The sequence below is a fragment of the Rattus rattus genome, chromosome 2 (assembly GCF_011064425.1).
Source record: "Rattus rattus isolate New Zealand chromosome 2, Rrattus_CSIRO_v1, whole genome shotgun sequence".
NCBI lineage: Eukaryota > Metazoa > Chordata > Mammalia > Rodentia > Muridae > Rattus > Rattus rattus.
This window is the reverse complement of record NC_046155.1, coordinates 115,695,032-115,839,210: the sequence shown is the minus strand read 5'-3', so window position 1 is coordinate 115,839,210 and position 144,179 is coordinate 115,695,032. Positions and strand designations below refer to the sequence as shown.

At 41.6% G+C, this 144,179-nt stretch overlaps 3 protein-coding genes and 1 non-coding gene across 9 annotated transcripts in view; 1 reads left to right on the top strand and 3 right to left on the bottom strand.

Annotated features, from left to right (window-relative positions):
* The window catches only part of Ctxnd1 (cortexin domain containing 1), a 45,485-nt gene extending 1,707 nt beyond the window's left edge, over nucleotides 1-43,778 (top strand). The window contains exons 2-3 of one of the 2 annotated variants that reach the window (XM_032893282.1): nucleotides 41,097-41,233; nucleotides 42,236-43,778. In XM_032893282.1, coding sequence (XP_032749173.1) covers nucleotides 42,295-42,474 — 180 coding nt within the window. In that variant the 5' untranslated portion in view covers nucleotides 41,097-41,233; nucleotides 42,236-42,294 and the 3' untranslated portion in view covers nucleotides 42,475-43,778. Of the gene's footprint in view, nucleotides 1-40,861; nucleotides 41,234-42,235 lie in introns of those variants that run through there. The other variant, XM_032893281.1, reaches the window with a different exon arrangement.
* A 6,852-nt stretch (nucleotides 43,779-50,630) lies between these two features.
* Nucleotides 50,631-73,119, bottom strand: Fah (fumarylacetoacetate hydrolase). Its single transcript, XM_032893280.1, has 14 exons — nucleotides 72,895-73,119; nucleotides 69,481-69,591; nucleotides 68,445-68,566; nucleotides 68,191-68,240; nucleotides 66,475-66,565; nucleotides 64,436-64,533; nucleotides 64,294-64,346; nucleotides 62,720-62,819; nucleotides 62,014-62,144; nucleotides 60,364-60,439; nucleotides 58,512-58,558; nucleotides 55,756-55,857; nucleotides 55,005-55,122; nucleotides 50,631-50,814 (listed from the first exon to the last, which is right to left on the bottom strand). Exons 1-14 carry the CDS (start codon nucleotides 72,973-72,975, stop codon nucleotides 50,735-50,737), a joined length of 1,260 nt encoding a protein of 419 aa, XP_032749171.1. The 5' UTR covers nucleotides 72,976-73,119; the 3' UTR covers nucleotides 50,631-50,734.
* Nucleotides 73,120-82,538: 9,419 nt separating this feature from the next.
* On the bottom strand, nucleotides 82,539-139,252 carry Zfand6 (zinc finger AN1-type containing 6). 5 transcript variants are annotated; one of them, XM_032893278.1, is made up of 8 exons: nucleotides 139,161-139,233; nucleotides 116,396-116,556; nucleotides 95,578-95,748; nucleotides 95,238-95,343; nucleotides 94,036-94,136; nucleotides 88,425-88,469; nucleotides 85,349-85,462; nucleotides 82,539-83,460 (listed from the first exon to the last, which is right to left on the bottom strand). In XM_032893278.1, the coding sequence occupies exons 3-8, from the start codon at nucleotides 95,729-95,731 to the stop codon at nucleotides 83,312-83,314; spliced, it is 669 nt and encodes a 222-aa protein (XP_032749169.1). In that variant the 5' UTR covers nucleotides 95,732-95,748; nucleotides 116,396-116,556; nucleotides 139,161-139,233; the 3' UTR covers nucleotides 82,539-83,311. The 5 variants fall into 5 exon arrangements, with proteins under 5 accessions (XP_032749169.1, XP_032749166.1, XP_032749167.1 ...); XM_032893275.1 differs by having other exon boundaries at nucleotides 95,238-95,346; nucleotides 139,161-139,229; XM_032893276.1 differs by lacking the exon at nucleotides 116,396-116,556 and having other exon boundaries at nucleotides 95,238-95,346; nucleotides 139,161-139,252.
* LOC116894851 lies at nucleotides 102,992-103,095 on the bottom strand. The gene has a single exon (XR_004387066.1). It is a non-coding gene; the product is annotated as a U6 spliceosomal RNA (small nuclear RNA).
* Nucleotides 139,253-144,179: the final 4,927 nt, after the last annotated feature.

Genomic DNA, 144,179 nt, shown 5'->3' with positions numbered 1-144,179 from the left:
GAATGCATGAGCTATGTTTCTGAATTCACCTACATGTGGAAAATCATAGGAACTTTGAGGCTGTGAAAGGCAAAACGTAACTCTGAAATAAACAAGGGTAGAGTGGAAAAGGGATATGTATACATTGGTGAAAAGCACTCATGTATGTGCCTGAAAAAAAAATAACTAGAAATTCAATGGCTGCTTGCTGTGATTTTAACAAATTGTGTATCTTTCCAGCCTGTTTCCTTACCGGGTTAATGGAAGATGCAATCATTCTGAATATATTGCCTCACTAGTTAATCTTTCTTTGACAAATATTTACACTACAAGGGCTCGATATCACAGTGCAGCCTCAAAATCAGCATTGCTGTGGCGGTCCACATATAATATGGCTCAAATTCAACACTATTTCCAAGATTTAAATGGAAACTGAAATGACATCAAGGAAAATGTCCTTACATTATCCTGCCTGGCCACAGTAGAAGGAACACTGTTTATAAAACTGACAGAGTTCCAAGTCCCCGAGGTTAATGCTTTTAATAAGTTCAAATGTGAAAAAAAAAAGGCATGCTGTCTCTGAATTTGGACATTGAAGGTTCTGGAGTTACTCCCCATTTACGAGTGTTTTAAGTGATTGAAGTTTGTTCTTGGAAGTGACATGTTTTAGTATTTGCTCTGCAAAGAACTATTCCTAAAGTGCCATCCTTGTATCCCCCAATCAGATGTTGGCAAATGGGAATCTGTCTTTCCTGCTGATTCAGGATGGGTGCTGTGAAAACTGTTATCCTGGACTCCTTAGGGGAGGGCTCATAGGTATATGTATGAGGGAGTCTGGTCAGTTTAGTTCTGGCTCTATAACTAATCAGATGACATTAAGCAAGTGACCTTTCTGGTTCCCTTATTTATTAAGTCCCAGAATAATCAATACCAAGTCAGTTGCTCTTATTAAGTACCTGCCATACAGTAAGTATTATTTATGTGCATTCATGTAACTTTCAGTAACATTTTATGTATGTATATGAGTAGAGGAGTATATGTGTGTATATGTTCATGTGTGTACAAGTGTGCATATGTGTACAAGTGTGCATATGTGTAGTGGGGTGCATGTGGAGTTCAGAATCCTACATTAAGCATCTTCCTCAACCACTCTTTACCTCATTCATTAAAAAAGGATCTCTCACATGATACTTCTAGATCAGATGGTCAGTGGGACCCTGAGATACTCCTGTCCCTGCCTTACTTACTAGGATTACAGGCATGAGCCACTATGTGTAGCTTTTACATGGGTTTTTATGTTTTTAAGCAGACACTTGAACACTCAAGATATCTCCCCAGCCCTCAGAATCACATTTTTATCTTTATTTTCTCATGAGGAAACTGATAATTAAAGGAACTATCCCAATTAATCAAAGTTGATTATGGATGAGAGAACTTGGGTTCCAAAGTGGCATGTAGACATTTGAAGATGACTCCCTTCTTCCCCGAACTGTACTCATTGCCTGAAGTCACTTAAAGGATAGAAAGAAATCTCTGATAGTCAACACTTAAAAATTGTGGAGGTATGCTTTGTGGTGATAACCACTTCCATTTTCTGAAGACTCCATTGTATAAGGTCTTTTTTCATGTTTGGTACCTATGGATGGAACCTTTTGTTATTGGCCATGACTTACCTATTATTCCATGGAAGCTCCTCTCTTCCTCTAGGACTCAGTATCTAAATTTATAGACGAAGGAAATACTGCTTTCATTGCTGGGGCAATGTAGGAACTGGAACTGGAACTGGAATTGTTACTTTATGTGAATAAGCCCAGCACATAGCAGGTGTTTGACACAGGATGCTTAGAACTAATTCTTCCTGGCTGGTCCCTCCCACGCTCTGCTCCTGTGGTTTTACAATGGACAATAGTGATCAATAGATTTCCACGGCATGTCCTTGAACACAGACTTCTGTGGTAGACATTTCCTAAAGGACCCCTTGATGTGTTCCTTTGATTACATTTCTTTGGGCCATTCCAGGTAAAAGTGTCCTTGTGAAATTCATTTCTAAAGTAACATAGGGAGGTGGTGTCATGGACTGGAAGAATGGAGGTTGGGATGCCTACTTCTCAAATTCACCCTGGAGCCATGGACGTATAAGAGATTCCCACAGCCACGGACATTCTATACAGATGAGCATTCACCAGAGATCATGTAACCTTGGCTTGCATCCCCTTTCATGGTATCTTGCCTGGTGCCTTCCCAGGACTGCTTTTGAGCCTCACCCTAGGGTGGACAGCTGAAGAAGCCCTGAATCCCTGAGAATGTGTTATTGACACGGGCAGGGCATCAGACCCATAGAAAAATTTCAATGCTTCCCAGCCACCAGGGTGAGGCTCATAGGGAAGTGGCAAAGCCTTCCTTGGTCCCATGTGTGGATGCAGGTATTGAGTGCAGAAAATGTCCACGATAGCTTCTCCCTCTGCCCCACCCTGCCTGGATGCTTAGAGCCTGCAGAATGCTTTCCTACAGAGACTACTTCTACCAAGATTAGTTAAACAAGTTTCCTTGATCCAATTGTATACCACAAACCCTACCTCCATGTTAAACACTACATAGTAAGCATGCTGCACTTCGGCAGTGCTGGAGTTTCTCTAGCAGAAAGCTGAGACCACGTCCTGTGTGATCCCAGCTCTCTGTCTCTGTGTCTGCTTGTCTTTCTTTTCCTCATCCCCTTGCCAATCCAGTCACGTCCATCCCTGGAGCAATGCTAGACAAGGAACCCCAGGTCTAGATTAAGAGAAGGGCAAGAGCCTCCCTGGGCCACTTCTCAGGGCCTAGCCCCAACCTTGGCATTCAAGAGTTTTTAGAATTTTTAAAGGTCTTTGTTTTGCTTTTAATCGACTCATAATAGTTACACACATTTATAGAAAGACCGAAGTGACTCACTGGGCAAGGACAGGCCCAGGCAGAGGAATGAAGTAAAAAGGCACTTAGTCACTTAAACCTCTCTGATGTTTCTACTGAAGCCTACTAGTGACAGGAGATATGACCCTGGGTAGTCAGCAAATGACCCCAACAACATTTTGCTTTCATGTAGAGTTTTGTACTGACCTTTGAGGAGTTTCATATTCTGCTTCTAAAAGATCTGACTCCTAGTACTTGACCCCATTAGAATTCCAAGGACTTCTTCTTTGCCCTTGAGACAGAATGATGGGAAGGGACCCTGATGTGCCCCCAGAAGTTGGAACAGGTTGGAAAGGCAAGAATTGTGCTGCTGCTCCTGCAGTCTAGACTGGAAAAGATAAGGTGAGTGAAGTCCAATGTCCTTTCCTTGGACATGAATTTTCATGCTCTGTGGGCATGATGGCATGTGTTTGAGATGGACAACTGACAAGTGACCCAATACTGTATAGAATCATCATACCTCTTTCTTGTTGGTAATTCAGGTTCTCCTTAGCTCAATGGAACTTTTTATATTTCAGAAGACTGCAAATAAATGCTTCATGTTTGTCACACCTCCATATGTCTAGAGCTGGTATTACTAGTTGATCATGGTACTGAATGAGGCCTTGAAATCTGCTTCAAGAGTTGCCTAGGGTTGGTTTGAGAAATGATCTCTAGTGGGATACAATGATTGATGGGAAACGGAAGTTTTCAGCCAAGGGAACAGTATAAAGATGAAACTTCTGAAAGGGTTGGCCTACCCTGACATCCTTGCTTCTCCCAAGTCAAAAGGGTGTCTTATAAAATGTGCCCCTGTACAGTCCATCACGTTCCAAGTGTCCTCAGATACTCACTTTAGATTATTTGATGCTCTTCTACTGGGCTTGATAGGGGTGTGCCTGTGTCTACCCTGGACTGCCTATCTTAAATTATGTGTTACCTATACAGCTAAGACACTAGAGAGAATGAGACTTAAGCTTTGGAATATGTACACTCTGAGAAGGCGAAGGCACACTGGCATAGCAAGGAGGCTTTGTGCAAGAGAACAGGGACCTCTGGGCCTCTGAAGGGCTAGGTGGACCTGCCAGCTAGACCCTCATTAACAGCATGGCCTTCATCTTCCAAGCTGACCCCACGCCTGGAAAACAGTGCTGCCCTCTCTTATTAACTGAAGTCTCATAGGGGCCCTTGTCTTCACTGGGCCAATTGATTTGACAAATAGATATTCAGGGCCAAACTCCCAAGAAGGGAGTTCCATTCCACTGGCATCAACTCTGTAACAGAATTGTTCGGACGCCAGCAAAGTCTGTGTCCCCTTCCCTGTGTCCCAGTTACAATATTAACATATTCATTCTCAGCTCTGCGGAAGAATGGACGGAAGCTGCCACTTTCAGCAAGCAGAGCAGTGAAAGTCGTGCTCTCCCCGGCAGCCACATCTTCAAGTGAACAAGGACATCATTGTTAATCAATATACATGCCCACTGAAATCCAGCATTCTGAGACTTCATTTTCTTCTTCAGCGATTTCCCTGATAGCTGAGATTTTATCTCAGGAAGATACAGGATTTCTGACTATTGTTGAAGAGGAAGGATTTGAGTCCTGCTACACTGCCACTCTCCCCAGGTCCTTTTAATTCACAATTGGAAGTGGGTATTCCAACCTGTGGTGCCAAGGGGGGGATTTTCACCTCTGTTAGAAATTAGAAGCCAAAGCCTTACTCCAAACTTAACCCTTTGACTCAACAAGAGGCCTGCCTCTGAAAGGCCCTCAGAAGTTCCAACTGAGTAGGGACTCTAAGAGAGCTTCCTTACACGGACACTGTTCTAAGATGTTGTAAAGATGGTGAGAAGATCTAGTTGTCAAGACTCATTTGGCATATCGAGCCATTTCAGAACCACGTGAGTAATTATCCTGGAGACGCACAGGAGCCTCTGTTGTCAAACTCCCCTGACATGGCTTCAGATCCTAAACTCCATGTTTGGGTGAATGAGCACACATATCTCCCTGCTGCTCAGAGCTCCCTTTTCTCCAGGATGAAATGGAAGCAGGACTATGGTCTTCTAAACCTTAAGAGAATCTTATAGAGAAATATGTGTGACTAATCTAGCACCATGTTCACCACACAGTAGGCCCAGGGAAATGTGTTTGGCAAACAAGCCTAATTATGAGAGTGTACCTTATCATGCACAAGGTAGGAGAATGATACCCAAAGAATCATCTAGAAGGCTCTTTATAAACTACAGTCAGGAGCCCAATCCTCATCTCCCTAGACTGGAACTTCCTGGTATAGTAGCAACAATACACATTTTGAGCAAACTGGTAGAACTTTTAAGGCTCAAGTATGAGAGTCACTGACTGTGCTTGGGCACATGTATCAGTGTTTCACCCTTGCTTGACCTAAACTCCATATCATCCAATATCTACAGCTCAACATCTGACAGAAAAACAAATGCCCTCTTATCCCTTATAAATGCACACATGCACGTTAGCACCCACAGCAGACTTTGAAAGGGCATTTGCTAATTTTCTACTTTCCACAAAAGCCACGACACTCTCAGTTGTCAACTGTGCCCATATCCAGAGCTTCTCAGTCCAACTGATCCAGCCTCAATCTTCATTGCTCCTGCCTAGAAAAATTACAGGATGAAGATAAAACCTGGACCTGGAGAGAAACCACAGGGCTGCTAGCTTTGCTGACATTGTCTCTTAACTGTTGCTACTGTGCAGTAAAAGCCCAGGATTGCTCCAATTTCAGTGTACAAGTAAGGAGTCTATCTTCATATTAGGGCGTGTGTGTGTGTGTGTGTGTGTGTGTGTGTGTGTGTGTGTGTGTGTGTGTGTGTGTGTTTCCATCTTTATATAAAATGAATTTTGGAGTTATAGATAATGTGTTTCTTTAGGGGAACAAAAATTTGCCTAGCTTTATCCTGTGTATTCAAGCATTTACTAGTTATATTTTGTGGTTGTTGTGGTTTGTTTATGGTGCTGGGGATTGAGAACAGAGTCTTGTGAGGCTAAATGGATACTCTATCACTAAGTGTAAAATCAGATCCCCAATAGAATCTTTTTTGGAAACTATTATTTGATTATACTAGGTGTTCTATGTGAAGTTTTCAGAATAAAAGGAGGACATGACTATCTGTAGCCCCAGACCCATGACCATATCTTAGTATTTCCCCTGGTTTTTGCTACTATCTTTGTGATGGTTTTATATTTAGAAAAAAATAGGTTATATAAAAAGGAAGCAGAGTAAATTCTATGTAAGCACTGAGACCCATGTGTCCTGTAACACATCCTGGAGAGGTTCTGGAGGCTACTGGAGAATGTTCTATAGAGGGGGTGGGATATGGGCCACAGAATCAGGCATAGTGTTTTAGGTGGAGAGATCAAGGGTGGAAGGGACTAAGGTCAGTGTGGCTTTTTTTGCAGTCAGTTATCATGAGGTAGACAAGTCTATCCCCCTCCCACAGACACTGAGAGGGCCTTGGAGGATACCTCGGTGGGCCAAAGGAATCAAAAGTGATGCTATGTGACCTTCAGGGCTAAGGAAGCAAAGGCCATGCCACTTTTTTCTGGTCTATTTTGAGACAGTTGCTTTATGACATTTGATCTGCCATATTAACTTCTCTTAAGCCACCATGTGGGCTCACATAAAATTATACCTGAAGAACCCCAGATGTGAGCTTCCCAAGGCCAGGAACTGGGGCTGTGAGTAAAGGTCCTTCTCCAGGACACCAACCTCAACCACCATATGCCAAAACACACAGTACCACCACCAACAGAGTCCAGTCACCTCCTAAATTCAAGATCAATGTAATGATTCTCATTGTTATTTAAAAATAACCAGGGCGAATTCATTGGAAACTGTATTTATTTTAGATTTGAGGTAAACAGATTGTCAAGGGCAAGATGCTTGGTGAGGCTGTCTGGGGACAGAGTATAGAGGTCTTGGTGCTGTGGCATAGAGAAATGTCAGCTCCTGTGGAAGGAGTTTGATGACAGCTGGTAGGCATAGCCATCTCCAGAGGGTTCTTTCCACATCCCTGCACCTTCAGTCTGACTTTAGGAGGTGGCCATTCTGGTCATTAGATATAAGCATCCTAGAATCTGAGGTCAAACTGTAAAAGAGGTCATTTAAACACTGATGCTGATCCACGGTGGTGCCATTTCTTAAAACCCAAGGCTTGGTTCTGTCTCCACTGCCCACCCTGATATTTATTTCAAGTTAGGTGGAGGCTTCTGAGACACTGATGGAACACCACGTGAGAGTCTTGATAAAGTACGTGAAGTGGCTGGCTTGGGAGATGCTTCCTTCCGTTTGGAAAAGATCCAGCTGACAGGCTTTGGGACCCATGGCAACGGCATTGCCAGGAAACTTCTCAGAGAGCAATTTCTTTCTTTCTTTCTTTTTCTTTCTTTCTTTTTCTTTCTTTCTTTCTTTTTTTTTTTTTATTAACTTGAGTATTTCTTATTTACATTTCGAGTGTTATTCCCTTTCCCGGTTTCCGGGCAAACATGCCCCTAATCCCTCACCCTCACCTTCTTTATGGGTATTCCCCTCCCCATCCTCCCCCCCTTGCCGCCCCCCCCCCAACAATCTAGTTCACTGGGGGTTCAGTCTTTGCAGGACCAAGGGCTTCCCCTTCCACTGGTGCTCTTACTAGGCTATTCATTGCTACCTATGAAGTCAGAGTCCAGGGTCAGTCCATATAGTCTTTAGGTAGTGGCTTAGTCCCTGGAAGCTCTGGTTGCTTGGCATTGTTGTACATATGGGTCTCGAGCCCCTTCAAGCTCTTCCAGTTCTTTCAGAGAGCAATTTCTAATCATTTGTGCTTCCCTGCTTCCAACCTTGGAGAGTGTCGTCTGGGTTACTCTCATGCCTGCTGCCGGAACTATGGAAACCCTGGTCCCACACATTAGATTTGCTGTGAGCCCATCTTCACTAACAAGGAGGAAAAGCGACCATGAGAGTCAGTAGGGCAACTTTATCAATCCTGAGACTAAGACCTCTCCAACTTTTGTGCGCACAGGCAGTGTTCCAGCTTGTGTGAGCGGTGACTTACTTGAGAAGCAGGTGACTACTGACCCAGCAGCCTCTTTCCGCCAACCTGGGCTTGGTTGGTCAAGTAGGATACAAGAATCACTGTGGTTCCTGATTTTGACACATCCTGTTGCCGTACACCCCTTATCGCCTTCAGCTGGAATATTACCCACGTCCTCTGGCTTCGTCTCAGCCTTAGAAGCTTGCTTGCTGAACTGAGAAGGAAAAAGGTATTGGTAGAGGCTGAGCACAACTGCTTTATGCTCAGCCAAAACGAGGCAGACATTTTCAAGGACTCCTAGCAGGGGAGTGTAATGAATAGATACTGGATTGATTTTCCAATTCCCCACACCCTTGGTGACTAGGAGGTGGAGATAGAAATGAATGAGGAGCTAGGAGCTGGGTGCAGACATGGGAACTTCAGCAGAGCCATACTGCTTTACCCTTTGGACGGTTTTAATGTCAGGTTCCTCTAACAGCTACTACTCTGCCCCAAACACTGACAACCAACTCTTTCCACTTAGATAAAACACTCATCATGTTACCTACTCCAACCAGGCTGTCAATCCTAGAGATAGAGTGTCATGATATTTATAAGGAATGAGAGGATTCACCAACTAGCAGTGGGTGTGCACAATCCCAAGCCTCCAGTCCCCAACCCCCAGCCCTCAGCCCCCAGCCCAACTCAGGACAGTAACAACAGCACAACAGGAGGATCTGTAACTAAATTTCATAGACAAGCAGGTAAGAAAGATGAAAACAGCAAAGAGCCCTACTGGGCTATCCCCCAAAGGGTAACTCTGGCCAATTGTGTAAGTCATGTGTGCATCCTGAGTGTACCAACCTGTGAAGATTCTGCCAGTGCAGGACTCAACCTCACCCCTTGCCACTCACCTCAAGTGGTCACCTATATCCTCCTCTTATCTTACAGATTGTACTGAGGTAACAGTTGGCAAATGGAATCTCCAGATGTCCCAGTACACATTGAAATAGCTACCATGTGATGTGCACATTGAACCCAGGCTCAGGGGCCATAGCTTAAGTTTGTCAATCTTAAGTGGTTTGTTACGGCCCCCATTCTTTTTTTTTTTTTTTTTTAATTAACTTGAGTATTTCTTATTTACATTTCAAGTGTTATTCCCTTTCCCGGTTTCCGGGCAAACATCCCCCTAATCCCTCCTCCTCCCCTTCTTTATGGGTGCTCCCCTCCCCATCCTCCCCCCATTGCCGCCCTCCCCCCCAACAATCACATTCACTGGGGCTTCAGTCTTAGCAGGACCAAGGGCTTCCCCTTCCACTGGTGCTCTTACTAGGATATTCATTGCTACCTATGAGGTCAGAATCCAGGGTCAGTCCATGTATAGTCTTTAGGTAGTGGCTTAGTCCCTGGAAGCTCTGGTTGGTTGGCATTGCTGTTCATATGGGGTCTCGAGCCCCTTCAAGCTCGTCCAGTTCTCTCTCTGATTCCTTCAACGGGGTTCCTGTTCTCAGTTCAGTGGTTTGCTGCTGGCATACGCCTCTGTATTTGCTGTATTCTGGCTGTGTCTCTCAGGAGAGATCTACATCCGGCTCCTGTTGGCCTGCACTTCTTTGCTTCATCCATCTTGTCTAATTGGGTGGTTGTACATGTATGGGCCACATGTGGGGCAGGTATGAATGGGTGTTCCTTCTGTCTCTGTTTTAATCTTTACGGTCCCCATTCTGTACGCTATATACAAGCTCCTGGAGCCCCTTTCACCAGGCCATTACCAACTGGCATCTATCTGTTCTGAGTGTCAGGTTAGGGAAAACAGCAGGTTTACTTGGAGTCACCTTCCTGAGGGAAGAGGACTCTGATGGGTGGCAGGTAGAAGGTACACCTTATGTGGCTTTCCAACAAATCTCTTATGAATCAAAGGTTCCTGAACTCTCAGGAAAGTAAAGGTTTCATCCCAAGCTTGCTCCTTGAAATCCACATGCTCATGGGATAGCAAAATCAGACGTTTGTGGAAATCAGCCAAGTGTCATGATGACTGAAGCAGATGAGTCTGAGGGACAGAGAATGGGGGACAGACATACAGTCAGTCTGAAGGTTGCTGGTGACTCAGTTTCAACATTCTGTTACTGCTCCAAACTGCAGCCCCAGCATAGCCAGACTATTTTCCAAGAGTAAAACCGTCAAGTATCATGTGAAATCTTCCAATAGTCAGCACATTCAAATGAGAATATCATATAGCTTTGTTCAGATCAACATGAAGAGACATCACGTTATGACCTTTGGTTTAGATACTCCACAGAAATTGACTAGTGAACTGAAGTTTCTGCAGACTTTCAGACTTGGGGATACTCCAGTATGGAAAGATACAAACTCTCTGTTCTGGTGGATGAAGACTCAGATGGAGCTTTAGGCTTCTCAATCTTGCCTCACAGTGTCCAAATCTGGAAGTCTTTCTATTAACCCCTGCTCTCAGATGGATATGGAATACTTCAGAGATAAAGGCAGAAAAATAGATAAAGGCCAGGCTGGGTTACTTAGCAAGTTCAAAGCCAGTTTAAACTGTATGGCAAGACCCTGCCTGACTTCAAAAGCTAAGGCCTGGGGATAGCTCAGTGGTGGGATGATTGCATAGCATGCATAAAGCCGTGATTCAATCCTCAGTACCAGGATGGGGAAAAATAAAAGAAATAAAAATGTTCTTGCCCTGGTTCACTGGACCTGCTTCCCCACTGTGGAACAGGGGCTGCTGTGTACTTCAGAGATTCTAAGTTGCCACCACATCCCGAAAGCACTACGAAAGACAATCTCTCAGAGTTACTATCATGCAGGTACAGGTGCGACCGTGTCTCTTGAGATGCCCCAGGTCTTCGCAGCCTGCACAGCATGACACATGAATAGTGAGCAGCTGCTGTGAACCTCTGTTTCCTCACCTCATTCCTGTCCTACCTACCTCACCAGGGTAACACTGGGAGGCTGACAGAAGAAAGGACATACTATCATTCTGTACATCTGCCTTCCTTGATCATGGGAAGGGAAGACATTGACTTTGCCATTTCTGCTCCTCCTTTTCCAATCTGCTTTAGACAGACGTCCTGGAGAAGGCCTGGCCTTGTGGTTTTCAGAATGCACTGACCATCAGGACTCAGATTTGGCTAGCAGCATGTTACCATTGTGGTACTGTGGGTGGAAAGGGAAAGTCAACAACAGGCTCTTCTCCAGACAAGTACCCTCGGCATCAGCACCAATGAGCACATGTGACTCTACAGCCTGTTCAGCTCTGTCATATGGGGAAGAGTAGGGATCAGAATGGCTAGTCCTACATAGTTACTGAGATCCCACTTATACTCAAGTAGAGAGGAGGAAGTGCAGGGTTCCCTGCCCCCATGGCTGCTAAAGCCTTTACTTGTTCGGAAATCATAAGTAACCCAAAAGGGGAGTCTTCCATTTAGATTGGAAAGATTTCCTGCAGTCTTGAGACAGATGAGACTGTTGAGCAAGACCTAAAAGTGGGAAAACCCATATTGTGTTTAAGAATTTAGGGGGATTAGAAAAGTAACCCATGGGAAGGGTAAGAAAGGAGAGGGAGGGAGTATAGAATAAAGGCAGATCTTTGTGCCTCGAGGCTCACTGCTCTTAGGAAATTTGGATGTGGAAAATTGGGCTGTGTCTTCTGCTACCTCCTCCTGTCCAAACTGAACTCATTCTCAGAGAGCAGGATCACTCCTTAGTGGGAAGCCTACTCCAGAGACGCCCTTTTGGGGTTCCTCCTGCCCAGACTCAAGACCATCAGTTGACTCATAGGCATTTTCAGCTGTAGCCTCATGTCCTAGTCCTAGTCCTAACTGACACTGGTCTCCTTCTCTTTTTCATATGAAGGGTCACACAGCTCTCTTCTTAACTTCTCTCGAAAGGGCTGGAGAGGGCAGTGTGTGGGAGCTGAGGAGCAGAGCTCACAGGCAGGTTTGGTGGACAGGTGGCCATCTCGTCAGGGTCTTGGCATCCTTTGGAGTACTATGTATGTCTCTGTAGGATGAAAATCCCTAGTGCACTACTTCAGGGCCTGATAGAATGAGATGAGAAAACAAAGGAAGCCAAGCTGTCCTGGGGGGACATTGTAGGTCCCTAGAGACCCAAGAGCCTGGATGGAGAGTCATACTGCTGTCCTGTTATCTCCAAGTGACAGTAACTGCTGTATATGCCTTTATTCATTAGATTTATTTTCACTTTAAATGGTATTTGCTCCCAATTTTTATATCTTGAACAGAGTGTCTCCAATAAGCAGATGCGTCTTCAAGAGCTCTTATCAATGAATCAGTGAGACAAATTAGCTTCTAATATCCTGTTCCCCTTAACAGCATGTCTGGAAAGTTCTCAGGACTTCCAGATGGTAGAAACGCCACTTTATAGGATGAATTGAAACTGACTTAGCTGCTAAGAGCTAGGGTTTGGGGAGGGGGTAGTGCCACCAGCGGTAATGAGATGAGTGGGCAAGTAGTGCAAGCTTTCCTAGGAGTTTAATAGCAGACGTAAACCTCATCCCAAAAGGAGTTTAATAGCAGACATAAGCCTCATCCCAAAAGGGATTTTGATAAAGACACGCAAGCTAGAGAGTGAACGAGGGGGAAGTGGGGGAGGGAGGAAGGAAAGAAGGGAAGAAGGGAGAGAGAGGGAGGAAGGGAGGGAAAGGAGAGAGGGAAAGAGAAGAGAGGAGGGAGGGAAGGAGCGAAAGAGAAGGAGAGAGAGAGAGAGAGAGAGAGAGAGAGAGAGAGAGAGAGAGAGAGAAACCTGATCTCCTTTAGATACACAACATGGAAGCAGATGCAGGTTTATGGCTCCTGAAGGTTTTGAAGTTTGGAAGTTCTTTGTAATAATGAAACAAAAGTAAATACAAAACCAAATGTTTGGAAGGAGAAAAGTCACAGAAAATTACAAATAGTAAAGTGACTTGTTTTTATTTGTAAAAGGAAAAGAATATCAAAGACCTCACAAAAATCTATGAAAAATGAACATCTTTTTCACGGTTCATTGTTTATGTTGATGTGTCTGCATGCATGACCAATGGAAGCCAGAAGAGCGCTTTGGATATCCTGGATGTGGAGTTACAGATGGCTGGGAGCTGCCTAATGTGGGTTCTGGGAGCTGAACTTGGGGCCTCTATAAAAGCAGTATGTATCCTTAACCACTGAGCCTTCTTTCCAGCTCCTCAGAATCTTTTTTAAACAGGTAACTGTTGAAGCTAACCCTGGGATATTTTCAGAATCTCATGCTCTATCAACTGAGCTAGCTAAATGCTTCACTTCCATGACATTTTAAAACATTTTGGCAGATCTTTGATCAACTATTTATATCTTAATTACATTTGTATAGTCATTTCTACAGAAAATACAAATGTTGCCAGTCTTCTTACATAATTGATCAAATTTATTGACTAGGCTCACAAAAAAATTAAGTTCATGGCTCACATTGTCATGGGATGTCTGTGAAGAAATCCTGTCAATGCTCTCTCATGACCAGACTGGCAGCCTTCGAGGCATTTCCAATTTTCTCAGGCATGATGAATCTTAATGACTCTGAATTGATGACATTCATTTGCCGGTTGTCTGCAGTGTTCGTGCCACTGTGAGACTGGATGAACTGCCTCTTGTCTTCCTGGGAGTTAGTATTTCATGTTTAAATAGCACAAAGTTAATAAGAGTTTCACAGATGATTGGGCGACTTCAGCTCAAGGAAGAAGAACAGGAAGAGGCGAATAGTCCAAGTGGGGCATTCCAGCAAGCATGGGGGATGGATGGGAGAAGGAAATACATGGGAACGGGTGAAGGGCGGAAAACAACATTAGACATTGGCAGATCTCTAGGCACCAACTAGCCTGCATTTAATTAAGGAATTGGTCTGTCGATAAGTTTCTGAGCATACAACAGCAAAGAGAAAGTGTTCCTAAAATAGTTAACTAGCAGAAAATCCAGAGCTCAAATCCTCCTTGCCATTGAATACCTCTTGGAACCTTGTTACAAGTGAGCTCCTTATGAAAAAGCCATCTTGGACTAAATATATATATATTTAATTACATATATAAAATGACATATATATTTAATTATATATATAATGACATATATATAATTATATATATAAAATGACACATATATTTAATTATATATATAATGACACATATATATATACATATATATATATATATATGTGTGTGTGTGTGTGTCATTAAATTCCCATGAAGTGCATCCCCAGTTCAGCCACTCTATACCCCAATTCCCCAAATGCTATGGATTCTCAGGGATCTGTGGCTATGAGCCCAGAATCAGAGTGCTGCCCCATTGGCTGTGGTTCTCAAACTTCAGTCACAGTAACTTCTGGAAATCTTGCTAAAATAGGGGATCATGTAAACATAGTCTTTCAGTGTATGCCTTGCAAGAGTTTAGGAGAGGCTCATGCCAGTAGGGGTTTGGATCTTAAGCTCCACTACATTAGTATGTGTCTCTGTAGTGGAATCCATAAAGGAAGGCTTTTGGAGAAAATGGAAACGAACGAGGCCTGCAGACTCTGGCTGGCACTGAGGATAGATAGCCCAGGCATAAGACTGGGATGAAAAATCAGAATGCTGAGGAACAGTGGAGCAGGGCAGTCACCTGCAGTGCACTTCCCACAGAACAGGAGTCAGAAGGCTCAGCCAGAGAGCCCAGACTTGGCTCTGTGAAGCACTAAGCCAGAGAGCCTGGACTTGGCTCTGTGAAGCAAGGTGCTGGTTGAGATACTTTGTCTGGTAGTGGATGTAGGAGACAGAAGTGGGTTATAAAAGACTGGAGAAGAAAGCTAGGCTCAGGAGAAACCTAGAACATAAGAACTTAGTAGAGCAGAGCCAGAAAGGAGAGCACAGGGCTGGAGACAGCGATGTTGAGGATAAGTGAGAGAAAAAGGAGATCCCAGGCAACTTGTCTCTGTCTGCTCACAGTGCCTACTTATGACAAAAAAGATATGCTCACCCATTTAGGAAATGCTTATTGTAAAATGGCTAAATTGGATCTCTCAGAACCTCTAAGAGGAATGGCATAATGTTCTATAATGGGCCAGAATGGAAATACTTCAAAACTTGTCTCCCCATTGGTCTTTCACAGCTATTCATCAGTTGACAGAGCAACCACAGATGCTTGTAGGTCAAGATGTATGGCTAAGTCCAACTACCTATGAACATAGAGATGGAATTCTGTAAAACCCATACATTTCATGGTTTTTGTTTTTCACTGATTTCTTACCATTTTAAGGTGCAGAAGATAGTCCTACCTCCTGGACTGTAAACGAGATTTGACCATGGGTTGTCATCTGCTCCTTCTTATAGTACTATGCTGTGGGAATCTCTAGGGCAGAGGGCATGATCTCAATGCTCTACTCTGTGGGAATCAACACTCAGGGAGCTCTCCGTGCTATACCATTGAGCATACATGCTGTTATGGGACATGTTATGTAACAACCTAAACCTGTAGCCTTCTGGACAGCTCCCAGACAAAAGTGGGCTGCCGCCTAGTGCCTGAGTGTGCAGTGCTGTTTGCTCTGAGCCAGGGGCATAGCTACTGGCCTGACAGGCATCAGCTAAGCTTGGTCCTCACCACGCCTTGCAAACACATTATTTTGCATCCCATTTGTCATAAGAGCAAGCTGAGGTTCAAAGGGATATGCTCCAGACTGCCCAATTGGCAAGGAGCAGAGCCATACAGGAGCCAGTTGAGAAGAAGAAATAAGGCATTTATACCATGTTGAAGAGGCAGGAGAAAAGTTTCTTGCCTTGACCACACAGTGAGGACTTTGCAGGGTTACAGCAATATCCAGGAACACTCCAGTGTGGTTGAACCTCCTCAGGAGAGAAGGCAGACTGAAAATGGAAACTGGGACTTGATTTCCCCTGAAGCTTTCAGCAGTCTCGTTAGGCCATTCCCAGCATTCCTTCTGCCCCAGTCAGTCAAACCCACAAGTAGGCTATGGGTGAGTTTCTTGTGTGATTCTGAACTAAGCAGGCCAGTGTCCTGACAAGTGACTCCATCAAGACTCAGGTATATGATGGCTCTTGGTTCAGGGTATGTCTCTCCTATACCCTTCCCATAGTTTGACTGAGGTGGTACTTTGCATGGTGAGAGGAAGAAATTTGTTTCTGAGGCTTGTGGGTCTTGGAAACCTTCTGGGTCCTTGCTAGAACCTAATGGAGTAAGGAACAGAGGAGACCCACATACTGGCTCTCTATCTGCTTAGCTTAGGAGAGGCACTTTACACCTATCTGGCCCAGCCAATTCAAGAGTCCCCCACCCCCATCCCTTCCTCCAGTTGAAATCCAAGATCAGCTGAGAACAGAGGAAGAAGAACCCTAGCTGAATAGCACAGAGAAATCATAAAATCTATCTGAAGTCACACAGCCACCGAAGGGCAGAACTCAAACGCTGAGGACAGACCCCAGTGTAAGGCTCTCAGCATCTCACTGTTGCTCCCTCTTGGGCCATGGCTAAGAAATAAAGAAAGGACCTTAACAGAAGTGTGTTCAAAAAATGTCTAGAGCAAAAGTGTATTGTGGAGCACTGAGGAGCAGCCTTGACTGCATGCCATACAGTGACCTTTTGACATTAGTGATTTTCCAAAGCAACAGAGGATGGAATGGCGGTGTTTATTTTTCCATAATTTACATAAACCGTGGCTCTATCTCCCTCTGTCCCTGACTGTACTCCTGCCCTAATTCTCTGTTTAACACCCTTGACTCTAACTGTCCCGCTGACTTAGTACGTTTCTTAGATTAAGACAACACACAAGTAATGATTTGTTTTCAACATTTTATCTTAAATGCTCTCATCCCAGAGGAACAATCTACAAAATGTCAGTTTTTCGTAATCCATATATTTCCCCAAACCCTCCCCACGTGGGGTATGCAGTGCACTTTAATGAGGGGACTCTTTTCTTTGTTTCTTGGCTTCTGCCTTGAATACAAGAACCCTATTCCCTATCACAACACACCTGATCTGCCCACAGCTCAGGCTGACTCAGCTTGTCCCCAGCAAGACCACCCCTTCCTGAAAATACATTTTTCTCTGTTCATGTGGACAGAGGAGGCAGCAAGGATCTGTGAAGCCATGGACAAGCCCTGTGGGTTCTGGAGGACTACGGGTATCCAGTGCGGGGGTGGAATGTCTGTCCTCGCAAACATCTCCACAGATGCAATGAATTCTGCTTTATGGATGCACACAGCCTCTGTGGCGGCTGCCTTTAAGGGACCATTAATTTCAGGGAGATTAATCACTCCCAGAGACAGCCAAGCTGATGGCTTGCAGCTCCCTACAACAGTCTGTGTGAGTCACCGTACAGGATATGGATTTGAGAAGTTTTCCCTCGAATCTTCACCACCATCGTCTGACTTGGCACAATCTGGTCCTTACCAGTTCCAGGAAGCTCCGGCTCCCAGCTCACTTTGGGCAGGGTGAATGCATCTTAGAGGTCTTGGTTCTTATGGGGTGTTTGCTTGTCAGAGGCCATGCTGTGAGAAAGCCACGACTGACACGGAGGTTAATACATAGCTTGGAGGGTAGGGAAAATCTTGTATACCCAGAACCTGATTGGAGGACTAGGTATCTACAGAAGGAAACAGTAAACACAAAAACATGAGCTGTGGATATATATTGTTTTTTCCCTCAGAGACCCAGTGAGCCAATGGAATATTACTATGTCGTTGTAAATGTAGAGAAACTGCATGGCTGGCTGGTCTAAGGCCACATTGCTGGCAGTCAGGCAGCCATCTGGAGCTGAGACTTTGCAACCCAGGGAATATCTCCAAGGGTCTGGTTTCTAGCTTCCCTTACAGAGACCTTTGGGGTTCAAACTGTGGTGGTGAGATGACACTGCAAAGGCATAACTGCTAAGTATCTCTGCTTGTCTTTAGGAAGAGAGAAACTGCTGCTGGAGCATTGTTGGGGTAGGGGATGTTACGTGGGAGCTCTATACCTGGGGTGTTTTGAGAATTTGAAGGGTTTTATGAAAGGAAATCTTGGTCGAGAGCTAGAATGCCATGCTGCCAAGAGACTGTCACCACCCAGCCATGGCACCCAACTTAGTTTCTTGTTTGAAGAAGAATGCCGCTGCTTACCATTAAATAAAACAAACAAAACAAACAAACAAATAAACAAAAACCCTGTCATCCAAGCACTCAGCTGAGGCAGGAGAATTACACGTTTTCGTCTAGACTGGGCTGCAAAGTAAGACAGTCTCAAGATGAAGAAAAATCAATTGAGAGTTCTTTGCCAGGGTTGAGCAATGCAAATGGTAAGTAATCACATAAAGGGCAGCAGATTAAATGGCAATCAGATTAGAAATGAAAATCCAATTTCTTCAAGACGCTTTTGGCCACTGGTTTAACATATTTGGAGATTGCCAAGATTGTGAACAATCCCTCTGAGACTCAAAGGGAAGAAAGCCACAGTCGCCAGAGCTATGCCTGTGTTCTCAGCAGTTCCCATCTCTGCAATACCTTGCAGCTTTGTCTGGTCCTCAGCCCAGATTCTTTCCTGCCTGACTGCCTTCAGTTCTCTCCACAGCCATGGTTCACCCTATTCTGGCAGCCACGCTACCCCACACTCACCCATCTTTCTTTCCAGTCACAACTGGAGCTGTTACTGATTCCCATGGCTCTGGCCCATCCTGACATCAGAGCTCCATGCCACCCAGAGTACATTAGATTTTCAGTTTTTTGAAGTCTTGTGGCTGAATAATCACAAGATCCCACTGTTTGTTCATGCTTGAAAACACCACGAATGGAAATCTTCTTCTAAAATATAAATTATGGGCAAATACCAGTGGCTGCTGTTCTCGGTGTGCATAGACCTTTTCTGTGTTCTAAGAAAACATTAAACAAGTTAATGTGCTTTTTCCCATTTCATGATGTTGAGTGCAAGTCATGCACGGAGATGATGAGAATGTGACAGAAGGCCTGCAGGAAAAAAATTTAAAAAGCACAAGTGTAGTCAGAGACCAACAACCAAAGCACAGTGATGCAGCAGAAAAACAGTCAGGCTTTGTCCCCGAGAATCAATATTTCAAACTCCTTCATTTCCTTCCTTATTTAGCATGTCACAAAACAATGTATAGGGCCTGGCTCATAAGTCTTTCCCACGGTGCGTACGATCTTCATGTTTTTAATGAGTTGGCTTGCATTCAGGAAGGGGATGAGGACACTGGGAAAGTTAAATGTAACAGGGTGAGTCAAATTGGAAAAAGAAAGGGAAGAGAGAGGAAGTCAGAGGACTGCCACCAGATCTTTTTTATTAGTCAGATTTGAAGACAAGATGCAGGGGAGAAGTTGGGAGCAGTGAAGTCTTTGGCCTAGGATTTTGGGAATGTCACCTTGAGGACCTGCCACTTCCACCCCATGAATTAGGAGCAAGGTGGAGTACAGAAGGGTAAGAAGACAGCTAGAAAAGTTCTTTTTGGGAATAAAGCAACATCCTTAGCAACTCATCCATTGAAGTAGAAAAGAATGGAGAGTCTAAGACATTTGGAGCTTGCAGGTTATTGCTTAGAAGAATCTTTACAACTGCAAGTGTGAACTTTAGAACAAAAGGAAAGGTCAAAAATCAATAATGAAAGCTCCCAATTCAGCAAGGTAAAAAAAGAAAATAAATTAAACTCAAAGAAAATCAAAGGCAGGAGATTAAAATGATGACAAGAGCTAAAGAAACAGAAAGCAGAAAGTCAAGAACTACTGGGCTGGGGATTGGCAAAGGTATAAATTAATGAGAAAGAAAGAATGTGAACTCTGTATCTGGGAGGCTAGAGGAATCACTGCAGACTTGGCCAACATCTTAAAATAGCAAGAGGATTGTATGAATGACTCCATAGTACTAAGGTCAATGGTTTGGGAAAAATAGACATATTTCTTTAAAAATACAAGAAATTGTAAGCAATGGTTAGAATGACTGTAGCCCAAGTCTACCTTCTCTAGGGCTCTTTATAACTCTTAGATCAGCAGTGAGGAGAAAGCCCATTGTAGGGCCTGAGTCAGCCACTGAGTGTATAAGGAACAACTGTTCAGATTCGACAGCTGACAAGAGCTCCTGAGAATCCACTTCAGTCAACCAACCAGACAAAACAGCTTGAGTTGTTATAGCCAATGGCTTAAGCAATGGAGGCCTACAAAATTCAGACAGACCAGAACTAACCCACTGGTTAGAAGCACCCAAATGACACCTTCCCCATATGTCATGGGACACCGAACTCTCATACTTTCTTATCCTCACCACCAAGTAGGCAGAGCACCTGCAAGGCTTTAGATCTTTTAGGAGAGCAGGGAGGTTGCCTTCAGCTATCAAATATCATAAAATCACCTGCTAAGAAGAAAGTGAAATGGTTAGATCTTCCTTTACTTCCTTTACAGGCAATATAAAGTCATTATGTTGTCTCTGTAAACGATGGAATGAGTCTTGATTTTTGACACAGTTTTGTTTCCAAGGACACAATAGAAGTATCAAAGTCTAGTTTTTGGAAATGTTAAAATTACAACTCCTATACAAGTGTAGAATAAGCAAGTGACAGTGATTAATTTAGTTCATTAGCGAGAGAACTAGCAAGACTGTAAAGCTGGTGCTGTGGTTGGTCTGAAGGTGTCCTGTGAAACTTGGAGACTGACACTTAATCTCAAGTGCAGTAGTATTAAGAATAGGCAATGGGACTGAATAGATCATGAGGTAGAGCCAACAGAAACAGGATTAGTGCCCTTTTAAAAGACTACCAGTGTGACTATCATCACAGCTACTTGAGATGCTAAGACAGTTAGTTGGCTCACAAAGTAAAGGCCTGCCTGGGCTCAAGAGTAAGATCAAGGCCAGCCCAGGCTATTAAGCAAGAGTCTGTTCAAAAATTAGTAGTAGTAGGTAGTGGTGGTGGTGGCGGTGATGATGACGACGATGATGAAGATGCCTGAAGAGATAGCTCAGTGGTTGAGAGCTTTGCTGTTCTTCCAGAGGACCAGGGTTCAATCCTGTCTGCCACAAGAGACTCACAGCTGTCTCTGAATTCAGTCCCAGATGCCCGCTTCTGACTCCCACAGGCATTGAATGCATGTGGTAGATAAACATGCAGACAAAACACATATACACATAAATTAAATTTAAAAGCAATAAATAAGTAAATAATAAGGAAGAACTGGGAATATTGTCCAGCGGACTAGTCCATAGGTCCTAGGTTTATTACCCAAGAAAAAAGACAGATACACAGGTGGAAAGAAAGAGGGAGAATCAGAGTCTTATAAAGTTATGCTTCTCTTTCCTTTATACAAGGCCACATCAAAAACTGATGCCTATGACAACCAACCTACACATACATGGTCATTGTTTACACGTCACTCATGAGCAACCCAGACTGACCAAGATAGTTGTCAAAAAAAAAAAGCGCAGAAAGTGAGTCTATAAATACCAAAAGAAAGGCCAATCAGATGTGTAATTTATATTGAGACTGCATTACTGCCCCAAGGACCGCAATAACCAGACAAAAGTCTTTGTGTTGTATCAGACAATGATCATCTGACATCTATCAGCATTCTCCAAGTTGCCTCTTCCCCTCGGAGTTATGTAATATTCTAATCAATAATGAATAGTGAGTTAAATAAAGGACAGGGCAGAAAATCAAATGACTTCAAAGCCGTTAGTCAGAGCTGCACCTGGGTAGACACAGGAAGACCTGTGCACCTTTGGCTTCATTAAAATCTTGGACAGTTTTCTCAACAGAAGTATGTAAGCATGTGCTCATGTCTGTGACATTTAGGAGGTTATGAATATTTAAGAAATAGGAACTGAAAGTCCTTCTGCTTGCTAATGGAGGCGACACCCACATCACCAGAGGCTTTTAGAGACAATCATCGGGCCTGCCAGCCCAGCAGGATGCAATCTGCAATTACTTTGCTGCAGATTTGGAAACAGAATTGATTTTACCTTATGTAATCCTACTGACCCAAGAACTCTAGAAAGCCATTTTGGAGTGAGTCAACAGATTTGGGGTCTATAGAGGAAATAACTTTTAAGCCTAGAAGTTCAAGTCCTTAGAATCATTCTGAATACCGCTGTGTATTTCTGTTCTACTGTGCTTTGGCTAGACCAAGAAGGCTGGTCTCACAAAAATGCACAAGACATATGGCACAGAGTCTCCAAAGGATCCATTTGTACTTATGTCAAAGAAAAACATCTATATCTATGTAATCAGTATTTTCCTACTACATACAAGTTTGTAGTCAAGACAAAATACTGACTTTAAAATCCCAAATAAAGGGAACAATGGGTGTTTTTATGTGCATAAGTTGGCAGTAGAATATCTAGATCACAATTTCTTCATTCTGTGGGAGAGCGGATGTTACCATGGTGTCACCCATGATGGCATATCTCAAGCTTGCCAGTGAATGAATTCATACTCTTTTCTCTATTTTTTTTTTTACCAATTATGGATTTGTATATGGTTTAGTTGTGTGACCAGGACCTTACAAGCACTATGACCAACCCACCCAGTACTATGACATGTTCAGAGAGTGTTCCTGCCATATACTTAGATATCACTAAATAGGGGACTGCTTTAAAGGTTTCTAACACTTTCTGATTCTGTGTTTACCTCAATGTTAGCCTGTCACAACAGGTCAAGAAAAGTGTCAGTTGTTAGGCAGTAGATCTAGAAAGTCTGTAAACCTGTCCATTCCAGGAAGACTTAGAAATAGAAGGGGAACACAAAACAAGAAGATATGAAACAACACAATCTCTTTCCTTAGCTTCACTCTAGTCCACACTAGGGATTTCAAAATATCCAGGCTCATATGAAGAGTTCAAGGGCATAAGACCAGGGCCCACTAACTGAGTTTCACTCAGAGGAAGCTGCAGAACTGTGGACATGCTGAAACCATAGTTAGCATGTACAAGAAGAATGGAATGGAGGTAATGAGTTAAACACACCTGAGCTCATGTTCTTGGTTCCTTCTCTCTATGCATAGCCAATAAGGCAACCAGACTTGCTCATCCAGCCATCCTGGAATATGCTATGGGAGGCCAGAGAGGCTTCAATGTTAGGACAAAGGGATAGCCTTGGTGGGGACTTAGAAACAAGTATAAGTAGTGCACTTCTCCTGAAAGGTCAGATGAACCAGATACATCCAGCAGTCACCCTACCAGGGATCAGAAGGCAGCACAGATCCAGAACACTCTGTATGGATCTCAAAATGCTCATCACCACATCACAAGGACATAATGACCCTCCATACACCCACATCTGCTGGAAGGTAAGTAAGGAGGGGAGATGGGACCCAGAAAGCCTAAAGAATGGAGGACTGAACTCATCTATGGTAAAAATTAAAATAAGATGAAATAGTTTTAAAAGTCTGGTGATCGTTTAATCAGAAAAAAGATTTTTAATTGTACGAATATGTAGCATTGATAAGTTTCCCTCTACAACCCGGAAAGATGGGTCCCTGTAAACCTGGAAAGGATATTAAGTCTGCTGTAAGAAGTGCAGGTGCATTTTTCTAGTGCATTAAAGGAACATAGGCATACTCCTTGTACACCAGTTTTTTGTTTTTTGTTTTTTGTTTTTTGTTTTCTTTTTGTCATAGCACTAAGGAAGAAGCTAGAACTCAGGAATCAAGGGAACATGGAGGAATGATGGATTTCCCCAAACAGAGGTAAACATTTTAAAAGTGTCTGCTGTGTGCATGCAATAAAATTCAATAAGCCACCATCTCCATGAATAAGATATGAAGAACAAACTAGTTAATAGGCAGAGGAGTCAAAAGATGGGGCATCATGCTCATCTTTAAAGCATAATTGATTACTTGTTCCTCTCTCTTTACATTCTGGTGAAATTGGCAAATTAAGAAAATAATAGATACAAAATCTGAGCCATGCTAAGAAATGAGTTAGGATGCTGTTTGAGGAGCTGCAGAGTCAGGGGAGCAGACAGGGTTACAGTGGCCACCAGCAGGTGAACATCAGACAATGTCAAAGGAGACCCTTCAGGAGAAGAGCAGAGTGCTGTCCCCAGTAGAAGAGCCACAGACCCTTTGGTTCTGACCCTCCAGGGAAAGACGTTTCAGTAAAGAGGGCTTGGAGACCTCTGCGCTGGATACAGAAGAGACTGAGGCAGTCCAGCATTGGAATTGGTTCCTCTCACTCTCCCCCTGACAAAAGGTGTGTTGTCCACTGTAGGCTCATGTGTCATACTGCTTCCTGTCTGAACTAATTAGCATGGTCTGAGAGGCTCCTAACAGAGCCAGGATACTAGGAGAACCTGAAAGATACCACAGAAGAAAACATGGGAGATGGACCAATTTTTAGAAAAAAATTATTATTTTATTATTTATTATTAAATTTATGTATTTAATATCATTGTTTATATTTTAAATATAAATATGTATTTATATTATTAAAGTTACATTAAAAATATAAAATATTAAAAAGGACCTCAACATCTGGATGTGAAGTAAGACCAGGTATAGAAGTGATGAAGATCAGAGAGCAGCTAAGAGAATCTGTAAAGCTCTTCCCTAAGCCAAGCAGGCTGCTGACAGTTCAGATGCCACTTGCGTCTATGTTCAAAAGTAATTTTTATTGCACATGTGCACATGGGCCAAGAGCACACATATACCAAGCTGCATGTCTGGAGGTCAAAGGAAAGTTTGAGGGAACTGCCTTCTCCTTCTACCATGGGGATTCCAGGATTGAACTCGGGTTCTCAAGCTTGATAACAAGCATCTTTCCACACTGAGCCAACTTGCCAGCCTGTTGTTTACATATCTATAAATCTGTATTGTTGGTACACACCAAAAACAGCCTATAAAATGTAAAAATAAATAAGATATTACTGACTGCATCAATAATAAAAGCACAGAATATTTTATAATAAACAGGAAAATGTTTTCTTATGAATAAAATTATAAATCATAATTAATTGACAGGAGAGTCTAAATACCATCTCATGAATACAAAAGTTATATCATGTACATAATAATTCACTAAAAAATTGAATTATAATTTCAATGCAAATCTAGTTAACATCTCTATAGAGATCTTCATTGACTTACAAGATCTTCCTAGCTCCAGTGATGAGCTAGGAAATATTTGAATGAAAATTATAAGAGGGAGTAGGAGCAGAATACTACAAGATGCATGATGATGCCATTTTAATGCAACTCAAGACTGTGGAATTGGCTCAGATGTAGACAGTAAACAAATTCAAAGTGATAAAGCATCCAGAAATGGACGCCTGTGGAGATATGAGCTAGAACTGGCATTATAAATCATGAAGGAAAGGACAGAGTAGTCAATAAGTAGGAAGAGACAATTGTCGGTGTATAGGAAGACAGATAGCTAAAGTCTTACCTGAAAATCAATTTCAGATGCACTGTAAGCCTGAATGTGAAAGACCATGTTTTGAAATTCTAGAATATGCAAGTAGAACATACCTAAAATATTGGGGCAGGAAAGACGTAAAGAAGTCACAAAAGGCATAAACAATCAAGGAAAAGATCACTGAGGCTTGCGACATAACAGGCTGTGAGTAGAAACTGCCTTAACTTTACCAAAATCATTTACAGAAACAGACACACAGCACCGTGGTTAAAACAAGGATTCTCCCTGGATTTTCTCTGAACTTGATTCTTGGAAGACTTGTCTCAATTTTGTAGACTTTTCCTTTATTGTCAAAGTTTGATTTGTTGCTATGCTACCCACAGTGATAGAGAGGCCCAGCTTGTGGTTGTTGTACAAGCGGTGGGGGGTGGGGAGAGAGAAAGACAGAGGGGGGGGATGGAGGAAGCAAACTGGAGGAAGGAGGGAGAAGGAGGTAGGGAGGGTGGGAAGCAGGGGGAACAAGTTTTGTCTTGTGTCCTGGTGGTAGAAACTACCTTCTGTTCTTCTGGAACCAAGTCAAGGAAACCAAACCACTGAGTTGTCAATGTCTTGGAAAGTTGCTGCATCAGCAACCAGAGCCCCAGGGTTCTGGTACCCTGTGGGGACATATGGAGATACTTGATCAGATCTCTTGCTCTGCCTGAACCTGGTTCTCTTAAGCTCTAAAACAGCCTCATTGCATTGAATGATCTGATTGTTTCCACTTTTATATGAAAAGACAGATGATCCATACACAAGGTTTACACTACTTTTGCAATGACAGTGAAGGGTGCATCAGTGGGTTGGCCCTGCTCCTATTTAACAGTTGTAAAGTTTAAGGAGGGGGCTGAAGATCTCCATGCACGGAAACAAAGATGATCTTGAAGCAAGAAGTACCTCTTCCCTAACTTGCAAAACTTTAGCTTTTGTCCATGTACAGGAATGTAGGGAAAGAACTATTAAAAAACAGTGCTTCCTAAAGAAATGTTCAACATCCTTAGTCTAAGGGAAATGCAGATCAAAACAACCCTGAGATTCCACCTCACATCAGTCAGAATGGCTAAGATCAAAAACTCCGGCGACAGCAGATGCTGGCGAGGATGTGGAGAAAGAGGAACACTCCTCCATTGTTGGTGGGGTTGCAGACTGGTACAACCATTCTGGAAATCAGTCTGGAGGTTCCTCAGAAAATTGGACATTGCACTACTTGAGGACCCAGTTATACCTCTCTTGGGCATATACCCAAAAGATCCCCCAACATATAACAAAGACACATGCTCCACTATGGTCATAGCAGCCTTATTGATAATAGCCAGAAGCTGGCAAGAACCCAGATACCCTTCAACAGAGGAATGGATACAGAAAATGTGGTACATCTACACAATGAAACACTACTCAGCTATCAAAAGCAATGGCTATGAAATTCATAGGCAAATGGATGGAACTGGAAAATATCCTGAGTGAGATAACCCAATTACAGAAAAACACACATGGTATGCACTCATTGATAAGTGGAGATTAGCCCAAATGCTCAAATTACCCAAGATGCACAGAACACATGAAACTCAAGAAGGATGACCAAACTGCGGATGCTTCACTCTTTTTTTAAAGGGGGAACAAGAATACCCTTAGGAGCGGATAGGGAGGCAAAGTTTAGAACAGAGACTGAAGGAACACCCATTCAGAGCCTGTCCCACATGTGGCCCATGTATATACAGCCACCAAACTAGATAAGATGGATGAAGCAAAGAGGTTCAGACTGACAGGAACCAGATGTAGATTTCTCCTGAGAGAAACAGAAAGAATATGGCAAATACATAAGCGAATGCCAGCAACAAACCACTGAACTGAGAACGGGACCCCCGTTGAAGAATAAGAGAAAGGACTGGAAGAGCTTGAAGGGGCTCGAGACCCCATATGAACAACAATGCCAACTAACCAGAGCTTCCAGGGACTAAGCCACTACCCATGGACTGACCTTGAGCTCCAAATTCATAGGTAGCAATGAGTAGCCTAGTCGGGCACCAGCGGAAGGGGAGGCCCTTGGCCCTGCCAAGGCTGGACCCCCAGTGAATGGGATTGTTGGGGGGAGGGCAGTAATGGGGGAGGATGGGGAGGGGAACACCAACACAGAAGGGGAGGGATAGGGGTTAGGGGGATGTTGTCCTGGAAACTGGGAAAGGGAATAACATTTGAAATGTAAATAAGAAATACCCAATTAATAAAGATGGAGAAAAGAAAAAGATGTAAAAAAAAAAACTGTGCTTTTTCCCTGTGTCTAATATGAGCAAAGCCAGAAAATATATATTCTATGGAGAGTGGTAGAGCCTTGGAGAATGGAGACACTGTCTTTAAAGTTTTACAGAGAAAGTGGAGATAAACACAGACTTAAAAACATATCATCTTGGTTCTATGTGCATGAGCATTCAAAGAGATGGAATTTACCATTTCTTTCTAAGACATAAACTTTAATGACCATATTTTGGAAGATGCCAGAAAGATTCAGGAACATACACAAAAGGGTCCCTGGAAGTGAAGACTTAACTGATGGTCCTCTCCTTTTTCTGAAGACTGAGGATATAGAAAGGAGGAAAGAGCTATGAAAGCCCAGTAATGGAATCATCACAGGGAGAAGAGTCATCCATTTCCTTAGATAAAGAGAAGTTTCTCTTGGAGCAGGGCGGGGACTCTTCCCAACTCCATTGTCTGCCTGTGGATCCTGTCCCTCTAACTGGGATACCTTGTCTGGCCTCAGTGGGAGAGAATGTGCCTAGTCCTGCAGTGCCTTGATGTGTCAGGGTGGGTTGATGTCCAAGAGGATCTCTTTCTTCTCAGAGGAGAAGGGGAGGGAAGATGGGAGGAGAGGGTGGCTGCAATCAGGATGCAAAGTCAATAAATAAATTAATTAATGGAAAAATAAAAAAAAGATCAGTTCCTCTAAATTTATAATGCTGTGGGTTCTGGGGCAGGTCTGAATCCAGCCATCCTGAAAGCCAGCTACTGTTCCAACAATGTAGCCCAACTGGGTGAACAGATAGATGGTGCTATGGCACTAGGAGTATGGAAGAGGGCTAAAGAAGACTGGGATCCCCAATCATTCACTGAAGGACCATTGTGCAGGGCTATGGGGATGAGACTGGAGCCAGCTTCCTAGTTGTTTTGTGAGTTTTTCCAGGCCAGCCTTTGTCTTCAAGGGACACTCCACCTGGAAGTGACTAGCCCTTTGGTGGTAAATAAGTACCCTGTGGTGCTTTAGTCATAAGCCAAATATTCAAAATAGGTACCCTAGCAGAGCAGTTCAATAAAATACTAGCAGGAAATAGGTTGCTGTTGCTTTAGGACCCATGAGGAGAAACATGTCTAGTAGATGTACAACCCCAGATGTACAATTCCAGAAAAAGAACGAGTGACTCTGATCCAGAGTTATTCCAAGGGCAGCCCATGATCCTTGCAGGATAACAGTCAGCTTTATGGACTTGGCTTTGACCCACCTGCTGGGACTTGATCCAACTCATCGCCAGGAAACACTGAGGACAAATGTTTCATATGGGATTTGGGATTTTCACTTATTTGGGTTATTTTTTTCTGGAAAATCATCATTGTTAATGTTTTCCTGTGTCCTGGTGGAGTTTTACACAGAATGAGCTCATTAGGGTTTTTATCACCCCAGCATCTACGGGCGTGTATTTGGTTTTTCTCTTCTAGAGTAAACCTATCTCAAGTTTGTCTAGAGTCAAACTTTAACAAAGAACCTGCTGTAGGGCTTCTTTAAATTCGGCTGATTTGCTTTATCAATTATTAACTACCATTCTTCACTCCGCTAGCCTTATCTTCCAGATGCCCTTGGGGCTGTTCATACCCGTTCTTTGTTGAGTGTTTGGTTCACTGCATTTGTTTCCTCTCGTTCTCTGGTGGACATCACGGTTTTGTCTCTGAGTATTGTAATTAGCTGTCACTCATCTCGCCCCATAGGCTTTACAATATCCTAGTCTCAGAGTGATTTTCTAAATATTCTGTAATTACATCCTATCATTAACCCAATAATTATTTCAATGACATTTGAATGATAAAACTATCAGTGTGTCCATTTGCTTAATTCTCTGTGGTTAGAATGGCTGCCCATAAAATTTAAACTTTTTAGAACTGAGGTATACTTTTGTGAATATTCTTTGTAAATGTATATTAAATCATTGTTCTGAGGGCATCTGAACAGAATGAATAATCTCTACAGGCGACGAGAATGTCATTTTGTAGGGAGGCAAGATGATGTGGTAGACACCCAACATATTTCTCCATCTCTAAGGGATTAAAACAAAAGTGACAGATATGGGCAGAGGTGGATGGTATAGAAAGATACTAAAGAGCAACTGGCAGACAAAGACCAGGTAAAACCCAGAATGGACTTTCAATTTTTCTAAGGAACAATAAGCTGTAACATAGGCCATTTAGCAACACTACAGGGAAGAGACGAGATCCTCTCAGTAGAGCTTTAAGCAAAACAGCTCCAAAGGCGGACAGTCTAGCGCTCTGCAAAAATACAGTTTAATACAAGAGACCTGATATCTGTGCAGCAGTCAGATGAAAATAGGATAATTGGTATTATTTTCTGGTTTGTTCACTGGTGCTGGAGCAAAAAGCTATCCTAAGAGAGTCTTATCATCAAACCACAAATTTATATATTCAAGTCCGCTTAAATGAGAAATGACACATATAGTCTCAGATGTTGACATTCATGGTCCTGTGTAGTGTCACAGTTTAGGTAGGTTATGGGAATTTTAGTAGTGGAACCATGCTTGAGGAATAGGTCACTGAGAATAGGTTTTGGTTTGTATGTAGCCATGCTGACCTCCAGTTAGCTCTCCCTGCTTCATGTTTTCGTGTTTGTTGTTGATGTGCTCTCTCAGCTTCCTGCTCCAGCTGCCTGCCTCCATGCCCCTTCCACCTTGTGAACTCTCTCCCTGGAACCATAAGCCAAAACGAACTCTTCCTGCTTAAATTGTCTCGGCCATGGTATTTTACCACCACAACAAAGTGAAACTAATACAACATAATACAGATGATATATAAAGAAATGGGCTAGTATACTACTAAGTGGGGACAAAACTGAAAACACTCCTAAAATTGGGAATGATATAAGGATGGTCACTGTCACCACTCTTACTCAATCTTTCTTGAAACCTTGGCAGAGCAGTAGGGAAAGAGAAACAACAAAATGGAATACCATTAAGGGATGGTAAACCCACACATCCCTGCTTGCTCTTTCTGTGATTCTAGACCTTATAAGTTCCACCGGAAAACTCTAATATTTGAATAAAACTTTTCAGCCAAGTATCAGAGTAAAAATAAATATACTAGAAGCAGTAGTTTTTCAATACACTAGAAAGTGTCTTACTAACGAAGAAATGAGTAACACAATTATATTCACAACAACCACAACAAATCAAATTCCTAAGAAGTAATATAATCAATGAGGCCGATGACCCCAACCATAAAATTATTTTTGTTGCTACTTCAGAACTGTAATTTTGCTACTTCTATGAATCATAATGTAAATACTTATGGAGACAGATGTTTGTCAAGAGTGTTGTAATCCACAGGTGGAGAACCACTGCCCTAGAAAATCAAAATATTTCCTTTGCTGAAGAACTTTAATATCATTAAAAAAGCCACATCACTTAACAAGAGTCATGGTTTCATTACAACCCCTGAAAATCCAGATGACACGTAGGCTTGGAGAGATTGCTCAAAGGTTAAGATCATAAACTGCTCTTGGAAAGAACCTGAGTTAGGTTCCCAATACCCACTTTGGGTGACTTATCCCTACTTAGAACTCCAGTTTCAGGGGATCTGACACTGTTTCAGTCTCCGCAGGGACCTGAACATACATGTTGCCCATACAGTAATATGCAGGTACTCAAACATTAATAAAAATAAACAAATAAATTATTTTAAAGTCCCAATTAATTTTTTCAAGGAAATAGGGGGAAAGACTTAAAATTCATATACAAACACAAAATACCCAAAATATTTAAAAATTCCTCAGCAAAGAGCAATGCTGAAGGTATATATGCCTTTAACAATGCTACCAAGCCACAGTGGGTAAAGCAGTGTAGCAGGTGCATAGAGCAAGCATGACAATGGGAAACACAGATTGGAGGACCCAGAAGCAAGTCCACACAGCTATAATCACCTTGTCAAAGGTGCTGAAAACATACATTGGAAAAGAGATGGCCTCTTTTAACACACAGTGCTGGTAAAACTGGATATCTACATGTAAAAGGATAAAACTAGAGCCTCATCTCTTTCTCTGTACAAAAGCAACTCAAACTGACTTTAAAGGAACACGTGAAACTTTGCAACTACTAAAAAAAAATTTGCAAAGCAAATGTTTCAAGATTTAGGCATAGGCAAGGACTTTCTGAAAAGATCTCCAGGAGCCCAGGAAATCATTGCAACAGCTGGCAAATAGGGTTGTATCGATTTAAACAGCTTCTACCCAACAAAGGAAATAACAGGGTGAAAGACTGCTAACATAATGGAAGAAAGTCTTTACCAGCTATTCATCTGACAGGCAATTAATAACCATAATGTATAAAGAACTCAAAAAAGCTAAGCATCAAAAGAGCCAGTAATCATCAATAAAATAATTCGGGGGTGGGGCGTGGGCAAGTGAAATGATGAGAACTCTTCAGACGAAGGAGAAGGGATTGATCAATACATGAAGAAAACATCCATTATGTCAACCATCAGGGAAATGTGAAGCAAAGCTATATACACTAAAACCTGTGTGTGGTGGGGTACACTTGTAATCTCAGCATTTAGAAGCTGAAGCCGGGAGAACAGGACAAGTTTGAGGCCAACCTAGGCCAATTAGTGAGTTCCAGATTATTTTGGGCTACAGAGTAACATTCTGTTTCAAAAAGAAAAAAAAAAGCAAAGAAACAGAATAAATAAACAAACAAATAAATAAATCTTACATTGATATCCCGTCTCCTTCCAGTCAGAATGCCCGTCATTGAGAAAACAACCAATGTTTGCAATCATACGTGGAAAAAGAGAACCTTCATACACTATTTGAAAATAAGTTATCCAGTGGCCATCCAAATCAGTATAGGGCCTCCTCAAAATCAATTAAAACCTGAACTACCACACGAGCCACCTGTAATACTCCTGCTTATATACCTGAAAGGATCCAAGTCAGTAGATAACACTTGAAATCTAGACTTACTGCTGCACTATTAACAACGGACAAGACCTGGGTCACCCTGGGCACTCACATTTTCTCTTTTGTAGGGATAAAAGGATAAAGAAAATGTAGTGTTTTCAGATAACTAGAGTTTCCGTTAGCCATAAAGAGCGAAAGTACTTTATACTTTATGTGTAAGAAAATGGATGGAGACATGGAAATCATCATAGTAAATGCAATAAATCAAACTCCGAAAGATAAATATCAAAAGTTTTCTCTCATAGCTAAAACTTGAGGGCTGAAACATCATGAGAGTCAAAGGGGACCATTAGGGATCTGAAAGGGATGAAGGAGGTGAAGACAAGGAAGGCAGGAGAGAGTAGTGGAGGATGAACAAGATCAAAGTACATTGTATGTCTGTATAAAAATGTCTGTGAAATTCATTGCTTTATACAGCTAGTAGATACAAATAGATATGAGATACAAGTACAGCAATGTCCTTTAGTTTATTGATCATATTATTCAAATCACTGCTATCATTTTTACCACTGTTCTCATTACACGTCTAAACATCTTTTGTAATCTACACTTTCCTAATCATATTTTTAAATAATATTTATTGGCATTATCCAAACACTATTAAAACTATTCCTAATGTCCCGTCACCACTCCTCACAAATTTTTGTCATAATAATATGAAATTGAAGATGCAAATTATTATGAAGCATTCCAAAAATTATTTTTAGCACTTGTAGCTTCAACGTGTCATAACGGGCTGCATGGATCCTTGCCGTATTGGTTTTTCATTCTCTCCCGTCTTTACTGCTTTTGAACTCCTCACTTCTGTTTGTTCTTGGTGGCAGAAGTACCACATCATAGAATGTGTTGCTGTCGCTAGGAGGGTTGTGTCTGTCCAGCATGCATGAGTAGTTAAGACCCTTTACTGTCTGAAGAAATGAGTGTTGTTGCTCTCACTGGAGCACAGCCCCATTCAGTGAAGAATCCTAGTGTTCAGTGACCTGTGAATGCTCTCCTCAGATGTAAACTGTGGAAAGACTACATGACCCTAGGAATTAGATTTTCCCCTCTGTATAGATAACCCATTTTCTCCTTTCTCTTTCTATCTTTTTATATATGACAGAGTTATCTTTGGAAATTAGCTATCACCAAGAAGAGTGGAGTCTCTCTCCCTCTGAAGTGTCTTGAATTATCTTTCTAAAAGATGTAAGGCTTTCTTTCTTCAGCTCAGGGACCTGTTCATTAATTTTTAAAATATTCCTTCTAATTTTTTCTGTCCTCTTATAAGTATAATTGGATTCTTGGGGAGATGATGACCTTTGTTATCAGAAGATATATTTGCACCAGGTTTTTACAACTTCAGGGGCAGAAAAGCTCTCCTTGGTGTTGAAGGTTGAAGGAATAAGATATTAGAGCCAGTCATGAACAGAACTCAGCCTTCTCGTATGTCAGCATAGGCTAGGTGTGGGATGTGGCTTTGTGGGTGTCTGCTCCCTTTCAGTGGGAAACATTGGTAGGAGACACTATGAGCTTCCACTGAATGTACTAGAAGAATGTTCTTAGCAGGGAATACATAAACCAAGCTGGATCCTAGATTGAGGATTGAACAAGAGAAAAATGGCATAGGGCAGTGGTTCTCAACCTGTGGGCCATGAATCCTTTGGGGACCACAAATCAGATATTCTACTTATCAATATTTACAGTATTATTTGTAACAGTAGCAGCATTTCAGTTATGAAGTAGCAACAAATAATTTTCCTTTAGAGGGTCACCACAGCATGAAGAACTTGAGACAGCATTAGAAGCTTGAGAACCACTGGTGTGTGTGTGTGGCTAGAATCAACAAGAGAATCCAGATCCCTAGGTACATACCAGTTATGTGAGCTAAGTAGAACAGGGGACTTACAGCAAGGCATATCCAAGAAGCATAGACATAGACTTCTGTCAGCCCAGGTCGCAAAGCTCAACAAGAAAGCAGGCTCAGAGGAGATCAGCATGGGTGTCAAGCCCAAATTCATCAGAATTTTCTAATGGGCATTCTATGTCTAGGCTAGTGGGAGACTATGAAAAGGTGCAGGTTAAGGAAGAGTAGCTCTTACCTTTTGTAAACACCCCCTAAGATAGACCTGTCTTATTTTGCAGACAGGAAGATTTACCCTTTTTCAAAGTCCTTCACCAATTCACACAAGATTTGCACCCATGAACAGGTCCTCCATGTTGTGTATTTTTCTCACATGACACTGTGGCACAATTGTGTAGAATTCTTCATTATGTTTGTTTATGCCCTCCATAAACAGAGACAAGATAGTGTCCATCTGTAGGACTGTTCAGTGCTCCATCAACTAAAAGTGAGAAAGTTATGTGTGAGAGTAATTTTGTAAGGAATGAGAGTTCCCCAAGGCTGCTTGAAGGGGTGGGTCATTTAGTGCAAGGCCAAGCAAGATCATAGCCTGGTTCTTCTCTCACAGCCTTTCCTGGTATTCTTACTCTGACTTGCTGATGTTGCCATCAAAAGAGGTAGAGCTTCACAGCCTGATGGACCAGCACATCAAAAGGAGGGCCAGGTAATGCTGCACCAGGAAGGATCCATACCTTCACTTGAATGCTACAATCTTGGTGATACCTTGCTTAAGGCTTTCCTTAGCTTTGTGCAATTTCTTTCTCTCCCTTTCTCCAGCTATGTGATTGAAATTGTCTGTCATCACTCATGCCCAAAGCTGGTGCACAATTTCTTCCCTCGTTTTGGTCATTAGTTTTATTTTAAGGTGCAGTTTTTCTGACAATATGCGAGTGAGTCGATCTTCATCAGGAAGGCAAACACCATGCTCTCTCTCGTTTGCCTTTGGCTGATTTGTTCCCATTTCTCTAAGCTTAGGGGAATAGTGTAGGAAGAGTTTGTGACTTTTACAAACTAGACAAAAATGATCAAAAGGACTACCCAGACTTAGCTACATGGTGAAACCCTGTTCCAAACCAAAGTAGTGCCAAAGAAGAGAGTGACTGCTTGTAACTACACAGAAACAGTGACAAATGGGCGGAGCCTTCCCTAAAAACGACTCACGAATGACTGCCACTGTGATAGGGAAAGACATCTCAAAGACAAGTGAGCAAGGATTATGAATAAAAGTATGCTATTCTGAATCTTTTCAAGACTCTTTTCTTGGTTTCCCAGTGTCCATATGATAGTTACTATGAGTTAAAATAATACAAAAGTATGTATTTATGATTATGGGGATGTGGTATCCAAAATGCACCGTAAATGGACTAAAACCAAGGTATTAGATTACTTCTGGAAGTTCTAGGGAAAAATCCATTCCTTGTCTCTTCCACTTCTAGAAGCTGCCAGAATTTATTGGCTCCTGGCCACATCAGTCCTGGCTTGTGGTCACCTTGCCTTCTCCTCTTCTACTGTGGCCAAAACTCCCTCTGCCTCATATGTAGGATATTTGTGATTACTTCGAGCAACTCAGAATAATATATCCTTGACATAACCACATCTTCAAAGTCCCTTTATGATAAAATACCCACGACTTCCAAGGATTATATTGTGAACTTGTGGGAAGTAACGTTCAACCTACCAGAATCCACACTCTGGTCCCAAAGACTCATGCTATCCCTACATGTATCCATTTCATTCCAACATCCCCCAAACTTTCAGCTCACTGCAGCACAAACTGTGGTCCCAAATTATATCATCTCTGTAAGATGAGGGTGAGGCTTCAGTATGAGCCACCCCAGAGAAAATTTCTCTCTATCTATGGACCTGAAAAACAAATTATCTTCTCCAAAAATACAGTGGTGTGACTGTCGCAAAACAGCTGTTAAATGCTTTCTCATTTCAAAAGAGGAAAAACAAACGGAAGGAAAAAAGGAGTCATCAGTCCCAAGATATTTCAAAATCCAATTAGAAAACCTCCAGAGTCTCCAAACCCTGAGGTTCTGTTTTGTCTAGTTAGGATGCTCCCTTTACACACACACCCTCTGCTCTCTGTGCTAAGGCTGGCCTCCCAGACCCTTCCTCTTTGGATTGAGAGTAGCACGTCTTTCATCAGCATGCAAAATTTCATTTCATTCTGTCCATTGTAGTCTAAGCTGGCTGTAATTCTGTTGCTATGCTATCTCACAAACATCGTGACTCTCCAATGACTGTCCTGCAGATCACTCCATTAGACCAAAGGGTCCTCCAAGCCTTCTTTCTGGACACTCTCCTCTCTAACCCTGATTGATGCTGAGATGGCTGCAGGGACCCATGAGTGGTGCGTCTAATTTTTCATTATTATAAAAGTTGTCCGATCCCATCCTTGGTCTTTTCTAGAGAGCATGGCTCCCTGCTGTCAATGTCATAATTCTTTCACCTTTTGCCTCTCGATGTGGTAGACTGAAATGCTTGAGGGCAAGGATTAAGTCTAACTCATTTGAGCATCACAAACACATTTTGTTCCTACTCTAGCTGTCAGTGAGAGTTTGACATTTCAATATGAGACAAATACAAGAAGCCAATGTCTGTCTGTTTTGGGCAAGCTGACTACCAAAGCTGTCTCTGCGACAGTGACTGATGCATGGGGTTTAATCTTAGCATGCTCCATGAAAAACTGCCATGGAATTATGGGAAGTCCAGTAAACATGCGGCTTTGGGACAAACATTCTCACCTCCTGGTGCCAAGGTGCTCTGATGCTTAAATTATGTAACAAAGTTTGTTTTCACCCAAACCTAGAATCTACATTCTCCAAATTTACAGGATCTATCTTTAGCTATGGGCCACCCCAGGGTGACAACTCAGGAACTCTCAGTTCTATATGTGGAGTATATGATAGGAGTATAATCCTTAGATGCATAATAATAAGAGTCTAGGAAGTTGTGGTAGTGAGCTGTTAGGAGAGAACTGCTAAGGGCTCAAGGCTGTGTGTATGGAATGACAAGGTGACTCTTGGAAACCAATACTACAAGTGCCATGTTTCAGAGCCATACAACAAAACAGGTATGGTGGCTAAAAGTGTGGTACAATGACCACACATGCTTTTAGCAGAAATGTTCTTCTCTCCTACCTGAAACAGTGCTGTGACATACTGCATTCTTGCTTTGGAAGATTTTTAAAGACTAGAGGTGTTCAGATATTGGAAGTTAAATCCTAAGCACAGTACTGAATTCCACTAGCTCCTCCAGCCATGATGGCCACCATGGCTTCGATGATCAGTTACCGAGCCAAGCACTAGCAGAATCCTGACAGCTCAACTATGTGTTCTGATAGAAGAGTAAGACAGCAAAGTACACTCCCACCAGACACTGATTGGTTCCTTCTGACCTGAGTAAATGCCATCCACTTAAGCAGTTTGTCAGCTGGGGAGGTGATTCAGACAGGTCACCTTCTATAATGGTTCTGCTTCTATTTATAGATCAAGCTGATTAATGCTCATGGTCAGCCCTGATTCGGGTTGCCCTGCATGAATTCACAATGTCGCTGCAGCCTGCTGTTGATCCCTTTGGTGGCAAGTGGCAAGAACTTTCAATACCTTCATTTTCTGCCCATGGTGCCTGGAGGGAAGAGGCCAAACATGAGCTGTCATCTGGAGGCCAGAAGGAATGGCCCAACCCCGGTTTAAGGTGGCAGTGCCCTCCACCAACTCACTGCCCTGTACTGAACTCTAACTCCCAGGTCTGCATGCTCACAATGTTTTGAAGGTAGGGAATTTAGGAAGGAAGTAAGATTGAGACGGATGACAAGAGAGGATCAGAAGTAGTCAGATATACACATAGCTCATGAAGAAAAAGTTGCTAAAGAAGGAGCTACAGTGAGGAATCAGAGATAGCCAGGGTGGAGAGAGAGGAAAAGGAGAACCACTAAAACACACATGGGTTGCAAATGTCATAGTAACTAATGCCTTATATCCTAATTTTAAAAATAAAAAACTTATACAAAAAGATTACGTCACAATAGTGGGGTCTCAATCTAATGGCAATAGTGGCCTTATGTTAAAGTACATACACTAGCTGAGCATATTGTACATACATCAGCTGTGCATAGTGGTTTATGTCTGTAATCCAAGCACTCATAGGGTAGAGGCAGTAGGACAACCTGAGATACTAAGACCCTGCCCTGTGAAATCAAACAAGACCTATGTCTGGCTCATTGTGTCTCAATGGAGTAGATGATAGGTGGGGTGAGTTTTACTCACAATTCTTCCTGATACTAATATGTGCTGCCATGTCAAGCTAATTTAAATCAATTTTTAGTAATAATCCTTAATGGACTGTCTGGATTACGTCTGACTTTGCTTTGTGACTACTTGGCTCCAAGAGAAGGGCAGCAGTTAAAAAAGCAGCAGGCAAACACATCTGAAGACACCCTCAGATGTGGACCATTCACAGACCTGTACTCATGTTGACATAATTAGAGATGATATTCCAGAAATATATTCTAAAATTCTGATGATGTTTCAATGTATATACATAAGCAGATTACAGCCACCTGCATCTGAGAGGAGAGAGAGAGAGAGAGAGAGAGAGAGAGAGAGAGAGAGAGAGAGAGAGAGACAGAGAGAGACAGAGAGACAGAGAGAGACACAGAGAGAGAGACACACACAGAGACACATACAGAGAGAGAGAGAGAGAGAGAGAGAGAGAGAGAGAGAGAGAGAGAGAGAGACAGACACACAGAGAGAGAGAGAGAGAGAGAATTTAAGTGAGCAGGTATGGATGCACATGTGGACTCATGTACTCAGAGGCCAGAGGTGTCATTCCTCATTGCTCACAGCTTGTCTACCTTTTATTTCTTCTCTTGTCTTTCATTGTTCTAAACTCACCAAGCAGGTACTAGGCTGGCATGCCAACAAGCCTCACATCTGGCTCTTCCTAAAATGGCATTCTGGAGATCAAACTCAGGCCCTTCCTTGTGCCTCAGGTTGACTTTACTGACTGAGCCATCTCTAGCCCCCCATCAAGCAGACTTTGACTTTATAACTTTGTGCTGAGTTTGAATTCATACATGATTAAAAGCAAACAAATAAGTTCTCGCTTTGTGGATTATCAATTGTCATGACTGGCATGTTAGCTAGTTTTACCAATGCTGGTATGAGTCCAACTGAGGTTCCCCAAAGAAAAAGGCATAAAGTGAAGAGGATGGGCAGAGACCTCCCTGAGCATCTCTGACTTGGTCTGGTGTACATGCAAATTTGTACACAAGCCCTGTGTCTATGTACCTCTCAGTTTGTCATGACCTTATTTCTAAGTTTTTCTACAACTCTGACTGAGGCTTTTCTCCCAGATCCTGGGTGTGTATTCTTTGTTTGGCATCCTGATTTTCCATGGCATCTGGCAGGACTCTTTTCTGCTTGGTTCTTCTATACCCTAGCCATGATACTACAAGCTTTGACCAGTTGCAGGGTCAACCCAGAAACTATTCCCTGCCTAAATGTCACTTGTTCAACCTGTCCAGAGCCCCCAATATAAACTTTCTATCTGAAGCCAAAGTATGGAGGATAAACACTGGATTAGGCCAAATCAGTGCCAAAAAGGGACACAATTATGTTGGCGCTAACTGAGCGAGGGACTGTAAAGATACACAGCTCTGTCCCTGAGACACAACAGCTGAGTGTCATGTTGAGTTCCTTCCTGGATGTTATGCTCTCACGTTGACACAGAGCTAGCTGGAACTTGTGTCCTCCTAATAATTAAAATTAATGAGTAGTCCCCATCTGGAGGGTGGCACGAGGAAATCTCTTTGAGGCCACATTGTTGGCACTCGCCTCTGGGACAGGAGACACTAAACATATTCCCATGGGGTGAGCCTACAAGATTGAGGGCAATACAAGGCACGAGAGGGTTACAAAATGAGTCCACTGAGGTCTGACCTCTACACTGTACAGAGCTTCTAATGCTTACCTGAGGCCATTTGCCTAGAACTTCAGTCAGCTCTTGGAAAACTAGAGGACTGACCTATGCTCTGCAACCCAGGAGCAAAAAGTGGCCATGTGGAGACCACGCTGGCTGCAGAGCCTGAAACCTGGGGAGGGATAGTAGAATCCTAGGCTTGCCCCAAATGCCACTGCAGCATCGCTCAGAGATCCCACACAAGACTGGACTTTTCCACATCCCAGTCTTTTCATCTATAGTATTCTCAAGTGTTTATTCCCATTATTATAGTATTAATAAATATAGTATACATTTTCTGAAAAAAGAAACTATGAAGAGGTCCAGTGAGAGGGATCACATGGATCTAAAGAGGGACACTGGGAAGGGAAGAAAAGAGATCTTAAAGGAAGGCTGGGAAGGGGATGAAACAGAACATAATAGAATAAATGTCCTTCAAATCACAATAGGAGTGTTTCTGCAGGGATCAGTGAGGGCAGCAGAGGAGGAGGGAAAGACCAATGAAACAAAGTCTGTATGAAAATGCCACAATAAAACCCACTTCTTTGTATGCAGTTAAAAAAAAACTAATTTGGGAAAAAAGAAAAGAAAATTCAGCTTGAGCCAGAAAGTGTATGGAGGTGCTGAAAGGCACCCTTCCTTCCTGCCCAGCCATGGTCTCACTTGGAGTAGAAGTCTCCAGAAACAACCAGTCCTCTGTCCTTCTGTTCCAGCCTCCTACAGCTCTGCTCTCTGAGAAGTCATGCTGACTCATTGGCTCAAGCTGTGATGCTCAGCTGTCTGTCCATCTTGTCTCCTGGAACAGCTCAATCCAGGGTCTTCCTGAAGTGGTGATCACTCCAGCTGGCAGGTCAGTGGCCCAGGGATGGTTGAGGACAGAGGTCTATGGGGAAATGAGGATGTTTAGAGGTTGGGGTGTGGGGTGTTGGCTTGCATTTACCAGCTTCATAGCTGAGTGTCTATATTTACAAATGAGCGTGTGTAGAGCACTGGTCAGGCCTCTCATCCCCATGCTCTCTGCACTGCAACTGACCTTGCTAGGCGCTAAGCTAGTCCTTCTCACCTGCCCCCCCCCAGGCTTGTGTCAACCCACCCATTTGTTAACTAGCTGATCCCAGGGCCAGCGGTTATGCTTGATTTTTAAACACAGGATCAATTTTACTTAATGCACAGGTCCCTATAAAACAGGTATGGTCATCTGCACTCAGTAGGGAGAGCATTGGGCCTAAAAGTCTGTAAGGCATTCCCAGCTGCTTGAGTGATGCTGCGCAGATGAACTATCTGCAGCAGAAACCAGGCTGGGCTTTGCCTGGCTGCTCCAATTTGCCCCTTCTGTGCCTGCCATACCTGTCAAAGCAAACAGCCCCAGCACAAGCCCTGGGGAGTTCCTGGATGTGCTCCTCCTCCTTCCTACTGCTGTATAACAGCAGCTTCTTTTCTGCCTATTCCTCCTAGCTATTCAGCCCTCAGTTTCTTTAGAAATCGGGTTCTACTAAGTTCTTAAGAAATATTCACCCACTGTTTTTATAGTGTTTTCATCATGCCCTACCACTGCCTTTGCTGAGTGGAGTGTTGCCCCTCATGACAAAGGCTTTAGGAGTGGAGACAGCTACGGGCATTGGCCCCAAGCTGATCCCTCAGCCCACTCTACCTATGTCCCATTGAGAGTCACATCACCCTTCCAATACCACCTTGGGGTGCATCTTGCTAGAAATAAAGATTGCCTACATGGTGCAGGGTTGCAGCCATATAATTGTCCCTGATAGGGTGGTCTTAGTTGTATGTTCTTGCTGTTGGTGGGAGTTTACAGACAAGTGGCCCTGACTTCCTCCCTGACTAACTCTCTCTACAGGGGTAGAAAATGGTACCAGTCAGGTCAGAGCTCTGGGATCCCACAGTCACTGCTGCAGGATGGAGGAACCTACTCCCGAGCCTGTCTATGTGGATGTGGACAAGGGGCTGACCTTGGCTTGCTTCGTTTTCCTCTGCCTCTTCCTCGTAGTCATGATCATCCGCTGTGCCAAAGTCATCATGGACCCCTACAGTGCCATCCCCACGTCCACCTGGGAAGAGCAGCACCTGGATGACTGAGGCACAGGACAGGTCTCAGTATCCCCAACATGCCTTTGTACACTCTGGCCAACGTCCTGCGAGCACTTGGAGACTGGGAGTGGCTATGACCACCCAAAAATGGAGAAGGCCCACCTTTGCCTTACTGGCTCTCACATGACCACCAGAGGGGAATGCCAGCGTGCAGGAGCCAAGGCAGTCTGGAGGATCCTGGGGAGAGGAATGCTGAGCCATGACTCAGTCGAGTGGAGATGATGGTGGGACTCCACTGGGAGACAGCGGGGTGATAGTCCCCTGCCCAGGCTCCTGGGCACCTTTGAAAACTGAACGAAAACCAGACACTCTGGTCTACAAATAGTGATCAGGAGGAGACTGACCTTCAACTACACAGCATGGAGAGGTTGCTGAGAGCCCAGTACCCTCTACAGACTAACAGTGAGGGGCAGGAAGGATGAAGACTTAGGGGGCTTCTCCTCCAAATTCTCACAAGGCACACAGCTACTTTCAAACTTTTATTTTCAAAAGAAAAAAAAACTCCACAAAAACACAAACTAAGATACAGAAGGGATATATTTTTCCTGTTAAAAATGAGATGTGCATTTTAGACACTTGGGGAAAATATAAATAAATAGAAGGGAAGGGAGGCGAATAGCACTTAAAAATCCAACCTCCCAAAAGCCATCATTTTGATACATTTCTTCAAGTCTTTTTTACAGGATTTTTTTTAGTAATTCACACCATGTGCATGATGCTGCATTGATTTGTATGATAGCTTAAATATCTCCTGCCTCACAAGATACCATGGCTGTTTTTAGTGACTGAGAGTAAACTGGCTAGGCCATGGCTGAATATAGTCTTTTCTTTAATCTATCTAACTTTCTACAATGTACTCACGCAAATCACAGTAACCTTCAGAAGCTCTGCATCCCAGGAGCTCCAGGAAAGATCTGGGTTCTAGTCCTCCTTAGCTATTCAAAGGCTTAAAAGTCACCTCACCTCTTGGTGCCTCCATTTCCTCATTGTAAGATGGGAAGGAGAAGTGTCTGTCTATCAGTCTGTCTGTCTGTGAGACTAGGTTGTCTCTTCTGTTGTCTTCCCTTCATCGTCTTCTCTCACACACTGTCACCTGCATCTTTGACCTTGCTGCCAGGATTCTAGGTCAGAGCCCACAACCATCCCCACCCTACTCCAACTCCTGTTTCCTTATTATATGACCCCTAAATAAATTGGCACCTGTGAGCTTCAATTTTGTCATCTATAAAATGGGGGTGTAACATCTACCTCACAAGGTTGTCATGGAGATAAAATGGGAGAGCATGAGCAAACAGGGGTGTCCTTTCCTGAATCTCTCACCCTAGGAAGAGAACCCTCCCTGCCTAAGAGCCAGTGCTCCCAGCCAGTACCACATTCACAGTGGCCAGCAGAGCATTCACAGTGACCTACACCTGACACCAAGGCACACAGGGTGTAGACACCAAGGCCTATGGGATCATTGTCACTATTGTCATTTATTTTCACATATGTGAGGTGTACCTATTGTGTTCTTCTAGGGTAGGACCTGCTGCCCTATCAAAAGAGACCTGTGCTGTGGATCTTAGATCTCCTCCATCACCCACAGTCAAGCCATGCGTTCCCATGCATCTTAGGCTACCTGGGAAATGGGTTCCAAAGTATCCTCACACTACCTGACCTCTGAAAGTAGTGGAAACTCTATCAAGGTGGTTTCAGGGTATGTTGTGTGAATGTGTGTGTGTGTGTGTGTGTGTGTGTGTGTGTGTGTGTGTCTGTGTGTGTCTGTGTGTATGTCTCTGTCTCTCTCTCACAAACACACACACACACACACACACACACACACACACACACACACACACACACACACACACACACACACTGTCGGATGCACAAAAGAACAGATAGCATAGGCTCCAAACCTGGCACTGAGGCATCACTTCCAGGCCACCCTTCCTCAGATACCTACCTCAGAGATGGCATGCTCTTCTGTGGGAGCCTGTTTGGATGGGTTTACAAAGTCAATGGGAGGGGGGCACTGTTCCTAGCTGTTAATGACAGAACAGCAGGAAGAAGGAAAGATCTAAAGAGCTCTGAAGACTTCCTGTGGAGGCCTTTTGAAGCTCTCAGGAGGGAAAATTGGATGCCCCAGGCTGTGCTTCTCTGAGATCCTGCTGAAGGGCAAACCACACCTGCAGGAGCCCTCTTCCCCTCCCCAGACCTACAGAATCATACTGGGCATCTGGGGCCAGTTAGCTATGCTAGCCAAACCCCTGGATGGCAGTACATCCCTGTTTGAGAAACCCTCCCCAGGACCTCTGGTCTCAGACAATGTCCCACACCTACAGACTTTAATATTTTCTACCCAATCTCTTTGTGTTGGTTTCATGGCAAGGGGAAATAACATCTGAGAAAGGACAAAATTTCAAGCCGCTTCCCCCAGAGTCAAGCTTCTAACAAGGCAACAAAGCAGTGGTTTATATTTGTACCCACACCCTCCCTTCTCATTTGCATCCTCTTGCAAGCTATACTTGTCCATAAGTACTATTTTTTGTGTACCACAAGCACCTTTCCCCACATTGCTTCTTCTTGAATCTCTCTCTCTCTCTCTCTCTCTCTCTCTCTCTCACACACACACACACACACACACACACACACACACACACACACAGATAGAGAGAGAGAGGGGGGAGAGAGAGAGAGAGAGAGAGAGAGAGAGAGAGAGAGAGAGAGAGAGAGAGAACGAACAAGAGAGATTCACGTGTCCTGGTGTATTAGTGTGAGCATGCACTTGCCACAGTGCATGTTTGGAGGTCAGATGACAATCTTGAGTGTTGGTCCTCACCTTCCTTGTTGGAGACAGAGTCTCCTTTTTGTTGCTCACCACGTTACTTCCCAGGCTAGCTTGCCCACAAGCTCCCAGGAATTCTCCTCTCTCTGGCTGCCATCTCCCACAGGAGCACCAGAATCACAGAGGTGCCATTCTGCACCCACTCACTTTCACATAAGTTCTGGGAGTGAAAACTCAGGTCCTCACATTTGCACAGCAAGCAATTGCCTGCTGAAATGATGTCCCAGCCCCCTCCCAGCCCTTTATCATTTTTAAGGTTTGTGTTTTTTAAAAAGGATCCCCTCATACACATGCATGACACTGCAGACCACTATACCAAATACTTTTTACATGTTTTTATTTTCCTGTTATATATGTGCTGAGAAGAAATATATAGAAGTGGCTGTGCTGACCCTGGGCCTTGCTCAGGAGAAGAGAAAAGGCAGGTTTATAGCACATCCCTTCTCAGAGATACACAAGAAGGAAAGGGGGGGTCCCCACTTCTGTCACTTGATCATGTGGAGGTGCAAAAGTGGAAGAATCCCAAGTTTTTCTTCTCTCATGTTTTCCATTCTGAAGGATGGAGGACGTAGTCCTTTGCAACCAGAGCACCCTCACAAGTTTCTGCTAACTAAGAGAAAGCCTGTAGGTGTGAATAGAGAGAAAACACTGCAGCAACATATTAGTGCTAAAGGCTTGAAGATGGCAGAGAAGAAATGGAGAGATGCTGGAGAAAAGGATAGCTATAGAGTCAGCCAAAGGCAGGGAAGAAGGCAAACTCTGTGGCAAAGAGTAGGTGATAGTCTCCAGACAAAGGCATCTAGTGGCTGGGATCAAGCTGCTACCAATGATGCACTGTGTGGAAGCCCCTCCTTACTACCTCCAGCAAGGCGGCTGCACAGTCCATGGCTGTGTAATTGCAGCAGTGGGGCCATCTGCTTGATGGCCACAGAAAGGACCCAGTTGCCCCAGAGACAAATGGGTGATAAAAATATTCAGAAACAGGAAAGGCAACTCATAGACATCAGAGGAACGTATGGGTATGATCAGGGGCTGATTGACACAAGTGGTAGGACCCGGTTGCCCTAGTGTGGCCTATGGTGGCTATCACAACCATTTTATTTTTCCAATTTAATTTCCAAATATCCACGTGCTTTGTTTTGTTTTGGTGGAGTGATCTTGTTTCTGGGATATGGAACTCACAGCCCTGTACATATGAGACCAGCACTTGTCACTGATATTTGCCCCTAACCCCACATATCTTGCTGGAACGAAAACAAGCATCCCTCCAGCCAATAAAGTTTCCCAGGATCCCAGAGGTTTCCAAAGGTCCATCTTACTTTAAAGCACCAAATGGAAATAATTGCAAAGCCTAGTTTCTACAAAAGTGGGTTGCCTGTCCCGTGGCCTTGCTGTTGAGGACTGGTCCCACCATGCAGGATGGATATTATCCATAATAGTTCATAGCTGATGCCATGTAGGATGGATCTTATCCATAATAGTCTCTAGCTGATGGTCCTGGTTGCTAAGAAATGCCCACATTGAGTTCTCCACATCAGTTCAAGCACAGACACAGGTTGTCTCTGTCCAGAAGACAGACAACCTCGATCACACCCACTTTTGCTGGCCTGTGTTGATTCCATACATCCTTGACATCTACTAAGACCTTCCCTCCTTTTCCCTACAGAAGGCTGTCAGTACCTGGCAGTGGCTAGCAAAAGACAGAGGGCATGCTTGAAATATTAATAAAGAAAGTACGTTTACAGAGGTTGGGTGTTCAGGGAAACAGAATGGCAGATACCAAGGACAGTGAGACAGACTTCTCTAGGCCTGAAGGATAACAGATCCCAGCAGAGGTCGTTGCATGATGGAATCAGGCAAGAGGAGCTGTGCCACAGGTATTCTTGCCTATGGCTAGTCTGTAGCTCAGTGGTAGGGCACCTGCCTAAGATGCTTGAGATCCTGAGTTAAATCCCCAGAACCAGAAGAAAAGTCCTTGCACAATTTCAGAGCAGTAGGGAGTTGGAAAGACCCTTTGCCTCCTTTCTAGGTCTCCTACTGACCAAAAGTAATAGATACTAAATGGTGGGACTGCTGAGTAATAGGGTCTTTGTATGTCAGCACACTGGAGCAACTGAAAAATGAGCAGCACAGCCCACCCCAAGCGACACCCAGCAACCATCACAAACTCCCAGCATTCATCACAAACTCCCAGCAACTATCACGAACTCCCAGCATCCATCACAAACCTTGCTAGGTCAGGGAAGCAAACATGGATCCTAAGGAAACAGTTTCGTGGACACCATATTGCCCCAGATAATGTCAATGTTGTTCCATTCTGAGTAAGACCTGACACTAGAATGTAGCCAGTGTAAGGCAGAGAGGCTAGCACAGCTTTCTCTGTAGCAGTTGCAAGGCCTAGTGTGAATAGCAGTCTTGGTCTTTCCCCTCCTGCCCCACATTCCCTGAATAGTCTTCAGATATGGGGGTGTTTTACCTCATCCACAGAGGAGACAAGCTCCTGTCCTGTTTTTATTTATTGGGTTAACAATTGCCCAAAGAATTTAGGAAGAAACCTTGCAGATCTAGCTGAAGGCACTTTAGAACTCCCAGGAGACATAGGAGCTCATGGAACTGTAGTCCCAAGTCGAAGAGCATCAGTGTCTCTATAGAATTGAACCCTAGACTTCCAGAATGTACCAAGATGTACCAAGTGTCCCAGTGAACCCTTGGGCTCCAAAATGAGTCTCCTTTGTTCCTGTTAGGTAGCAGTCATTCCATAGCTCTTGAGGTATGAGAGAAATTGCCTGACAATGCAGCAATCTCCTCTTCTGCACACTGGTTCACCCAATAAGCCCCAAATATCATAAAGCCATCTTCCAATGTATCAGACTCCCACCACACTTGCTAGTGGAAGCATTCATCCTGCTTCCCAATCTAGAACATTTGTAACAATTATAACAATATAAGAGTTATAAGGGTGGGTCACTCTATTCAATGAGTCACACAGTATTGGCAGGAAAAACATGCTAACACAGCCATGGTAGAAACAACAGAGTTCCTCACAAACTTAAAACTAGACATGCCATATGCTCTCACATTAGGGGTATATCTAAAGGAAATAAAATTAGCATTTCAAAGACCTCCATTCCCATGTTGATCACAGCACCATACACACTAGCCAAAAGCTGGAATGCTTATAAATATTTATCAATGAATGAGCCAATGAAGAAAATGTGGTACCTAAGCACAGTGAGATCTGATTCATCTATAGAAAGAATAAAATCTTGTCATTGGGACATGGATGGAATTGAAGGTCATTTTGTGAAATGAGCCAAGCACAGAAAAACAAGTACCCGTGGTGTCACATACAGAATGTTAAAAAGGTTGCTTTCCCAGAAGCTGAGAGAAGAATGGTTAGCAGAGACTCTGGGGAAGCTGGGAGGAGGAAACCTGATCGCTGAGTCCCGTGTTACAGTTAAAGAAATAAGTTCTGTTTTGTTACTATGCTGCAGATTCAAAGGCACTAGGAAAAAGGATTCTGATTGCTTCTATCACAAAGAAGTAATGTTTGAGGTGATATACAGGGCCACCTGGAGCTGATTCTGAACAATATACACACTTAACAAAACATCATATGCTATAAATATGTACAATCCATGTATTGATTTTAAAAAATAAATGAAATAGAAAAGAGGTAGATACTGCTTTTTTTGTAGGTCGGTCACTGAAGCCAAGCCTTTCAAAGTCCATTCTACATTACAGTTGTGACAGCTGGTTCTGGGGGAGCAAGGCAGATAGAGTGTCCTCTGGGAAGGAGACTGTAGCTGCTGCATGCCCTACAAGTTGCTGGCCATCGAAGTGACTAGGGCACTATAACTCATAAAATCTATAGCCTCTGCTGCTGGTTGCATGCCAGAATTAGATATCAGGTCTGTATTGCTGAAAGTACCACTTGCTTTGACTACAGGACCTGAGACGGAGCCTGAGGATCTCTCTATGAGTAGGTTTTATACATACAGAAGATGCTATACAGACCTCAGAGGAAAAATTTTCACTGATAGTAGTCCTCCTTAGTTATTGACCTGGGACCATGCAACAATGTGTCTGTTAAGACGTGTCTTCTGGTATGGTACAATAGTGAACTGACTGTTGGAGAGACAGTCAACCATGCTCTGAACAGATTTAAGGGCTATGTATTAGAGGGAACTTACATTTGAAACTGTACACCAGGACGGATCTCTGCAGTTGGGGAAGTGACTACTATTGTTTATTAAGCAGAAATATGTGCCTGTCAAACCCTAAACATTTGTGCATATATTCTTAGATCACTGCAACTGTCAACTTCCATTGTGGAGGAACCTTCTTTTTCACAGTGAGCAGGGGTTAGTGTGGAGTCTCACAAACTGGTGACTGTTGCTGTGATATAGTGGCCCAATGGTTCTAGGATACAAATGGGAGAAAATAATCAGACATCCTCTCTAAGGCTTAAGGAACATTTCAGAAGAGGGAAGAGAGGGGCAGAGGAAGGGGTGGAGTGCTGTGTAGCTATTTCCTCCAAAAGAAGGCAGGAGTGAGGGTTAGGAGACTCAAGAAGCAAGCCAAACAAGAAACTTGGGAAAGTCATAAGACTCTAGAAAGTCGGGAAGCTACAGAGCTCATGGATGAATAATGAAGGGCATCAATTATTTGCATGCTTGGCATTCTCATTCTCTAGCCCAAGAGTCATGGATATCTAGTCTCCTGTGATCATCCAGAAATGGCCAGGGCTACAGTGTAGAGTGGGTGGGGACAGAAGACCTCAGCTAGGGCTGCTTCTGGACTCGATAGGTATGAAGGAGAGAGGCAAATATTAGGACCCTTGCCCATCCTACTCTTAGCTCAGGTGTGTACCTAGGACTTGGTTATGTGGTGACAGCAACAAAGAGAAATTTGCCAGATATCCTACACTACAGATTAGGATTTTGAAGTCTCTAGAATAGCCTGTCTGTCTGTCTGTCTGTCCATCCGTCCATCCATCTATCTATCTATCTATCTATCTATCTATCTATCTATCTATCTATCTATCTATCTATCTATCTTTGTGTGTTTATATCTGAGTGTCTTTCTCTTCATGCACATGCCCATGCACACACCCATGCACACACATACACAGACACACCACATTACACACACCCACAACACCCACACAGGTCATATCTCTTGGAGAGTGCTGACTACTTCAGGAGTCATTCTTTTCCCACATTCCAGGGCCTTCAGCCTCTCACCTGAAAAAAAAAGATGAACCATTGACTGGCTCCATAGAACAGAGACATGGGACAAAACCAAGAACAGAGAATTCTGTGGCACTTCCCTAATCAAAATAGCTTTATTCATCCCTGACTCATGCAGTTGTAGTATGATCCTCATAAGGCAAGGCTGTGTTCTGTGGATTCTGGAGCTTCAGGCTGGCGAGAGGGCAGGCAGCACTTTCCCAGCACATTGGCCAAAACCAACACGGTAGCCATCTCCCTGGCAGTGACCTGAAACACAGTAGGGATGGGATCAGTCACATTGCTGGAGGCTTCCTGGATACAGCCCCAGGTAGCTGCAGGACCAGATATCATGGGAGTCAGAGGTTGGGCAGGCATGTCAACATAACATACATATGTGAACCTCCCAGGAGGACATGAGCTGGAGCCCAGGCTCACCACACAGTTATGGATCCCCAGAAGTGCCACACACCACAGCCTTTCTGCGGGTTCTCAGCTCCGCATATGGGTCTAGATTCTAGGCCTATATCTATAAATGAGCCTATGGTCAAACTCCCTGAGTTTTAAAGCCTAGCTTCTCCACCCACTGGCTCTGTGACCCTGCTTCCCTTGAGGAAAGCTTCCCTGCTTCCCTTCTCAGATTCCTCATCTGTGACTAGATCCAATGTCAACTTCATTGCACAGGCTTGTGGCAAGGATGACGTGTGTACAAAATTCTGAGGACAGGACCTGGTCTATGTGAGGACCCTCTCAGTGTTACCTAGATGGTAGAGCAATATGTTTCATCAGAACTTAGTCCTCTCTGCAAAGAATGGCAATCTGTTTTCCGTGGTCGTAGGGGATTGGATTCAACTTTTGGATAACATTTAAAGTAAAGATCCTCAACTATGATGTCATCTATTCCATTCTTCTTCAACAGATGTGAGGCTAATGTGAGGAGAAGCCTGTCCCTGTTTTAACGGGAGGTCTATTTAGTGGGGGCATCAGGACTGGACAAGATATGAGGGACAGATGTATATTGGCAGAGCAGAATGGAAAGAAGGGTGCAGAGAGAAAGGGACACGTGAGCTGGGCTTTGATGAGTGAGAAGGAGTTCATCAAATAGGCATGGCATCATCGCTCAGTTCTGCTCTATAAGACTGTCATGAGGGTACCATGAGGAGACAGTTACAACGGGCTCCAAGAAGGCATCTTAAGGGTTGAATCGTAGTCTTGGTGAAAATGGACAGACAGAAGTTTTTGGTAGGGTAGCAACAGAATCAAGTTAATACAGGTTTTTAAAACTCCTTTGATGGAGTTGCTTATCTGGAGCCTGAGGCACATGGAGGCTAGAGGGTTGACTGGGGCATCATGAAGACAAAGGTAGCATTGCTTAGAAGCCAACCCGTGGCTTTGCCTTTCATGTTACTTATCACACACTCCCAATCTGGATTCAGGACCCCTCCCTGGAGCTGTGCCTCTTCCTCCTCAATATAAAAAAGAAGAAATGGAAAGGTATAAAATCCCAGCAGCCAGTAGTAGAAAAAAGGAGGCCAAGAAGCCCAGTGGTTCTCTGGAACAGAGGGGCAGCACATTTGTGTGGTGAAGAATAACAGACACTGAGGCAAATATGAAGAGAAGCCACTACCACATGACTGTGGGAAACAGGTTGGTGTCACAATGGCTCAGACAGTGGGCATAGAAGTGCTCAGGAACAGGTTCTTACAAGTTCAGGACAGAATGCCAAGGCTGGGGACTGATGTCTGCAGCCACTTGCTCAAACTGATAGTGTTTGATTTACCTTCTCCTATGCTGTCCCTTCACAGACAGGGGCCACAATTGGGCAAGAGACCAGGTTCAAATCCTGGGTCTGCTTGTACCTGTTGTACCTGCTTGTACCTTTTCTGTTGACACTGATTAAGAATGCAGTTTAGTTATGGTCTCTGTATATGAAGGGTGAGGACTGGGTACCCAGGAGAACTTTGTCCAGAGCATCACATGAACTACATGAGAAGCTACTATATATTCATCTATCAAGGACTGATATGGGAATTTGTCTCCCTGTTGAGAGGGCAGAAAGCAGGACAATGACAAGATAAAGACAAGTCAGAGGAAGCCTAGGAAAGAGTCAAAGACACCCGGAGCATGTCAAGCTGGAAGACAGTATACAGGCGCTGGTGGCAGTATACAGTCCCTCATGGCCAAGGGACGACAAACCAGGGCACATGTGAATTCTGCTTCCCACAACTACATTGCAAAGGACTCTCCATACCGCCTGTGGTACAACCATCAAGAAAATTGCCTGGACAGGACTGCATTGTTAGATGAAGCTTATTCAGGTCCTGTTGTACTGGCATTAAAGGGCCAATCCACCTCTCCCCACTTCATTTCAATATCAACACTTCAAAAAAAAAAGTGTTTTCACCCAATCCATAGGACCACAGCAAGAACCTGGGTTGGCTGACAGGCACTGAAGCAATACCAGACAAAACTGGCATGCAGCAGTTGGGATACATGCTTGACATACAGGGGGCTAGCCTTGGAGAGAGCAGCTTACAACAGAACTGTATCCTGCCTTTGCTATCTGTGTGATCTGCCATGATTCACCTCCCTTATTCTCTCCTAGCTCTTTTCTTTCTTTTTCTTTTCTTTTTTAACTTCGCAAAACTGGGGCAACGACACATTTCCTAAAGACTCGGGTGAGTAAAAAATGAAGTGGAAGTAGAAATAGCTCCAGCACAGCTAAGCTCTGCAGACATTTAATAAATGCAGCCAGCGTCTGGCATCTCCTGAATAGTTTGTGGATGGCTCACACACAATGTCCCTATACTTGCAATCATTTACGTGTGATTTATAATGCCTAAGGTAAAGGGGACTTTCTCTGGGGCCTCTGGAAGGAGTGCAGCCCTCTCTCCACCTGTATATCAGATTTCTGCTGTCCAGAACTGTAAGAGAAGACCATCAAGCTCATGAGCCCTTACCACAGGAGCTATTGGCTTGGTATGGGAGCTGAAAGGCATGCTGCTGACTAGAATGGCACTGAGAGAGCTGCTGGCAGAGGACAGAGGTGACTGCCTGTGTGGTCAAGAAGGCTGAACTAGGCTGTGCCATGCTGAGGCTAAGGGTGCACAGGCTCTAAGAAATGTAGTCCTATGACAGCAGAGGCTGAGTGGGCCACACAGCATAGCATGCCAAGTGAACAGATTGTATGAGGCAGCAAAGAAAGGTACCAGGAGAGGAAGAGGTAACACGAGAGGATCTAGGGCAGAATAGGAGTGTATGGAATGAGCCTAAGGACCCTGCGAGCAGGACTGATGGGTCTATTGCAGAGGCTTTGTGAGGGCTCCAGTTGTGCATCAGTGGGGTCTGTAACAGCACAGAGATAGTCATCAGACCCTAAGAGATGGGTCCAAGGTTCCAGTTCACAGGACAGACTATTGGTACTAGGATAGCATCAAGGAAGTGTGGGAGACCAGAAGATACACAAGAGGAAATGAGTGGGGGTAGACTGAAAGTAGAGTGGGTAGAAAGGTAGGAGATGGTTATAAGCTCCATAGAGGAATGCCCTCAGAGAACATCCCATCAATGAAAGGTCAAGATGCTGGGCTCTCTGGAAACAGCTGTGTAAAACAACAAGACCTGGGTATACACCATCACTAACTCAAGTATTTTAGCTGAAACATGTACTCAATGCTTTAGATGTGTTGAACAGAAAAGAATTGGGACTCTATAGATCAGTCGCCTAGAGGGAAATCAGACTTTCTTATTCATTGTCTGAAGTGTCAATCTCACTGTGTACCCTGTACAACAGTCCACAAATGAGGCAGGAAAGTGAGCCAGTGTCATCTCTGGAGTTCCTGGATGCCCTCCACGGGCAGGGTCCCAGTGCACATCGATCAAGGGCAAAGTTGTTGACCTAATCCTATAGATCTAGTACCAACTTGGCCTTATCAAGATGAGACCAATTGAGTCACAGAATGTTGAGTACCACAATGGGCACACTGTGGGTGAGTCTCTGGGAGGTCACTGGGATGTTTCTGACTCAAGAAGTGGTCTTCTGAGCAAGACAGTGCCTTCCTTGCTATTAATAAATGTGTGGAAGGCAGAGTGGCAACAAAAGATATGAGGTCCCCAACCTCCTGGAAAGGAGTTTCTGAGACCTTGACGCACTACCTCATGCCCTCCCCAACTCCAGTTCCAGGTCAGACCCTAGCCATTGTTTTGGACATAGTCCAGAAAGTCAGGACCCAACCACTACTGGGTAATTGCTTGCAGGTGGTGGTAAGGGATGCAAACCAGATTCTCAGTGTCCCCCTGTTCCCCTGTGTGGACACTAAAACATGAAGTTCCCAAGAACCCAGGCTCTAGGCCAGGGCATATCATGAAAACACAGAATTCAGGAAGGCCTATAAAGGCAAAGGAGACAGACTGTTCCATTGTCAGATGGATACGCTTGGCCTACAGGGTTAGATGGTTCACACCTGTTATGATGACTTCATCTCCGTCCAGAAGAAAGGTCCTGGTCTGCCCCTGCCCCACATCGATAGCCTTTGTTCCCTTCCAGGACAGTTCCAGCATGGAGCCAAAGCTTTCAGGGTCCTTTATAAGAAGAAAGGGGGAAAGAGGCATGTATTTATATCTTGGTGATATGTCAGCTTTAGTGTGGACGGTATAGTGAGAACCAGGGGCCCATAAAACCTTTGAGGCCACTTTGGATATATCCCGGTGACAGGCTGTGCCTTCATTCTTCCTGTAAGCCTGCTATCTATTCAGGGTCCTGTGCCTAGAGTGTACCAGAGGCTCACTCCAGTGTGCCCTCTTAATCCATACACTGCAGCTAACAACCCCAGACATTGTCATATCCCACATTCTACCATTGGCAAGAGACTATCACCCCCCACCCAGTCAACATGGCCAAGGACTCACAGTGAAGCTAACCTATCCACCACCACTACCCCTAACACCATGGTTTCCAAGGTTGTGCACCCCTCCCAGAGTCATGGTAGCTCAAGGACAGATGAGAAGGATGCAACTATGAAGTGTCCTCATCCTGGGGGTTGGGGACAGAGGATTAGATAGAGTGACTGCTGCTTTCTGGGGAGACAGAGTTAAGATCTGGTTCTCACACAGGTCTATCTTGGTCTGTATGTGGCAGGGAAGCACTCTACCCTCCAAATTGCTCAATTTGCCTATCTTTGGCTTGGTGACCCACATGGGTCCTTTGAGACTCACTGATCCACTGATGGTTCCAGAAGCCAAGAGGTCCCCAGGTCTCAGATTGCATCCATTAACAGAGTGGTGTGTCAGTTGCTGCAGAATGGTCCAGTACATGTGCTGAGGGCAGGAACACAGTAGGACATATGTGGGCATCCCACTTTCTGGGAAGGATTTAACCAGCTTCCTGCATGCCTTTCCTGCCCTCTGCATTCCACACATACTTGTAATTTATGCTTGCCTTGTTTTAATTGAGATTTTGCTTTCCTTTAGTCCCTCTAGATGACCTGCTGCCCACCTGCTGAGGTTGCAGCCCACCTTGTCCACCAGCCCTAATCTCATTCTCTCTCATCTCTCCAACAATCTTTTCCAAGATGCCTGAAATCTGGGCCTGGTCATCCATCAGGCCTATATGTTCATGGCCACCTCAATCCTGGGAGTTCTCAAAGGCATTCCTGGTGGCTTGTCTTTCCTGCAGTACCAAGGCCTGGCTGACCACCCTCCAGCCTAGGCGTTGGAGTTGACCCTAGTCCTAGAAGTTGAAATTATTTGAACAGAATGTCAGAGCCAGATGGCCTCAAGCATTCAGATGCCCAAGCCTCTAGATGACACGACTTCCTGGATCTCCCTTCTACAACCATGCAGGCAAGCAACTAGTCCTCAGAAGTGGGTTCTTCCCTTAGTTCCTCTTCAGTAAGAACTCCTTACTTCTTTTATCTAGAAGGAATGTTATGTAAAACAAATGCATCCATTCATAGAATTTTCAAGAGGTCTTCAGCTGCATTAGCCAATAGGAAAACAGAAGAGACGTCACAATGCCCCCAAATGGCAGAGTTGAAAAGGTACACACTATATGTTGTCTATACACGAAGCAGCAACATTTCTTAGATATCACTAGTGCGAGTGTCCACGTGCTGGCTAATCTCAACTTGATATACTCTATAACCACCTGAGGAAGAAGCCATTGTGAAGGACTATCCAGAGTCAGTTGGCCTGTGGACATGCCTGTGAGGGTTTCTCTTGAGAGGGTTAATGAAAGTGGAAGGACCAACCCTAAATTTGGAGGAAAGCATTTCATGGGCTGGGTCCTAGATAGAACGTAAGGTGAGAGGGATGGAGCATAAAAATTTTGTTCTGTTTCTTGACTGTGGCTGTGATGTGATCAGCTACTTTAAGCTGCTGCTGCTATGACTCAAACTCAAACTGTGATCTCAAATAAACCCTTAGGTTGCTTTTGCCATGGTATGTTACAGCAGCAACAGAAAAGTAACCAAAACAATCCACTTGGATAAACGTTTTGGAAAGTTATTCAAAACTATTCCTTTTGAATATTCAGTAGACTGAACTATACACTTTGCTTTGTCATGTGTATATTTGTCATTGTACGTGTGTACATGTGATCTCTGTCTGTCTATCTGTCTATCTCTCTCTCTCTCTCTCTCTCTCTCTCTCTCTCTCTCTCCCTGTGTGTGTGTGTGAATGTATGTGTTATGACATAGCAGTTCTATTCCCAGATATATACCTAACAGAAATGTGCACATATTACTCCAAGAGATGTGTACTACATTATTGACAGTAATTCAAAGATAGCCAAAATATGGAAGCAACCAAATGGCCATCACCCTTTGTGGAGCTGGCACAGTAGTATCTTGTATAGCAATGAGGCTATACAAGCTCTCACTGCAAACAATGTGGCTGAACCTCACAAATCCAGCATGCAACAATGAAGCCCAGCAGAATAGATACACACTATATCAATCCATATTAAACTAATAAACAGACAAAGTTACTGTATAGCAACAGAAACAAGGAGATGGGGCCTACACTGGGGAAATGAAGCATGGCTGAAATGAGGCAGCGACCTACTGAGGGCTGGGAATTCCCCTTTCCAACATGAGTCAGACTAGATGCATAGGTATACTTTCTTTGTGAAAACTCCTCAGTGTCTTCATGTACAATTTTTGGCATTTGCAAATCTGTACTGTATCTGTATATGTGCGTGCTGTTGTTTCAATAAAAAGCCTGCCTTTTGATGGCCTCACATTTAAGAATACATACTTCTCTAGCATAGAACCCAAGGTAGTTGGTCAACACCTGTGTCAGGTGTCTCACAACTCCCATAACACCAACAGCAGGAATCAGTCTTTTCTGGACTCCGTAGGTGTATACACATGCACACACAATGTAAAAAATAATAAATATTTCAAAAATGTTTGCTTAAAGAATAAGTGGGCTGCCATGTGAGTAAAGCTTGCTGCACAGGCACAAGGGCCCATGCTTTATTAAATCCTATGGCCCACCTAAATATCAGGGTGCATTGTGTGCCTGTAATGTCAGCACTAAGGAGGTGGAGGCAGGAGGACCCCCAGGACTTGCTTGATAGACACCCTAGCCAATCAGTGATCTCCAGATTGAGAGACCTTGTCCCCAAAATAAGGTGGAGGTTGGCTAAGGAAAACACCCCCTGTCAACTTCAGGGTCCCCCATGTGCACACAGACAGCACTTTCTTCAACCCAGACTATCAGGACATGGGATCCAGAGGCTTGGTCTTTATAGGATGGGAAATGCACCCAGAAAATTTTGGCCATCTCTGTGCAGCAGCTTCTATCTTGAGGGAACTCTGTGATGTCAAGCATCTCTAGAAAGGAAGAGGGTAGAGGAGACTACGGGCTTCCAGGCTGATGTGTCAGTCCCTCCCAAGTGGAAGAGAATATCCCCTGTTCCTGTCACATTCTTCCCGTCCACAAAGCAGTCTGATGGCCCCCAAACTCACCTTAAAGTTGGACCTGCAGATGGTAGCCGCCTGGCTCATTCCTTCTCCTGTCAGAAATTGAGAAGTAATACTTATGCAGATTTAGTCCTACTGACCAGGAGGAAAACTACTTCCTGCTCTCTGATATGATATCACGTTGTCGGTGGAACAGTAAGCTTTGGAGGATGTCAGAGCTGGGATATGACCACTGAAGCCATCTGGTCTAAGAAGGGCAAAGACGTGCACCCATGCTATCAACCTGAGCAAGCACCACTAGCTGACAGAAGCACGTGTGCTTCTGAATCTAGGCATAGCTTCAAAGCACTTTTTACAACAATTCTCCTGATATCCTGATATCCACTGAAGACAATACAGGCTGAAACCCACATGTGACCTTGATCAAGCACAGCATGCTACCCTTGGGATAGCTGGTCTACCTGCTACACTTCTGTAGTGATAGAGAGTGTAATAGTTCACCATTGATGCCAGCAGTCCTTTCTCCATGCAAGAGCTCAGCAAATGCTGCCATGTTCTGAAACAGTATGAACCACTAGAAAGTACTTGCAACCTCCAAACCCAGCTCTTCCCTTTGTGCTTGCGGTCCCTCTGTAACAGGAGGTGTGGTCAGCAATCCCAGGGGAGGTCAGAGTGCCCACATTGCTGATTTCCAACCCTGTTATTCTGCTGCCAGCGTGGAACCCCAGAACTGTCACTTCAGCACTGTACTGTGCCAGATGTGAAGTGTTTTCACTCCCATCCCATCCCATCCTCCCTAACAGTGCCCTTCACTGACATAGAGGGAAATGTTCAGAACAAAAGCAAGATGGGACAACACTTCAAGGATATGTCTGTGAGTGAAAGCACTAGTGTGGGATTTACAACCCTGCCACTTAGTTCCACCCTGGCCCTAGCTATCTCAGTGACTCTGGGTAATTCTTCCTCTCTGAGCCTTAGTTTCTTGACTGGACACCTGACAGGATGGAACAGGTACAGTGGCTCTGAGGTACTTCCTAGATGAAGCATCTTGCTACTCGATCCTTAAGAAACTGAGTCTCCTGCTACTCCCAGGAGTCAGGGACTGGCCATAAGGACACAGTGGTGCCTCTGTGTGAACACAGATAAAAGGAGAGAAACTGAGGGAATAAGGGGTTGGCTAGAGTTCAGCCTTGGGGAATTTAATATCTCTAAATGTGTCCCCCAGGCAAGTGGTCTTCCACCCTGAACATGAAGATGACACCTGCCCCTTCCTAGTTATAGGTTCTGTTCAGGACCCATTGCTGTAGTCCTCACTATCATCTATAAAACCAATGCTACAGTTCCCGTTTCACAGATGACAAACTAGGGCAAAAGGGGGACAAGAATAGAACTGAGACGAGACCTCCACCACAGCCTGCATAGTAGGCCCCTCACATCACAGCTTGGCCTATAGTGCTAGCCCCTCATACCACAGCTTAGTTGCAGACAGGCTCAGTGGAGGTAGGCTATCAACATGGCTGTCTTGGCTGCCCAGGATATAGTCACGACAGAGCCCTACTTCTCTCATTCTCATGAGCCAGTAAGATCAGGCTTTTAAACAGGGTTTTGATGAAATGTGCCACACATCAGGGTTGCAGTGACAAATGTGAACAGACAAGGTAGACGTTGGCTAAAAGGCTGCAGAGTGAAACGTGGGGTGGAGGACGAGGTCCTCCAGTGTAGGACAATGCACCTGAACTGGAGGATGGCTCTTACACTTCTTTCTTTACAAGAGCTCCATACAGCTGGAGCAGGTGCCTCTAGTTCCACCCGGCAAAGCTCAGGATCCTTTGGGACAACAGAGCCTTCCCATGCCTGCCTGCTGAGCCTAGGCAACACTACTCACCCCATAACATACCTTTCAAAGCAACGGACAGGTTGATATCAAATGTGTAGGGCTGGCTGTGGCAGAGATATGGCAGGGGCTTGGGGTCCTAAAAGGGAAGAGCACATCAAAGATGTGGCTATCAGGCGGACTGATTTCCCAGCAGCCTCTGCTCTCCAGTACAGAGTGTACCATATGGCAACAGTATTTCTTCTCCAGGGACCCAGTCCCAGCACACTGTCCTTGGTTGGACTGTAAGATTCAGGAGGTCACATGTGCCACATTTGAGAAAATAAGCTGCGGTGTGTGTGTGTGTGTGTGTGTGTGTGTGTGTGTGTGTGTGTGTGTGTGTGCAGAAGTAGGTTAGAGGTCACAGGAAGTAACAATGCTTCAGGAAGCTGGAGGAGGACAGACTTGGGAGGTGGACAATAGGAGATCAGAGATGGGCCATAGAACCTGTAAGGAAAAGGCTAGGACAATAGTGAGGGCAAGGTGGATGTCCTGGAAGGTGGAGTGACTGGCAGAAGTGAAGCTGGAAGCCATCTTTGGTGCTGGAACATGTGGGAAGGCAGTTGATGTTCAGGCAGTATGCTGCCTATCAGACAAACAGTATTGTCCCAAAATACAACACACAAATCATTTAGCAGGACCTAAGATCACTCTGGGTAGTCCGCCGAACAGCTGTGCGTTTTCACTGGTAACAATGTGACTGGCGATACTTGTAGTGAATACAGCTCCTTTCCCAGTGTATGAAGGGTTAAACTAGCAACTGCTTTGGCGGGTGGGGCTGCTGACTAGTTGGGAAAGGGTAAGAGTGGTTACAGCTGTATATAAACAGTACTTGGGGAGGACAGAGGCAGTCAGCATCCAGGCATCCCTGTGAAGATAGGCCTGGGGGAAGGACTGTGCAGGAGGATGCGGTCCACTAAAAGCAGGGGCCCAACAGGTCCTGGGTGTGCAGAAGATGAGAAGGAAAGCAGGGTGTGAGAGACAGAGGGGAGGGAGACCACCAGAGGGGAGAGGTGGGTGCTGTGGTGGGAACAGCTGGGGAAGATCCAAGGAGACAGAGTGAAAACCCTGCGGGGACTTTTACAAAGGACCAATTTGTAGGGGGAAAGTCCCAAGAGTGTTCAAGCATAAAATGACATGGATGAGTGGGGGAGAAAGTGCAGCAGAACACAGGGGCAGAACAGAACCCTCTGGAGGAGAGTTAGGCCCAGAGATACAGGAGGACCAGATAGGTCATTTGCCAGAGCCATATTTGAGAGAAGTTAGGACCTTCAAGGTATTGACTATAAGGGCAGGGTGACTGTAGTGAAGGCGTGGGATATTGTGCTGGGAACCAAGTTGGAGACACACACTTTCCTCCTTATATCCTCTATCCCAAAATGCAGTCTACAAATTAGACTCTAGAGGGAGCCATTGCATAAACCAAAATAGCGCAATGGGGCAGCTTTGGCGTTAGCGTTTTGTCAGGTAGTTTCCCTGAGCTCTGAAAACTACAAAATTATGTTTTTTTCTCTGTGAATTGTATTGGAGGAAGAAAACCCTCGGAGCCATGGCTGCCTGGATGGTGCACCAGGATCCTCCAAAGAACCACCATGTCTCAGTATCTGTTCAGAGGGCAACAGGAAAGGGCAGAAATAGGAACTTAGAGCAGGGCTTTCAGCAGAAAGTGCTTACCTGCTTCGGGTTTGGCACCACAAAGGGCATGAGGGCATCCATGGGCACCACCCATGGGGAGATGGTGGTTCCAAAACTTTTCCCCAGGAATGGCCCAAGGGGGACGTACTCCCATTGCTGGATGTCTCGAGCTATGGGAAGACAGTAAGCTTAGGACTCACAGGGGCTTAGAGTCACTCCAAGTTGCTTCTTGCCCTTGACCTACATGGACCTCTCTACAGGGCTCTGGCCAACCAGATCTCCCAGAGAACAAAAAGAAGGGTATTCAGTATGAAGGCAGAGGTCCTTGGAGGCACTGTGTTGGGGTACAATGAAGGACAATCCCTATAAAGGGCCTGAATGGGGGAAGGCCCTCTCCCAAGATTTCTGAACCCACTTCCTCTTACGCATGGTATCAGGGTGCAGAGCTGGGACTCAGATCCTGGGCTAAGTCTCAACTCAGTCGTTGGCTAAAATCCGCATATGCAGCCCTTCATCAGCTGGTGATGGTGCTGGCAACAGTGAGTGGAGTGTGAAGGGCTTGATAAAGGTTTGGGTTCTGTCAGCTCCATCCTACTCAGGGAAGCTCTGACTGGCCCACACCCACAGAGTCACAGGTCTGTAGGGTACCCACCCCTGCAGTACTTAGGCTTTCTATCCCATCCTCATGTCCTGTGTATGCCCCTCAGAACAGAACATCAGAGGAAGTTGGGCCACCAGACATTACCACTCCAGTCGTTCATGAGGACCATCCCGAAAATGTGCTCCTGGGCCTTGGAAATGGGGATTGGCTCTCCGAATCTGTTCCCAGGGCCTACAAAGAAAGCCTGCCATGGAGAAAGTTGGTTAGATTCTACACGACCTGTTGCTCTGGGTCACTGTGGCTTACAGAGCAAAGGGAAAATGTTTTCAAAGTTCAACCGGGGACTAAGGCTGCCTGAGGACCTGGCACTAATTCACTGGCTCTCTAAGATGGCACTGTACTCATGTATGCCCTTTCTCCCCGGCCCCATGACGGTTTCTTCCTGACTGTCAGGGCACCGCGGACCTTTCGGCTTCTTTCTCTGTCCCATACCCCATACCCTAATAACTGACAGCTTAGGACACTTGTGAAGAATGAAAGTATCAGGTGTGCTCATGCCAGGAGGATTGACAAGTTGACTTCACAGTCCCCAAAGGAATGGCACCTGTTCGATAGCCATGGACCAACAGAACATCCACCAACCATGTCTGGGGAAACTAAATGCGGGGGAGAGGGAGCTCCTGGAACAGCACAGAATCATTACATTCATGGAACTAGGGTCACAGTTTTGTTTGTCTTTGAGATAAGGTTTAAACAGTGCAACATCATCATCAAGAAAAGAGTCGAGGGCACTGAGGCATGGAGGACCCCACCTCTTTCAATTCAGGGGATCTCCACCTCATTTTTCATAACCACATGTGAGACTTCAGCACTCTCAAAATAAAGTGCTTAATTTAAATAAAGAGTGGAGCCTTGGTGTAAGTCTTTCTAAAGTGATACAGGCCTTGCCACCGGCAAGGTGGCAGGTCAGCAAGGTTGATATGTCCATTTATTTGACGCTTGTTGTTCAGGTGACATTGTATAAAATCACCATGAATATGACAGAACAAGGGAGCTGGCGCTGCCACAAGATATAACACGCTAGGTTTTCCTAGCCTCTGACTACAACACTAAAAATCACCAGGAAGCCATTTCACCTAACCATATTTTACCTCTTTTTATTAAAGATAGCATAGTGTTGGCTCATCAACACTGCATTCCACATCAATGGCTACAACTTAGGTATGAGTAAGACATTTCTAACACATGTCTTTGCAATGGGCATCTGCCCTCCGGCCATTAGGGGACCACAACTGACCTCCACTTGGGGGGCATTTTAAATACTAAAAGCAGCTCAAATCACATAGGAATGTGGAAAATAAGGAAAAAACAAACCAAAAAAATTAGCATGTTTTTATAGCGTGAGACCTGAAACAAGAAGACAGAGAGCCTGGTGTGACCTCAACTGGGGACAAGCGTGTGTATCAGGAGACTCAAATTTTCCACTTCTCTGCGTGGTGATGACTTGTGTTAATATTTGGGTTGCAAATAAGTTTTAGGGAGTGGGAGAATTCACAAACACAGAATCTGAAGAAAGAGCTTCATGCATTCAGTGGTCACATGGGGACACAGGGCTGCTATTTGTGGCCAGACAGGTGTGAACTGCTGCCCCAGAAGGACTGCCTTACTGCCACAGGCCTTTGTGGATCCCACTCAATAAAGCTCCACCCATAACTCACCATTTCCAACTCCATGTCTAAGCGTTTGCTGGCACCGTACACAGGAGGCTTTGCTGGAAAGAGGACAGATGAAAGTAACCATCAACACCAGGCTACAGAGCTCCTAGCAACAGAGCAGAGCTAGGCTACTGGAGTCACTTACAGTTATCAGGTCTCATCTGTCCCATGGGTCTTCGAATTGGGGTGCCAGACACCACAACAGAGGAAGCTCGGCCATGGTATCCCACAGGTAAGTGGAGCCTGATAAAGGAGGGTGGTGATAGGGTACCCAAATGGCTACGTGTAAATTAAATTTCAGAAAGAAACAGTCGACATACACTCATTATTCAAAAAATAAAACATGTCCCCAAGTGCCTAATGATAGAAGAATGGAGGAAACAAGTGTGGTATATCATATGGGGGGGTGAGGTGGGTGGCAGGAATGATTCAACTTTAAGAAGAAAAGAGGGCAGGCCATGCCTGCAATTTCAGTACTCAGAAGATAAGAGGCAGAAGGAGTACTACCAGCTTGAGGCCAGCCTCCTGTACATTGTATGTTCTAGGCTAGTCAGAGCTAGATATACAGCGAAGGAAGGAGGAGGAGGAGGAGGAGGAGGGGAGGGAAGAGGAAGAGGAGGAGGAGGAGGAGGAGGAGGAGGAGGAGGAGGAGGAGGAGGAGGAGGAGGAGGAGGAGGAGGAAGAGGAAGAGGAGGAAGAGGAGGAGGAGGAAGAGGAGGAAGAGGAGGAAGAGGAGGAAGAGGAGGAGGAGGAAGAGGAGGAAGAGGAAGAGGGGGAGGAGGAAGAGGGAGAAGAGGAAGAGGGGGAAGAGGAGGAGGAAGAGGAAAAGGAGGGGGAACTATAAATAACCTAGGTTTCTTTGATCACAGACAGAGAGCTCTTCTGCTCCCGTTGTGGACTCTGCCCATCTCCAATAAAAGGGAATAAATCATAAAGCTCAGAGCAAATAGCTATCCAACACTGGGGAAACTGTTAGAAGATACTTATAAAACAAGAATATGGAGAGGAAATAAAAGAGCTTTCCCCCCCAAATATCAGAACAAGTAAGATGGGGCTAGGATTGCTCTTAGATGAACACACAGAAGATAGCTGTGATAAATACCTATAGTTATTTGAATAAAGCAAAAAGGTTAGGCCTGCAGTGCAGTGAGTGGCAACCCCACAATAGGTCTGTCCACACCCCAAGCCCCGAGAAGATGCAGAAATAGTCTTTTTAGATGTAATTAATAGCCCAGGACCCATCTGAGCATCCCAATATACTAGAATGCCCTTGTACAAGGTAGAAGACATGAAGAAGAGGAGTCAACCGTGTGAAGACAGAAACAGATGGGAATGATACAGCCACAAACACTGTCCATCGCACCAGGAAAATGGACAATAGGGTCAGACTTGCCCGACACAGCAGGCTGGGCCAGTCTCCAGGCTCCTGCCTACGGTGGGTGGAAATGACAGACTGCTGCCCTGCACAGGTCCAGGCTGTGTTTATCCCCAGCCAAACAGAAATTGTTTGCATGACTTCGGGGTGGGGGAGGGTGGGGATGGGGTGGGGGATGATCCGGCAGACTGTCTAGCCCCAACAGAGCTGGCTTTCATCAGGATACTAGAACTACTCTAGTCAAATGCCAGTGATAAGAAAGTGAGGAGCAAGGATGAGTGAGGAAATAAATTGGTCCCTACCCTCATCTGAACCAAACTGAGGGGCCTCAGCCTTTGGCCTGCATTTATCAGAGTGGTCCACAGTGTTACCCCTCCCCCCACCATGCACAAGTATTTTATTACAGAGATAATACTTGAACTCTAAAAACTCTAAAATAGTAATTTAGACTTCTGATCTTTTTTTCTGAATGCTAGCGCAATAGTAACAGAACAGTAATAGGCAGCTTGCCAAGGAAAGGAGGTAGAGGACAAAGCGTCACAGGAAGTCAAATCTCCATGTCTGTTCTCCAGAGGAGAGCTGAAAGGACCTATCCACAGGCCAGTGATAGTCTGGGTAGCCCAGGACACCTAAAGTCATGCTGAGGGAACCGGAAGCTGGGCCTGTTCTTTCTGGAGGCTGTAACACCATCAGTTCTACGTTTTCCCCTAGGCTACTTTGACCAAAGAGGGTCTTTGCTGCTGGGAAAAACATATTGTAGAGAAGACAGCTGGCTTTGAGTTTATCCCAGCATCTGGTCTAGGACATACCAATTGGGCAACAGCGCATTCTCCTTGCCCCTGAACATAATGCCAACGTTAGTGGCATGCTGCAGAGAGGAGTAGAAGTCCGTGTAGTCTCCTGCAGAGGGAACACCCAAAACAGCCAGTCACCCAGATGAAGTCCAGGTCCAAAAGCAGGGCCTCAAACCATTCTTCAAGATTCAAGGACCCCTTAACACAGAAAAAGAAAGGAACTCCACACACTCTGAGTCAGACAGGGAAATTTAAATACAGAGTAGCTGCCATTATGCCCCTCCCAATTCATACCACATATCATAGACATCCAGAAAAATGGACAATACAGTCAGAATTACAGGACACAGCAGGCCAGGCTCTTGCTTAAGGTGGGTGGATATGACAGACTGTGGCCCTGAGCTGTGACCCTTACATGCACAACCCTTCCTACACCTTCGTTTAATATATTCCTGCCCCTTAGCCCCACTTCTCCTGTATCCCTGTTAGTTTAAATCCTGGCAAGTCTAAGGCCCCATTACTGAACCCTTCTTTGGGGTGGACCTCTAGTTCCATGTCTGGAGACTTTTGCTCAATGTCACCATTTCCGGCAGTCCTGGTTCAGCTCTCATGTCATGTGCCTGCCCCTTAGCACCTAGAATAAAGCATCTTGCCTTTGTATTTGAACTTGTCTATCAGTGTCTGTTGATTGTGATGAGCTGAACTTGGGGGTTCGTGGACAGCAGATATCCCCTCCCGTATGTGAGTTACTAAGTTCTACTAGAAAATCCATTTAGGCTAGTTTGCTTACTCATCTTCCTAAACCTTCTGCATCTACCCACAAAGCAAAGCTGAGTACCCCAACCCCAGCACCTGGACTAGAAGTGGAAGCAGCAGAATAAGGAGAGGAAACAGTGTCTGGGAGCCAGCTAAGCAAAAGGTAGAGAGTGTGAGATGTGCTTACTACTTCCCACCTTCGGTCCTGTGGACAGAGATAACAGTGAGACTATTTATCACAAGAGTAATCACATCCATAACAGTAAAAACAAGCGGCTACAGCATCAGTGACCTGGGAAGGATGAAGGATCCCCAGAAAGCAAACGGCTTGCCATAAAAAACACATAGCAGAGTCCTATAGAGAAGCAAGAGAGGAGCCCATCCTCAAGCCCAGCTTCCGCCTAGCTGTTGGCCACCAGCACCTCTGAAAGGTTTTGTTGAATGGGGAGACTTGTTCAAGAAACTCCATCTTCCCACAGCAAAGCTATACAGTTCTCAGACCACAGGTGCCCAGGCAAGAGCAGAGGCTTCCCCTCATTGCTGTCATACCGAGATGAAGCAGCCTATACCTGCTTCAGGCTATGAAGTATACTGACAGCAACTTGCTGAATCAGTCAAACCAAATGCCTGGTCAAATGTATACATGCTCCCTGCAGGGTCCTGTGGTTTTCCTCAAAACACCTCTCTCCTGACTGCTCAAAGTGCTTACCTCAAAATCTGGGAAGATGAAGCAAACTGCTATACAGGTATCCATGCAGGTAGTCAAAAACTTAGGCTGCTGCTCTGGGAGAGCAGGCTTGTGACAACTGAGCCAAGGCTCACTATTCCATGAGCTTGGTCACATGGGATCAGCTGGCAATCCTGGAGCTCTTGATCTGTTTTCTCTCCACCAAGATATGGGGTTCCAACACATCCGTCTAGCCATCTAGGCCCACTAAGCTACTCGGGTTGGCAAAGCAGGGAATCAGGACTCACCTATGGTAGCAGGAAGGTGCATCATGGCAGAAGCCTGGGAGGTGAATGCACTGAAACACAGAATCAGGAGCTTCATCCAGTTTTCCAGGCCCAGACACCTCCCACCAGCATGCAACCCAGCTGTGGGGATGGATGGAGTGGGCCTGACTGTACCAGGATAGATAGACAAGTAACCAAGCAGTCATGCAGAAGGGCACTGCCAACTACCCAGGCCTCATCTCCTCTGACATGGCACTCTTTCCATGTATTCTCACCGCTGCCGAAGCTCCTTGTCATCTCTGAGCCGGGCTTGGCTGGCAGACAGTAAGTTCTGTAAGGATGCTCTTGCCTCCTTCCATGCCGCTTGGCCGAGGCCCATAAAGCTATTGAGAGTTGTCTAAGACCAAAACAGGAATAGAAGAGGTTGTACCTGAGAAAACCCCTAGACCATCCCTCCTGTCAGCCTGACTTCTCTGCATCCATTCACAAGTTGGGACCTTTGTTTACATTTTGCCCTCTCTGCTTAGAGCAGGAGAAAGCTGTCACCTCCCTTGATGTCCCATCCACTTCTGGATTTGCATCTCGCAATCAATTATTATTATGCAGACAGCAACTCTTGAACTGTACAAGTCCCACTTATCTAGCAACAATGCCGGCTCTGTAGCAGAGGGTGGCCAGGAGGACTGGCAGAAAGGATTCGTGCAAAACTCCTGAGCAGAATAGGTACTTGGTAAATACCACAACTATCCCTGCCTGTGTTTTAGTGAAAAGCAGATCCTAAGAGCTGAGCTGTGACAAGGGAGGAAGGTTACATCCATCCCACACAGATGTGGTAGACAAGCTGGCTGCCCCCCAGGCACAACTGCACAACTTGATGACAGGGTAGCCATTCTACACAGACACACAAGCAAGGTTGGATGCCCCAGGACTGTACCCTTGAAGTACTGAGCAGTCATCATTCATGAACATAGAAGCCAGGATGAGTGTCTCAAGCTTTACCCTAAAATCTAGACTGCAAGGTTCAGGGCTCCTTTCCTCAAGGTTTTCCTGAGCCTCCAAAGACCAAAGCATGAACATCCTTGTATATAAAGGAACCAGGCTAACACAACTCATAGGCAACTTGGAGAGACCCACTGGACTCAGGAGTTCACATTCTATTGAGAAGCCACCCTAAGGTGTCGAGGCTACCTCGTGCCACCTGTGTGTCTCAGAACAGCTCCTCCTCATCTAGGAATAACTGGTGACTATGAAAGTGCTATGTCATTTGCAGTAGGTGGTGAGGCAGAGACAGTCCATGACACAATGTCCTACCTCATCGAAGACATGTTGATGTTTGGAGAGGACAGGTCCGGTAAAGAGGTGTTTAATGACACTCAGGTCCAAGATCTGGTCACCGATGGCCACACCAATTCGTGGCTTTGGCTAGGAGAAGAGTGACAGTCAGTTCTGACAGTCACAGCACAGTCACTTAGGGACTCATGGATTGCATTGAGACAGGATTCAGGACAAGAAAGAAAGCAGAGCCGTGATCTCTAGTTATGAGTTGCTCATCACCTTACCAAGAACCCGAACCTCTTTTCATGCTCGGCCCAGGGCTTTGCTCAGGGCCATTCTCTTATGAAGCAGAGCAGTGTGACACATGTAGTAACTTGGAGTATCAGCTCTGTGGTAGCTTAAATGTAGCAGAGCTCAGGCCGTGGGGAACTGCAGAAGGCACAGTGCTCAGACCAAATGAATGGATTTCTTTTATGCACTGTAAGAGCTCTGCATGGATTCAAGTGAACACAGAGGCCCAATATCTTGTCAAGGCTGGTCTCTGACCTCACAGCACTGAGCACATTGGAAGGTTTCACCTCCTGGAACTCTGTCCTAAGCTAGGCTTCCTTGGCACCTGAAGCAGAAGTTCTACCATATTCTAGGAGATTCAGGAGAGCTGAGATGTGGAATCCTTGGCTGTGTCTGTCTCCACTGCTTGCTCCTTTCAGTGGGCTAAGAGAAGTAGCTGCCTGGAAGTCCCCAGGGGTTAGGGGTAGACTACGGCCACATAACCCTTAGAAGCTTCCCTGGAGAACCTGTGTGTTTGTGTGTTCTCAGCTCTGTAATTCCCTGGGCCTCCATTCAGCCACAAAGACCAGCAAGCTGAATTTACTTAAGTGTGTGTGGGGGGTCCACTCAGGTGGTGTTCAGGAAAGACCCAGCGGCAATCATCCTATGCCTTGCTGAAGGCAAGGAGGAACCTCTCACTGAGTCATCTCTGTTACCTGATCACAGGCATTACCTGCCTAGTCATGTGTGAACAAGGCCTCCCAATTGTACAAAGTCATTTTAGTGCTTTATAAGTTGCCAAGGGAGGAGAGTTATCAGTAGCCTTACCCAGCTCTAATGCCTATGAATCCCAACAATCACTGGGATAGCAAGATCTCCACAATGCTGTAATAGTGGCATAATAGTGTACATTTTGAGGGTAACCGACAGCTGTAATTGGACTTAAGGCCTGCTCAAAAGGAGGGAATTCATGTCTAAAATCCTAGCCAGCTGCCCATTGTTGGAGAGAACACAGACCCAAGAGGAGAACCCACTACTGTCATTTTCCTAAACCAATAAAATATCTAAGTGTGTTCTAAATATGTATCCTTATACTGGCAGGTGAGTGTATCTCTCACTCATCAAAGAAACTTTTTTTTTTTTTCAGCAGATAGAAACCTGTGATCCTGTCAAAATGTAGAAAACAACTCATCATGGGGCACCCAGCCCTAAGACACATCTGTAATACTCCTAAGGCTCAGGAAAAATCACCCAAGAGGGAACAGAAAGAATGTAAGAGCTAGAGGCCTGGGACACCTGTTGATAGATCATTTTCGCTAGACATGACCAGGAAAATGTACCTAGAAACTCTCGACAGTATAGTTGCCTGAACAAGACGGGCACAATGACACCAGTTGACCTGCCACTGCTGATGGGAAATTCCACGTGGTCCCACCATTAGATGACGAACCACAGGAAGTCAATGGTTGTCTCCAGGGACAAACATCTGAATAGGCAGTCCAATCCCAAGTGGTCAGCCCTGGATACATGTACATATGAACAAAGCATTCAGTGGGTTATACATGCATATGAATATACATGTAACAGTAATGACTAAAGCAGAGATTGTGAATTTGGGAGAGGGAAGAGAGAAGTTGGAGAGATGAGAGGGAGCAACAGGAATGATATAGATACAGTGCTTGTGTATGAAATGCTCCAGAAATTTAAATTATTACTAATAAAAAAGAAGCTGGACATGGTGGCACATGCCTTTAATCCAAGCACTTAGGATACAGAGGCAGGCAATCTCTGAGTCCGGGGTAAACCTGGTCTACAGATTTAGTTCTCTGACAGCCAGGCCTACACAGGGAAACAACAACAAAAACCCCACAAACCCACCACCACCAACAACCCCCTTCCCCAACAAAAACAAGATGATGAAAATGCAGAGCATTGTGTCTACAAAGCCTCTAGTCACACATCAAAGAACAGTAACTCCAGATTCCCCTGGGAAAGCAACCCTCTTAACTACCCAGTCAAGTCCTCCCAATGTGCCTGCCTGCATAATGTCCCTGCCAAACCCACTGGTATTCTCAGAAAAGGATGAGAGTATGTCTCCTGAGGGCAAAGTATCAGAAGAGGCCAGAGGGAGTATTCTGCCTCCAGAAGGTGGTTGGCTGGCTCAGGTTAAGGCTCCACACACCTCATATGTGGAAAGGACAAGTTAACTTTGTGTGCTTGCAACATCTAGTCATGCCTGGTGGTTGTGAAACCACCAGTTGACTCTTCCGACCAAGGCATTCAGCACAGGCAGGATACAAAAGAACAACAGATGTGGAGAAAGGTATCAACTACCAGGAACCACTCCTTCCTTTCTTCCTTTTGCTGGTGCATGCTAGCCAAGCACTTTACCACCTGTCTACCTGTCTGTCCTGGCAAAGATATTCAGACTCCTGACTTCTTTTAGGTGCAAGAAGTTCCCACAGTTCTGTAGCTTACAAAGCTGAATCAACACTGTAAACAAACAAACAAAACCACCCAAAACAAACAAACTAACTAACCCGAAAAACCCAAGCAGAAAACACCACAGACATTTCAGAGGGATGTGCTTTTCCCACCCAAGGATCCGTTTTATGTATTTGCTAACAAGTCAGCTCCACTAAACCATTTTCAAAGATTTCTTTCAAGTCAGACTATGTGTACAAGTCAAAGTTCATTTCTCCTGCCCCATGAGACTTGCGATTAGTTCAGTGAATGCCTAGCAGCTCACTCTAGAGCAATAAGAATTTAGGCTAGAGGTAAAAGAAAACGGTGTCTTAGAACGCAGTTTCTAGGCCAGGAAGTGCTCAGAGGAGTTGCTCAAAATTATGGGAGTCAGCTGGCACTTTCGAGGTTACAGGATCAAGGGCTAAACTGTGAAGTGAACGACCACCCAGCGTAAGGAAATAGCCTGCGAAACTATGTGACCTCTTTTGGGACACAATCGCATAGGCCTGTTGCCCGTGCAGGAGTGATAGCTCCCATTTCTCTTTGCATCTGGTTCTTGCATAGCCCCACATATACCGAGAGTGAATTTCAGTATTGTGCACAACTATGGGTTCTGAGCGGCATTGGAGCCACAGGAGCCCTTCACCGAGACTGGGGGAGAAATCGACCAGAGCTTCCACCTCCCCACTCCCGAACCCAAATGTTGAAGCTCACGTTGCTCTGAGTGGAGAAAACGCCATAGGGCAGGTTTTGGATGGGAAAGTCGGAGTCCTCGGCCACCGGAATAAAGGACATGCTGACGAGCACTGGGCAGCAGAACTCACAACGGGTAGGGGTTGGCTAGCGGGATTATGCTTAGGGCAAAGATCAGCCTAGCCGAGAGCCTTTAGATTCAGGGACCGCCCCGAACCTTGGGACTGCCCTCCCCTCCATCCGCTCCTCCCCTGGCCATAACCTGGTACCACCAGGCACACACCCCTATCCCGCCCTCCCGGGACCGCCTCCCTACCCTAGGGATCCTTTTAACACCGGCCCCCGGACCGCCCCACACCCTTCCCTCCTCCCCTACCCTGGGCCTACCCTCCATACCACCCAGCACCCGCCCCAGGACCACCCCGTTCCCACGCCTCTCGATTGCCCCGCATCCTTCCTGGCCAGCTCCTGTCCCAGAACCACCCGGCACCCGCCCTGGGACCACCCGGTTTTCTTTTCCGGCGAAATCCACGAAGCCAAGACCACCGCTTCGGTTCGGATATACAAAACAATCTTCCTCATCAACCCTAGATGTGCGGAAGCCCTGGGATCGCCCCGCCCTCGCCCCGCCTCCGAAACGCCGTCTTGTCCACGCCTCGCCTTGATCCTCCCCCTTCCACCCTCCACCCTCCCATCTCCATCCCGGAACTGTCAGACCGTTCCGCCCCTATGTCTAAACCTCCCCCTTCCGGGTCTAGCACCTGGGCCCAGGTACTGGTCTCACCTAAAACGTCCAAGACCCAAAGCCCCGTCCCTGGAGGTGTTTTATTTCCATAATCTCTGAGGCCTCGCCCCTTTTCAAAGCTTCCCAGACAGACCCACTTCCAGTTTTCAATTTGGGATCCACCCAGTGACCCATTCATTTCTCTAGGTCGGCCTCCAGCTCCTCCGGTGTCATTGGATACTTCAGAAGTTTTGTTCCTAGCTCATCTGCCTGTGTAGCCTTGCTCAGGGCCCACAGAAATGCTTACCCCGAGCGCCTGTAAAGGCTGGGGTTTGAGCCAGCATCTAGAAAAGCATGCCACGACTGTGTTAAAGTCTTGGGGTTCTTCTGTCTCTGCCTTCTTCCATACAGTACTGGTGTGTGTGTGTGGGGGGTCGTCCACTTCACAGTAGATACAAGAATTCGATTTGTTAATGTTAGTTGATTTCCAAATGAAAGAGCGGGAGGAAAACACATAGACTCTGGGGCCAGAGATGTTAGAAGTATGGCTAATCACTGACTAGAAACTTGGGTGTCCACTATAGTTGAAGTTAGGTTTCAAGGAAGTACCTCTCAGACTGTGGCTGTGTTAGTGCAAATGCTTTAGAAACATAATCTGATAAAATAAAAAAAAGGGAGGGGGTTATTTGAATTCTTTTGTATTCGTGGAGACCTGCCTTATGGTCTAAACTGTGATCTATTTTAGAGAAAGCTCTGCTAAGAATTTGTATTTTCTGGCTGTTGGAGAGTGTAATGTTTAATATTGTCAATTTAACTATCAGATTTAGAATCACCATGGAAACACACCTCCGCATGTCTGTGCGTTTCCAAAAGGTTAAATGACTGTGCAGTGTCACCTCTTGGCTGGAGCTTTGAATAAAGGAAACATGAATCTGGACAGCAGTATTCATATTTTTCTGCTTCCGGATAATGGATGCAATGTGGCCTGCCTTCTCCTCCATCCTGTGCCATGCCTTCCTAGGTCCCTTCCCTAGTACGGTGGGCTGCATCTCCTCAAACCGTAAACTTAATCTTTCCACCCTCAAATACCTCTTGTCAAGTATTTGATTACAGCCATGAGAGTAGTAATTAATACAGATGGAATATTCTGTGGATGTGTTAGGTTGGTCTCATCTAAATTGAACTCTAAAGCTTCTTTATTTTTGGTCTGAATGACCTACCTATTGATGAGAGTGCCATATCAAAATCACCCAAATTATATCAGAATCTATGTTCTTTTTAAGTCATTGGTGTTTGTTTTACGAAACTTAAGAGCTCTATCCAAACTTTAGTGCATATGTTTATAATTGTTACTTCTTTAAAAGATTTATTTATTTATTATATATAAGTACATTGTAGCTGTCTTCAGACACACCAGAAGAGGGCATCAAATCTTATTACAGATGGTTGTGAGCCACCATGTGGTTGCTGGGACTTGAACTCAGTCAGGACGTCCAAAGAGCCATCTCTCCAGCCCGATTGTTACATTTTATATACTTTTTATTAATCTGTAGTTAAGTGAGTAATCTTTTTATTAATAAGTAGCATCTCAGTCTCTTCTAGTTTTGATTTGACATCTACTTTAGCAGTTATCAGAATAACAGTGTCCTATTCACTTCGTAAACTGAGTGGTACCACACAGGTTTGTTCTTGGAGACAAAAGACAGTTCGTTCTTGTTTTTCAGTCCAATCAACTAGTCTACCTCTTTGAACTGAGAATTGAAGATAATTTACTTTAGGTAATTACTAAAATCATTATTATTTACTATTTATTTTATTTATTTATTTATTTATTTATTTATTTATTTATTTATTTATTTATTTATTTATTTGTCAAGGTTCTCATTCTGGTGCTGAGGCTAGTAGTCTGGGCTAGTTTCAAAGTTGTGCCTACCTTTCAACCTTAACTTCTTGAGTAGTGGGACTGCGGGCATCATCACTCCTACCAATTCAGGCTATTATTGAGAGAGGCATACTAATTCCTATAAATGTTGTAGGTGGGATGTTCATTTCCCCCAGTTCAGACTAGGAGTTTTCTTACTTGCTGTATTGGACACAATGGACTGTTCCTTAGTTCTCCTTTGCCTACGTATTTCTCTCACGAAATTTACTTTTTACTGTTTGCTTGGCTAGTCTATGTTTCTTCACCTTCTGTGATTCTCCAAGTATACTCTGTAGTGCTGCTGGCTTAGTGGTCATGAATTGCTACTATTTGTCCTTGTTTGAAATGATGGTATTTTCCCATCAGTTTTAAAAAGCAGTTTTGACAGGTTGGCAGTTATTTCCCTGCTGGACTTAAAACCTATTATTCCATGCTTTCCTGACTTTCAGGATTTTTGTTGAGAGGGTCTGATGTTATTCTGGATACATTTGCTTCTGTGACTTGATACTGTTTTCTTATTTCTTTCCCGTTGTTTCTTTTGTACTTTTGTACAATGTATAATGGAGTTCTCTGGCCAACTGCCGGTTCTAAATGCCCCTTGCAGTTGTTTTTTTCTGTAGTATCATTTTTTTTCCTGTAATTACACACATCCTCTGTGTTTTCAGTTACTTCAGATCCTTCCAACCCATGGATTCCTAGATTTGGTCTCTTATTTACTCTTGTAAGTTGTGATATGCTTTTATTTTTTGTTTTAAAGCATGTCTTTAATCCCAGCACTTGGGAGTTTGAAACCAGCTTCTTTTATGTAGTGAGTTCCAGGTCAGTCATGGCTACATAGTAAGATCCTATTTCAAAACAAACAAAAACATTCTCAGTTCTCATGCTGAATTTCTCATCTGTTTTGCTTACATCTCTGTTGCTCTTTCCGGGACCTGAAAACATTTCCTTCCTTCATCTGGTTATCTGTATACTCCCTGAAGACATTAACCATTTTCACATGTAAAATTTTCAAACCTTCATTCAGAATTTTACCTATTCCTCCCCTCCCTCCATGTATATGTGTACGGCAGTGTCATGTAATCCTTGTTGGCTGGCCTTAAACTTACTATGTATCTGAGGACTATCTTGAATTCTTGCTCCTCCTAACTCCGCCTTCTGAGTTTTGAGATTGCAGGTGTATACCATCAAGTCTAGGAACGTGGCTGGGGATAGAAAGGGCAGGTGTTCTACCAACTGAACTATGTTGTCAGCCCATCAACTCAAAATTATCTTACAGTATTCTGGAAGTCTCATCTGTAAGTCTGCTTTGTTTTATGAAAGTTCAAGGTTTATGTGTCTACTTGCTGTTTGAATGCCTAGTCACTTCTCCCCTGCTGGTTGAGAAGGCCCTTCATCTCTTGAGATCAGTTTATTTTGTTACGCTGGCGTATTTATGAACCGTTCTATCGGAGATAGTCTTTCACCAGTGTCAGGTCTTCATTATAGAATCAGTGTGGTTAAATTTTGGAGTCTGTGTCAATTTTCACCTTGCAGTTTTAAAAAAAGTAATTCTGGACCTTTTAAATCATATTAAATCATTTAAATCAAACATAATTTGCTGGGATTCCTGGGACTGCACTGAATTTACCAGCCAGAACGGAGAAGAGACTAAGTCTGCATCAGTGAACATGGACCAGCTCTGTTCCATCTAGCTTTGATTTCTTGTCTTAGTTTTTCCTGACATCAATGTTATTTACTTTACTTAGACCTACAAACAAGTACCCTTTTTGAAGGTAAAGCAAACTTAATTCCTTACTCGAACTGTTCATGTTGGCATGAATACTGACGTGTTTATATACTTTAATCTTAACAGTTGCTTCTAGTTATCAGTTATGTTAATTCTGTTAGATTTTCTAGATAGCAAAATGCAAATGAATACAGGTTCTCTTCTTTCCCATTCTGATTGGCTTTTCTGAGTCTAATAAATGAGCAATATGAAATAGTATGGAAAGGGGAAGCATTTTTACCTCATTGTGCTTCAGGGATTAAGTATCCTTTTTTTTTTTTCTCATCACTTAATATATTAGGTAGGCTTGGGATATATTTTTCCTTTTCTTTTTAATCTATAAAGTTCCTTTATTTTTCTGTTTGTTTTTTTTTTTTTGACCATGAATGGTTGTTAGATTTTTCTATCTATATCGCCATGATGATGATTTTCTTAGGTTGATGTGCTATCGGATATACAACTAGTCCTGTAGACCAAGAATAAATCCCGCCAGATTATTGTATATAGTTCTTAAAATACATTTTTTTTTTCTGGTTAACGTTTTTGTTAAAGACTTTTGCACTGGCATTTATGAGAAGCACAACCTGTCTGATATCTCACAATGTATTTGATAGGATACATTTAGAAATCATTCTTTCAGGGCTGGAGAGATGTTTCAATGGCTAAGAACACTTGCAGCTCTTACACGGAACTTGAATTTGGTTCCCTGTAATTCCAGTTGCAGAGCACCCGATGCCCTCCCTTGACCTCTGTAGGTAGTAGGCTGGCATGAGGTGCTATGGTTTGTACATGGTGGGCCCAGGGAGTGGCAATATTAAGATGTGTGGCCCTTTTGGAGTAAGTTTAGCCTTGTTGAAGTAGGTGTGTCACTGTGGGTGTGGATTTTAAGATCCTCATCCTAGCTGCCTGGAAACCAGTATTCTGCTAGCAGCCTTCAGATGAAAATGCAGAACTCTCAGGTCAGTCTGTATCATGCCTGCCTGGACACTGTCAAGCTCCCATCTTGATTGAATCTCTGAACCTAAGCCAGCTCCAATTAAATAATTGTCCTTATAAAAGTTACCTTGCTCATGGTGTCTGTTCACAGCAGTAAAATCCAAGACAGGTACACATACATATGTGCACACAAAATAGCCATAGTTTTGAAATCTCAAAAAAAAAAAAAAAAAGCATAAAAGCAAGCATTCATTCTGCCATTACATTGTACAAGAGATTGCAAAAAACAAAACAAAACAAAACAAAACAAAACCAAAAACAAAAAAAACCCCCAAAAAACCAAAAACCAAAAAAACCCCTTAAGTTTAATTTCTGTTTTAAGTGTTCGGATTCACTAGCTTACTTAACAGGACTTTTCCTTTTCCTGGAAGGTAATTATACATTCTCTTTAATGTATAAACCCCAGTTCTACCTATGACCTTAAGAGCTTGTTCCTGTGGCTGGGTTTTCATCAACTTGACACAAATCAACATCATCTGGGGAGAGGGAACCTCAGTTGAGAAAATGTCTTCATCAGATAAGCCAGTAGGAAAGTGTATGTGACATTTTCTTAATTAATGGTGTAGGAGATCCCAGCCCCCATCACATTGTTGTCAGTGCCACCCTTGCGCAGGTGGTCTTGGGTAAAACCGAGCAATCCAGAGGGAACAAGGCAGCTCCTCCATTGTTTCTTCTTCAGTTCTGGACCTGACTGACTCCCTTCAGTCAGTGATGGATTATGATCTGGGACTTATAAGCCAAACCATCCCCTGCCCCAAGTTGCCTTTGGTCATGGTGTTCATCACAGTAGTAAACAAACCAGGATAGGAACTTTTAAGGAACTGGCCAGTTTGTGAGCATAGAACAACATATATACATATATATGTATATATGTATATATATGTATATGCATATATATATATATACACACTATTCTATATTATCTATCTACCTACCTACCTACCTACCTACCTACCTACCTACCTACCTACCTAAATCTTTCCATGTTCCTGGTATCTATACTGATGGCCCTTCTTCCCTCCTGATAGCAAGCACTGCCCCCTTTTAACATTACAGATTGTTAGTGATCATTGGAAGCTCTCAGGTTTTTAGTTGTAAAGGTCTTTCATTGATTATATTCTATTTATCTCATCTCCACATTCCTCATTCCACTTGATCTTAAAAAACATTTTTTAAAAGATTTATTTTGTATATATGGATGTGTACCTGGGAATTACAGAGACACTATGTGAGATTTGAGAATCGAACCTAGATCTTTAAAAGTAACAAATATTCTTAACTGCTGAGCCATCTCTCCATCTTTCTGAATAACCTTAATATCCACACATTAAAAGAGGAAAAGCATAAATCTAAGAAGCTAGTATAAAAAAGGATCAAGTACATCGATCCTTTCCTAAAAATCCAAAGAATATTCAGTTAAATTATCTAGAAATTCTATACAAGAATTCTAGCCATTATCAGATTTGTATAAATTATCTTTACAACAGGAAAATGGGGCTCTTGCATTGTATTCTTGGAGTAAAGGAAACATTCATGCAATACAAGTGAACAGCTCGAAAAATTAAGGGACACAGAAACTGCACATCAGCACAGGAAGAACTAGAAATAGCAGAAGTAATTTCTTTTACTATTTAGCACAGTGAAACTGGAGGACTAGAATTTTATCAAAAATAAAAGTAACGCGTAAGCTGATTCAGGATTTTTTCTTAAGCATCACCCAATTTCAAAATGAGGTCATCAAACAGCTTGATAATTAACATTTTCCTTTTTACTACTCATCTTCAGGTAAACAAAACAGGATTAATCATAATCTTTGGTTCATGATACTTTGCACTGGTTCAAAAGCCTGCTTTGGCTTATCAACAAAAAAAGACTAGCAGGTCTTGAACCTGCTAGCTCAAAAGCTGGGGCTGCCACCGCCACTCCCCAACCCCGCTGCCTCTCATCTAAGGACAGTGCTTCAGTGTCGCACTGGCACCCTTCTCTACAGATAAACTTTATTACTATTTGTAAGAAGTGCATTTTCATACCCTTCTCCCTGCACTGGGGCATGCCAGCTAAGTGTCCTCTACTGAGCTGCTCTCCAGCTCCTATTATGCACTCTGCACGGAACTCATTCTACCCACTACCTCTTCAGTGAGGACTCAGGTTTTTTCTAGAGTTTAAGTTTATCTTAACGCATATGTAAGCTTTTCTTGTGGATGTAGTGAAACTTCTAGAGTACAGGATGTATGAAAAGCACAACTTTAAAAGGTACCCCACAAACTGACCAAGAGTCAAACCACTGTTCACAAACAGCTGCCACTGCTTAGGCTTCAAACTTTTTGGGCAAGTGGTTGGGTATAAAGTTGTTATTCCCTTGTGGTCTTGATTTGCACTATATATAGATTCTTCCACTGTGTAACCTGCCTTCCCATGTTTTCTGCTGGTGAGTACCTCCAGGTCTGTTAGAAGGTCTTACTCTCTCGAGTTGTAAAATGTTGCTTTAGATTTAACATTTTCCCTAGTGTGAAAGCATTGCTTCCCTTTTTCTACAATAACCACTGTTCATCCAACTCTATTTGCCTCCTTCCCCTGAAGCAGCACACTAGCACACTGACACCGAAGCAGAGCTGCTCCTTTTCTAGAGATCTAGTGCATCTCATTGCAATCTCAAGGTAACTGGTGCAGATCAGACACTCTGTAGGAGGTTATCTTCCGGTGTTTCCGTTGACTGGTGTAAAACTGTGACAACTGGTATTATCTTGCTGCCTTTATTGTGTCTAGTGACCTCATTCTGGATTTATTAAGGTTTGCCATTTTTTAAAACAAATCATAAAATGTTCAGATACTGAGTGCTTCTTCTGGCTCATGGAGTTTTGCTCCAGTGGTTAGGATATAGAACAGCACCATTCTAAATATAAACAGGAAAATGGGGCAGCGTGTCTGTTCCTCACTATGAAATAGTCTCCACTTTCTGGGAGACTTTTCTTTTTTTGGAATGATAGAGCTTTTTACATAGTATCAGCTTAAAGGCATTCCTTCCTACAGTTTTGTTTCTTAACTATCCGTGTGTGTGTGTGTGTGTGTGTGTGTGTGTGTGTGTGTGTGTGTGTGTGTGTGTGTGCCTACCTTGAGTGTGGTAGAGGTCAGATGACAACTCTGGAGTTTGGTTCTGAAATCAGGCTCTTTTGGCAAGCACTCTCACACTTAGCTATATCACTGCCCCCCCCCTCCCCAGGACATAGGTCTGTAGAGTGCTGGCCTAGTGCACAGTCTGGACGACATCTCCAGCATTACACACATTTGCATAAATTAAGCACAGTGGCAGATATCCTCAGCTACAGATTAAACCCAAGGCTGGGATACAAGACTCCTCAACACCCTCTCCCCCTCTTTATGGTTTTTGATATAGAATTTCTCTGTGTAGCCCTGGTTATCCTGGAAGTCACTCTATAGATCAAGCTGGCCTTGAACTTAGAGAGATCTACCTGCCTCTGCCTCCCAAGTGGTGGGATTAAAGGCCTGGACCACTAACCAGATAATAAATCTCTTTCTAATCCTGTTATTTTACTAATTACGAATAAGATCTATTTTTATTTTCCTTTCAGGATAAAGTCTCAGTGTATATAGCTCTGGTCTGTAGCTTACTGTATATACAGGCCTGATTAGCCTTGGGCTTGCAGTGATCTGTCTGGTCAGTGCTGGAATTGCAGGCACATACCACCATGCCTGGATTATTCTATCTCAATCTACTGAGCCACACTGTGGTTAATCCTCATTTAAATTTATTCATGTGATCAGAATATATACTTTTAACACTAAATCATATTATATATATTATTAAAATTAAACATTTTTCCATCAAGAAATTTGTACTGTAAAGTACAACCATTGTTATTTTTAAGCAGGCTAACTTCTAAAAAGTTTGGAAGCCAGAGGACAAATAGGTCTTTGTAGGGTCTTTCTAGTACATAATTCTCCTACTGACACAATTTGAATGCCTCTAATCCTACAGAGTAAAGAAGCTCATTAGATTTTAATTTGGTGTAAAAGAGTGCAGGACAGTCAGATGAGGGTCAAAGTATATCACATCCAAGTTACTTGGCTTTGAAACTATTCTAATGTCTTTACTCACAGGAATATAATTTGTCATAACACATAAGTCATAACTAGAGGTGAGACAAGTAATAGTGGTGCTCTTACCATACTAGGAAAGCAAAGCCCTAAAAGATTTAACAAGACAAATAACTACCAGAAAGAAGAGGGAAAAGTAGCACTTTTTTTTTCTGGTTTTCCTTTTTATTTAATCAAAGACTGGTGAATAAACATAAATACCGCACAATGACCAGATCATTCTTCATACTGTGCACACACAGACCAATGAACAGTAATCGCAAAGAAACTTGCAGTCAGCAGTGAAATGCACTCAGCTTTTCTTTCCCTTGTTTAAAAAAAAAAGGAACCGAAAGCCACAAATTTAGAATCTCGTCAGCACATATTCTGCTGTGACAAATGATTCAGACATAAATAGTGGGTGTAAAGAAACTATATGCTAACATATGTATAACCTTTGTTAATGAAAAACCAAACAAACAGAAGCAGCCGTAATGATTAAGATACATTCAGTTACTGATAACTAGTTGTACCCAGAAGGGCCTTATCAAAAGGGAATCGTGCTGCAGAGAAAAGCTATATATACATACACAATGAGAAATAAACTGCAAGATCAACGCATGCATGTTTAATACTGGAAAAAAAATCACAGCCCTCCAGAATTTCTCCACATTTGTTATAAAAGCCCTCTGCACTCAACTAAAGTTAAAATGATCTTAAAAGTATAATACTTCTTTTCAGCCACAGAAACTGCAATGGAAATAAATGTTCAGAGTCATTTTCAAAACAAAAACAAAAATCTATTCTTCTGATGACATGCATGATTCAACGGTCTATGCAAGATACGGTGCTCTACATTCCCAAGGACTAGGAAAAAAAACCTCAAGTCAATGTTTAGTTTGCAGATAGTCAAAGGATTTTGTATTCCAGCAGGAGTTCAAATCTTCTGGATCTTTTCACCAACAACTACTGGATTTTCTTTTCTGATTTTCTCAGCAGCATCAGCTTTGTAATTGTAAGAGCAATTGTGAACATCTGAGTAACGGTGCACACCACAGTAAACATTTCCACACCGGCATTCAAACCCTGGAAATGGATGAATATGTGTACAGCACGGGTTAGACAGGAGCGTGAGATATTAAGTTCTTCCCACAGTTAATGCTAAGTAACCCTGTCTCTAAGTCTCTGAAGAATACTGTAAAGTTTCAAGAGCTTCATTCTCAACTCATTATCAGATAGCTTCCTGTCTTGCTCCCATCTACATATACTTATTTGTACGAGGGCAAGGCTGATTGTTTCTCCAAGCTGGTTTCTTCACTTGTGATATGCTCAGTTTCTTCCTAGGAAAAGGCTGCTAAACTGAAAATGGATCATTTTTTAAACTGAAAATACACAATGTAGAAACAAGCCTCCTGTCAGAACAACTGTAACATGAAATTGACAGCAGACCAGTGAGTCCAGAGACCTGCTGCTGAGTGACCGTTAATTTCCCCCTCTGCTAAGCTCTCAGGAGTTGTGAACAGTTCTGTCTGGGGAGATGAAGAAGACCCTTGAAGCAGATTTCTGTGGGTCAATATCCTCAGTATCAGAGACAATTCACTAAGCTTCTCTAAGTCTCACATATGCACTTTTTAAGGGGTCATGAATTACTCTAAGGACCAGGTGAGTGTCCAATATACAAAAACACCCAATAAAAGCTACTTAATTTTAGGGCTATGCCCTGTGAGATCAGAAATTCAGAGTGACAGTGATTGCTTTTATGTTAGTGTGCATTTGGGAAAACAGAGCTCAGGAATAATCAATATCTAATCAACAATTGACATTCACTGTCTTTACCACATTTTTAACTTTAAAAACATATTCTGAAACTTTATGTAATAGAAAATCGAAGCAATCAAAAGCTAAATTAGATGAAAACTAAGTCCTAAGCCTTGTGATCAGGAAGTCTGAAACGTCATGAAACTTTTAAATGATGTCTTTGATATTAAATATGTACATCTTAAATTAAATATATATTGAAGGAATGGGGAAGTTTAGGTTATCTTTGACATCATACTTTAATCTCCTCCCTCAATGCCAACTAATATTTCAGCAAGAAGTAGATCCTAAGGTATCATTTTTTTTTTCTTCTATTTTTGCGAAAGAGGAGGTCATGTAGCATATGTTGGCCTTGAACTCCTGATTCTGCCCCCAATTCTCAAGTGCTGGAATTATAAGCATATGCTACCATGAAGCATAATTTTCACTCAAAATCTTACTGTGCTCTGTTCATACACCTGATTTTTATACCTGTATTTGGTACTATGCCAAAATAAATAATAAAAAAATCAGCAAAACTATTTTTAGTTTCACCACTTTCCAGTGAATCCCAGAGAATCCCAGGCTTACGCTGGCCTCACCCATAGCGCTGATGTCAGAGTGGAGGCTGCACTCCCCTTGACAGGCCTCTACTTCCCTTTGTTTATATAAACTGACCACAGAACTCCGGTCCCTGAATGTCCAGGGCAGTCTGACTGAGTTTAACGGACATTCTTTGGATAGTTCCCCCTTAACAATTATGACAGCTGAGTTACCAATAATATATATACCAGTGGTGGCTTCTATACAGCACCAGGCTGCTTTGCTTTTACCTCCATGACTACGCGTGGTCTATGATTAGCACTACTTTATAGGAAACACCTCACAGTTCACCAAAGGCCCCCAAAATACCATCCCCTTGAAGGCAAGAGATGCACCTTTGCCCTTTTCCAGCATTCACAATAGCTTTACTTGTCAGATACTCTACAACCCAACTGAAGTAAATTTTTAAAAGCTTTAAAAAAAAAAAAAAAAAAAAAGCATACAATCCTAAAACTGACATGTACCTAATACCAATGCTCACAGAGGCAGCAGCAATCTTAACTGGTCAAAAACAGTGTGCATAAGTTATTCCAAAGCATGATCTTAACTTTAAATCATCCAAAGAGGCCCTTACCAGTAAGTCCCACTTTCTTCCTGCACATGAAACAGCGATTCTTTTTTTGTTTTGGTTTTTCAAGAGACTTGCTTTGCTCTTCAGATGGCTGCTGTGTCGTATCTGATACTGAAGCTGACAAAAACAGGAAGGTGGCAAATTTAGCTACTTAGTAAGATTTGGAGTTTGGGTGGTGGTTAACTCACATCCCATATTATCCTATGCATCTGTAATTTAAAGACTATCTGAGGAACTGATTTATAGGTAGAAAAGATACTCAATAATTTTCCACTATTTACAAAACATGGCCATCTGATCATTAAACGTTATGTGTACAAACAGGTAGAAGGTAATCTGTAATAGACAAATGGTGCTTCTAAAGACTCGCTTACAGATTTTCTTCTTTTGGTGGGAAGGGAGAGAGACAGTGAAAGACACTGCCTGACACCCAGGAACTCTGAGGGAATGTACAAGAAGAAAACAGCCATATGAAAACTTCTTAACACTGCTCACAGTCTTCTAAATAGACTTCTCAGAAAACAGGAATACTAATGTTCTTAGAATGTTTCACATTTTTACGTGAAGTCACTTAAGCCAAGTGTTGTGGCACATGCCTATAATTCAGTACTCAGAGGATTGCTGTTTGAGCCTTGTTTACAGGATAAGTAAAGTCCAGGCAAAGCAACAGAATGAAAATCTTTCTCAATACTATCCCTAGTCCCAAAAGCTTTTAAGATACTAGAAAAAAGAATCAGATACATGGAAACTTTAAAATGATGAAATTATGATGAAAACTTAAAAACAAAACATTTTCTGCCTAAAATCAAGAGCAGATGCACTGAGACTCAGGTTGAATGGTTGCTACTAAACCCTGTAAATGTGTCCTTTCCTGTTACTTGTCACTCTGGCCCTCCTAAGTGCCCCAGAGACAGAGTATATAACCTACTTGGAAACTGTAAAAGGCCTTCAAATGGTTTAAGTTCAACTCGCCCATTTTGTCATAACCAGGGCCTCTCCCAGGAGTCACTGCTCTTCCGACTATACCAGGAAGAGCAAAAGGCTTTCCCATTTCAGCTATGTGTGTTCTTCAATGTCAAGATCTAATACCCTTCCCTCATCAACACTCTCGGCAGCTTTCTACTCTATTACCCCTGCTATTGGCACCAACCCAACCCTCTCTCTCTATTTGTCTGCTGCAGTTCACACTCTGATGGCTCCCCACCATTCCCCATTTTAAGGTCCAAGGACTTTCACCATTCCTGTCACTCTCTCTGGACACATTACATCATTCCTTAAGCTGCCATATGCTTGAGCCATGGGAGGGCTGGAGTTCCTATGATACCTCTCTCTCACCTGTAAGATCTTGTGAGGTCCTTGTTGTGCATGATCTTTAGCTACTAACTCCATTTTGTCTTTCCTGTTTAAGCTGCTGTAACCCACAGTTTCAGAATAAGAAACCCTCTCCTGAGCTCCTGTGGTACTTTCTAACCTGGCGTAACTGGATTCTGTGAAGGCAGGAACCTGTCTCATCATTCTTGTTACCAGAGCCTACCCTGCTGCTACTGCCACTCAAGGAATAACTGTCGGTGGATCAGTATTAGATCACTTACCTACTACATCTATGGAGGACACTCCCACAGCCACAGTACAGCTCCTCTTAGAGAAGCTACTTATAGCAGATACTCAAATACAAGAGTGGATTATAACCTGCTTACGTTAACTCATCTAGTATTTAAAAATATGACACAAACAAATGCCATAAATTGTAAGTGAATGGATGGTAAGGAAGAATTTTGCATAAAAAGCCTCTACTAGACAAGTGAAAACAAGGCCAGAGAAATTTCTATTAATATACATCCTTATTTCTTACTTATGGATTTTGAGACAGGGTCTTATTCTGTGACCCAGGCAGGCCCCAAATTCACGGTAGTCTTTTTGATTCAACCAAGTGCTTGAATTACAGGTATGAGTTACAATATCTGGCTATACTGTGTTTTCAAACAAAATAGGTACACAAACTTTTTATTTTCTATAAACAAGTGCCCCTAGAATGTGAGCTTACTATGGACAAAGAGTGACTATCTTGTTTAAATCACTGTCTTTAGAAAATTATTAGGTAAAGCTTGACTCTGTAAACAAACTCAAAAATAATTATTTAAACTATATTCAGAAATAAGGCTGAATATTGTCTTTAAAACTTGTAAGCTACAATATCTAATCTGTTCTCTATAAAATGTGGTAGTCAAAAAATTAATTCTCAAATGTCAATAACAAGATGGCAGATTGTAAACAAAATTGGTTTAATTACTGAGACAAATATTAGGAAGTATCTGGAAATGAAGAAGAATAAAAAGTCATGTTCTCACTCTGAACACAAGTGGTGTCACACACGTCAACAGTAAATTTGTCCTTAGCCTGAATACCTAAGACCAATCACCAGGGCAGATGCAACTTTGAAGGTAAAGACTGGACAGCTGTGTGGAAATGCTCATAGCTAGAGCTCGCATTTAGACTGCTGAGTCCTGGATATAGCACCAAGAGACGATGGGAGGGAACATCTGCTCAAGCCCAACTCTTAGTACAACCTTAAACAAGCAACAGCTAAGTTTAAATAAATTCACAAGCCAGAAATCTGTGAAAGACAGATTCCAAGACATTACTGTTTCCTTGGGTTATAGTTAAGATATAAGACCAGAGAATGCCTTATCCAATTCTGTTTATATTAAAGAACTAGTCAATCATGAATAGAGAGCTATGTAGTAGGCAAAGAAGCCAAAGAACCATAGTCTTTCTGAGTTTAAAGCCAAAGTCAGGACAGTTTCTTTAGAATGAGATAGGTTTTCATATAGGAAAGTGAGAATTAAAATTATACCACCAACTGTTAGTAATTAAGAACACGTGACTGTCTAGTCACACCCACTGGCCATACAGGTCTGTGGAGGAGGCCAATGTAACAATGTAAAAGAGGAGAAATAAACTGTAGTATGCTTTCTAGCTGAATTGCTAACTGGAATCCTGCTAGACACAGTCTACTGGCCATTATTGTTAAGATACTTCAAAAAAGCACTAGACAGGTAAGAGTGGTTTTACTACCCACATGGAGGATCACATTCAAGAGGAACAAGGCCCTCTGCTCTGGGTCCTGTAAACAGAAAAAGAATAGAAATGTAATAGTAAGTACATAATACAATTTAAACCCTAATTCTCTTTGGGGTATATTCATAAACACAATGAAAAACTAAACTGAACTTAAAATGACATTGGTAGGTAACCGCAAACACTATCTTAGTATGTTTACTTTCTTTTGGTAGGATACAGTACCTCTATATAATAGGATATATTTTTCCTCAGACAATCTTGGCAGTTCTCAAGAATTAGACAAAGCTTTTTTGGCACTCAACATTTTCAGGACCCAAGCATGTAAGAGAACTCGACCATAGAATTCCAACCCAGTGAAGGGTCAGAAGAGTGTTTCTGAGGAGCTCAATCATTCGGTTTCCTTCTGCTGTGCATCTAGTGAAGACATAGAACAAATGCTCCCGAGGCATTCATTGCAGATAGTTACAACCAACTAATCTTAATTTTTTTAAATCTGGATCTCATTTTCCCAGATGTGGGTTTAAACTGAGTAAAATGTAAGCTCTTCCTAATTTAAAAATCCTATGTAAACTATGGAAAAAAGTTAACTTCCATGAGAAAAATCACATTAGTACTGAGACTAGCATTCAAGAGAAAAGCGTGCCTCGTCTATTATTTTCTAGGAATACCATTAATTCTAGGCCTGGCAAGACAGCTCAGTGGGGAAGGCACTTACTGGCACACCTGATGCCCTGAGTACAAAAGGAAAAAAGAAAAAAAAGCCACACAATGAAAGGACAGAACAACGCCAGCAAGCTCCTTACCAAACAAGGGTGTGCTTCATTCTCTTCAGAACTGTAAGTGAAGATGAATTCACCTGGCAATTATCCTTAACTCTTTGAGAAAGTCTAGTTGCTTTTCAAATCATCTACAGTATTCAGAATTCCCATAATGTGTAAGTGTCCTAGTTTGCACACAGCAAACAATGCTTGTTATTGCTACTGCCTGCAGCACTCTGCTGGGGCACGTGTTAATTCATTATGGGTTTGCTTTTGCAGTTCCCTGGTGACTACTGATGGAGAGAATCGGTTCATTTGCTGACAGTCACTTTGTACATCTTCTGTGGAAAAATATCTATTCAGACCCTTTGCTTATTTTTCTTTCCTTTAAAAACATCTTATTAATTCTTTGAGAATTTCCAAAGCTCTATTAAACATTTTTATTAGATTCATACATTTTTAAAGATTCATAGAATTTATGTGAGTGTTTTGCCTACACGTATTATGTGTACCACATGCATGTTTGTGCCTTTCCAGCTAGAACTGGAATTTTGGATGGTTGCCAAGCACCATGTGGCAACCCTTTTTTTCACTGGATTGTGTTATTCTGCTTTCTTTCATTCTTTCTTTCCTTATTTTTATAGCCACCACAGATTTAAACTAGGAGCCCATGCATGCTGCCCAAATGCTTTATCCCCCAGGATCCATCTTTATTAAATGGGTGATGTAAAACATTCTCTGTACTGCTTTTCCATTCTTTTCATGAAAACAAAGTCATCCATTTATCGTCTTTGGTTGCTATTGCTTTAGGTGTCTTATCTATGAAACTTCTAATCTAAGCTAAGGCCAAAAAATTTACACTTGCCTTAAGAGTTTTTACAGTTTCAGTTCTTATATTTATGTAGGTTTTGGATACGTTGTGGGTAAACTTTTACATTTCTTTATGAATTCATTCTTTAATCAGGCTTTCATTTTCTTACTGGATGACCTTAGACTTTAGTTTAATATAGACTGCCCTTAAGCTTTTGAGTGTATTTCTGGACTATCAATGCCATTCCACTGGTCTATTTGAGTCCCTTCACAATAGCACTTTACTCTAGATTACTGTATCTTTTAATAAAGCCTGAAGTTGGGAACTATTAAGTACTGTAACTTTTTCAAGACTGTCTTGGCCGTTTTCAACCATTCTTTAAAATCAGATGAAATCCCTGATTTCTATGCCATTTAAGCTTTCCTGAATAATAGTCCCAATTTAGCTAACAGTTCCCCCGCCTGCCATGACCTACTGATCTAACAACTCTCCCTAAGAATCCTGGTTCTCCCTGCCTTATTCTTTTTTTCTTTTTTCTTTTTTTTTTCGGAGCTGGGGACCGAACCCAGGGCCTTGCGCTTGCTAGCAAGCGCTCTACCACTGAGCTAAATCCCCAACCCCCCCTGCCTTATTCTTGACAGCCCAATCTTCCAAAAAGCGGATTTATTCTACACTGAAAAGGTCTACAGTCATCTTTTATCCTAAGTCTCCTTTAACTCCCAGATCAATTGGACAACAATACATAAAACAAGAATATCCTTTATTGGTTGTACAACAGTCAAATAATTTTAAATTTCCTGCTAGGTGGGCATGATTCAAAAATAGTGAAAATGCAGAGGTGAAAAATGTCAGGGAAGGATAAAGATATGAAGCCAGAAGCTCTACATCTCAACCCCATCTTCTTTTCAGCCTGCAACACCCAAGACCTGGGAGGGCTGTAAGGGTAACCAAAGTTCAGCTCTATCTTCAAGGAAGCCAATCCAGTTCAGCATTGTTGAATATACCAAAATGCATATATAGTTTGTCTTTAAGCTAGTTTTTGTAAACTGGAAATTCTAGATTTTTTTAAGAGCTTGAGAAACTGCTTGCTATCTTTTAAATTTTTTTTAAAAAGGATAATTAGATAACATACAGCAATAGGCTAAATTTTCATTTAAGCATGAGAATTAGAGCCAAGATGCCAAACGAAAGCATCACCACCTACCTGGAGGCATCATACCAGAATAGATATTACTAACAGATGAAATGCTATTCTGAAAGCCCCAGTGACTCTGGAATACACATGGATAACAGGCAGCTTGTCTAACCAGCTGACCCTACCTACTTGGGAAACAAAGAGGACTGGACATGCCAGTCAGATGCACACAGTGAATCCCAGCTCACAAGCATCTCACTGTCTTGTGGAGGGAACACGGTCACAGTTGGTGCCGGGGTTCCAGCTCCCTGGATCATGTGCCTGTGCTGCAGAGGCCTTTCTGTTTCTTTTCAGTCACTCAAAAGATGAAATGATAAAGCATCATTCTCTGCTTTGTTCAACAGGCAAATCATGTGTAGGGAAGCGCGTGTACTTTTAAGTATCTATATACAGAGGAGCATATTTACATTTGTATTGACAAAACAAAGAAAATATTTTAAATTTAAAAACAAGTTAAATGTTTTTAAGGAGGTTATTCAGGTGAGGATATAGCTGTATGAGAAGGGTTTGTTCTGTAAACACGAGGACCCGCCTCAGTCCCCCAGAACCTACACTTATGAAACAGCTGGGTCCACTGGCACATCCTTGTCCACTTGTCACTTTAGACAACTTGGTAAACTCTGGCTATGCGATAATGAGAACAGTGGATGGCATCTGAGGAAGACGCTCTCGTGCTCCAGCTTCCATGCCTACACTAACTCACACAGACATCAGAGGATGCTACTGAGAGCCTTCACAAGCTGAAAACTAAGTCTTTCTTAACCTGGGTGAAACTGAAACTTACATCTGATTTGTTGAAGATTCTGCTATGCTGAAGTTATGAATGCTGTCTTTAATGAACTTAAAAGTTAATACTTATCCAAATGTCATTCAAAGCATTCTTATAAAAAGAGTGTCTAACTTTGAAAAACATTCTGCGGTCTTTCTGACATAACGACTTTCCCGGTTAATGCACTCAGGGTGAGCTGGAGGAAACTTTGATGTTCTCCATATATCAGAATGGTGTAAAGTACCTACATTATTGCATTATTAACTCACCTACCTTTATCAACTATTCAACTCCCATTGCATCTTTAATCTTTGTTCATTTTGTTCATTTTGTTTTGTTTTTCTAAGACCAGGTCTCACTATGTCCTGGAACTTGCCATGCAGAACAGACTGGCCTAGAATTCACAGAAATCTGCCTGCCACTGCAGGGATCAAAGGCATGTGCCATCATACCCTTTAATTTTATGATTCTTTTCGCACAGCACAGTTCTGTTTAAGACACATATAACTCTCCTGAGTGAGTGGCAGCTTTGTTCTTTTTCTTCTCTGCTAACCTCCCTCTCAAAACTGTTTGCTCCTGGGATCTGTTTGGTTGTGTCTGTGGCCTGAGACTAATCAGGATCCAGAAGGCTCTTTTCTGTTCCTTCCCTTCCTGCTTTGCTTTCAAACTCTATTCTCACTTCAACAGCCTATACCAGACCATCTAAAATTCAGCAGCAATTTTCTTCACTTTCCTTTTACCTACCTACGCCTTCCAAATATTCTCTCCAATTTTACATTTACCATCTCTGCCTCACTCAAGGACATTTTTCTGTAATAGGCTACAGAGATGGCTGAGCGTTCAGAAGCACACACTGCTCCCACGTTCAATTCCTAGCACCCACAGTGAGCGGCTCACAACTGTATGCAACTTCAGCTCTGGGAGGACCAGATGCCTCTGGTACCTGTACTCACATGCTATGGTCATACACATAAAAATGCATATTTAGAAAACCCTTTTCTGTAACTAATACCTTTCTGTTAGCCTCTCCGTCAAAAGCAATAACATCACTGTCACTGTAATAAAGCTAAGCTTTGTTAGCACTGTTAGTCTTTTTAACTAGTGGATAACCTAACATTTCCCCTTTTCTGAATCTAACATAACCTACCATCCTTACTTTCCTTAAACTTTTCTATTTACAAAAATACTGTACACTAATTATACTTTATGAATTTATAGTAATATGTGAGTTATATCAAAATATTTATGTTGGTCACATAGTATATTCACTTCCTATTTCAAAATCTGCACAAATAGGAAAATATGGTCAAGGGCTGACTAGGCAAGAAATAAAGGATATCTATATTATTTAATATAAAATTCAATGACCAAGTTGAATATTTCAGATCATCTGTCAACAGAATGCCTTTAACATTCACGATGCAGAAGTCAAGGTATTGTCTTCTCAGACCCTGCCACGGTGTCGCACAGCTCTGAACTTATCTTTGCACAGTAAGCTCTCTTGGCTGACAGGATAATAAAGCCTAGCAGAGATCAGGAGCCTCGTAAATGCCTCCCCATTGCAAATGCCTTCAGATACATTTCTCAGAGTTCTTGGGTCACTTGAATCCATGAAACCAGGGTGAAAGCACGGGGTGTCACACTGTGAATGCAAGTAGCTGGATGTGACCACCGCACTGTAGTTCACATGGGGAGAGGAGTGCCTGGGACCAATAAGAAAAGCCTCTTGGATAATCAGTCAAAGCCAAAATCAGCAAGGTTCCTGCAAACCAGTAGTCCCAGTGCTTAGAAAGGAGAGTTTTGGTATTTAACTGTTTAACACAACAGAACATAATAATATAATACTTCTATTTGGTCACTTGAATTACATTTTTCAAGCATATTTGAACCTTTACTCTGATCTAATTATGTAAGTGGAAAATGAATCCCAACATTCTAGTCAATTAAGTATTTGAGAATATAAAATACACTTCTCATAATAAAACTGACAAAGCATATACGAAGTCCCCACATCTATGCTAGTACCTGGCCTACAGAACTCAAGTGTTAAACACACACATGCTATCATATGCAAACCTTGCAGGTCTTCTGTCTCGGATACTGCTTTGTCCACTGATGTACTGTCCACTTGGGAAGGTGCTACAGATTCTGATAAAAGTGACTGATTTGATACAGGGCTAGAAAAGCAAAAGATATATTTTAATATAAAGGTTTTTAAAATTAGTTTCCTAATTTTAAAGATAGGGGCAGTATTCTGTTGTCCAGGATGGTGTTAAACTCAAGCTCTTGCCTCCTTTACGTAAGTGCTACTGCACTTAATATTTCAGTCTGAATAGATCTTCTAAGTACCCGTACAAACTAGAAGGACACAGTTAAGTACCACTTCTTCTAGAACACAGACACACACGAAACCTAACATAATCATAGGGCTTGGTAACTACAGGCTAATTAGGGACAAAAGGTTATGTTCTGGAAACCAAAGCAATAGTGCATTGTTTTTGTTTTTTTTAATACATTCCAAATATCACATGAATGCTCTAAATGAAAACTAACGAGATGCAGCCTTGCTTTAGAAACATTAAAACAAAGTTGTAAATGAACACCTACAATGAATTTTTAAAAAGAAAGCACAGTGCAAAAACTTAATAGCCTACTTTATAACAGAAGAAGATGGAAATAAGTCTGTTCTTCCTTCTGTCCGTCCTTCCTTCCTTCCTTCCTTTCTTCCATGCCTAAGGGGAGCCTAAAACTGCATAGTTCAGCCTAGCCTTGAATCCCAATCTTCTTGCCTCTGTTTCTCAAGTCTGAGATTATACAGGCATGCACCATGACTTTCAGAACTTAAAACATGTATTTCTGCATGCATCTCTCTACCTCTAACTTTAGAGCTAAAAGCAAAAATATATTATAATAAAACAGAAAAATTAGTATTGCTTCATGATAAAAACAAAGAATCTGAGGCAATCCTCTTCTGATTCAGGGCACTAATATTTGCAGACCAAGGACTGCAGTGTGAAGAACAAACTTCAGAAGCAGACCAGTGTGCAGTGTGAGAATAAAGGACGTCTGAGAGGGGCACTGAAGGCTTGAAAGAGCTCTCGTTCAACAACAAAGAACAGTACAGAGCATCTTGTAGCTAGTGAGTAGCGAGCAGTCAGATACGGTTCTAGGCCAGTAAATCCTGCAATAGCTTTAAAGTGTTCCTTAGTGAAGTGATTACAAACTATCTTAAGATCAATACTCTTTAGTTTCAGGTATCTTTCAGAAAGTAACCTTACCCTGGCTGCATAGATGAAGACGTAGAATCTAGCGCTGACTGAGCGTCTGGGACACTGCCATCTGCGCACTGTACTGGTAAGGATTCAGACAGACTGCTGACAGAAGCTGCTGCAATACAACCACATTGCAGGTTAATATTCTGAGAAAAGCAAAGGAAGACCAATTCCCCACAAAACATAGTACATAGGTTTCCCTTCTTTAGTATGTCCTACTTGGTTTTTAATTTTGTTTTAATGATATGAATGTAGCACTCTATACATGACAGGAGAGTGAAAGGAAGTATTACATATACCCCATGTGTTGTCATGAACACTGCTGTGCTTTAACTGGATTACTTACCAGGTGGGCTTATTCTACCATTGCTACTGTTCTGTCTTTGAAGATGTTCTTTATAGCATACTGAGCACATGCCATTTGTACGAGGGTTTCCATAAAATCCGCAGCCAGTGGAGCAAAGCATAGGTGCTTGGCTGTGATTAGTTTCTTGCGCCATGTTCTTCTGTTGCACACCTGAAATTGGCACAGAATTAGTAAAGAATCCCAACACTAGACTTCAGTGTTACATTATCCAAATCTGCCTTCTATAATGAAGGGAAAATCATCGACATGCTCTTTCTCTAACTATGCTATGCTATCCCTTGACACAGGGCGAAGGTAAAGAGCAAAGGACACTTGGTGAACTCCTACTTCAAGCTACTCTCTGTAAGCAGGTCTGTGCCGGCTCAGAAAGTATTCAACTTCCCCAGAGGAAGCAACCTTTACCACCCCAAAGTTAACTTTAGTGTGGACTCTTAAAATAATGAGCAACACTTTATGTTTTGCTATAACTATGCAATTTCTAAATATTTAAAGTTTTGTTCAAGTCTGCCTTAACTTGTGATTTATTATGTTTAAAGATTACCACCTAATATAATTTTTGTTCTGGTGAATATGGAGAACTGGGCAGAATATGTTGGTGAAAGGAGAAATGGGAGTTAATCATTTTGGAAGGTAATTTAGCAGTTCACCTCAAGAGTCCTGTAGAAGACAAATACTGCTCTCTGAACCAGCCATTTGTTTCATTAAGCATGATAATCTACAGAATAGCTATAGTATAATCAGAAAAAGAACAAAGAATACACAAAGATGTGGATCATGGCATGTTTATAATGTAGTTAAGAAAAATGTTTACTTTTTAAAGCATTTATAATTTTAAAGAGTAAAATTAAAATCTAATGGGACAGAGACATTAGTCACTGCATGCTGGGACTCAGGAAGTATTTGGGAACCACTTGAAGGTGATAATCAAAGCAGATGGAAGAATTTCACATGGTTTTTGTCCCAGAAAGCAACTGGTGACTTGGCACAAACAACCCATGGCGGCAAACAGTAATAGCTGGCTTATTAAAAAGAACATCTTCTAAAGGAAGGTTATTACAGACCAAAAAATAATAGATACTCGAAATAGAAAATGCTTTGTTACTGAAATTGCCTTGACTTGGTAAACACCAAAGAAAAGCATTCACTGTTCACTAGGACGAGAGTTTTCTCCATCTGAACGATTTGAAGATTGTTGAAGGTAAAGATATATCAAATTTAATAATCAATAATCACAAGGCCCTTTGTCTAGGTTACAAAAAGAGGCTGCAGACTTAATATCCACCATTAAAAGCAATGTCCCAGATCACCATGGTAGAGCACTCCTTTAATCACAACACTCAGAGGCAGAAACCGGCAGATCTCTGAGATACAGTCTAGCCTGATCTACATAGCAAGTTCTAGGCCAGTCATTGTTACACAGTAAGACGCTATCTCAAAACAAAATAATGAAGGAAAAATAAGAAAGAAAGAAAAGATCTCGCTGGGTGTGGACAAGGTAATGCATACCTGTAAATACAGCACTTGGAAGGCTGAGTCAAGAGGATCCCTAGTCACTGATCTAAACTATACGGAGTTCCAGGCCAGCCTGGGCTACCTAGGAAGACTCTGAATAAAAACAGAAAAACAAAAGCGTAAACTTCAAATAATGGAAAAGGTCTCTATGCACCAGTGTAAGAAAATGCTAGGGTGGTGAGCCAGAGTGGGAGGGTGGGTGGGGGAATCACCCTCATAAAAGCAGGGGAAGGAGGGATGGAATAGGGAGTTTGGGGAGGGAAATTCAGAAAGCAGATAACATTTGAAATGTAAATAAATAAAATATCCATAACAAATAATACAAAATACTTCGGTGTAACTCTAACCAAGCAAGAGAAAGGTCTGTATGTGTATAACAAGAACTTCAAGTTTTGAAGAAACAAATTGAAGATCTCAGAAGATGGAAAGACCTCCTGTGCTCATGGAATGGCAGGATTAATATTGTAAAAATGACCATCTTGCCAAAAGCAATCTACAGAATCAATGCAATCCCCATCAAAATCCCAAATTAATTCTTCGTAGAGTTACAAAGAGCAATTTGCAAATTCATTTGGAATAACAAAAAACCCAGGATAGCAAAAACTACCCTCACCGATAAAAGAACTTTTATCTCTTTCGCTCTGTGAGTGTGTGTGTGTGAGAGTGACTCTGTCTTCTCTTTCTGTGAGTGTGTGAGAGATTCTCTGTGTATGTGAATCAATTTCTCTCTCTCTGTCTCTGTCTCTGTCTCTCTCTCTTTCTCTCTCTATCTATCTATCTCTCCCTGACCTCAAGCTGTATTACAGAGCAATAGTGATAAAAATTGTATGATATTGGTACAGAGACAGGCAGGTAGATCAATGGAATAGAATTGAAGACCCAGAAATGAACCCACACACCTATGGTCACTTGATCTTTGAACAAAGGAACTAAAACCATCCAGTAGAAAAAAGCATTTTCAACAAATGGTGCTGGTTCAACTGGAGGTCAGCATGTAGAAGAATGCAAATAGATCCATTCTTAGTGCTCTGTACAAAGCTTAAGTCCAAGTGGATCAAGGACCTCCACATAAAACCAGATTCCTCATAAAACTGCAAAGCTTCTGTAAGGCAAAGGACACTGGCATTAGAACGAAACGGCAACCAACAGATTAGGAAAAGATCTTTATCAATCCTCCATCAGAGAGGGGGCTAATATCCAATATATACAAAGAACTCAAGAAGTTGGACTCCAGAGAATCAAAAAACTCTATTAAAAAATGGGGCATACAGGTAAACAAAGAATTCTCAGCTGTGGACATTTCTAAAGAAATGTTCAACATCCTTAGTCATCAGGGAAATTCAAATCAAAACAACCCTGAGATTTCACCTCACACTAGTCAGAATAGCTAAGATCAAAAACTCAGGTGACAACAGATGCTGGCGAGGATGTGGAGAAAGAGGACCACTTCTTCATTGTTGATGGGTTGCAAACTGGTTATCACTCTGGAAATCAGTCTGGATGTTCCTCAGAAAATTGGGACATAGTACTACCTGAGGACCCAGATATACAACTCTTGGGCATATACCCAAAAGATGCCCCAACATATAACAAAGACACATGCTCCACTATGTTCATAGCAGCCTTATTTATAACAGCCAGAAGCTGGAAAGAACCCAGATGTCCTTCAACAGAGGAATGGATACAGAGAATGCGGTACATCTACACAATGGAGTATTACTCAGCTCTCAAAAACAGTGACTTCATGAAATTCATAGGCAAATGGATGGAACTAAAAAATATCATTCTGAGTGAGGTAACCCAATCACAAAAAAACACACACACGGTATGCACTCATTAAGTGGATATTAGCCCCAAAGCTCAAATTAGCCAAGATACAATACACAGACCATATGAAACTCAAAGAAGGATGACCAAAGTGCAGATGCTTCAGTTCTTCTTAGAAGAGAGAACAAAAATATCCATAGGAGGAGATACGGAGACAAAATTTGGGGCAGAGACTGAAAGAATGACCATTCAGAGCCTGACCCACCTGGGATCCAGCCTATATACACACAGCCACCAAATCCAGACAATATTGCTGATGCCAGCAAGTGTATGCTGACAGGAGTCTGATATAGCTGTCTCTTGAGAGGCTATGCCAGAGCATGACAAATACAGAGGTGAATGTTCACAGCCAACCACTGAACTGAGAACAGGGTCCCCATTGGAGGAGTTAGAGAAAGGACTGAAGGAGCTGAAGGGGTTTGCAACCGGATAAGAACAACAATACCAACCAACCAGAGCTCTCAGGGACTAAACCACCATCCAAAGAGTTCAAATGGATAGACCCATGGCTCCAGCTGCATATATAGCAGAGGATGGCCTTGTTGGGCACCAAAGGAAGGCGAAGCCCTTGGCCCTCCCAAGGCTTGAACCACGCCCCCAACCCCAGTGTAGGGGAATGTCAGGGCAGGGAAGCAGGAAGGGGTGGGTGGCTGGGTAGGGGAAAGGGTATAACATTTGAAATGTAAATTAAAAAAAAATCCAATAAAAAAAAGAAAATATCCAATAAAAATGATTGTTTAAATAATAAAATAAAATAAAAAACAAAGATATCATGAATTTTGCAGGCAAATGAATGGATCTTGAGAATATCATTCGAAAGAGAAAAAAAGAAAAGAAAGAAAGATAAAGAAAAGAAAAGGTCTCAAACTATTAAGGGATGCTACTTCATACCTTTACCTGGGAATACAATCTAAGATTCTGACAAGCTTATTTTTCACTCCATGACAGGTTCTCTCAGAATCCCATCCTTGTCAGAGAGTGGGGGGTGAGGTGAAGAGGGAGAGACAGAAACAGACGGAGCGGGGAGGGGCGGTGGCGGCGCAGATAGAGACAGAGAGAATATCATGTGTTGTATCAGTCACCTCTCTCCTGCAATCCTATATATTCATGTCAAATTAAAAGGCAATTACAACGTAGAGAAGTAGTATGATGGCAAGATGTTCCTGATGGACATTAGTCTATTCTCTTTTGAGTGTGTATGTGTTAATATGTGTGTAGGTGCGCGCTCATTTTGTATGTACATCTGTGTTTAGGCTAGAGGTTAAAACCAGAATGAGTTGTTTTCCTCAGTCACCTTCAACCCTACACTTAGAAGCAGTTCCTCACTAAACCTGGAGTCACCAATACAGCTAGACTGGCTGGCTGGCCAATGCCAGGGACCCTTCTGTTTTTTCGTTCCTAGCACTGGGATTACATAGGATGCAAGTCGCAGTGTTTTGCTTTTTATGTGACTGCAGAGGATCTCAACTCAGATTCTAATGCTTGTGTATCAAACACTTTATCCACTGAACCATCTCCCTAGCCTTATGTTCTTTGTGTTTGTCTAGTTTTTTAGTGACTGCTAACCATGATAAAGATAATTAAGTAACGGAGCTGGGATTCATCCAGATAGTCTGGCTATAGTCCAGGTTCTAAGCTAGCAGTTTTAAAAGTATGATCCATGAGCTGGTATGGAGGTCGACACTATACTCAAAACAACATTAACAAGTTACCTGCCTTAAAACAAAACAAAACCCATACTCTGAAGGATCCTTTGCAGTGGTGCAAAAGCAGTGTTTTTCAGCCAGAGGCTTTCAATGAGCCGAACAGGCAGTGGAACGGTGTACTAGCAGACGTCATGTTACACCCAGAGCAAAAAGCAATTTATTTGTTAAATCTTGCCCAAGCACATGATTTTTTTTCTTTTTTTTGAGAATAGATTTTCTGGTGTCACCTATCTGCATTTTGGAGAACTGTACCTTAGAAAAAATGGTTGTGCAACTATTTGAATTGTAAGGTGACTGAATACCCTTTTAATGAACAACTTTATTTAAAAGAATGACTGGCACACTGGTTATTAAGACTTGAGTCCGACATTTTCTAAAAACAAAGGACATGTAGGATATCTGTCACTTTAAACAACCAACTGTAAGTAGCCACTACAAGGATACCATTCAGTCATTCAGACAGAAAAGGGCTTAAACAAGTCTCCAATATTTTGAGTGTTTTAGTGATATTATTGGCATTAACTGAATGACACCGATCCAACATTTAAAGACCTCCTTAAATCAGTGAATCAAGTACCCAACGTATGTCAGTATAAAATCATTCATGAACAAAAGAACCATTCAAATGGAAAGACACACCAACAAAAAGACAAAGAGGTTTTACATGCTACCAGAGTCTAAGCTGCAATCATCCCTAAAGAAACTATCAACTGTCAAATTTTGGTGTAGTATTAAAGAACACCATCTTTTATAAAGCTGGGAAGGTTATTAAAACATTCTTTTTTCAACTCCAAGAGCCCAGATTTTCTTTACAGCACTGTATATATTAAATTCAAAGCAACCACTAAGATCTTGTTTTATTAAGCCTTTTATCACTAAGAAATGTGTAGGGAGGGGCAGGTACACTTTCCACTAAAACATTTAAAATAAGTTAGTATTAAATTTTTTCCCTCAGTTTTACCTGTCATATGCTAAAAAGCACTAAATATAATATTTAAAACAAAATCTCTTCACGCTATTCATTAATTTTAGAAAGCGTTAAGATTTTGGTACCAACATTCTGAGAATTCATTGCTGCATGCAAAATGCACATTTCTCAACACAGGCCAAGGCAGTTCAAGAGGGCTAACAGACATTTTTTTTTTTTTTATTTGTGAAAAGAGGCACAAAACTGACTTATACAGCATTACCTCTGGACTTAAAATTATATATAAGTGGAGACCACTTGGGGATGGGGAGAGCACCTAGTAAGATTCCCTGGGATAATAGAGAAAAGACAATGTAAAAATACAGGTTCAACCTGTTACTGTACCATGCCACTAAGCAGCAGATTAAAGTAAGATACAATAAAGGAGTTCTCCCCACCCCAATATAGATAAACATGCCAGTATAACTGAAAGTCACAACATCCAAAAAAGAGAGATGTCATTCTATGAATACTAGGTAAACACAGAGATAAAAGTGAAATACGACCATCAAGCTTTTCTGCTACATTTAACCTCAAAACTAACATTAAAACTCAATGCCATCTAACTGTACCTACTTCCAAAACCAAACTGTCCTGCACAGTAGCAAACAGAGTAATTTTTCAGTAATTTTAGGAGACACAGGTGATTGATTATAAAATGATTCAGTCTTACTTATTCATTTTCAAAACATTGAAAACATACCTTTTGTAAAGATTCAAAATGACCACAAAAAAACCAAAAACCAAACTAAATCAAACCAAACAAACCAACCAACCAACAACAACAACAACAAAAAACCCAACCCAAAACCAAAAAAACCCAAAAAAACCAAAAAAATCAAAAAAACCCTAAAAACCAAAAACAACCCCAAAACCACAAAGGATAACAATTTCTATGAAGGCAGTGGCACAGCAAGGGTACTGGGGAAAAACCACAGGTCAGCCCCTCCTGCCATTTCTGATAGGTGAACAATGCAGGACATAAATCTGGCACTGAAACGATCAGGGAATAAAATGGGTAAGGGAAGAGAAGGAAGATCAATTCTTCATACTGTACTGTGGGACTCCACCACTGCAAATCCAAGCTCTTAGAGCAGTGAAAGCCAGGCACAGGAGTGAATACTGCCTAGCACAGTGTAGTCATAAAACAGCTCCAACGTGAATCATAAAACTGAATCCAACGTGCTGAACTGACTTGTCCCAGTCAAAAATCACAACCTATGTTCTCTAATACTTCATGGTGATTCAGAATTTACTGTGGAACTGTTGCTTTGTCCTTATGCCATTTATTTCTACACCCCAGTTTAAGGGAGTTCTTTATGTCTTTCTTGAAGTCCATCATCATGATCAAATGTGATTTAAAATCTAGATCTTGCTTTTCAAAAGTATGGAACGCTTCACGAATTTGTGTGTCATCCTTGTGCAGGGGCCATGCTAATCTCTGTATCGTTCCAATTTTAGTATATGTGCTGCAGAAGCGAGCACGAGACCCCAGTTTAAAAACGGACCAAAGTCATATAACTGGTGAACCATCAAGTCAGTCTTTTAATATTAAAAAATTAGGATGACAGCCTGTTGTATTTAAAACAATTTTGAGACATTCATGAATTTTTATTATTTGCATTTAAAAATCAGCTTAAACTTTACTCAATTGTTCAGTCTTAAGATAATATGCAACTTTAATTAGCTATAACCTACTGTACTCAAAATAATTAATTTTTCCATTTTGTCTTTTTCCCTAACGAAGTCTTTATCTATATAAATATTCAAGATTGTATAATCTGAGAATGCAAAAAAATTCATTACAAATTAAATTCCTACAAAAGAACAGCAGTGAACAAAGGCAAGAGACAATTCTAAGGACATGCCTTTGTTTCATTTCCTAGAGTGAGCTCACCAGTTCCAGTGAGTTCTTTTGGGAATCTCGGGCTATTTTACTTCCCATGCTAATGCTGATTTTTGTCCCTTCAAGCAGGTGGGAGTGAGGAGCCTAGAGATCGGCTTCTATGGATACAACAGCTGTACTATGTTTAAGTTTTCTGTTTTACTACCTTGCTTCCAGTTCTACTGACTTCAGCTCTCCTGGAACACCTAGTTTGAGTTATTGTACAGTAACTGCCCTTGAAGAGTACTCAACCAAGCATTCATGTTCTGCATAATGTATCCAGCTCAGTCTACTTTCCACACAAAGTATACTGTGTAAAATGAGGATAGTCTTGGAGTCAGTTAGCAACAGTGAAATTCCCAACTTGGTCCTTTTCTTGTCTGTAAGAGTTTGGACATTGTCACTATCCTACCCTAGGGTTGATGCTCTAAGAATACATGGACTACCTGTCCAACACATGAAATGATGCATCCAGTGCCAACCATACAAGGAAAGCTCAATCACTGCTCTAACTCAGCTGTGCCTAGAGGGAGAAGCCAGTCCTTTGCTCCATCTAGACTGCTCATTCCTAGCTCTTGCTTCTCCTTTTCTGTAGATGTTGTCTGCTGTGGCATCTGCCCAATAGTCCTATCTATTTCAGGAAGTCAGTTTCTTTTGCATTCCTTAGAAAGCTGCTTGTGGCACTCTTTAGGATGTTTAAATCTTACCACAGGCAACCCTGCGACTTACATCCCAGTATATGAAGCTTCTTCAAATCTCTTTTATGCCAATATGAATCTTATGAAATATTTGACTAACCACATCTCATTATTATGAAAGTAATATGGAAATGCTACTCAGAATAGATGCTTAAAGTGGTTATAAAATGCATGCATATACACCCCTATTGTTTTCCTGCCTTCATCTAAAGGAAGAAATAGTTTACAGTGAGTAGTCAGTCCAGAGAAACTGTAAATGCCAATTTAATCTTACTCAACCCTGTTTCTGGTTGGCCAGCAGATATCAAAATTACTTAGCTATTAATCGTCAAAAATTGGTGAATTTCACACGAAAATTTCAGGTTTCCAAGTAAAATATATAGGAAAAACTCAGAGTGAGCTTATGTTCTAAAAATTGAAGCTAGCTAGGCAGGCTTAACTCTTTAGGATGACCTATGTCTGCTCATTAGCTCATCAGTCTTATCGTTTGTCAGATTCTCTCTCTCTCTCTCTCTCTCTCTCTCTCTCTCTCTCTCTCTCACACACACACACACACACACACAACTTTATTAGTTCTTTGAGAATTTTGTACAGTGTTTTGATAATATTCACCTTCTTCCCCAACTCTTCTGAAGTCCACCCCAACTCAACTTTGTGTCACTCCCCAACCTCACCAAGGCCAATTTGTGCTGGCCAAACAATCTTGGATGTGTGAACATCCACTGGAACATGCTCAACTCACCAGAGGCTATATACATACTCTTTGGGTACTTCCTCTCCTAGCAATAGTTTAAAAAAAAAATTATAGACACACCTAGATATATGCACATGTAAGATGTGTGCCTGGTGCTTGTAGAGGCCAGAAGGGCATTGGATTCCTTGGACCTGGGGTTACAGATGGTTACACACATACAAATGCACAGGCACACGCATAGGCACACACACAGGGGGCGGGGATTGATATACTGAGATATTCTTCAGGATATCCAAGAAGGTCACAAAGCAAATAGAAAACACACCTTGACAGAAAACACTTGGGAGGAAAGCTGCTCACTCAGATGAAAGAACAGGGACAGGTTAAAGTTCCTACTGTACTGTAGGCTTGGTAACTCTGCATAGCAGTCCCCAGATCCCTAAGTCGAGTTGTCTTTCCTGCTGTTGCTTGCACTGAAAAACAAAAAGGCCATTGAGTCTACTACCTAACATATGGTAAGATCTCTGGGAATATTTTCCTAGCAAATATAAAGCATAGCATTCCTACATGTAATTACATCAGTGTTAGACATGTTCTAGTATAAATCCCACTTATCTAGCTACTGCTACAGGGAAATTTCCACAGGCCTGGATGATAAATCTCATTTAAAAGGGCCACTATAGCTGGACATGATGATATACCTCTACTTCCAGCTCTGCAAGTTCAAGGCAAATAGCAGGGGACAAGGTGGGGAAGTATCCAGTTATGTACATGCCCGAGTACATGCTATACTCAGTAGCTTTTCTGGCTCTTAAACTTCTGTAAAGGAATTATATAACACCTAATATTGTGAAATTCAACTATTCTCTTTATGTAATTGTGGTGTATTTATTCTCATCTCTACGCAGAATGTTCCATGGTGTAAAGGACTATCTAATATTGATGGGAATTTTCTTAAACTTTCTTGTCTAGGACTTCTAGAAACATAGCTGTTGGGAATATTATTTATGTTACTTCTGGCTACAATGCATCCATACTTAGCCTGAGTACATACCGAAGAGTGGGGATGTTGTATCACAGAGAATGTGGACTTTCAACTTCAGCAGAGACCACTAACAGCTTCCCAAAGCGGTTACCTATCTTCACACATCCCTCAAGTAAAAGCCCCAGGATATCCCTAGCGTACTCATCCTCAGTACTGTCTGTCTCCTGTATTGGGCTGTATGTCCAATACAAAGATGTCCATACCCTATTCCCTGAAGCTCTAAGTATTTTCTCAAACAGAGAAAGAATCTGAGGAGATCTCACCCTGGATTAATCAGGTGAGTCCTGAAAGACAGGCACAGCAAGCTTTGAGATGTTCAGCAACAGCTTCATTTCTGATTTCTGGACTCTAAAATCAAGAGAATGATTTTCTTTGCTTTTACTACCTGGATTGTATTAGCTGGCCTCAGAAGCCCCGAGAAATTAACCCTTCTATTTAAATACTGGGTGTCTCCATGTCTTAACTCAGCACCACCTTGTAGCTTCACCATCACTGGATGCTCTGACTACTGAATATCCTCTTCTGTCTTCACTGCCTGTTTTCTGATGTATGATCCTTTTGCTTATGTTGCCCACTATGTGCCTTGTCTTGTCCATTTTAAGTGAGGTTTGACTCTACAAGCTGATGTTCTAAATGTATGTTCCCTGGCTGGTAGCACTGTTTTGGGAGGCTGCAGAACCTTTAGGAAGTAGGGCTTAGCTGGAGAAATGGTTCCTTGGGGACAGGCCTTTGAAGGTAATACCAAGCCTCTGGTTTCAGGCTTATACGTTTTGCTTCCTGGTCCATTGTGATATGAGGGGACTATAACACACTCTTCTAATCCATGAACTTCCCTATCATCATGGACTGAGGTGCCCTGAAACTATGAGCCAAAACAAATTTTCCTCCTGAAAGTTTCTCTATCAGATATCTCACCATTGTGATACTAAGTTACGTTAACAATGTCTGTATTTAGTTAGGTAGTATTTAATAACCTACTGCCTATTCCAAGATCATGAAGACATTGCATACTTCTAGACTTGGCTATTTTATCTTTCACTGGCAATTTATCTGGATTTAACATTTTTTTTAAAATGTGGAATAATGCAAGATTATGTTCTTCTCGTTTATAATTAACCTAAAGACTATCCTTTGCTTACTGCAGGTCATGTTTATCCATATGCTTGTTACTGTGGGGAAGCTGGCTGCTGCATCATAAAGGCTTGTTGTAAGCAGCTGAGAGCTCCATTCAATAGTTAGCTAGCTATGTGCTCTCAAAACTGAACTTGGTTCTGCACCAATTGTCTTCAAAAATAAGTCAGTGCTTATCTACATAAAGTCACTCAATATCCTTACTCAAGAGTCAGAGCTCCCCAGCGGCTGCCTCATTAACAGAGTTTCACCTGTTTCTCAAAACATCCTTGCCCCACAAAACCCCAAATATAAAGAACAGTCTGTAATACACAAGACCCATACCCATAAGCCCTTTCATTTCCTCCTCTTTGACCTTAAAGTTTCTAAACCATCCAACTGCCACTTCCATGTAGCCATTTAGTATGCAGGTAGCCTCATCTCCTGCTTCTATATCCCTTTAAGAAGATCTCTTCACCTCCTTCATCTCTGAAACCACTTTAAGTAAATCTTTAACTTAGTTTACCACCTTTATGAATGATTGCCTTGCTTAAGTTCTTTAGTTCAGTAACATCTTTCTTGAAACCTCTCAGAATTTTATACAGTGATTTTTATAGAAGTAGTTCATTTTATTACAGATAAAAATACTTAGGATTCAACCTAATCTCTCAAGCTACTGGCTACAGCCTATTCTCTAAACCATGTATGCAAAGCCTACCTGTGGAGTACTGGGGACCCTTACTGACTTTAAGGAGGTCAAAACTACTTTCAAGTTAATAATTTATAGTCCTATTATGTACCTGCACTTCTAGGTAATGGAAAGCTGAAGCAAGAGATCACTTCCATTGAAGTTCAAAGCCACCCTACATAATATAGTGAAACCCCCACTCCAAAAAAGCACCCAGTGCAGAAGCACAGAATTACAGTACTAGAAGACAGAATTAACAGTACTAGGAAGACCAAGCAAGAAGATCAGACAGCAAGTTCTACACCTACCTTGTCTCAAAAAATAAAACAAAGAATTTGTCTGTTTCAATCTGTTGGCATATAAATCAGCAGTATAAAAAAGAGGATAAAACAGCTGATATCTTAGAGGTGGCACTGAATTGTGTCAGAAGTTGTTATACACTTTATTATTATACATTAAACATGAAAGACAACAGTTCTTTTTGAAAATTCATTTTATATTTTAAGGCTCTCATATAGCCTAGGCTGGCCTACGTAGCTATTTGGCTAAATTTTTATCTTGTTACCCTCTACCTGTCAAGTGCTAAGATTACAGACATGTGCTACTACTTACAAACTATTGCTGGTGATGGAACCCTGGGCAATCATTCTACCAACTTGGCTACCTCTAAAACTCCTGGGAAGGTCTTTATCTCTTCTTAAAAGTTAATCTTATAGAGGTTAGAGGGATGGGTAGCTATGTGAGCATGTTGCTCAGATGAAAACCATTACGTAAAATCATAACCAATCAAAACGCAGAGTCATGAAGTCCCACTGGATGTATCTACAAAACATTCCTGCACCAAGGAGTATTCTGCTCAAGGAGTATTGCAGAAGAGGAGGCAGAAAGACTGTAAGAGCAAGAGGATCATGGAGGTTGTCCTTTCTCCTAGTAATATCAAACCCATAAAGTCTTACCAACATGAATGGAAGAAAGTCCATAAGGCCTTAATCCTACACAATCTTTTAAGTTCCTTTGTATTAGTTCTCAACTAAGAAATGATGGCAGCAGGACTAATAGTCTTCCCCAGGGCAAAACACACCAACTGACTACTGGATACCATATGATTAGTCCTAAAATCATACATATAAGTAACATCATATACACTGAGCATGTTATATTTAGGCATGAATATACATGAATATGTGTGTGTACATGCAGGTAATGAAGACACCATGAATTTGAAAGAGTGTATGGGGGAGTAATATGGGAGTTTGGAGGGAGGAAAGGAAATGGAGAAATGACATAATTATACTATAATCTCAACATTAAAAGGGAAAGAAGTATACTGCTCTCTTTTTTAAAGGCTTATTTACTTTATGTATATGGGTGCTTTTCCTGGAAGTATGTCTGAATACCACATGCATGTCTGGTGCCATGATATCAGAAGAGAACGTTGGATCTCCTGGAACTAGAGTTCAAGATGGCTGTGAGCCTGTGTGGTGGTTTAAGTGAGAATCACCCCCATAAGCTCATATTTGAAAGCTTAATCACCAAGGAGTAGAACTATTTGAAAGGATTAGGAGGTGGAAAGAAGTGTGTCACTGGGGATGGTCTTTGAGGGTTGGAAAGCCCACAACAGGCCCAATCTATCTGTCTCTATCTCTTTCTCAGACTTTGGATCAGCTACTCCTCTAGTACCATGTATCCCTTTTATGCCTCCATGCTCCAAACCACAATGCAATAAACCTTGGAAAGTGTAAGGAAGCCCCCAGTGTAATGCTTTCTTTAAGTGTTGCCTTGGTCATGGTGTCACTTTATAACAATACAACAGTGACTAGGATAGCTGCCATGTGGGTGCTAGAAACTGATTCTCAGTCTTTGCAAGAGCAGAAGGTACTCTTAGCTGCTGAGCTATCCCTCTATTCCCAAATATTAGTTCCTAATGAAACAATACAATTATTAATTTTATTTAATCTTATTACACAGTCTGCCTTAAGTTTATTCCTCTTTGAACCTTTCTGGGGTCATGGCACCCTAGAATAAAGCCTTCTTCGTGGTAGTTTCCTGTCCATATGATACCAATGGAAGTCTCTCATTTCAGAGAACAGGCCTGCTTGCTGAGCAAACAGACTCCTACAAACCCAGAGGCAGACTGTTACAGCTACAGCTGCTGTAATCAGGAGCAGTGCCTTCAGGAGCAACTGAAAGTTGAATGATGGACAAATAACCTGTCTTTGAGGATAGAAAAGAGAAAAATCAGATTTAATACACAAAGCATTTTTCTTTTCTTCTCAGAGTTGTATTTTCAATTTTTTAGAATAGGGTTGGCAAACTTTTCCTCTAAGCATCAATAATACCGGGCTTTGTGAACTATACGGTCTCTTGGGCAATTCTCAAGTTCTCAATTGGTAATGAAAAGAAACCATATACAAATGTTAACAAATGAGTGTACTTACAATAAAAGGTGACTGAGAAGGATGGGTTAGTGGGCCAGGGTTTTCCAATTCCTGCTTCAGGTTCAGTGCCCCTAGCAGGTACTCAAGTAAAGGATGAATACATGAATGCTTTCAAAACTTCTTTGGTTAGAAATGTTAATAGAAAAAACACAGCAAGACTTCTTGACAGCAAATCAGTTTTTCTTTTGTTATAGCTTTATTCAAGGATGAAATTCTGACCTGTGCTGTCTACTGTTCTGCTGGTTACTGTAATGAAGTTTTATGCCACAGCTTCTGCTCACAAGAGTCAATGAAGGGAGCTGAGAGTGTAGCTCTATGGTAGGTCAATGGCTGGGACGGATTCAATCCACAGGTACAAGGACACAAACATGAATGTCTGATTTTCATGTATCTACAGAGACACAGCCATCTACCTTCAAAATCAAAGCAGCTATAAAACCAGTGCTAACAAGTACTCAACAAAATTTAGAAATATAATCATTCTAACTTCAGAGTTTATTTTAAAGACCAAAATGAAGAGCAGTGGCTGAAAAGAGTGGTAGAGTTCTTGTTAACCTGCACAAGGCCTTGGATTTAATCCCTAGCACCACAAAATAATCGGGCAAATAACAAAACACATGGCATTGCAAAAGCTAGTTTTTCTCCCAGTGAAGATGCAGTCACTTGAAGTAAGGGATAACAAACATCCTAGAAAGAAACCTGACTACAGTTCACAGCAGAGCAACTATATATAAAGGGTCACCTTTATGTACAAGGCAACACAGTGAGAAGAACAATGAGCTCGGCTTCATTCTAACCCAGCTTGATTATGACACTGCCTTCTTAATGCTTAGTCCAAGCCCTTCACACAGAGGTAGGTGTGATACCTGTCTTTTCTACCCCACGGATTCTGAGGAAGAGCCCATGAAATAATGACTATGAAAACACAATGCAACATTTTTTGATATTTGGTCAAACCCCCTCACCCCCAAGCCCGAGCTCAGGACTGAACCCAGAGCGCTCTACCACTGAGCTAAATCCCCAACCCCAGCACACCGCAACATAAAACTGTACAAAACGCCCATCAGAACTGGATGACTTGTACATCAACAACTGCAGTTCATAATTAGAGGGAGGGGTGCAGTCGTTACTCCAAGATCATTTATCTGTAGCCCAAGGTTCAACAAGGACACTGCCTCAAGGCCTGTTCACCACATAATAGATCACTTGTTAGGAATTAGTTGAAAATGCTTCACCTCTACCTGATACCACCACTTTCTCAATTAGGAGGCAGGAAATGTTACAACCAAAGGTCATAAAATGATGTGTCAATCATTTGACTAACGAAAACTTGTTTATAGTGAGCATTTGCCATTGCAGAAGGTTAAAATCACGCACAGACACACTCCACACAACAGCATTTCAGTAAATGGCCAAACAGTTCCATAGGTTATATTGCCCGGTAGTCCCATTGCCGTCTCAGTTTTCACTAGTATATGCTTATGTGCGTCCACAGCTAACAAATGCACGACTGCACTCTTCCTGGGAAAGAATTCTATGCACTTGGAATATCAAATGCTGGAAATAAGCTTAGAAACAGAATAAGGTAACATTGTGAAAAGTTTATTATCTGTGCCAAGGAAGAGTTTGCTGTTAAATAACCAGCAAACAAGGAAGTCTCCCAACTTGTAATTGGAAGGAGTCCTAAAAGTATTACCCACTACACACTACCATTTAACTTACATGTTTCATAATTGTTTTGAAGAGAGTTCGAAGGAATAAAAATGAATGTTGCATGACATAAAAAGTAAATAAAAATGGCTATCAATGGAAAAACGAAATTAACTTGGTTAATTTGACTGGATTTAGAATCACTCTGGACAGTAGAAGGAAGATGTACCATTAAAGTGGGCAGAGCCATCACATGGACTGGCATCCTGGACTGCATAAAAAGGGAAAAAATAAAACTAACCAAACAAAGGAACAACAAAACAAAATCCGGAGCACCAGCACTACTGGCTCTCTGCTCACCTACTATGGATACAATGTGATAGCTGCCCTTCTCTCCTGCTGTCATAACTGTACACACACACACACACACACACACACACACACACACACACACACACACACGCACACACACGCACACACACACACTCTCTACTGGTAGTACTAAGTAGACTCACTGGCTCTTTGGGTTTATAAAAAATAAAAGGCACAAGCGAGAGATGGTTCATCATTAAAAGCATGTACTGTTCTTCCATTCAGTTCCCAGCAGCTCCACCAGACAGCTCACTATTGCCTGTAACTACAGCTCCAGGGACTGCAATACTCTACGGTTTCTGGGCATCTGTGAGCACATGCACATTCCCATCTCCCTCCTCACACACACTTAAAAATAAATCAGTGCAGGGCACATGAAATTGGAGGGAATAGTTATAGAGAATGGAAGAAACTATGGGAAGAGTATGGGAAGACTTGATAACTTACATTCCTAAAATATTAAAATGTATTTGTGGTGGTTTGAATGAAGATGGCTCCTATAGGCTCATAGGGAGTGGCATTACTAGGAGGTGTGGCTTTGCTGAAGGAAGTGTGTCACTGGGAATGGGCTTTGGGTTTCAAAAGTTCAAGCCATCACAATGTCTTCCTGCTACCTACCCATCTGGATATAGAACTCTCAGCTACCTCTCCAGTACCATGTCTGCCTGCATGCTGCCATGTTTCCACTATGACAATAATGAACCAGTCCTCCAAATGTAAGCAAGCACCAATTAAATACTACCTTTGTAAGAGCCTCATGGTGTCTCATCACAGTAATAGTAACCCTAACTAGGACAGTATATATGTATTTGTTGAGAGAGAGAGAGAGAGACAGAGAGAGAGACAGAGAGACAGACAGACAGAGAGAAGCGTGTGCCATAGCACGTGTGTGGAGGTCAGATGTGTAGAGGTCTTAGGAGTCAGTTTTCTCATTGTACCATGTGAATCCTGGAGATCAAATGTAAGTTGTCAGGCTTGGCAGCAAGTGTTTTTACCTGCTAAGCATCACAGCTGCCCAAGGATTTTCCCCCCTCTTCACAAAAATGAGAAAAATCAACCAATATACTGTCACAAAAATAAAATTACATAAGTCAATATGATCTGCTTGCTAATTTGAAACTAGTTGGTGTTATTCCTCCCACCAATTAGTACAACTAATATGAGTACTTGAATACTTAGTAGGCACAATATTCTAAAAAAACTAAATTACTCAGGAGAAACAAACTTTAAGCTTCACCCAGATAATGTAGGAGACCTCCTACAATCTGTAAGTAGAAAAAAATATGATATCATGAATAACATCTATAAAAGGAAACACGGGACTCAGTGCTTGTTTTCTGATACCATTTTTCAATTTCCTATGTACAGTATCATATAGTTTCAGATAATAGCCCACCTACTAGAAGAAGCCAGTTACAAACTTAAAAATTAAAACAAAAAAATACACAACAATGTGCATAGTTTTTGTGAATCTTATCACAGGTAATTCTTCCTCAGGTTTATGTGATACAAGTATGTTTTGTTCCATCAAGTACGCAGCTGGAGGAAAAGGGTGCAGAAAACAAAAACAAAAACAAAAAACCAAAACAAAATGCTGAAGGGGCAGAGTGCACCGCAAATCTGCCCCAACAGGTCCTTTTTGGTATTTTCACAATTCAGAAATTTCCAATTTCTAGGAATGATTTTATTTGAACAAAGGAGTTCAAATGGCTAAAATGTATTTGGAAACACTATTCTATATCCTAAGAGCCAGCCTGGATGTGGCTAGCCTTCATTTTCATACAATCCAGAATGTAGTCAATAACAACCTCAGTAGCTGTACTAATGCCGGCTTACCTACCAATTTCAACTTTATCAACCACTACTGCAGGGCTGGGGAGAGGGCTCGGAAGTTACAGGCATGGAACACTGACCCAAGTTCAGTTTCCAGCACCACATCAGGCAAGACAAACAGGAATGGCACCATCAAGAAGTATCAGACAATATGGACACTGCACCCGGTGTTATCCTATAGAACAGCACTGTCTGAAACAGTGAGTCACTAATCACTGTGTGACTCTAGATCAAGTGTGAAATGGGGGTACTGGCAGCAGAATACTGGTTCAGAACGGGAGGACAGATGAGTAAAGCTCATCACTCACTGACTTGGGGTGCTTTACGGTACCTTAGCTGAAAAAGTTCATCATTTCTGAATTCTTACTTATCGGGTTGATGAGGGATGTCTCAGTGGGTAAAGGAGCTTGTAGCCAACCTGGTTTGATCACCATAAACTCACACATGCACACCTGCACACCTTCAAAGTCTATTTTTGGGGGCTGGGACTATAGCTGTGAAAAGAGTACATGCCTAGCATGAATGACCAATCTCCAGGTTCAATTCCCAGCATGACAAAAACCAAAGAAAACTTAACTATCACTTTGAGGGTTCATATCTCCTAGTATTATTCTCCTCAAAGAAGAAGCAGAAACAGAGGTGTCATAGTATTAATGGTAATCATTTGCAAGTGCTGTGAGACACTGAACTTTACCATTGTGTTAGGTGGGAATTATCACAGTGTTAAGGAGAAGTTAAGTGATTCCTCAATATCATCAGGCTATTAAAAGTAATACCTAAGATGTGAAACCAGGACAGACTGACTCTATAGTATTGGCGCTTAACTATGACCATTTGTTCTCATGTAGCCAGAACTCCATCATAACCATACTGTACACTAAATGCAAAAGCAAATACATCTGGGTAGTAGAGACCAGGCTCAGCAAGCCTATACACCTTCCTGGTAAGGTAAATAAAGGGCAGGGGAGCGAGAAGAACGTGCATATCATTGGCACCGACCTCTGGTTGAAACAGATTGTATGGCTCCTTAGTTCTGCCCTGCATACCCTGGATAAGAGAACTACAGAACAGACTCACTCCAGAGTGGCAGAAGGCGGAGGGAAACCTGCCACCCATTTCCCTAGTTACTTTGTTACAACATGCTTTCTAGTTAGTGGGACGGATTCTTCTTTCTCCCTATCTGACTTTAGAGACCACACCCCAAAGCCTTCTTTGACCTTGAATTTTCTTTATTTTTGACTCTAAAAAGATAGGAACGAGTGTAGGACTCTTGATTTTCCCTCCTTTTTCTTTTAAAAGTGCAGCACCAAACAATTTGTCATAGTTTTACTAGTAAAGTGCCAAACAACTGGCTAAAGAGATTAATAGGCCAGAGCATCAATAAAGTGAGGCTTGTCATTCTTAACCAAGGGATTATAATATCTCTCCTTTGAAGCGTCTCAGACACTTATCTGTGTATCACCTGACCAACCAATGAAAAAGAGAACCAGCAAAGGAATTATGCATATTCAGAATGCATTTATCACTGCTTTCTGTGTCTTCTAGTTCACTGCTTTGAAGGATAGTCCATTTGTGACATTAAAGAGAAAGTGACTCGTCTTAGATACAAATACACTAAGCAAACAACCACTGATACTCTTTGCCTCACCCACAGTTAAACACTGAGTCTGTGGACAGGCTGATCACTCTGCTCAATCCCTGCATACTTCTAGAAACCCATCCACACACACACCACACATTCTTCTGAAGAGAGAGGAATCCAAATTAGAGCTTCATTCCTAAAATCCATCATCAACAACAAGAAAGGGAAAAAAAAAGTTGTCTTTCTAAGAGGATTCTTGAGGTGATAACTCTTAGCAAAGGAGAAAAAACCTTTTCCCCATTTCTATGATTTTAACTTGTCCAAGTACTTTCATAATAAAATATAATAAAACATTTCAAACTGCACTAAAGAAATAAGTATCCCTTTAGTTTTAGGTAATGCTCTTTCTATATTACTAAATTATAAGGAAAAAGTTCCACATTAATATCACCTAGTTCCTAAAATAAATTTTATAGTTGGCTGAAATTAACTGTAAAATAAACATCAATCTAAAAAACAACATCTTTCTCTTCACAAGAAAATTATCATTCAGATGCTAACTTAGAATAAGTTCTTAAAGACGTATGGTCACTAGCACCGTGTTACTACTAACAGTATCTAATGACTAAATACCACCCACGCCACCCCTCACATCCTACCCACCAGGAACAAGAGGCCTTCAAGTCTTAGCATGCTGACTTAGCTGTAGCTTCACAAACTTTAGATTTTTTTTTTTAAATTAAGTTTTATGTCCACTTATATAAGGTTACAGGCTTAGGTCTCTACTCACACAGTTGAGGTTGATGAGCAAACAGCTGTCCTGTGTCTTGAGACAGACATTAGCTTCCTGCCTTCCCTATCCTCATAAGCAGCTACTTAAAGTTTGACTTTTATGCAAGAAAACATTTTAAAGCCTTCAGTGTTTTACTGCAGCAGACTTCAGATTCATTCCTGTAACACATTTAACATGAAACAGAGTTGAGACAGTTAAAACTTATAATGTAAATTAACATTTTAATCATTAAAAGTTAAAGGAATGCTTTCATTATTTCAGTGACACAAAAGGAGGTGTTGACAGTAATGAAGGAATGTAGTTAATACATAATCCTAACCTAACAATTCTTCTACACAGGGCCATAGACTATGTGAGCAAGAGTTACTTTTTATAATCGTTTGACCCAAAGTTGGTTAACTAACTAGGTATTCTTCAATTTTTCTGAAGCTTAGCAATTTATTTGAGTAACTGCCACATCAGTTTATTTAGAATAACTTTTCTACAAGTGGTCAAGGGCCTTCAAGGCTCCAAGGACAGCTCTTAAGAGACACCTAGTCTTATTCTTAGAGCAGGAATTACTACTTTTATGCCTGACATGTGCCATGAAGACCGCAGCACAGGCCCCCAGTTTCTGTCCTACAGTACCAGCACTGCTGCAGATGAATAAGGTGGGAGAAGACTTCTCTGGAAAAGAAGACTGCATTTCTGTAAGAAACATGTAATCCTACTCAAACTGAACCATTAGAATAAACACAAGAAAATTACAATGTTTACAGATTAGGAGGTAATTACAGCAAAGATAAAATCCTATCTCCATTTCACTAGTATACATAGGCAGTCATAATGACAATTTGCCCTGCAGAAACAAATTGACATTACTTTAAAATTTGATGCAAGAGTACTAGTAAGTTAAATCATCGGGGAAGGACTCTTCCAGCTTGATTCCTAGAACTTATTGATCAAAAGAACCCATTCAAGTTGTCCTTGGATCTCCACATGCATGTTCCACCCATGCTTCCCACAATAAATAAATGAATGTAAGAAAACAAGCCGAGTATTTGGAATGTGGAATTAATTATTGCCCACATCACCACCCAATTTATGTTTTAAATTCTAGCCTTATTCTCCATCCAGCAGGGAATGAAGGCAGATGCAGAGACCCATAGCTAAACATCAGAGTGGAAGAGTGGGGAACGAATTGGGCAAACCGGACGGAGGGAGTCAAGGACACCAGGAGAAGACCTACAGGATCACCTAGAATCACCTAATGTAGGACTATTAGGGGATAACAGAACATGCAATCAGGGAGCATGCTGGATGAACCTAGACCCCTATACATTTGTGGCAAATGTACAACTTGGTCTGCATGTAGGTTGTCCCCTAACATGTAGAGCTGGAGTTGTCTAGGTCTCAGTTCCTTGTCACTGAATCCTCTTTCCCCTACCTGGTCTGCCTGTTTGGGCCTCAGTGAGAAAGGATATGCCCAGTACTGCTGAGACCAGATGTCCTAGGATAGGATGGTACCCAAGGGGAGTGTTCCCTTCTTTAAAGAGGAGAAGGCAATGGGGAAAGGGATTTGCAAGGGTGGGACTGGGGAGAGATGAGGATCCTGTGAGCAGGATATCAATTGAATAAAAAAATAAAACAAAATTACTAATTACAGTACAAAAAAAATCCTGGCTATGACAGAGAGTTACACACATGAACAGACTTTAGGCTCAATGCTTTTCTTTCTTATTGGCAATAAACTTTAGGCAAAATAAATTTTAATAAAATTGTCCTTGAAAGTCCAGATAACTATCCTTTATGTATATGTTCAGAGGCTTCAACATACCTATACTGTTCTCATTATCTATAATAAAGTTTAGGACATGCTTTTACTATTTCATGAATATAAGATAAATACTTAACAGATACAGCATGATTTAAAAAAAAACACAAGCAATAACTTTCAAGGTTGGTAATTTTTACAACTATTTTAAATACTTTACATTATTTAACGCTAAAATACTGCACATATGCTATACTGTAAAGACTAAATGAGTTTATTCAAAATACATACTTATTTATAATCTACATACATAATAACACAAAATATCTAAGAAATAATTCAAGATTTCACAAAGTTTGTATGTAAGTTCCTAGGAAACCTTCTACACAAGAGCTTTGCAGATACACTCCAACCTCTTTCCTATAAGCATTTGTTCATCACACACTCTTTGCAGACTATGGAGCTGAGGCTGGCTTTTTGTCTCCTAAACCCATTACTCTTTAGCCTCAGGCTTGATTAGATGATAGGCCACAGTGATCCACTGTATTTACAGCAAGCCACTCTGGAATTATCATATAGTCAAGTACAACACTAGTAAATAAATTAGCTTTATCAGGAACATGAAAGGATGGCTATAAATTCAGAAAGATATCTCTTTGGAATAACAATTATGGGAAGCTGGAGGAGCAACCTCAAGAAAAGAAAATGGAACACAACTGAAGTACTGTTAAAGAGTAGATTTATCTTGGAGGGTGCAAAAGTGCTTAAAACAAACTGAACAAGTTGAACGAGACAGGTCCCTGTCCAACACTAAACTCTTTAAAGCAAAGGGACACAGCAGCTGAAACAGGTTCTGTTTTGCAGTTCACACAATTAAAGACTTGAGACTAGTCACCCGAGTCACTACAACTACGCTTAATGATTCAGGCAAAATTATCAGAAGGGTTAACATCTCGTGGATGAAGGTTATAATGAGGGCTGCTACACCAAGTATCAAGGTGCATCTCCACAGGTGACTTATTTGAATTTTGAAGAAGAGGACCCCAGCAGATGTCATACTAATGAGACAACGAAAGTTTACTCCTGACAAAGAAAGACGCAGGTGGACACATGCCTCCTGATATGATACAATGAGAAACTCATACCATTGCTATTTTCTAACCTCAGTCATGAACACACTGATGAAACCAATCTGATGAATATCTCACAAAATGTTTGCCACCCATTTTAAACATGTCAATGCCTGTAAAAACAAATAAAAATTAAGGAAATGTCTGTCTCTAAGAACATGAGTGAGGACAAAAGAGATGTGACAGAAAATGTCACATAGAGTGGTCCAGGTTAGATTTCCTGGACTGAAACAGACAACCTAATGAACATTTACTGGGGCTGGGAATATGGGGTCTATACATCTAGCATCTAGGTTCGTATGGGTTGCACAATTGCACATACAGTACACCTACGTGGAAACCAGGAGACAACTTCAGAAGTCATTCTTTAGGAGACATCCACCTTATCCTCTGAGGCAGTTGGTTTCCCTGATGTGGGGCTAGCCCATTAAAGGAGGCTGTCAGGCCAGAAAAGCATAGGGATCCCCTGACTGGCTTCCCAGCACTCTGCTCCACTGTTTCCTGTTATTTTTGGTTTCAGGGTAGTTTGGTGTTTGTTTGCATGGAGGCATTCAACCGTCATGAGTTTCAAGCCAGTTTGTGCTTAAGAGTGAGAACGGATCTCAAACTTCAAAATGAATGAATGAAGCAAGCAAGCAAGAACAACAACAACAACCAAAATAAACAGTATTGAGAAAACCAGTAAAGGCAGTTGGAGAATATTGGTTTTATATTTTCTTAATTTGGTAAAGATCTTATAAAATACAATATCCTTGTTTTAGGTGTTTATGATAACATTCATATGCTAAAAAAATACATAGTAAAAGAATACAATATAATGCACATAAGTCAATTCTCAAGTCAGGAAAAACACTAATTGTTGGTACAAAATACTTGCTGTGCAAGAACAGGACTTGAGTTAGACCCTATAATCCATGCAAACCAACCAACCATCCCCAAACCAAAAATAACAGAAAACAGTGAGCACAGTGCTGGGAAGCCAGACGGGATCCCTATGATCCCTATGCTTCCCTGGCCTGACAGCCTCCTCTAGTGGGCTGGCCTCATGTCAGGGAAACCAACTGCCTCAGAGGGTAAGGTAGATGTTGTCTAAAGAATGACTTCTGAAGTTGTCTCCTGGTCTCCACATATGTAGACAGACAGACAGACAGGCAGGCAGGCAGGCAGGTAGGCAGACAGACAGACAGACAGACAGACAGACACACACACACACACACACACACACACACACACACACACACACACACATTGTGCAGCATACACAACCACAGAAACCAGCAACTAGAATCAACTATTCTGACTAGAATAATACAATAATACTTTGGACAAAATATTATGGGAGGTCAGACTCTGCTAAGTGGCATGCAGTAATTATTTACAAGGTTGCTGTAATTTTCTATAAGCTTAAATTTCAGAATATTTAAGAAACAGTGGAAAGTGATATTCTAATAATTCCAAGAATCTAGTAAAAACAAAACCAGATTTCCTATCTTCCAACTGTAACCAAACTCATCTAAGTTGAGCTGACTTATGATCATCACTCACAGTTGAGTTACTGGAAACGAAAGGTCCTATATTACTGATACATGCCACATAATGATGACAAGCTATGATGCACAGATTTGGAATTTCCTTCCTTCCTTCCTTCCTTCCTTCCTTCCTTCCTTCCTTCCTTCCTTCCTCCCTCCCTCCCTCCCTCCCTCCCTTCCTTCTCTTCCTTCTGTCCTTCCTTCCTGTACTGGTGCAACCTTTCCCATACTTCACCACAGTTCAAGAGGTAAACCTCTCTACCAATGCACTGCCTTTCATAATCTGTAAGCATGCCTCCTTGCTAAAAACTCCAAATTCAGCTAATTTCTGTTTTTTCCAGGTAGTAAGAGAACATCAAAGCAACAGCTAATGATCAATCAAAAGCACCAATGGAAAATATTAAGACACACCTTCTGCCTAACAAACAACGCTGTATTGATACCAGTAAGGACCAAGGAACACAAATTCACTACAGTGCATCCTGTATTTGGAAAAGACAAAGAATGCTAATCATTGACATCAAAACACTAGTGACAAATCACAATCACTTCAGTGACATAAAAGAGTGTAAGTAAAGGAGGGCAGAGTGGGTGGTATACCCCAGTGGTAGTGTGCTGCTTTACCAGCACTTTTAAAAAGAGTCCAACAATTATTCTCAATGCTGTTGTAAGTATATTAGTATTGCCTAGATACATACATACCAGGTCCATCATCTTCCCCAACACAAATCACTCATTATGTAAGATGTGCAGTCTTTAAGTAAATAAACTGCAAGAACAATCCAGCTGTGTGAACAATAAGCCCCCACCTAAGTCTTAACCAATTAGGATACCAGATAAATTTTAAACTCTACCACTTACCTAACGGCAACAACAGAGGGCAGAAACAGCTCTTCAATACCTTGGTCAGGTTTCTTAAAGGCTTCCAACAAATACTAAACTTTTTTTTACCTATAAGTCCCCTGACCAATCATCATGGCTAATAGTTACCTCACAAATGCTGTGCGCTGGTAGTGGGATAAATACATGTGAAGAAAAGTAAATACAGAATCATAGACATTTCTCAAAAAGAAAGCAGTGGTCAATAGGCTGTATTCTACTCTATTCAATTCAACCCACTACACTGTGCCTGTCTTGTTCATCACTCTGTGGCATTTCTAGCCTATCAGTTTAAAATAGGCATTTTAGCAGACACATTAGAAGGCTCGTGTGACAAAGTAATGCTTAACTTACATTCTTTCCCTTTACACATCAAGTACACTAAATACAATCACTTTCACAAAACTCAAGTTACCAATGTCCTTGCTACCATTAATTTTTGTAGGGTCAGTGACAAAATGATGTAACAGTACAGCATACACTAACCTGGTGTAAATCATCTCCTTTCTTCTGGATTATTAAGTAATCAGCAGAAAGTTAAACTATGATAGTCTAAAATGTAGTACAGTAGATGATAAGTCCTTGATGTGCAAGATTTTTCTTGTCTATCCTATATGCCCTTCAAGAATTTAATAGTATCCAAAGCCATTTAAGGAAAGAAATTAACATAAATTACAAGTGGGGACAAGGCAGTCTTTCCTTTCCAGCCCATTACACTGCACCACGTGTCAAGTATTTTCACTATTTTTAATGCTAAAGTCATTACCACTTTTACCAATATCGAAGCTTTCCTTAACTAGGAGAAAAAGTAGAAATACATTAATTCTGAAACTACTTAACAGTCAATCAGACTGATTGTACACTAATCTGACCTCTATACTGCATGGCCACAACCTTGATAACTCAAGTTCCTGAAGTAGGAGACCAGACATGTCTAACTCTGTCACCCCCAAACCAAGCTTTTCTCTTTTGATTTGTTTGTGGTTTGAAAACCCACAAAATGAACTGTAAGGTACTAAGTTTTCTCAAGTCAGTTAGCACCAAATTTCCACTTCTCTAGCACAGGGCTCAGTAATAGCTCTTTAGTGGTCTTAAAGTTGAAATCCACTAGACTCCAGCATAAATACAATGAAGCTACAGTCCCAAGGCCTACCTTTAAATTGGCTAGAACCAAAAGTTAAAGAGTGAGTAAAGTGTTTGCTGCACAAGTCTCAAGACTGAGTTTAATCCCTGAAACCCAGATTTTAAAAGTTGGATATAACAGCATATACCTATAATCCCAGCACTCCTATGGAAGTATATGGACCAGCAAGCCTGGAATATAGAGTGGCAGAAACAAGAGAGACTGCTTCAAGAAGGTGGACAAGAACCAACTCCCAAAAGGTCTTGACCTCTGCACACAGCTGCCCACCAATAAATAAGTGAAAACAAAAATCAAAACAAAGATTTTTATTTAAAATAAATTAGAATGGGAGTCAAAGTTTCAAGAGGTAAAATCTAAAACACTGGGAATCTTCTGCAATGATTGCTAAACATCTTTTGCTATGCGACCTTAAGATGGGAATCTCAAAGCCCAGAATCAAAAGCATCAGAGATGTAAATCCCTTACCAACCCTATTCCTAAAGAACTGGTTTTGGGAAACCATTCAAATCCAGCACTTCCCAGCTAGTTCTCAGGGGTGCTTAAGACTCTTCATGAATCATAAAGGGAAAGGTAATGTTTACCACAGAACGCAGTAAGTATATATTTACAGTAGAAATGAAAATGGTTTTAAATTATTATAAAGGTGTTACCTTCGAAATATTTCAGTTCACAAACAGGCCAAAGTGTACACTTCCAAAAATATCCTTCTTTGATACCTTTGGTATAATCTTAGTTTGTGAACTTATTCCTTTGGTAATCCTTAGTTTGAGAAACAATATACAAACAGAGCAGTGGTTCACTGCGTAAAAGCATGTGTTGCACAAGCCTGCAGATGCAAGTTTGGTAGACAGAGAGAACTGACTATCTTTTGAGAGTTCTCCCTGCCTCCACACACATGGTATTCAGGCACCCACCCTTACACACATCACACACAAAATAATAAATGAAAAAAAACAAACATACTTATGTACATGTAATATATAAAAACTGTTGTTTGCTGAATGTTGGCTCACATATCAGGGAGGCTAGACTGAGGCAGGAAGTTGCAAAAGTTTGTAGCCAGTTTGGGCTACACAGTGAAATTCTGTCTTAAAAACAAACAAACAAACAAAAACACAAAACACAAGAAGAAAGAAAGAGTAGAAGGAACCCACATTTAGTGACTTGGGAATCCAACTTTTCGTTGTTTTTGATATGTCTCGCTAAGTACCATAGGATGGCCCTGAACTATTAAACCATTGTAAATTATTGTAAAGGTGTTAAATACAAAATATTTCAGTCTACAAACAGGCCAAAGTGTACACCTCCAAAAGATATCTTTCAGAGTACTGAGATAGGAATGCAATTACCAGGCCTAGCTAATGACAGCTTTTAAGACTTGTTTCTTTTTTTGAGTTTTGAGTCATAGCATTCCCAAAAGAATTCTGGAAAGGTGGTTTGGTGAGGAACCCCACTGTAAACTTTAGAGAAACAGTATTTGCAATTTTAGTACTAATAAATGCTTTTGATTAGGTAAATGTAACAAAGCGTGCTGGGGCTGACATGTAGCAACATGGTAACATGTCTAACCAGCAGACATAAAACCCTGCGCTCAACCCCAAGCAAAACAAACTGGGCAGTGCCACACACTTGAAACCCAGGACGTCGGAAGGTGGGCCAAAAGCTCAATGTCATCCCTGGGCTAGACAGCAAGTCTGAGGGCACGTAAGAGTCTACCTTGAAAACTAAGTTATTACTTAGTTATCAATAGCTAGTAGGGACCAAGAGTAGTGTTTATCACCAACTTACTATTTAACTAAATCTTTATGGTAATACTCAAATTAACAATACTCAAATTTAAAGGGAAGTTAGATAAAAATTCAAGGAGGTGGAGATTAAAGCATGTGTGAAGAATTTATCAGGATGGACTACGCAGGAGTACTAGGTTATAATGGTCTATTTCTTACCTTTTGTTCTAAACTGCTGGACACTCATTGTAACATTAAATAAAAAGGGCACAGGGAATTCTAATTCCAATATTATAGAGGAAAATGTTGCTCTCAAACCTCACAAAATCAAGAGAGGAAAAGGTAAAAGGAAAAATGGCCATAATTTATATTTTCATATGAAACCTAATTTGTACAACTATGGGACACTAATACATTTTAAACTCATGCAACAAGACAAAATAAAAAGTTTGAGAGCCAGTGACAGTGCAGCATGGCTGTGACCCCTAACACCAAGTAAAGATGCAGGAATAGAAGTCAATTCCACAAAGCTGTCCTCTGTCTTCCACATATATGCTATACAGAATAATAGCACAAGCTTTGTCTTCATTAATGTAAGTATTCATGCACACGAAGAGGTAAAAAAGGATGGCCAATGACTTGGCAAAAGGAAGAAAAGTCAAATGTAAGCCAATGAATGAGCATAAAGGTGTCCAAAATAGTGTAAGCCATTTTCAGACTCAGAAGTTGTCAAAAAAAGAAAAAAAAATCAAAGTCCCCCCATCTCTTTGGATGTGTATGTATGTGGTGTACGTGCAAGTGTTGGTACATGTGCATGTGCATGTTTGGTGATGGATACATGTGTGCATTTGTGTACACATCACACATGGAGGCCAAAGCCGGACACTGAATGCTTCCTTTCATCATTTTCCACCTTAGTATTAAGGCAAAACCCAGGGCTTGCCTATTTGGGTAGTTTGGCTAGTCAGCTTACCTCAGGGATTGCATCTCGGTCTCCAGAGCACTGTGGCTACAGGTGGCCTGCTGCACCCTGTAATATTATGTGGTACTTGAACATCAGATTTCTGGTTCTCCTGCTTGAGAAGGAAGTGCTTTTTCCTCTCCAATCCAGAAAAACACAAGTTTGTATAGAGAACCCCTAGGCCTCCTCTGTCACAATGCTCTCCTTACATGAAAGGACTTAAGAACAAAGAAAAGTTAAGATTCTTGGACAAAATAGATGAAGCAAGGAAACAGATTTCCAAGAAACTGTTACAGACTATAAAAGAGATGGTCTCCTGCAAATAGTGCCATTGTGAAATCAGCTGCCCAGGAGAAGGTAGGTGGTAGTTTTAGTACAAATACAGAAGAACTCTGAGAGCCTCCTCTGTAAAGGTAATATAACTAGACACCTTGGAAACTTCTCAAAATCATCTAAAGTTTGAGGAAACACAATTTTTAGGATGCTACATTTAAGTCTCAGGTCCATATTTAGCTCATTGCACTTATGAAAATGTCTATTGTGTAACATAACCAGCAAAGCCAGTACTCTCTGGCTTCACTTCACTTTTGGTCCTACTTCTACGGTTAAGTGGAAAAGCTGTGGTACACACACACATACACACACACACACACACACACACACACACACACACACACACACACACACACACACACACACCCCTACCTACCTATCTTAGGGAGAAAAAAAATAGCTACATTCACTCTCTCTGCCCTAATTATTTCCAAAGGTGAGAATTATGCCCATGCTTCTCTCCCACACTGGGAGAAGAAACCAGAAGGTCTGCTACACTGAGAAGGCAGCCTGAGGCTGGGAGTTCCTTGGGTACTCCACTCTCTCAGCTCTTTCTTTGGTTGGCATAATAAATCAGAATTTCATGGAATAAAATTATAAAAGGACTGTGCTCAGATTATTTCAAGATACTCACACTTTGCAGAAATGAGAACTTCTGTCTTTAAGTCATTTCTTGTCCTGCTTTTTGTCTTTCTGAACTTTAAAATCACCTCCCATGAAGTCCATCAGAAGGGTGGCTTGCCCCAGTCAGAAATCACCTTCAGATCAAGTGAGGATGTAAAGGATGTGTCTCAGGGCTTTACTGCTGTGATGAACACCATGGCCAAAAGCAAGGTGCAGAGGGAAGGTTTATCTCGCTTCACTGTTCAACACTGAAGTCAGAAACTCAAACAAGAGTCAGGAGCTGATGATACAGAGGCCATGGAACGATACTGCTTACAGGTTTGTTCCCCATAGCTTTCTCGGCCTGCCTTCTTATAGCACCTAGCCAAGGGTAGCATCACCCAACAACAGGCAGGTTTTCCCACAACAATCACTAATTTAAAATTTGTCCTAAAATCTTGTCTATTCAGCCTGAACTTTCGGGAACCATTTTCTCAATTGAGGCTCCCTGCTCTCAGATGACTCTAGCTTGTGTTAAACTAACGTAAAAACTAGTCAACACATGATGAAATAAGCAGATTTCCTGAGGTCATGATTTTAGAAAAATTCTCAGTTCAGCTAGAGTCAATCAGTGGCACAGTACTTCCTCTCAGCATGTACAAGTCCCTGGGTTCCATCCACAACAATCCAAAAAGGTGGAATAAAAATGCTGAGCTTGTAGAACATGCTAGCTAAGGGTACAGCTATCTTACCTACTTTCTGTTTACCTGGAGGAATATTATTTAATAATCTTTCATCTCTTCGAGGTCCTAACAAACAGCAGGTAGTATCCAAGTATTTACTTTTAGTACAAAATCATCTTTCCTCTTTTATCAACCAACATTATCCCTTCTCTCAGTATTAACATGCAAAGGTTCTGGCCAGTATGAAATACTCTTCCAACCATAACTTATTTTAAGGAATACCATAAATCTAGATCAAATGACCACACAGTAGTGAGCTGGAGTATCATTCTCTCTGTACTGACAAACACTCTCAATTATTTAGTGCTTTCTCTGAAAAAGTTAAGGTACTGAAAATGCAAAATAGCTTCTAATCTGTCACTTAAATAGCTTCTGTAAATGATTTGTTTGTAGTCTGAGAAAATTTCTACACTATCAGGAACAAACTTTCAAACTCAGGAATGAAATCATTTGCTAATATTAATGGTTATACTAAGGATGTAATTAAATATGTATTAAAAGCAGAATGTTTCTTATTAAGAAGAATGAATCAACTATATTGAAGACAAATCAGTAACGTTAAATGTTAATTTTTTTTATCTTTATTAACTTGAGTATTTCTTATTTACATTTCGATTGTTATTCCCCTTCCTGGTTTCCGGGTCAACATCCCCCTAATCCCTCCCCCTCCCCTTCTATATGGGCTTTCCTCCCCATCCTCCCCATTACCACCTCCCCCCAACAATCACATTCATTGGGGGTTCAGTCTTGGCAGGACCAAGGGCTTAAATGTTAATTTTTTTAATCTAAAATATTTCACTTGATTTTCAAAGAAACTCTGCATATAAAAAACATTGTGTTATCTAAATGAAGCTCTTAAAAACAAGTGGACAAAAAGGTCCCGGTAACTTATTTTCTTTTAAGGGACATTTAGTTACTCTAAGAAAGTTATTCCAATTGTTATAACAAAATGTGGGTCTATTAAGGACCTACAGTGAGTGCCTTCTTTCTCTAGCATCTTCCTCGTCATCATTCTCTGACATAAAATCACCTGACATTTAGGACAACATTAATGTTCAATAGTGAAATCTTTCTGAGCCTACCTCCAATTCCTGAAATAGGGTCTACAGTGGGACTACATTGTCCATCTCAGCTTTGAACTCCTGGACTCATCCCTGTTTCACCTCACAAGTCAGAGCCTAGAAAACCATCATCCCAACTCACTTTGGCTTGCCAAACGGAGTCAAAGATATGATGAGAACTCCTTCTAAATCAAAACCTACTGAAGTGTAACCCAACATCAAAGAATACTTCAGTGGAGACCCAAAAACTTTTGAAGGTGAGTAGGGTTTAAGGAGAGGGGAAGTTATGGGGATATGGGAAAGAAAAGGACTTCCTCACTCTAGGGACTATGTGAAATCTATTGTCAGCTGAGAATCAAGAATTCCATCACACAGAACAAAATTTGCTGTGCAGACAACATTCATTTTACAGAGATATTTTCAAATAATGTTAAAGCAGTAATCATAGAGCCAGACTTAAAAGTCTGGAAATTTAGGATCTCAAGTATAGTCTTACTCTACTCTTGGATATTTTCTGGAACTCTCACAAAGACTATTAACTTTTGTTTATAGTGAAGATGTCCATGATTTAGAATGTGACCTTATCGACTCTAAGCCTGTCTTTTACCTCAGGAATTTTCCTGTATGTAGGTATTACATTTATTTGGTGTGTAGATAGATGCACATTCATGTGAAGTCAGAGGACTTGTTCGCTTTCTACCATGTGGGTCCTGAAAAGCAAACTCAGGTCAGCAGCCTGACAAGTAGCAGGTGAATGGGGCATTTTGAGATGCTCTTGCCACCATTGACAGGTCTAGCAAAGGAGCATCTCAATTGTGGGTGCTGTTCTAGGAATATGGCTTTATATTTTATGAATGCAAAAATAAAAAATAAAATAAAAAGGTATGTATAAGTGTTCTATTGCTCTTTGCAGACAGACCAAGTTCAACACCCACATGGTAGATCCAGGGGATCCAATGCCCTTTTCTGACCTTGATACCAGGTATGCACATGTTACACAAACATATATGCAAGCAAAATACTCATACACATAAACAAACAAGACTGCTGTCCAAAGAGATACAACTCCTAGAACTTAAAAAAATAAAATAAAATAAAATGCCCCATTCACCTGCTACTTGTCATTTTATGCTCCCACTCTCTGGTTTCAGCATTCTAACTAGCAGCTGGGAACAAATATCATTCTAATACAGCTTTCCTTTCTCCAAGTTCTTTTTTGGGGGCCTGGGGTGTATGGTTGAGAGAGGGTCTCTCACTACATAACACCAGAATTACAGGTGTATCTCCATGTCTGTCTGGCTGGGTTTTCTCTGTTTACTGGAAGTTCACTTAGGTATCATATTGCCTCTGCCAGTAAAAAGACAATGGGGTAGAACAGACCAAAGAAGCTGCCAATGAACTCATAGCAGGACAAGATTAGAACAGAAGAGGACTTTCATGATAAATGCTTTGCCTGAATTGTCCCCTCTAATCACAATGTCCTTTGGAGGTAGAAACTTCACAGGTGAGGAAATTAGAGAACTCATAGAACTGGCTCACGTCTCACACCTGGCAAGTCACTGTAGTAGATTGTTTGCTGTCCCTGTAACAAAATACAAGCATACTTTACATAGCGGCTACTTTGCTTGTTGTTTTAAGTCCAACAGTCCAAGAGTGGATGACCCCAGAGGTTTGACCTCTAGTGAGAGCCTCATGGCAGATGGCACAGCAATTGGCAGGAACCATGCAGAAAAAAAAAAAAAAATCACATGATGAGACAGGAAGCCAGATTATGAAGCCATGGTTGCTCTTTTATAACTACCACCCTCAGAGGACTTCACTCCCACGGACCAATTCACTCCCTTCTGACCTAATTATGACCTCAGTGGCCCAATTACTTTGTACAAACCCCTCATTTGTAAAGAATCTAACACTTCTCAGTATGGTACACTTAAGTTTCTCACATTTGAACCTCTGTAGAACTCAAGCAATAGTCCAACCAATGCAGGGGTAAAGCAATGATCTGAACCCAGAGATTCCATCTAAATGATCAAACAACTACGGAATGAGACACAGATACTGATACATGCTATGGTCACTACTAATTATTCATTTCAAGAGACATCTCACTGAAGATCAAGTATTAAGCATACCTGGATTGATTGTAGACACACACACACCCACACACACACCCCCACACGCCCCCACACACCCAATGAGCATGTGTGTGCACATAAGCATTGGTTCTAATTCTTGCTCTACCAGTTAATAGATAAGCAACCTAAAAAAAGTTCCAGAGCTGTGTAATTTGAATAATAGCCACAATTATCTTCTGATCAGAAAGCAAACCACAATACAATATGAAAAGCCAACCAAACAAACCCAATAAACCTAACCAAGGAAGGGAAGCTGCAGAACATAATGACTTGCTAAGTCACAGGAGAGATTATTTTGTTTATGATGGATGTTGTCTGGTTACTATTTTAAAGCAAAACAGACATTCTGGACTTAAGAAAGTACAATGCCATGATTCAATGGAGTATAAGGAGAGTCACAGTGGCCTGCTACTATTGATGTATAAACACCTACAGGCTGGATTCTAGCTGGCCAAAAGAGCAAAAAACACAGTTCAAGCCTTTAAACTGACTAGAGTTCCAATTAGTCAAAAGGAGACCAGGTAAAAAGCAGAGCTTAGGCAGCTACAAGGAAGACTTTTTATAGTCACTTTAACAGACTAGACACTTCCACAGCTATACAAATGTCATATTAACCCAAAGGAAATACCTAGAGGTAGAGAATAATTTCAACTCAACATATATTTAAATGTGGAATATGAGGAGGCAAATATAAGTACTGCATGGTCACTGTTGTACTATGCTTTAGCATAAAGGCAATATACTGAATTACCACCATCTTGTATGATGAGTGAAGAAAAGAAGTTGTAAAATCTGAGTATCTTTCTGTCAGGAATATATGAAAGGTCTATTCACACCAAGGAGAACTATGTAAAGGTGATTGAGGCAAGAGATAGGGTATTTAGAAAGAATGTATGTATGTAATTCATTGACCAAACGTTTAACACACACACACAGAGAGAGAGAGAGAGAGAGAGAGAGAATAAATGAGAAAGCCCAAGACCAGAGTGCAGCTCTTACAAAATACTTAGGCAATAAAGGAACTAGACACATGCTGTCAAATACAGTTATCAATGAGCCACATAGAGTTTTGCAGATTTTTAATTTAGTTTTAATTAATTTAAATTTAAGCTATTATTACTCACTGTGTTAAACAACTCTGGCCTATTGTACATGTAAAGAAAATTTCCTTAGCCAGTAGGAATGGGTATTTTCCATTATAAAAGGGATGAAGATAAGTTACAGGTATTGAATTAGGAAGGCAGGGGTCAGAAAGGTGAGAAAAATCCCATGATAATCTGGACAGTAGCTATGAAATGAGAGACATTATAGAGGTCAAAGTCTTTCAAATCAGCAGTAACTAAAATGAGCCACACAGTAAGAAGAGAAAAGCAGGACCAAGAATGAAGTGTGAATTATAAAGTTCACAGTGTAACTTTTATTTATTCTTTGACCATTTCACACATATGTATTGTGGTCAGAATGCCCCCCTTCTCTTTCTGGTCAAAATCTTGCTCCCCTATTTAGATACTTTCTTATTCCCAATATATCTCCCTCCTACTTTCAGATCCATGTCAAATAATAAATAAATAAATAAATAAATAAATAAATAAATAAATGAATGAATGAATAAATAAATAAATGTGTAAAAGATATTGTTGGGGTTCTTGACAAAGCTTGACATGATAGGTAAAATTATTCAAAAATTTCAACTCATGGATTTTGATAGCTTAATCTCACTAAGAGAATATTCTGTTCAAAGGAAGCACAAAGCTCTTAACTTGCTGAGAAATGATCCCCATGTGCACACATACTGAATATGACACAGCAAGCCAAACTGGAACAGAGGACAGAACATAAGGGCAGACTAAGGCCAGCAGAGCTCCTGAACACTTCCCACAACTTCTGCACAGAAGTCGGAAATAAAATCAAAACAAAATTTTACCTTGAGTAAAATATCTAAAAATTACAGAAAAAAAACCAAAAAACAAAAACCATAAACATATGCAAACTGCCTCTGTTAGCTGGGGTTTAGAAGCAGAATAGATGGCAGAACTTCTCCCAGCATTACAAGCTAAGAGTAAGATGTGATTTAAGAGGAATCAGAAGCTAAAGGAAAGGATGAGGCAAGAATTTGAGTATCAGTAGAATGAGGACTAGAAAGACGAGACTATACCTAGCCAGAGGTAGGGTAGTAGCATTTGCTATGAACATTGTTAATAGTTAGGAAATACGAATTAGCATCACAGTGAGTTATCTGCTCTATATTCACTAGGAAGATTAAAATTTTTAATCTGATTATACCAACTACTAATGAGGAGCAACAATTTCAATGAATTACTAATGCGAGTTAAAGAAAAACAGTTTAATAATTTCTCACTGATTTATCATATGACCAAGCAATTCCAAACAAAGCTTTGTGCTTAACAGCCTTTGCTGTTAACAATTAAATGCTAATAATCCTTAAAGAGGATCTAGGTTGGGTTCCCAGCACCCACAAGGAGGCTCCATGTACAATTCCAGTTCTAGGGAATCTAGTGCCCTTTTCTGAACTTCTCAAGCACATGCACCACATATACATGCAGGCAAAACACAGATAAAATTAAATTAAATTAAAAGGTGAGATTCAGGGGCTGGCTGGTCATGTAGCTAGGGCAGAGACCTTCCCCAGCAGGCTCAAAGTCCTGTGCTTAGATTAGCAGCACTGCAAAAACAGAACAAATGTGTCTGTTCCAGCATTCAGTAGAGGAGTTGCAATCAATGAACCAATCCTGCTAATCCTGTTTTCACTGCTTTTCTGCATAGATGCTCTCACAGCTAACGATGGCTCACACCATCGTTACCCTAGGACCCCATGAACCTCTTCCCTGTGCCAAGAATTGCTTGAGTGAGGCAAGCTACTAAGCAAGTGTAATACAGATGGCATCTGAAAATCAACAAGACATTAGATGGAATAAGCTAAAACAAGCTATTTTTCCCCCAAAACACAATCTATTCTCCATTTAAGGTGAAAAAGAGCATCTGATTCATAAGTCAAACTGTGAAAAAGAGGAGATTCCCTGATACCCAGCAGTGGCAAATTGATATAAAAAGGTTGGATTTTTCGTTTTCTAATTTTCTGGTCATCTTGGCTAAAAAGCCATCCTCCTCTGCTGAGATGCTACAGCAGTAGCTTAAAGCCACAATTTAGTATATATACTACTGACAGAATGAGAAATAACTGTATCTTCCAAAGGCACCACAAAACCTGCGCTTCCTTAGGAAACCTTAGCAATTTGCAAGTGTAAGGTGAAGAGTGTGACAACCTAAGATCTCTGGAACTACTCAGTCAAATCTGCTACTGAGCGCATTGTGGGGCAGCCTGCAATCCTATCACTCAGAGGAGAACAAGGCAGCAGCATTAAGTTTTCCTTTTTAATAAAAGTCTGAGAATAGGTTGGGGATTTAGCTCAGTGGTAGAGCGCTTGCCTAGGAAGCGCAAGGCCCTGGGTTCGGTCCCCAGCTCCGAAAAAAAAAAGAACCAAAAAAAGTCTGAGAATAATTTTCCTTATAAAATATTTTTACAAAATTATGTTAACTATATGCTTCAAGAAACTTGCTAAAGTATTTTACTTATCTACATGAAATTCTTTCCAAATTACATATCTGATGTAATTTGTTATTCTATAACATCGATTTATTACAACATAAATGCTATCATATTGTTATCACATATATTGTTATCTTGCAATTTTTACTATTAAAAACTAGCTAAACATTATTTTGGATAGTAAACATGCTATTTTAAAGTTTTGGAGAGCAGTATGATAGCTTCTGTTTCAAAAAAAATTAAGGAGTAAGTAAAAGCAAAACCCCTTTGGCTTTCATAGTGGACATTTACTGTAACTACCTTTATTTTCAATAGTAATTAAAAATCCCTCCCTTTAAAAGAAATAAATACTAGCCACTTACCTTTTCTTTCAAAACTAAGAAGGAAAGAAAAGCTATTTTTTGTTGTTCCTCAAAGAAGGACCTTTGCCTTAAATACATACACTATAGGGTAGATGACACAGTGTGGTAAAAGGAAAAGAAATATTTGAAATGAAAATTATTCTATTTGTTTGGAGTGCCTCCATTTTTAAAGTGATATTGTTTATAGCAATGTCTTATTTGATAGAGAATTGGTAGGAAGCCTCATCTACCCCACAGTACATTACCCAGGAAAAGCTATTTGCCTTGTGCTTCGAGGCAGACACTATGCACACCTGGGTGCATGATAAACCAGTACGCAAGCCCCCCCACCCCCCAGTCTATCAGCTTCAGAGACGGTCATTAGCATTTCCACAGCTCAGGTAAAGGGCTTTCACACTCTGCCTAATCTTCCTTTAACACAGTTTGGTTTCAAGTTTTTATTAAATGTGTGGAATTCAACAGTTTACGAATTCAAAACAGGCCACATATGGAAAACTATCTTTACACCTTTCCTATGTCTCTCTTTTTTCCCTTTCTTTCTTCTTCTTATATCATGGGGATATTAAAATGTCCTCCAAATGTTCCTCCAAAAAATGTCAAAAATGCCTTTTTTAAAAATATTTGTTTTCTTTAAAGCATTTTTAGGCTTGAGATGTTTTGAGCCTTTCCTAAAGGATATAGAGCCGTATGTAGCTAGTTGAAGGATAAAGTAAAGTAGTGTGGAGGAAAAAACTGTGGACAGGTGCACGTACATGCTCTAGAAGGAGATACTCAGCAAGGCATGGTGTCTCACATCTCTAACCCCAAGCACTCAGGAGGCCAAGGGAGGAGGACTGTTCAGATACCCTGGGCTACAATGAGACCCTAAGTCAAAACCCTTAGTGGTGGGAAAGTATTTTGGTTTCCATTCCATAGTGCTACTTACTAACTAAGGCAACTAGCTAACCTTTCTAAATATCCCATGGCTTTAAAGGTTGTTTAGAGACTACCAGAGAGAATATTTAACCCAGAATTATCTGTTGTTATTATTATTCCTAAGTAGTTATAGCTCCAAAGGCAAGAGGGAACTGATTCCCTGCTAGACAAGATTGTACAGTCAACAGTATATTCTGACTGCAAAGAATGATGGAGAGGTTGGTTAGGTAGCTGTTCTAATAACATGCAAATATCAATGTGGCTGGTGCTAGAGAGGTAAGGAAAATAGGTGGACCTATCCTACCACAGGTTTACTGTTAAACTTTGCGATTAACTGGGTAAAATAAATGATCAGAATGACATCCAGGGTCTATCAAGCACAGGTGGTACATTTGGTGAGCTGGATGACAAGGGGCCTCAAGGACGTATGCACGCATGGGCATGTACACAGTGTTTTAAGACTTAGATCTTGGAACCAAAGACAGAAAGGACTGGGGCTAGAATGAGTAAAGTGTTAAGAATCCTAGGAAGCTCTATTACCTACTTGATGGTTACAAAAAGACACATTTGCAAAGGACACAGAAGTTCACAAATAGTTCAGATAGTGTCATTAAACTCATGGGAAGGTTTTTAAAGCTGTCAGGAGTGCTAAACATTACTAAGGAAGTAAGTACAGGACAAAACTCCAGGAGGGGACTAGATTCAAGTGCCTGCGTAGAGCAGAAGGGAAATGAGAGGAACAGAACAATCTGCTCTCATCTACCAAAGCACTAGCCACAAAACTGCTTCAAGTGAAGTCTAATACATCCAAACTAAGAAAAGCACATTCATCAGGCAGACTTAGTTATCAGCTCAGAAATCAATACAGCCTATGTTACCAACGACAAGCTTACCTCCTAAAACATAGTCACCTAGGAAAGGCATTTCAAAACTCTAAAATCAATACACAGCAAAGAAATCTAGTAATTATCAAGTTTCTAGGTTGCCTCAAGTTTTATTAACTTACTACCTACTAAAAATTTTCCTTATATCGAGAAAAAACATTACATTTTTAATAATTTTTTCTTCCATCCTAAAAGAATAAAATATGACTATTGGCTTTTTAGATCATTCCCCAACATCTAAGTCAATGCAAGAATTCTCTTCTCTGTGGTCAGAGAATTTTACTCTTCCTCTGAAGCTACTGAATGAAGAGGACAGTCCCTACTTGTCAACCAATGGAGCAGAGATGCAGGAGAGAAACTGAAAAACCGTCCAAGGTAATCATTTCTCAAAGTTTCAGTGTTCCCCGGAGCACATAAATGAGTAAATCCTTACCTTAGTAACTATCAAAATGTAATCAACAGGCAGTGCTTAAATGGCTGCTAGTAAAATTATTATGTATATAATTATGTTCATCTCTACTTAATGTGGTATGGTTGAATTTTAAGAAAATCAAACATTTTCTCCAGTTCAGAATAAGGGAAATATTTATGATAGAAATACAATTTAAAGTTTTTTTTTTTTTTTTTACTATTCCAAACCTGAAAATAAATAAAAAAATGTCTGGGGGAAAAAAAACCATTCACCAACCATAACAAAAAAGGTGGCATTGACACCCCCCCATCTTCATACCAGCACACTTTCTGGAAACAAACATCAAGACAAGAGTACCACTAGCAGCTGTGAAAATAAGAATACTAAGTTATCAGTAAACTATGAGAAAAATTTACAGAAAACTCAGTTTGTTTACAATGCAAAATGAAACTGGCTAAGTCAAGCTTATGTGTGTGTGCGCTCGAGTACTGCTATCGTTATCCTTATTAAGTAAGTTAGTAATTTTGCCTCAAAACAACTTTCTTCTTTATTCTGCAACATTGGTCCACCACCTCCTAAGGCAGATATAAACTATGACACCTAGAGACAAGCTCCTGACAGCAAGAATCAGTACCATTCGGAAAACAAAGCCTGCCTTAAGCCAGGCATGTCTGAAGCCACTGTGTGCGTACAATATCTCCTTTACCTTTCACTGAGAACCTGTAAGTGCTGGAGAAGTGCTGAGACATTATTTTAAAGCCTGGAACTATACAGTATAGTTCTTCTTATGTACTGTTAAAGTTCTCCAAGTACGGAAACACAGTGACAAAGGCTATTATTTACTTATTACAAGTTCAGAAACAGGTAACAACTGCTCTCCTCAAGACCTTCTCTAAAAATCTACCTGGTGTATTTTCTGAGAAGAAAACGGTCGTTTTGGTATAAGCTTACAGAAGCAGCACATACTCAGGAGAGCTGGCACCAACAAAGCCAGTGTGAAATATTAAGCTCTGAACATGCTGAGAGCAATACTCATAATAAATAAATAAAACAGCCAACCGAGATATACAATTGCTCACTAAAGTGGGTAAAAACGCTTCCAATTTCTTTCAGCTGATTTTAATATCAAGAAAATGGGTTTAGATTCATCTCCATCTTGAAAAATGGAGTTTAAAATAGGCTATTTGCTTAGACAAAACCTAGCCAACAACTGAGCGCTCCAAAGGCACAATATAACAAAAAATTAAGGGGCTACTCTCAGGGAGCTCTGAAGATGTCCTGTGGGCAGCAATAAAAAAAAGCAAAATCTTCCTGGAAAGCAATTTAGCCAGTGAGTGTTGACATCCATTATCTATGTAAGCCTACTCCACAGGAGACTTTTTCCTAAGTAAATTATTATTTTGCAAAAAGTAAAGTATGGTAGTATACACAGATATACAGTCATCGCGATACCATTTAAAATAATGAAAAATTAAGAACAATCTAAAGGAAAAGACAAAACGACTAGAGTAACACCATACCAACTCTAGAGGACCACACAGCTATCAGAACTAAAACAGTTTTACATGAGGTATCCAGTACATAATTATTCACAATTATTGTAAAATGAAGGAATAAAAGCTACAGAGGTAGAGGGAAAACGAGGCCATGCATTGTACTGTGTGCATACATGTGACTTCCTGATTGTACTACAGTATTGTTTTAGCAATAGACACAGGAGAAAAGCATTGATTTTTAAACGTTTCCAGTGATCTGGAACAAACAGCAGAGCAAACACAAACACTGGCTGGGAGGGTTGGGCTAGCACCTGTGCTGATTAAAAGGAACTTTTTATACCTTGATTCCTGAGAGCAAAGGGCACAAGAGGAAAGAAAAATAAAATACGGAGGTGTACTTTCAATTATTTAGGTAAAAAAGGTTAATAGATCCACAGATACTTTTTTCAAGTTTTGATAACCCACCTACCTACAGCTGTTAAAATAAAACACTATTCATTTCCTGTTTTAAAGGGATACTAATTATTACCTTCAGCCTTCAAAAAATGAATTCTAAAAAAAGTTTTATTTTACTATATGTAACATCTATCAATGACCTTTGTACCGACATAGCTAAAACTGTGAGACACTAAAATGTCAACATACTGCTAAATTTAAAATGAACTGGAGTTAAAGGGGGAGTGGTATGCTAAGTAGAAAAATAAATCAAACAGTTGGCATTTCAATTTTTTAAAGAACAAATTTCTCATTCTCTTAGCAAATTAACAGTTTAGGATTTAAGGAAAATGACATCAAATAGACCTCCTTAAGATGTCATTTATAAAAACTGACAAATGACTGCTTCAACATCTGATTCAAAAGAAAAGCCTGTTAGTGAAGAAGATTTTGATTCAAAGGTTTTTATTGGCACTCACATTCTAAACTAAAAATAATAATAAAGTCAAGTTTGATGCTCTGAGCACCTATTTCCTGTTCAAACAGCCCTTTTGTTCTGCTTCCCTGCTTAATTTTAATGTTCAGTTTGCATCAGAAAATAGAAACAATGACAAAGCCGAGTATACACAAAAGCATAAAGGAGCCAAAGAATAAAATATAAGATTATTAAAAGATTAGAACAAAAATCCTACCAACAAAACCTCCACAATTTTCTGTTTGCTTCACCTCAGATTAACTTCACTTGAAGCTGTACTCCAAAGCAACCAAACCTGAATACCAAGCTCCACCTCCCGCAATTCTAGTGGCCAGAGAGTCAAATCTCCTCCCTGTTAGTGAGGCTGATGACTGTGATTGGATACGACTAATATCCATTATTTTAAAGAACTTTTCCTCGCTAGCAGGTTAGGTTAAACACACTAAACCCCTGGCTAAGCTGGTTTCTTAAAGAAACAGGCTGTAATGTTTCAGTTTTCCCATCATAAGCAAGTTGCTTTCTTTTGTTTGGGTTAAAGTACAATGAAAATTCACAGAAGCAACTTTCATTTACTTGGGGATAAGCTGTGTAAGATACATGCTTTTAATATAAATGATGTGGCATTTTTACAGAGCCACGGATATAAAGTTATACTTTAAACAGATTTTTCCCTTTTAACAGACTTCACATTTTATCTGAAAAATCTTAAAGATCTACTCAAAATCCATTACAAAATTCTGCTAAGAACAAACTGCGTGTTCTCTAAGACATAGTTAGAGGACCATTAATTTAAGGGAAAAAAGAAAAGAAAAGAAAAGAAAAGGAACAGCATTTAAAAAGCAAACCCTAAATGCTAAACATTCACTTCTAAGCTAAACTCTAAATGCTAAAGAGTCACTTCTAAGCTATCTGTCAAATTTGCTGACACAGTCTCAGGTATCACAGCACACTATAAAGTTCTCAGTGACCCAAAAGACTGCTATCTCCGGTTAAAACTGACTATTCAGGGCAAAAGGAAAGCTAAAGACAGGAAGCGATTTGTATAATGGCACTTTCAGGAACAAAGTTAATTTATTTCACAATGTTGAAGATCTAACCCAGAGCTTCAAACATACTAGATAAGCCCCCTGCCGTGATTCCCAGGTAGAAAGCTCAGGGAGGTTTACATAAACCCCTCTCCAGTGTTGGTCTGACTTTTTTTTGTTTGTTTGTTTGTAACAGAGTCCTTATTACATAGCTCAGACTGGTCCAGAAAGTCACTAGGTAGTCTTCTAAGCAGTAGGCTGCTTTAGACTTCCAAGAGTTGGGAAGGAAAGAAATTATTATTACCAAATGTAGATGAAATATGTGTTTCCTTTAAACTATCCAGGAAACTGTGCATAATGGTATTTTTACTAGACTCTTAAGAGACATACACTACAGAGATTGACTTTTAAAGAAAAAAAAGACCTGGTTTCACTTATACATAGCTACCTTTGTTGTATTTTATGGTTTAATTAGAATTGCTTATATTTTAGTAGCTTAGCCCAAACTTTATTCTGACATTTTAAGTATTACCTGATTCAATGACTACCATTTAAGACTTAGTAAAATACATTTTTCACTTCTACCAATACTTTAACTATAGCTGGTAAAAAAACAAACAAACAAACATACATATATATATAATATATATTATATATATATGGCATATTAGAGGGGATTCTTCGGATTTTTGTTGTTTGTTTTGTTTTAAGAGACAAAGTGAAGCTGGCCTAGAACTCCACCTCCTACCTCTATCTCCTGAGTTCCAGGATCAAAAACAAGTGGCATCATGCCTGCTACAGCAGTGGGTCTTAAAATGTTTTCAATAAGCTTATGTATTAAAATATTTTAAGTTTAAATTTGCAGTTTTCAAAGTTCAAAATCTTTCAACAATTTTTTCTTAGAGGAAAATTGTATGTTAGAACAGAAAGCCAACAAAATTGTTTTGAATACAAAAAGAAGTCTCTGTAACAAACTGAAAATTCACATAATTGCAACTAGACATGAATATGGAGCAATACCCCAGTGAAGCCCAAATGGCTGCATATTCTGTTATGCCCTTTACGTGGACAAACTGAAAGAGCCAATTCAGAGGCCTAGTCCCAAGATCCTTTGCAACAACTCATTGCTTTGAATGCCTAGCACTTCATGAGTCAAGTTCAGGTTTTCTTCCTAGCGTGTGACACTCTTGCAAAACAACATTGGAAGAGAAGTACAGGAACAATCAGGAAAAAGAACACATCTAATTTACAGTGCAGACTGAGGAAGACAGACCAAAACTTTTACAAGATAGAGGGAAAAAAAGTAAGAAATTGGCAAGCAGGATCAGATTGGTAAGACAGCTACAGCAAGCAAAGGAGGCACCTGCCCCCAAGACTGCCCACCAGAGTCTGATCCCCATCTGATCTCCAGGATCTACATGGTGGAAGGAAAGAACTGGCTCTTACAAGTAGTACTCTGCCTCCATACGTGCAAAGTAAGATATACACACACATGCACAAAAAGACTAACTTTTTTATTTTTATTTATTCTTTTTACAATTGGGCAAGAATAGAATTAGTGGACAATTGTGAGCATCAAACAAACTACTGCTCTGGGACAATTTTCACTTCAAAGTGAACTACTTGTAAAAAAGACACTAATCATATGTTAGCACAGCACTAATACTAACACTAGTCTATTACCAAAACAACAGAGGGGAGATGTGAGCTAACTGTGTTGGTACATGCCTGTAATCCCAACACCAGAGAGACCGAGGCAAGAGGATAACCACATGTGTAAAGTCAGCCTTGACTACATACCAAGATTCTATCTCAAAACCACAAAAACAAAAAAGAAAAGAAATGTAGACTTGGTGACCAAGAAGAGAAAGAACATCAAAGTGATAATCATCATTTTAGGTACATGATTCCAATTAAGGTATTTTATGCTGTCTAAAAGCAGATGGTCTCAAAAACAAGTGCAAGGAAGCCATACTAAACTCGGAAACTATGTAGTCTACACTACATGATGACAATATTATATGGTTAGAACAAAGAGTCTGCATGACGCTCTTGAGAAACTTTGTGTGTGACCACGCCATTTTCTAAATATCAAGTAGTCAGAGAATATTACTGTATATTCTTTATAGGAGTCCAGACATCTTCCCAAACCTAACCAGCTCAAAAAAAAAAAAAAAAAAAAAAAAAAGTAAACCAATAAGCCACCAATCAACAAAATAAACAACTTGGTGAGACCTGTTTTGATGAAAATAATCCTACACAGGGCTGGGGATGGGGTGGGGAAAGGCTAAAAGCACAGTTGGAAAGTACTTGCTCACTGTGCACAAAGCCCTGACATTGATTCCCAGAACCACAAGAATTTGATTTCCAGCACTATATATGAGGCATGCTGATAATCCTCCACTCAGAAGGTAGAAACAGGAAGATCAGAAGTTCATGGTTATCATTGGCTATTAATATACAGTGTTAGGCTTGCCCATACTACAAGAGACATCGTTACAGAACAAAACAAAAGCAAGTAAACAGACAAAAAAAAAAACAAAAAACTAAAATGAATTATATCCATTGTTGTTCTTGAAAAAGCAATCCTGTCATTCTCCCTGGACAGAACTGGTGATGTATAAAGTCAGGGAAAAGAAGACCACCCTTGACTTAAGTGTAACATGCTGGGATCTGTGAGAATAGAGCCTGAAATCAACTATCCAAGTGATAAGGAAAACAATTTTCAAAATATACTCCTCTGGTAGACACATATTACCTCCAGCAGTGAGGGATGTGCTTTAATTTGCAACTCTTGGTGTGGTTTATCTTCTTACTGGGGGTAGAGGAGAGCACAAAGTGTGAATGCTTAGAGGTTGGCCATGGCCCATTCAACCATAGACTGCACACAAAGGAAACATTAAGAAAATTAAGGCAAACTACTGATAGGAAAGAATAAACCAAGCTGATAGAAATGAACTCTTTAACAAGAGTCAGTAACCTGCTTTGTTTTAGGTCTGTAAAAGGATTAAACAAGGTCACCAATAAACACAAATTAAATGGGGATCGAAATAAGAAGACAAAATGTAAGGTAAAGGAAAAGCATTCATGTATTAGGATGTACTATCCAAGTTAGAGGCAAACAATATTATTTAATAAACAGGAGCGTGCACAATTAATGTCCCATGGGTCTAAATGAAACTGCTAGATGGAGAAAAATAATTATTTTTTGTTTTCTTGTACCTACTTTGTTGCTTAAACCAGAAAAAATAAGTAAAAGATTAAAAGACAAATATCAATTATCAGATAGCTATAAAAAAGGACTATTTTTTTTAATAATTAATTTCTGAAAAGTACTACGTCTGCTGCCACATATCTGCTTCTAGAGAGGATCCAAACTCAGTTTCCAGTACCCACAATTGGGGGGCTCACAAATGCCTTTAACTACAGCTCCAGAGGAGCTAACATCCACTTCCAGAGTCCATGCGTACCTGCACTCACACACTTACAACCCCCTCCCCACCTGCTGCACACATACGCACATAATTAGACAATAAGGTAAAACTTAAAAAAAAAAAAAAAGAGTCCCTTGTCTGCCAACTTTCTGACTCACTAGTCTTGAACATCATCCTGGGTACCACTGCCTGCCGAGGATGCCAAGGTCAACAGAATTAACACAGTCTTTACCTCTTTAGAAACTTGTGTCAAGAATGAGAACAAGTCCAAATAAAAGCAACTAGAGCATGCATTTTCAATGTTTTATGAGTCAAAGATTAAAATATAAAAACTGTAACTACATTTGTAAAATACATTATTAATCAGTGCATACTTTTCTGTTTCTTTGTTTGTAGATAAGTCTTTCTGGGTAGTACTGATTGTCCTGGCACTTACTGTGTAGACCAGGCTGGCCTTGTAAAGATCTGCCTGCCTGTGCCTTTGTGTGCTGGGGATTAAAATCATGTGCCATCACATATTTTTTTAAACTTTCATTGTTTGAAAGCAAATGTCAATTTTGTATTTCAATTCTGACTTGCCACATTTTAATAGCTGGGCATGGCTATTTTAATTAAAATAATGTGGCCATAAGCCACATGCTTATAAATTTTTATTAATGCAGAAAACTCCCTATCTCTCCTATTCAAAGGCTACTGAGAATCTACAATGTGACCAATACAAATGAGGGACTACAGTTTAATATGTCATTTTAACTGCTTAAACAGCCAGAGGGGCTG

What these genes read in the sequence shown, in the direction of transcription:
- Fah (XM_032893280.1), bottom strand. Translation starts at nt 72,975, where the DNA reads ATGTCCTTTATTCCGGTGGCCGAGGACTCCGACTTTCCCATCCAAAAC. An exon ending in GCACCTTCCTGCTACCATAG is followed by an intron (nt 66,566 to 68,190) that starts GTGAGTCCTGAT and finishes TTCCCTCTGCAG; the next exon opens with GAGACTACACGGACTTCTAC. An exon ending in AATGCGCTGTTGCCCAATTG is followed by an intron (nt 64,534 to 66,474) that starts GTATGTCCTAGA and finishes CTCCTTTATCAG; the next exon opens with GCTCCACTTACCTGTGGGAT.
- Zfand6 (XM_032893276.1), bottom strand. Translation starts at nt 95,731, where the DNA reads ATGGCGCAAGAAACTAATCACAGCCAAGCACCTATGCTTTGCTCCACT. An exon ending in TGGTAGAATAAGCCCACCTG is followed by an intron (nt 95,347 to 95,577) that starts GTAAGTAATCCA and finishes GTTGTATTGCAG; the next exon opens with CAGCTTCTGTCAGCAGTCTG. An exon ending in CGAGACAGAAGACCTGCAAG is followed by an intron (nt 88,470 to 94,035) that starts GTTTGCATATGA and finishes TTCTGTTTACAG; the next exon opens with GACCCAGAGCAGAGGGCCTT.